Source organism: Lepidochelys kempii, chromosome 27 (genome assembly GCF_965140265.1).
Source record: "Lepidochelys kempii isolate rLepKem1 chromosome 27, rLepKem1.hap2, whole genome shotgun sequence".
In the NCBI taxonomy this organism is placed as follows: domain Eukaryota; kingdom Metazoa; phylum Chordata; order Testudines; family Cheloniidae; genus Lepidochelys; species Lepidochelys kempii.
In genome coordinates, this window is record NC_133282.1 from 18,869,864 (window position 1) to 18,982,750 (window position 112,887).

Genomic DNA, 112,887 nt, shown 5'->3' on the forward strand with positions numbered 1-112,887 from the left:
CTGCTGCTCTTCAAGGGTGGAACTGGCCACCAACGGCAAATGAGGCAAAAGCCAATGATCATGGCATGCAGCATAGTGTTCCCTGGGTTTGCTGGAGGCTGGACCATGAGGGATGGCAAAGGACCTCTGCCTGGCAGTGCGGTCCCCAGCCCTGGCCAAGAATGTCAGCGCCAGTTAACGAAGCTACTTGTACCATTTATCTGGGGAAAGTTTGCAACATCATAGCCAGGCCAGTGAGAAACAGAGGGAGTCAGCCCCCCTGCCCAAATACACCTAACACTCCCTGCTCCTCTCCCCACCCAACCTCCCCACACACATACCCTGGCATACCCCGGAGCCACAGGCCTGGTCTGAGGCCAGAGCCCAGGCAGCTTGGTCGTCAGGGCTGTGCACGCACACACATCATTCTCATAACATAACTTTTATTGGTCTAGAGGGAGTCAGCAAGTGACCCTGTCATCCCAGGTCAATGAACAGCAGATGGGGGAAATCCTCTGGCAAGGGCTGGTCCTTACTCCTCCAGGCTCTGGTGGCCAATGAAGTCCTGGAGCAGGGCCTGCACCTCTGCTCGCCTGCTCATCCTGGTCGCCTTGCCTTGGAAGCGGTCCCGTTTCCCAGCTCCTTTGCCTTCCAGCAGTTCCGCCACTCTAAAGAGACAGATGCACACGCTGAAAACAGGAGGGCTGGGTGCGCTCTTTCACACAGTCCCAAACTGGGTGTGCCTGGAGGCAGAGGAGGAAAATGGCCCGTCTGCTAATGCACTGGCCCTGCCTCAGATATTGAGCCAGATGCCAGTGAAAATCAATTCTCTGACTAAAGCAGCCAGAACTTAATTTCTCTTCATTAATAATAATTGTAGCGTAGCAGGTGTATATCAGGGCGGCCTGCTCCTTTAAGGACCAAAGGCATGGTGCCAGGCAGGCCAGCTGGCTAATCAGACCCAGCTGAGAAGGGGAGGACAGGTGTTGGCTATAAAGAGCTGCAGGAAGCAGGGGACTGACAGACTGCAGAAGAAGCGGCAGTAAGGCCCTGGGGAAGGAACACTCCAGGTGTGATGCTCTGGCTGGGTAGGAATCTTCAGCTAGAAGTTTTATTTTCCTTTTATGAGTTGGCTGGGTGTTTGGACAATAACTAGGGCTGGAGGCTGACTTGACAGCACTGATGGTTCCCCAGGCTGGTCAGGAGGGTTGCCAGACTACAGGTGGTCACAGAACAGTTTACCTGGGGCCTAATTTTTCAACCACTTCACTGGGCCCAGCCAGGAGGAAGAGCCCAGCTGCCTTCTCATCTCCCACAGTCAGGAAGAGCAGGGTATCCTGTGAAGAGAGATGGATCCTGCTGCAGAACATCTCCCATCTTTGAGCAGTGAGACTTGGGAGTCCCATATGTGAGTAAGAACACCCTTTCTCTTTGCTGTGAACTAGTTACTGGAGGGGAGACTGTTTGGGGCACTAACTACCTTGGTGGGGGGGTTGGAAATGGGCAACTGAGCCTTTTACTCCAGGTCACGAGCCCCATGTGGTCCTGGGTGGCAGTGACTAGTGTTTGGTGACCCCTGTGTTAAATGAGCTGGGGGGAGACAGGTATCCGGAGCACAATGACCATTGCCACGTTTGGCTCTAACTGGCCCATTGATCAACAGGAGGGCACAGCTGGAGGAGCCAGGGAAATGAGCTCCCATCTCCCAGCGACAGGCGGGACCCCTCCAGATCACAGCTGGGGTGTATTGATGTGGGTGACAGTTTGGGCTGTAACATCCTGGGGATAATGAGGCCTTTGTTTTCAGGTCAGTGTGTTGTGAGGGCTGGTAAAGGGCGGGGAGAGGCTACGTAGGCCTTAGAGGCCAAAGTGCCAGCAGCGGCGAGGACAAGCCAGAGAGTGCTCACCTCTGTCCCGATCTCATTGGCGATGATATTCATGAACTCAGAGTCACCGTCTTTCCTGTAAAGGGTAAAAAGCATTTTAGAGATGCCGCGGCCTAGAGAATCCAGACACACCTCTGGTGGTGGAGGCGTTCTGGCCTAAACTCTATGACAGAACCAGAAACCAACCACCCCACACAGCACACAGACCAGGCATTGCCCTGGCTTGGCTTGTGGTTTGATTTTTAGAGTTAAATTTCCCACCAGCTTCTTATCAAACCCTGTCAGGGAACTGGAAGCCAGACCTTGTGTGAGCGTACTTTGTGCCAAGGGTCAGGGCTGTGGCCTCTCATCACTGGGACAGCAATTAGCAATTTATATGGAAAAATTCTATGTTTCCCACCCACAAATGATGAATTATTGAAGTGTTTTACTCTGTAACCAAGGGAGCTCCTCAGTTTTTTTGACAATACCACCAGTGGGGAGGGATAAACAGACAAATTTACTGCTTGGCTCCAAAACCAGCAGAGTTCAACAGCAGAAATACAACCATGTTAGACTTTAATTATGAGCCCTTCCAGCAGGCCCAGGCAGCTGGTTTAATATTTTGTTTCCTTAGTTTATGTTCTCCCTTAAAGAATGGCCGGGTTTAATGGACCTCTAGTATAAACAGCCCTGAATGCACAGCAGAGGGATGCAGCTGCCATGGGACATTGTCGGCTTGTGTTATACAGGAATTCAGACGATATGATCACAATGCTCCCTTCTGGCTTTGGATGCTGCGAGTAAGACGCTGCAGCACCCGAGCCCCCTTCCCCAGATCTGTGCCTTACCTGTGCAACACAAACACTCGGCCTTGGCCTGGATTGCTTTTGAAGTTCTGCGCTGTCAAAACGGCGAGGTCTCTAAGCAAGTTCAAGTTGTTCTGCAAGGAAAGCAAACGCCATGCTGCAGACCCAAGAGTCAGCACGAGAACACGGGGATGGGATGGAGTGGAGTCGAGTCAGGGATGGAGTTTCCTGAGACAGGTGGAATGACAATTTTCACAGCCTCCACGGTCAACACAAGGGAGATTCTAAAACTTAATTCTCATTAAAGAAGATTATTCAGAATACTGTTGCTGTTACCAAAGCTCAGACCCTTGATGGAGTGACCGCAGGGGCAGGTGCTGGGCCACGACCGTACCTTCTGAAGCAGCTTCACAGAATTCTGCAGCCTCTTCACAGCTTCCACGTGCTCCTCTGCCCCATTTCTGGAAAAAACAAGGCAGAGTTCTGGCTATCAAGGCACTGGACAGAGTGGACTCCACCAATGAAGCTGCAGCAGACAACGCACCACCAGAGACAGGGGCTAGAAATGCCCTCTTTAGGGTCACATGGTGTTCCTCTCTCTGTGCGAGAAGGAAAAGCAAGGCTAGGGGAAACCGGGAAAGGACATTACTTGAGCAGCAAGGTTAATGCTTTCTCGATGCTGTGACTTCGCTCGACAGACTTCAGTACTCGATTTCCTGCCAGGAAGACCAAGTTGGTTTTGTTCTTTTTTCCTTTTTCTGTGCCAAGGAGCTTAATAACCTTAAACAAGAAACAAACACCCTGATCAGAGAGGTTCAGTGATGTGTTACACACAGCTAAAGGTCCCATTAGACCATGTGTCATTGTGAGTGTCGAGACTCTATCACCAGAATTAAACCCACTGAAATCAGCCTTCAGGTATAGCCACAAAATAGATGAGACACTTTCATTAGCCATGTGCCATGCTGTCTAACGCACCTGGACCTGGTGTGTCAACCAGCCATCTATACCCTAATGTCCCACCCCACAGCACACCAGGCATGCCAACTGGAAGGGAAGGGTCATTTGACTTATCACGCTGACTGTAAGGACATTGAAACCCAGAGGCAGCTCTGGAATTAAATTTTCATCTAATTCTGCATGAAGAACATGGGATTCTTCACTGGTGGCAAACCCACACTAGTGCAGTGGTGTAGGGGGAAGTGAGTGGACAATGGTAACCACACAGGGTGCAGGGCTGTGTCCTACCACTCTCACTCTGGCTTGTGATTGAGGTTCTCTGCCCAACAGGGACAATCTGCAGAAGGACTGTAAGTCCTGCGGATCCGGGGACTCCTACTGTACCAGCTGATCTACAGGCCGGTGCCTGAGCACTAAAGGTGCTGAAGCAGTGCAGCCCTTACCTGCAGGTCACTTAAGTTGGAGACGTGAGTCCCGCAGCACATGTTGTCATCGATGCCCTCGATGCTTATGATACGCACTGGCCCTGTGTGGTCATCTGGCAAACCGCGGCTTCTCACCTGGGAAGAGAACCAGAAAGGCGAGCATGGCAAGTCATGTCCCTGGGACTAAAAGGAGACTGGGTGGCATACTCCCCTCTGCCCCAGATGGCTCTGGAATAAATTTTGCCAGCATCCTCCATTGCTACTCACCATCTCAATCTCTGGGTCGTCCTCAGAATGCTCCCTCACCACCACAGGAATACGGGCCCGGATTTTCTCATTCACATTCTTCTCTAGGGCCTCCACCTGTTCTGCTGTCACCGAGGGCGTGTCCAGCTCGATGACAGTGCGCTGATGGCCTAGCTCCCTGCAAGGACCACAAACATCAGACACACCTGCCAATACAGAGGACACAAGCTCAAAAGTCCCTCTGTGCAACGCTGGGCATGGTGCAGGAGAAGCACCTTTGAATTCTGTTACTGGAGCAAAGCACTTGCATTTTCTCTCTCTCACTCGATGTGTGTTTCTGAGCAAAGGGAACAGGAAGGCAGAGCAATGCTCCACATAGCTTCTCTCAGTGCAGTCACTTCTCCCAGGCCCCCTGCAGCTGAGTGGAATGTCTCTGCACGCCCTACTCTGTGCATTTATCAACATTCATCCCTCAGGATCCAGCACTGGGACACAAGCCAAACAAGTTTTAAGGACAGAGTTAAAAGGAACACTTTTCCTGCTCACCATGAAGTTGTTTTGAATCCAAACATCTGATCTGCAAGGGCAGTGATGAGATGCTGCCCTGGAAAAGAAGTACAAGTAATGGCTGTGAGGTTTTTAGTTTATTTTTACTATTCACACACACAAAAAAAAACTACTCCCCCAGCCATCCCTGGGAACCAAAGAATGTGACTGCCTGTTGAGAGGAGTTCAAATCAGACAGCATATCTCTGCTCCAAGTCTTCTAAAATCATTTGTTTATGACCCAGGACAGCGCCTGCAGGGATAGCACCTACCTTCTCAAGAGGTCCAGAAATACCAGCAAACCAGCCCCTCCTAAGAGAGAACTAAGTGGTCACTAGCCACATCACCTCCAGAAGGAGTCATCGGTATCCAAAACCATTCTGGGATCATGGGTGACATGACAGTGCTTCAGGGGCAAGTCTTGTCCTTGCCCAGCAGGGCATGACAAACACACAGAAAGCACTGCAGAGTTTTGAACACCATGACAGGGTCTTATTTTAACAGGCTCTAATAATACTTCCCTTTTCGGTAGGCTGTTCAGTAACCCCCTGCCCCCAGTACCTGCCCCGCACCTGAATGAGGCAAAGAGACCCTGGCGGCATCTATCACACCCCCCAGGCCTCCCTGGCTTATAGAAATGCACTCAACACCCACGGAACGCATAGGGTTGCCAGATGTCCAGTTTTCGAGTGGAATGCCAAGCCAAGAAGGGACCCTGGCGGCTCTGATCAGCACCCCTGACCTGGCCATTAAAAGTCTGGTCAGTGGCGCAGCAGGACTAAGGCAGGCTCCCGGAGGCTCCAAGAAGCAACAGCATGTCCTCACTCCGGCTCCTATGTGTAGGGGCAGCCAGGGGGCTCCGCACGCTGCCCCTGCCCCAAGCGCTGGCTTCACAGCTCCCATGGGCCAGGAACTGCGGTGGCGCCCGCAGACGGGAAAGCACGCAGAGCCACCTGACTGCGCCTTTGTGTAGGAGCCAGAGGGGGGACATGCCGCTGCTTCCAGGAGGCATCTGAGGCAAGCGCCACCCAGAGCCTGCACCCCAGACCTCCTCCCACACCCCTGCCCCAGCCCTGATCCCCCTCCCACCCTCCGAGCCAGCCAAGCGAGTGGGGGGGTGGAGCGAGCGGGGGGAGGGCCTAGGAGAAGGGGCGGAGCAAGGGTGTTTGGGATGAAGCTGGCACCCCAGGAAACGCAGCGCCCCAGTCCTAGGAGCGTTTCGGGCCAGGTGCCAACAGCCCCGCAGGGCCCAAGGCGGGTCACCTGAGTGCTGCTGCATGTGGTCAAACCTCCGCTCCCAGTCCACCGTCAGCAGCACCTCGCTGCCCGGCGCCAGCGGGCTCTGCACAAAGTGGAGGGCAGCCGGGCCCTGCCGCGTCACGCGGAGCACGGGGATGTCATCGATAAGCCCCCGGTCGCTGGGCTGCGGGGAGGAGCATTCGGTCAGCCGCCGGTCTGCGCCCCCGTACCTGGGCCCTGCCCCCACCCCACCCCCCGTACCTGGCCCGCACCCTCTGCCCCCCGTACCTCGCCCTGCCCCCCCCGTACCTGGCCTGCGCCCCCGCCCCCCATACCTAGCCCACGCCCCCCCCGGAGCTGACCCCTGACCCCTCGTAGCTGGCCCCTGTACCTCGCCCTGCCCCCCCGTACCTGGCCTGCGCCCCCGCCCCCTGCCCCCCATACCTAGCCCACGCCCCCCCCCCGGAGCTGGCCCCCGTACCTCGCCCCTGCCCTCCCGTACCTGGCCCCGCCCCCTGCCCCCCCGTACCCGGCCTGCGCCCCCCCGTACCTGGTCCCCGGCCCCCGCCCCCCACGCTCGCCCCCCCGCACCTGGCCCCCGCCCTCGGGGAAGAGAATCGTGTCCTCCAGCACCACGTGGAAGCCCCGCAGCGTCTCCTTCGCGCCGCCTTCGGCCGGCAGCTCCGCGGGGCGGCACGACGCGACCCTGGTGGCGAACTGCAAATCGGGGGCGTCACGCGGGGCCCGGCGCGCGCCTGTCACGCGTGGGAGCCTCGCGCAAGGGCCCCGCAGCAGCGCGCGCTCCCCCCCCCCCGCACCCACCCCGCCCCGCGGCCCTCGCACCTGCCGGGCCCAGCTGTCCCTCTGGCACTGGAACACCATCGCGGCAGCCGGCGCCGGGACAGACAGCCGGCGGGAGGGGAGAGACCACCGCCGAACGCGAGCTGCGGGCGGAGACGGCGAGCGGGAGGGGACACAGGGCCGGGAACGCGGATGGGGACGGCGAGCGGGAGGGGACACAGGGCCGGGAACGCGGATGGGGACGGCGAGCGGGAGGGGACACAGAGCCGGCGAAGACGGGTGGGGACGGCGAGCGGGAGGGGACACAGGGCCGGAAACGCGGATGGGGCCGGCGAGCGGGAGGGGACACAGGGCCGGCGAAGACGGGTGGGGACGGCGAGCGGGAGGGGACACAGGGCCGGGAACGCGGATGGGGCCGGCGAGCGGGAGGGGACACAGGGCCGGGAACGCGGATGGGGCCGGCGAGCGGGAGGGGACAGAGGGCCGGGAACGCGGATGGGGCCGGCGAGCGGGAGGGGACACAGGGCCGGCGAAGACGGATGGGGACGGCGAGTGGGAGGGGACACACGGCGCGAGGGGATGACGCCATGTGCCTGTCTCCCCCACAGGGCCCACCTGCTTTCCCCTGGCGCTCACCCCCACGTGTCCCGCGCCCCCCATGTCTCACCCTGTGGCCCACGTGTCCCCCGGGACCCACGGCCCGTCCTATGGGTCTGGGTTTGGGGGGGGGTCTGCGAGCGCCCCCCCCCACCTGGGCGGGCTGAACCTGCCCCTCGCTGGGGCAGCAGCCTGGCCTGGGGGCTGCCCTGGGGGCGGGGGGTCTCAGCTTCTCCCCTGGACCCTGCCAGCGCCAGCCCCGTAGCCGCCCCCAGAGGCGAGGGCCGCCCGGTGCCCTCTGTGCCCTGGGCGGGGTGGCCTCTCGGGCACTTGGAGACGGGCCCCAGCGTGGCCGGCAAACCCAGACACAGGAACAGCAGCCGGCCTGGCAGGATTATCCTTTATTAACCGGCCTTCTCTCCACTTTGCTTCCCCCCGGCAAACGCCCGGGGGAGACGGGCGAGCGGAGAAAGGTCCCGGGACAAGAGGAACAAGGGGCAGGCCCTGAGCAGGGACGGCAGCTAAATCTGAGCCCCATCAGCCCAGAGCCAGAGAGGGAGGGAGGGAAGTGACTCAGGCTGGTTCTTGGCAGTGTAAGTGGCAGTAATGGGGTGAAATGAGACACAGGAACCTGACTGCCACTGAACGGCGTCCGGCTGTGGAACAGTCTCCTAATGGAAGTGGTGGCAGCTCCAGGGCTTAGCGTGTTTGAAACGAGACTGCCCAATACAATAGGAAACAGTCCCACGCTGGGTCCGACTTCAAGGGCGGGCAAAATGGGCCCTTCAGGGCTTTTCCAGTTCTAGGGTCCATGATTGTGCAATTTGGAGCCAAAGTCTGAAGCAGGCGAGTCCCTGGCGCGTTTGAACCACCGTGGCACTTACACTGCGACCTCCCTCCCCCACTCGCTTCATCGCAGCAGCTGCTGTCATGTCTCTGTGGGGAAAAACAGGGCAGTCAGCAAATGCGCCGTGCGGCCCTGAAGTGCAAAATGGGCCCCTGGGTGGGGACAGAGCAGGGAGTCAGGCCTCAAGGGGAGAGAAGGGACAGGATGAGAGCAGGGGGACAGTCAGGCCCACAGGGGAGACAAGGTAGTACAGGGAATAGTGGGAAGGCAGGCAGCTCTGTCACTCTCAGGTGATCCAGTGAATGCCAGCTGCACCCAGCTCTCCCGAACCAGGAAGACAATTTGAAGGGCAGAGAATACGGGCTGCTTCCAGTGCTCTCTTCCCTGCCAGCCTCCCCTAAGTCCATTCAGATCCCAGGGGGCATTTGCCAGTGCAGCGAGGGGTGATACATGCACTAATCGAGGCCACTGTCAGCAGGTCTGCACGCACATCTCCCATCAAGTACCAGGCCCAGCTGCAGCCAGATAGTGCTTCAGGGCAGTTCTTACCACCAGGGTCTGTGCTTTCAAATGTCATCCTGGAAAAGAGATGGAAAGTTGGACAGTGAGTTTAGAAAGGACACGGAGTGTTTCCCTTAATGCTACGTGTGACCATAGAACGGAGTGAAACAAGGACAGCCCATGGTACCAGACATCCTGGGACCCAGGCAAGTTAGAAATGCTCAAGACTTCCAGTTTTTCCAGGACCCTGAAATATATGTTGGACCTAGAGTGTGGAAGGAAAACCTGAAAAACCAGCCTCGGCCACATGCTGCTGGGCATAAGCTAATGGCCACAGGGTCCGGAAGGAACCCTGCCTTGATGAGCTGCACTGCGTATCTGGTCAGGAACATAATGAGGGTTTTCAGCATCAGGGATTGGCTACTGGCACAGGCTGGATACCACACTAGACAGGCCAGTCATCTGTTCTAGTTGTACAGGTTTGATACTGAATTAGATGCACCATTTGTTCCTCTGCATCCCAGGGTAGCAGGAGGTGGGATTCCTTGCTGGTTCCTTTCCTGCTCCTCCTGTGTTCCTAAGCGTATTTTTCAATGAAAGGGGCAATGACAGTTATGCTGGGAGGTGTTCCCACAGTTACACAGAGCAGGTCTCCACACCCAGAACACAGGGTCACTTAGCATAGTGGAAGTTCAGAGAACTGTTGGCCTAGAAGAGGTTTGGCTTTAGTCCATGCTGAGACGAGGCTCCACATTGGCTGGCAGAGATGGAGCAGCTGGGAGCCAGGCTTGGGCACTGGGATGAAATGGAGGGCCAGAGGCAAAGAGCCCGGATTTGTAAAACCACCCAGAACTTGCTGTCTCAGCAAGGCAGTGACCAACTGTACTTACATCGAGGTCGTCCATTGCAGGGGGTGTGCCTTTAACAGTGACCTTCTGCAGGAGCTGGACGGGAAACAGATAGTCATGAGAATAAAGAAAGGAACCCACAACAAAGGTGGCAGGGCTGGAGTCCCTTCTGCTCCCAGGCAGTGTCTTCCACCCCCAGGAATCCCAGCTGCCCCTTGTGACACAGACCCACAGCGGGGAGAGGGATAAGCACATGTGCTGTGCATGCTTGGCTCAACTGGTTCGTCCAAACCTTGCTCAGCGTGGGTGCTAGGCTGGAAGGGACTTTGGCTGCAGGTTGTACCCCAAGGTTTCCACTGGATTTTAGCCCAGTGGCAGTGGCCATCTTGGACCCTCCTCACTCCTGTTGAAAGCAGCTCCCATAATGGTGCTCTATGTAAGACAGACCCCCTGCTATCGTGGGGTAGGATGGTTGATTAGCTGGATGGGGCACTGGATTGGGTTGCAAAAGACCGAGTTCAATCCCTGGCTCAGTCAGACTCCCTGTGTGACCTTGGACAAGTCCCTTATCTCAGGGCCTGTTCCCCCTCTGTACCATGGGGTTGATGCTTCCCTGTCTCTCAGGGGGGCTGTGAGGCTAACTGCAGTGACTGGGAGGTGCTCAGATACTCATGGGGGCCAGATAAGTACCTAGCTAGACAGAAATAGCAGGGCTTCTACTCCATAGTTCTCCCACTATTGCTCTTACTCCTCCCTGGCTGTGAATTAAGATCCATGTCCTGCTATTATTGTCCATACCTCACCTCTCCAGTTCGGGCAAAGCCATGGTGCATTTCTGCTGCTAGCCAGTTGGTGGAGATACTGAGCCACACACCAACAGCCACAGCTGAAATTTCTCTTACCCAGTGTTACCTGGGCTGCAGGTTGAGAACCACAGCGTGCCCCCACAGACCCCTATGCCCAACGCCTCCCGCCCAGAGACCCCTCCACAAAGTGGGGCCAGCCAGCAGCCCCAGACCCCTGCCATGCTGGGCAGCCTGGACCCCACTGGGTGGGCAAGCGGCCTTTAGGACACAGCTGGGCCACGGCATTGTGCTAATTAGGCCGTGGGTTGAGAACTGCTGCTCTAACCATTCAGTCTGGAGTCAACAGTGAATTTTTAAGGCAAGCTGGGACATTACCCAGGCAGTGCCTGGTGGAGATGTTGGTTTTATGGACAGTCATTTAATCACATTAATTGAGTCTCACAATAGGTTTTACAAAGTGCAGCAGCACTTGCCTGTATTGTATAATTGACACTTTACTGATACTAATGCTCAGACTTTCCTCCTGACCCAAGAACTTGGCATTGAGTAACATGAAACAAGGATAACTGAGGAAGGCCCCCTACAACACCTGTGCCCAGAAGGTCTCGCCCCCAGCGGGTACTGCATACTCCGCATGGGGCCTCAGGTCACTGCTTGGGATCTTGTGATGCTGCTATCCCACTGCTCAGACCCAAATATAAATGCAGTAACCTAAGACTTACCTCTGCATACTGCTCAGCCATGGCCCTTTCCACCTCCTCATCCTCTTCCCAGTCTCGCCAGTTATCAAAGTCCACAAACAGCCAGACTGGCTATGAGCAAGCAGGAGAAACAGCATCACAACAGGGCAGCGCAGCACCGAATGCAGCAAGTCTGATGCCTTTGGGGGGCGGGGGGACTGGCTGGGGATGGGATATGGACAAAGAGGGGGGAGAGGGGGAGTTCTGAGGCCTTCCACCTTTAGAGTCTGGTTCCACCCCAGCCTGAGTTTGAGGATTTAAGGCACTTATGGAGATTTGGCCCAGACCAGTTGTGCCCAGCAGTCACTACCTGCTGATGGCTGTTCAGCAGCCCCTTGTCAGCAGTCCAGCATGGGGCTCTGTTGTCATGAACTGAATAGTGGTGTAATTCATAGATATTAAGGTCAGAAGGGACCATTATGATCATCTAGTCCGACCTCCTGCACAACGCAGGCCACAGAATCTCACCCACCCACTCCTGCGAAAAACCTCTCACCTATGTCTGAGCTATTGAAGTCCTCAAATCAGGGTTTAAAGACTTCAAGGAGGAGAGAATCCTCCAGCAAGTGACTCCGTGCCCCATGCTACAGAGGAAGGCGAAAAACCTCCAGGGCCTCTTCCAATCTGCCCTGGAGGAAAATTCCTTCCCGACCCCAAATATGGCGATCAGCTAAACCCTGAGCATGTGGGCAAGATTCACCAGCCAGACACCCAGGAAAGAATTCTCTGTAGTAACTCAGATCCCACCCCATCTAACATCCCATTACAGGCCATTGGGCCTATTTACCACTAATAGTCAAAGATCAATTAATTCCCAAAATCATGTTATCCCATCATACCATCTCCTCCATAAACTTAATCGAGTTTAATCTAAAAGCCAGATAGGTCTTTTGCCCCCACTGCTTCCCTTGGAAGGCTATTCCAGAACTTCACTCCTCTGATGGTTAGAAACCTTTGTCTAATTTCAAGTCTAAACTTCCCAATGACCATTTTGTATCCATTTGTTCTTGTGTCCACATTGGTACTGAGCTTAAATAATTCCTCTCCCTCTCCGGTATTTATCCCTCTGATATATTTAGAGAGAGGAATCATATCTCCCCTCAACCTTCTTTTGGCTAGGCTAAACAAGCCAAGCTCCTTAAGTCTCCTTTCATAAGACAGGTTTTCCATTCCTCGGATCATCCTAGTAGCCCTTCTCTGCACCTGTTCCAGTTTGAATTCATCCTTCTTAAACATGGGAGACCAGAACTGCACACGGTATTCCAGGTGAGGTCTCACCAGGGCCTTGTATAACGGTACTAAAACCTCCTTATCTCTACTGGAAATACCTCGCCTGATGCATCCCAAGACCGCATTAGCTTTTTTCACGGCCACATCACATTGGTGGCTCATAGTCATCCTATGATCAACCAATACTCCAAGGTCCTTCTCCTCCTCCTCCGTTACTTCTAATTGATGCATCCTCAGCTTATAACTAAAATCCTTGTTATTAATCCCTAAATGCATGACCTTCAGCTTCTCACTATTAAATTTCATCCTATTACTATTACTCCAGTTTACAAGGTCATCCAGATGTTCCTGTATGATATCCCGGTCTCTAAATTGGCAATACCTCCCAGCTTTGTATCATCCGCAAACTTTATTAGCACACTCCCACTTTTTGTGCTGGGGTCAGTAATAAAAAGATTGGTCCCAAAACTGATCCCTGAGGAACTCCACTGGTAACCTCCCTCCAGCCTGACAGTTCACCTTTCAGTAGGACCCGTTGTAGTCTCCCCTTTAACCAATTCCTTATCCACCTTTCAATTTTCATATTGAGCCCCATCTTTTCCAATTTAACTAATAATTCCCCATGTGGCACGGTATCAGACGCCTTACTGAAATACAGGTAAATTAGATCCACTGTGTTTCCTTTGTCTAAAAATTCTGTTACTTTCTCAAAGAAGGAGATCAGGTTGGTTTGGCACGATCTACCTTTTGTAAACCCATATCTACCTTTTGTAAAACCATGTGGTGGTGCCTAGGAGCTCTGCTCATGGTTCAGGGCCCTTCCATGCAGGGCGTTGCACACACAGAACAGAGAGAAGGTTTCTGTCCCAAGGAGCTTAGGAGTCCAAGCTGCCCCCCCCAGGGTCTCACCCATCAGGGCTGAGCCAGGTGCAGTGAGTGGTGCTAGGCTGGTGTCTGTGGTACCTGCTCTACAGCCAGAGGATTTCAGTCTCTGGGAGCTGCTTACCTGGCGCCTTTCACCAGCACTAAACAGGGCATAAAATCCAAACCAGCAATGCCAGAGCATAGCAGCAGACTGTGCTGTGCCAACCCCTGGCAGTGCCCACACTGCATAGCATGGCACCCACAGGTGGGAGAAACTCTCAGCTTTTCACTGAGGAAAAACCGACTCCAAAGGAAGGGGCCCCGGCTGCTCAGGCCCTGGGTTTACCTTGATGTTCTCCTTGGTGAGGCGCGGCCATGCCACCTTCTCCTTCCACTTCCTTATGAAGCAGGTGATGGAGCGGTCAGAGCGCTTCTGCTGCGAGTCCTGCCAAGGGACAGAACAAAGATTGGGCCAAAAGGAATCTGATGAGGTTCAATAAGGATAAGTGCAGGGTCCTGCACTTAGGACGGAAGAACCCAATGCACAGCTACAGACTAGGGACCGAATGGCTAGGCAGCAGTTCTGCGGAAAAGGACCTAGGGGTGACAGTGGACGAGAAGCTGGATATGAGTCAGCAGTGTGCCCTTGTTGCCAAGAAGGCCAATGGCATTTTGGGATGTATAAGTAGGGGCATAGCGAGCAGATCGAGGGACGTGATCGTTCCCCTCTATTCGACATTGGTGAGGCCTCATCTGGAGTACTGTGTCCAGTTTTGGGCCCCACACTTCAAGAAGGATGTGGATAAATTGGAGAGAGTCCAGCGAAGGGCAACAAAAATGATTAGGGGCCTGGAACACATGAGTTATGAGGAGAGGCTGAGGGAGCTGGGATTGTTTAGCCTGCAGAAGAGAAGAATGAGGGGGGATTTGATAGCTGCTTTCAACTACCTGAAAGGGGGTTCCAAAGAGGATGGCTCTAGACTGTTCTCAATGGTAGCAGATGACAGAACGAGGAGTAATGGTCTCAAGTTGCAGTGGGGGAGGTTTAGATTGGATATTAGGAAAAACTTTTTCACTAAGAGGGTGGTGAAACACTGGAATGCGTTACCTCGGGAGGTGGTAGAATCTCCTTCCTTAGAGGTTTTTAAGGTCAGGCTTGACAAAGCCCTGGCTGGGATGATTTAACTGGGAATTGGTCCTGCTTTGAGCAGGGGGTTGGACTAGATGACCTTCTGGGGTCCCTTCCAACCCTGATATTCTATGAAAGACACCTTGCCTGACATGGCTTCTGGGCACCTCTCTCCCTCTCAATAAGCCAAGATGCCCAGAATTAAAATGGAGCCCTTCCCAAGCTCTGAGACACATGGAAAAGTCCCTGGAGACCAAGACTCAGCCTGCAGGAATTGAGGTGCAAATCTGGGCATGGGAGAGCTGGCTATAAGAGGAGAATGCAGGAGAAGAGGGGGCTTTCCTGGGGATACCTGTGACAGCCTTGAACCATCTTCTCCATGCAGCTGGGCCTGCTGGGTGTCTCTGATTCACTTAGCTGGGCAAAATCCCCTGGATGCAGGCCGCGATGGCCACAACCCAAAACAAAGCATTGCTGGGGGCTGATGGGAAGGGGTGGGTAAGGCTGATGGCATCCCTTGTTGGCTGTCCAGCCAGGTCCCCCAGCCTCTGGGGATGGTGGGTGTCTGCGGTCATGCTCTTGTCTGAGCAATGAGATCACATGACGTGATAGGCCAGGATGGCCTTGGCCAGCATGGAGGCAAATCACTCCCCCTGTCACCCAAACTGTTCCACGGGTTGTCATAAACTCACGGTCCCTTTGGCAGCATTGAGGCCGGCAGGAGTTGGGCTCCGCAAGCATGGTTCATCCATGCCTCACTGCAAAGGGCGGCTGCTTACCTTGGAGTTCACCTTGGCGTAGAGGTTGATCTCGTTGTACATCTCCACACCATCTGCATTTTTACAGCTGCCAAAACACAAACTCAGTTAGCTCAGAACTGGGCTTGGAACTCCTCTGTGACGATCTCCAAGAGGTTGCCCTGCTCTGCCCTGCACAGCTCCCGGTTCAGGGCCGTGCCATTGAGTGCCGGTTACCAGGGCCTGTAGTGGGGCTGGACACTCACCTGAACGCCACCCGGTGGTCTTCAATGTCGACTTTAACATCCGTGCTGTCCTCCACGCAGAACTCCAGGAAGACGTACCACGGGCGGTCGTACCACAGCGTTTTTGCGGGTTGCCTTGGCAAACAAGAGACCGTTCAGGAGGGATGAATCCCAGGGAGCAGAGTTAGAGCTGGCATTTCTGTATCACCTTCGTCTCACGGCACCCCACAGCAGCAGGTTGTGTGTAAGGCATTGTGCGGAGTTATCAGAGCAGCGGTAAGCTGCCCTTGTTACACCAATCCGGGCCAGACAATTGGCATGTAGGAACAGGGAGCGGGCGAGACCCAGGAAAAGGGGGCAGGCGAGAAGCTGGCTGCAGATTCATCAAACCTGTTGTTACACTTCCAAAAAGCATCATTTTATCTTTACAGCGTCCCGGGAACTGGCCTCTCTCTCTGTCACTGAGGTGCTGAGAATCCTGCAGCACCATGTGCTCCGAGAGGGACCTCCCAGAGGCACAAGACTTGTGCTTTTGAGAGTGAAGTTATTGTACAGTCTGCATGTGCGAGGCCAAGGGACGGCCCTTACTAAGCACAATCGCTCACGGGAGCGCAGTCCCAACCCCCCAGGCCGCTGCCCTTGCCCCGGAGAGTGCCCAGGCAAGCGCTGCTGGGCAAGAGGTCTGAGGAAAACACCAAGATCTGGAAAACAACAAGGAGTCTGGTGGCCCCTTAAAGACTAGGGGGCCACCAGACTCCTTGTTGTTTTTGTGGACACAGACTAACATGGCTACCCCCTGATACTAGATCTGAAAAGTCATCCCTGCCTGCCAGGCAGAGCCCCAGAGAGCCCCTGCCACTGCACCATGGGTTCTGGGCCGTGGGGAAAGAGGAGCTGTGGGGCCCGGGGAGCAGGGTTTTGTTTAATCCGTAGTGAGCAGAGTCTGAAATAAATCGGGGCATGCTGACTGCACTGCTGGGCATCCCTCCACGTTTCACTGGGCCCTGCTGGCTGCCACCAGGTAACAGAGATTCGCACCGACTCAGAACAAATTCATTCAGCGTCTGTAACTGCCAGTGAAGGCCAGCCCCTAGGGAGACTGCTTTTCTGGGGACAGATTCCGGGGGTCGCCCTACTGCCATGTGGTCTCATTCACCTGAGCAGCCCCCTGCTTTATAGTCACCTCTCTTCTTTGCCCCATAGGCGGCTGCCATCTGCAAGAGCCGAAGGCTGCAAGGCCCGTAAGCAGCCTGGGCTGAGGCTCAGGGAAGCAAATTCCCATTTCCCCATGGCATTTGCCTCCGCTTCTCAGCAGGGCAAGGGCAGGAGACAAGACAGCCCAAGCAGGGCCCAGAATTCACCGTGGAGTCGTGTTACAGGAGCCCTCTACATTCCGCTGGCCCGGGCCACCCAGGGTCTGACTGCACACGCTGCAGCAACCAGCCTCCCCGGCCAGCCCATGGACTTGGGCGAGCCAGCTTGGCTGGTGCTCTCCAACTAGCTGTGTAGACAGGCTTTGAGGTTGCAGCTTGGGCTCTGAAGCTCACCCCCCTCTGGAGGCTTCAGAGCCTGAGCTCCTCCAGCCCCAACTTAAAGAGTTGTCTACATAGCTATTTGGAAAGCACTAGCCCAAGCCCTGCTAGCCCAAGCCTGTCCCCCAAGGCAGGGAGGCTCCTGGCCTGGGCTGTGTGTGTTCCCTGAGTGACACAGCCTTCCCTCCCGCTGTGTGGTGGGGCAAGGAGGGGCCCCGGGCCAGCTGGGATGTCTCACAGGAGTTCCTAGGGCTGGAATAAGTGGGAGTGTTTCCAACATGCAGGACACTTTCCAGGTTCCAGTCAGACAGGAAAAGTCCCAGCTGAGGGTGTGTCCCAGTGACCCAAGTGGGGGCTGGCGGTCGCTGGGGTGGCCCGAGTGGGGTCCCGGGGGTCCCGTCCCAGACGGGGGGGCAGTGACCCAAGTGGGGGCTGGCGGTCGCTGGGGTGGCCCGAGGGGGGTCCCGGGGGTCCCGTCCCAGACGGGGCGGGGGGCAGTGACCCAAGTGGGGGCTGGCGGTCGCTGGGGTGGCCCGAGGGGGGTCCCGGGGGTCCCGTCCCAGACAGGGGGGGCAGTGACCCAAGTGGGGGGTGGCCCGAGGGGGGTCCCGGGGGTCCCGTCCCAGACGGGGGGGGCAGTGACCCAAGTGGGGGCTGGCGGTCGCTGGGGTGGCCCGAGGGGGGTCCCGGGGGTCCCGTCCCAGACGGGGCGGGGGGCAGTGACCCAAGTGGGGGCTGGCGGTCGCTGGGGTGGCCCGAGGGGGGTCCCGGGGGTCCCGTCCCAGACAGGGGGGGCAGTGACCCAAGTGGGGGGTGGCCCGAGGGGGGTCCCGGGGGTCCCGTCCCAGACGGGGGGGGCAGTGACCCAAGTGGGGGCTGGCGGTCGCTGGGGTGGCCCGAGGGGGGTCCCGGGGGTCCCGTCCCAGACGGGGGGGCGGGGGCAGTGACCCAAGTGGGGGCTGGCGGTCGCTGGGGTGGCCCGAGGGGGGTCCCGGGGGTCCCGTCCCAGACGGGGGGGCGGGGGCAGTGACCCAAGTGGGGGCTGGCGGTCGCTGGGGTGGCCCGAGGGGGGTCCCGGGGGTCCCGTCCCAGACGGGGCGGGGGGCAGTGACCCAAGTGGGGGCTGGCGGTCGCTGAGGTGGCCCGAGGGAGGTCCCGGGGGTCCCGTCCCAGACGGGGCGGGGGGCAGTGACCCAAGTGGGGGCTGGCGGTCGCTGGGGTGGCCCGAGGGGGGTCCCGGGGGTCCCGTCCCAGACGGGGCGGGGGGCAGTGACCCAAGTGGGGGCTGGCGGTCGCTGGGGTGGCCCGAGGGGGGTCCCGGGGGTCCCGTCCCAGACGGGGGGGGCAGTGACCCAAGTGGGGGCTGGCGGTCGCTGGGGTGGCCCGAGAGGGGTCCCGTCCAGACGGGGGGGGCAGTGACCCAAGTGGGGGCTGGCGGTCACTGGGGTGGCCCGAGGGGGGTCCCGGGGGTCCCGTCCCAGACGGGGGGGGCAGTGACCCAAGTGGGGGCTGGCGGTCGCTGGGGTGGCCCGAGAGGGGTCCCGGGGGTCCCGTCCCAGACGGGGCGGGGCGGGGGGCAGTGACCCAAGTGGGGGCTGGCGGTCGCTGGGGTGGCCCGAGGGAGGTCCCGGGGGTCCCGTCCCAGACGGGGCGGGGGGCAGTGACCCAAGTGGGGGCTGGCGGTCGCTGGGGTGGCCCGAGGGGGGTCCCGGGGGTCCCGTCCCAGACGGGGGGGCAGTGATCCAAGTGGGGGCTGGCGGTCGCTGGGGTGGCCCGAGGGGGGTTCCGGGGGTCCCGTCCCAGACGGGGCGGGGGGCAGTGACCCAAGTGGGGGCTGGCGGTCGCTGGGGTGGCCCGAGAGGGGTCCCGTCCCAGACGGGGGGGGCAGTGACCCAAGTGGGGGCTGGCGGTCGCTGGGGTGGCCCGAGGGGGGTCCCGGGGGTCCCGTCCCAGACGGGGGGGGCAGTGACCCAAGTGGGGGCTGGCGGTCGCTGGGGTGGCCCGAGGGGGGTTCCGGGGGTCCCGTCCCAGACGGGGGGGCAGTGACCCAAGTGGGGGCTGGCGGTCGCTGGGGTGGCCTGAGGGAGGTCCCGGGGGTCCCGTCCCAGACGGGGGGGACAGTGACCCAAGTGGGGGCTGGCGGTCGCTGGGGTGGCCCGAGGGGGGTCCCGGGGGTCCCGTCCCAGACGGGGCGGGGGGCAGTGACCCAAGTGGGGGCTGGCGGTCGCTGGGGTGGCCCGAGGGAGGTCCCGGGGGTCCCGTCCCAGACGGGGCGGGGGGACAGTGACCCAAGTGGGGGCTGGCGGTCGCTGGGGTGGCCCGAGGGGGGTCCCGGGGGTCGCGTTCCCCGCGGGTCCAGGCTGCCGCCCGCCCCACACTCACCTCGCCATGGCCGGGCTGGCTCTGGAGGCGGTGCCCGGCCGCCGCTATTTTGGGCTGCGGGCGGAGCTCGGGCCGCTTCAGCTGTCAGCGCCCGTCAGGGACACGCTGCGCCCGGCCCGACCCCGCGGGACCCGGCTCCCCGCTGTGGCCGGGATCCCCCAGCCCGGGCCACCGAGCCCCCCGCGGCACCCTGCGCTGTCATAGGCTGAGATGGGGGTGGGGGTCAGGACTCCTGGGTTCTCGTCCTGCTGCGGGAGGGGGGTATCTAGGGCTTGGGGCTAGGACTCCTGGGTTCCTTTCTTGACGGTGCCACTGGCTTGCTCTGACCTTGGCCAAATCACTTTCCCCATGCCGTGACTCAGTTTCCCCTTCTGTCGTGGGGATAGTGGCCTCTATCCTGAGGGGCTGTGGATGACAGGGGCTGTAGAAGGGCACGTTCCAGAGGTGACCCCCCTCCCGTGGGGCAGCTTGGGGGTGCGTAGGAGCCATTGGTGCTGGAGCTGCATCACAGCGGGTCCTCAGCCCCTCCTGCCTCCTCCCCACCAAGCCAAGGCCAGCAGGGAGCATGGTCCCTCCACCCAGATTCGTACAGCACTGGGGATGATTACGCCCAGTCTGCGGGTGCCAAGGGGGCGCTGATCCCAGCACCATGTGGTCAGGGGTGCACGAACCCCGCACCTGGGAGCAACCTCTCTTGTGCAGAGGTGAGAGCACCACCTGGTCACAGGCAAGGTGAAATGGGGTGACTCGAGTGGGGTCCCGGGGGTCCCGTCCCAGGCGGGGGGGGCAGTGACCGGGGGGGGGCAGTGACCCAAGTGGGGGCTGGCGGTCACTCTCTATTGCCTATAGCTACCCCCTGCCCTGTGTATAGGGTACTAGGACAGGAGGACCCCCAAAAAGCCTGGGAGCCCCCCCCCCATGCTCTCTGTTGCCTACTGCTGCAGCGGGGTTAAGCACAGTTGACAGTGGGAAAACAAACACCAGAGATGCGGATCGCTGGTGTGGCCCCTTTCCCCCTTGGCTTAGGCTGGAGCATGTGGGTCCTGGCTCACTTACCCTGGAGAGAGAACTGAGGGCATAAGCGACTGACGAGTTGTGATACATGAGCCAGATAAACAAGAGTGCAGGTAACAGGAGGAAAGAGTCCAGCTCCAGACCAGTCTCCTCCTGGAGGGCAGGGGAATTACGGTTCTGGGGCTTTGTGAGTAGTGGCTTCCTCTGAAGGCTCAGACACAGGAGGCTGGACTGGAGCGGGGGACTGGAGCGTAGCGGGCTGGACTGGAGGCTGGACTGGAGCGGGGGATGCAGTGACTACGTTCCTCTAACCCTGAAACCTAATGCCAAGGATGGGGGTCTGAGGGGGCACTAGGGCTTGTGCTGCCCTTGATGGACTAGCCAGTGTCCATCCCCTGCTAGCCCAGCGTCACCCAGATAAACGGTCACTGGCGGTTTGCTGCCCCCCAGTATTATGCTGTCCCAAACTACCTTGCCTGTTGCATCCTATACGGGGAATCTGGGCCCTGATAGGACCCACCGGATTGGTAATTCTCTTTAGGTCAATAGGATGTGTGGTGTCAGTACCAAGAGCTGTGGGGAAAACGCCCTCTCCTCTCCCATGCCTTGCATACGGCCCCTCTGCTAATTTGGCTTTGTCCATGTTGATATTCAGAGCAGCAGCCAGGCCTGGCCTGTCACTCTGTGTGCTCTTGAGTGGAGTGGTTCTGACCCAGCCCTGCTAAAGCCTGGGGTCAAGGGGAGCTGTGGTGCTCAGCACCTCTGAAAATCAGACCACTTATTTGGGTGCCCAATATGGATTTAGGCCCTACATTTTAGGCAGCTAAGTTTGAGAAAATTGCCCACAGGTTCCATTTCTGGCTGTACGGCTGTCTTGCTATGTAACCTTCACCTCTCTGTGCTTGTCTGCCTGTCTCACCAACTGTGAGGGTGAATAGGGTGGTGTCTAGGGTGACCAGATGTCCCGATTTTATAGGGACAGTCCCAGTTTTTGAGTCTTTTTCTTATATAGGCTCCTATTACCCCCGTCCTGATTTTTCACATTTGCTGTCTGGTCACCCTAGTTGTGTCAGTAAGTTGTGGCAAAGATGAAAAGCCCCTAGAAATGCCTGATACAATCTAATGTGTCTACTGTTCATAAAAAGAACATGCATCACTCAGTTTCCTTCTGGCTAGAACATTTATCCTCTCATTGCATTTCTACAATCACAAGTCTGAGAAGAATATGCAAAGGGGTGAACTTGCAGATCTAAATGATGGTTTTCCCCTTCATCATCTGGGACACATGCACTCCCACTGGGACATCCCCATCCATTACCATATAAATTAAAATTACCAGGGGAAGCAGGATTGCTGCTTCCATAAAGCTTTACTCAAGAAAAACTCTTGCAGCAAAATCTCCCATTGCCATTTCCAAAAAGACAGCTGGCTGCAATCTGTGTCTTAATGAGGCTGAACTTTAAAGTGAAAACTCTCTGCTTGAGTCCTTTAACCCGGCATTCTCATTAATTCCACCTGTAATGAAGGCTACAGTGGTTCATGGACAGCAGGAATTGTATTTGTCTCGCACAGTCCTGTCACCCTCCTGATTTCAACTGCAGAAGTAAATAAAAATGATTTACCATGGATACATGCGAGTCTATTACTGAAAACAAAATGATTCTGCGGAAGTTTCCTTTAATGAATCATAGATGACTGAGAGGCTCTGTGCGGCACTCTCCAGCTGGGGTATTTTTCATTGCTGATGGCTTGATAATGCAGGTTCCATTTTTTACCCTTTAGTTACTGATGGTTAAGTGTGATGTGAGGGCTAAGGATTATTTTGGTTGTTCTCCATGACAACACCAGTTACAATAACAAATTTCTTCCCTGCAAGCTGGACAATTGTCATGTCATGGTCTCCCCAACCTAACCTCTGTGGAGTGACTGCATTTGTGGAGAAAGATTATGTGTCTCCCTGTTCATAGAATCATAGAATATCAGGGTTGGAAGGGACCTCAGGAGGTCATCTAGTCCAACCCCCTGCTCAAAAGCAGGACCCATACCCAATTAAATCATCCCAGCCAGGGTTTTGTCAAGCCTGACCTTAAAAACTTCTAAGGAAGGAGATTCCACCACCTCCCTAGGCAACGCATTCCAGTGTTTCACCACCCTCCTAGTGAAAAAGTTTTTCCTAATATCCAACCTAAATCTCCCCCACTGCAACTTGAGACCATTACTCCTTGTCCTGTCCTCTTCCACCACTGAGAATAGTCTAGAACCATCCTCTCTGGAACTACCTCTCAGGTAGTTGAAAGCAGCTATCAAATCCCCCCTCATTCTTCTCTTCTGCAGACTAAACAATCCCAGTTCCCTCAGCCTCTCCTCATAACTCATGTGTTCCAGGCCCCTAATCATTCTTGTTGCCCTTCACTGGACTCTCTCCAATTTATCCACATCCTTCTTGTAGTGTGGGGCCCAAAACTGGACACAGTACTCCAGATGAGGCCTCACCAATGTCGAATAGAGGGGGACGATCACGTCCCTCGATCTGCTCGCTATGCCCCTACTTATACATCCCAAAATGCCATTGGCCTTCTTGGCAACAAGGGCACACTGCTGGCTCATATCCAGCTTCTCGTCCACTGTCACCCCTTGGTCCTTTTCCGCAGAACTGCTGCCTAGCCATTCGGTCCCTAGTCTGTAGCTGTGCATTGGGTTCTTCCGTCCTAAGTGCAGGACCCTGCACTTATCCTTATTGAACCTCATCAGATTTCTTTTGGCCCAATCCTCCAATTTGTCTAGGTCCCTCTGTATCCTATCCCTGCCCTCCAGCGTATCTACCACTCCTCCCAGTTTAGTATCATCCGCAAATTTGCTGAGAGTGCAATCCACGCCATCCTCCAGATCATTTATGAAGATATTGAACAAAACCGGCCCCAGGACCGACCCTTGGGGCACTCCACTTGACACTGGCTGCCAACTAGACATGGAGCCATTGATCATTACCCGTTGAGCCCGACAATCTAGCCAGCTTTCTGCCCACCTTATCGTGCATTCATCCAGCCCATACTTCCTTAACTTGCTGACAAGGATACTTTGGGAGACCGTGTCAAAAGCTTTGCTAAAGTCAAGATACAATACATCCACTGCTTTCCCTTCATCCACAGAACCAGTAATCTCATCATAGAAGGCGATTAGATTAGTCAGGCATGACCTTCCCTTGGTGAATCCATGCTGACTGTTCCTGATCACTTTCCTCTCATGTAAGTGCTTCAGGATTGATTCTTTGAGGACCTGCTCCATGATTTTTCCGGAGACTGAAGTGAGGCTTACTGGCCTGTAGTTCCCAGGATCCTCCTTCTTCCCTTTTTTTAAAGATTGGCACTACATTAGCCTTTTTCCAGTCATCCGGGACTTCCCCCGTTCACCACGAGTTTTCAAAGATAATGGCCAATGGCTCTGCAATCACAGCCGCCAATTCCTTCAGCACTCTCGGATGCAACTCGTCCGGCCCCATGGACTTGTGCACGTCCAGCTTTTCTAAATAGTCCCTAACCGCCTCTATCTCCACAGAGGGCTGGCCATCTACTCCCCATGTTGTGATGCCCAGCGCAGCAGTCTGGGAGCTGACCTTGTTAGTGAAAACAGAGGCAAAAAAAGCATTGAGCACATTAGCTTTTTCCACATCCTCCGTCACTAGGTTGCCTCCCTCATTCCTTATAGGAATCCCCTGTTTCCCTACACTTGAACTCCACCAGCTTGGAAACCAGTTACCTTTGTCACCCTCCTCCATGTGATTAGATGTGCACAGAGTGGAGTGTATTATGTGTCCTCTAGAGGTAGCTACAATTATATTTCTTAGCACAGGAAGTCCCAACGGGACTACAGCACCCACGATCCATGCAAGAAGTTAGGTGAGTCTGTGGTTTGAAGAGTGCAAATTAGAGCACAGGGGACTGTTAGTTACATATCTCAAACGTTCTGTCCTTTCTTATGAACCATGAGCTCCACATGTCTACATGACGGCACCTCGACCTTCCACACAGGGCTGACGGGCTGAGATTAGCCAGCCACACCGTGATCAGTCTCTGGCCTCCTTAATCAGCCTGAAAGGGTCCCACAGAGCCACCAAGTGTCCCACACTTGAAGCTAAGCATGCTGCTTTGGCAGTGCTCTCCAGGCCCTTCTAAGGGAGGGTGGGGGGAAGGTGGGGCCAACAAAACCCCAGGCCTGAGGGGAAGGGTACACAGGAGACAACACAAACCCCCTGGTAGGGGTCGAAAGGGGGAACTAGGTATGGGGTGAAGAGGGGCAGAGGGCAGAGTCAAGGACACAAAGAACCCCTGGCTTGGGGTGGGAGCGGGGGACGGTGCGTGACCCTCCCGTATCGTTAATAACACCGCCCATCGCAAAGGACTTTACAGACCAGTGCACGAGGACCCACTTCACCCGGCGCAGAGCTGCAGCTACCTCTGGGGCGAAACCCGTCCGGCAGCGTGATCTGACTAGCACCCCCGCGCCCCCCCCCGTTACCCATAAATCCCTTCGGAGGCCGGCGGCGCTGCCCGACCGCTCCCGGAGAAACCCCAGCACGGTCGCCAGTGGCGAGCACGGGCCGGATGGGGGCAGGGCCAGCTGGGGGAGTGGGAGGGGCCAGCTGGGGGAGTGGGAGGGGCCAGCTGGGGGGGAGGCTGGGGGGGGCACTGCACAGGGGAACAGCCCGGGGTGGGGCCCGGGGTACATTCGACCGACCCGGTTTCTCCGGCAGTAACTCGAAGCCCCGCCCCCGCATAAGCCCCGCCCCCTGCTCCAAGCCCCGCCCCGTTCCCCGGAAGCCCCGCCCCCGGCGCCCCCGGGAAGATGGCGGCGGCCGAGGCGGAGGCGGCGGCGGCGCGGGCCCGCTAGCGGCGGCGCCGGGCCCATGGAGGCGGAGGGCGGGGCGCTGGGCCCCGGCGAGCGCTGGGCCCCGGTCGGGGCGGTGGCGGAGGCGGGCGCGGGCGAGGCCGGGGGCTCGGGGCCGGGCTCGCCGGGGGGCTCGCCCCGCTCGCTGCCGCGGCTCCGGGCCGAGCGCCGCCGCCTGCACGGGGCCCTGCTGGCGCTGGTCTCGCACTTCGCCCAGGTGCAGTTTCGGCTCCGCCAGGTGGCGCGCGCCGGGCCCGCCGAGCAGCAACGGCTGCTGCGCGAGCTCGAGGACTTCGCCTTCCGCGGCTGCCCGGCCGCGCCGGGGGACGGGCCCGGGGGGGCGCCGGTGAGTGCGGCCGGGGGGGCGGGATTCCCGGGGGGGGGCGGATTGGCCTGAGGGCGTGGATTGGCCGGGGGGTGTGGGTTGGGGGCTGGGGGGCTGGATTGCTGGGGGGGTGTGGGTTGGGGGCGGGGGTGGATGGGCCGGGGGGGGGATTGCCTGGGGGGGCGGGTTGGGGGCTGGATTGCTGGGGGGGTGTGGGTTGGGGGCGGGGGTGGATTGGCCGGGGGGGGCCAGGGGGTGGGATTGCCTGGGGGTGGATTGGCCGGGGGGGGCGGGATTGCCTGTGGGGGGCGGGCCGGGCTGGGGGGGATTGGCGGGGGGGGGCACAGTGTTGCTCCCCGCTACAGGCACAGCCTCAGGGGGCGCAGTGCCAGTGGCCCGTCTCCGCAGAGACCGATGCAGGGGAGAATTTGGAGCCCCCCGTCTTCTGTCCCGCTCCCGCCTTCCGCTCTGCGGAGCGGGTTGCTCTCGTGAGTCACGCTGGCGAGGAACCCCGTGGTCACACCCAGGAGAAGTGGAAGGGCACGGTTTGGAGAACCCGGTTTCCTGAACGGTGCAATTTACGGGGAACGGCTTCAAGGTCAAAGGACCCGAAATCCACAACTGACTCCATCAAATGGTTCAATCCAACCTGTGTGCATGGGGCTGGACTGTTCATGCCCAGGCTCTGGACTAATCTGCCCTTGGGCTAAAGCACTGTTTCGCTCCGGTTTCAGAGTAGCAGCCGTGTTAGTCTGTATTTGCAAAAAGAAAAGGAGGACTTGTGGCACCTTAGAGACTAACCAATTTATTTGAGCATGAGCTTTCGTGAGCTACAGCATCCGATGAAGTGAGCTGTAGCTCATGAAAGCTCATGCTCAAATAAATTGGTTAGTTTCTAAGGTGCCACAAGTACTCCTTTTCTTTCTTTTTTTTTTGTTTCGCTCCGGTGCACCCATAGTTAGACTCGGCTGCACAGAGTTTTCTTAAACGTGGTTGTTTCACAGCGTGGACAGCCGCTGAATGTGAAAGTTCACTTTTGAACCTCAGCCGTGAAGTGCCCAGTTAAAATGAGAAGGTACGGTGTGTCCAGCAATAGCCATGTGAAGGAAGCTGAAGTGATACTGCACTTCATCTTGTAGGATATATGATTCTGCCTGGCCTGCTAGCATTTCCCAGGAGCAGTACAAGACAGTCAGGATACAGCATCCATGTGAATTTCTCCAGTGTGATTCATTAGCTTAGATCACTGACAATGTTTGGTGTAACCTGCCTGTTAGCCTCCTGCATTACAGTTCCCTTTCCACTCGCATCAGAACAGGGGAAGTTGACCTTCTTCATTTGATCTTACACCTGTACAGATAAATTATGTTTACAGTTCCACACCCCTCTCCACCTTTTCCTCAAGCACAATGAACAAGGAGTGTTATAGCAAATTAGGCATGGGGCTGGATCAGGGTGCTGGGCTTAGCCAGGGCCCCTGCTACCAGCTAATGGAGAAGCCCTGTGCAAGGGGCCAGCTCACACTGGAGAAGAGGATGAGAGGGACAGGGAGGTTAATTGGGAATGTTGCTGCCTCTTTGCACATGGGAAATCTGGATGATTGCCATTTGCTTTTTTTAATGTTACTAAAAGCTGCTTAGCAGCTATTACATCACCAAAAACAGCAGGGCAGGGACTTAGAGCTACTCTCAGAAGCAAAGAAGCTTCATCTGTACCCCCACAATTAATCAGTTTTAAATAAGATACTGTTACAAGGCTTTCCCTACCACTCCAGTCTCCTACACCAAACCTTATTCCAGTGGCAATTTCCTGCCCATCTGCAGTTTTAAAATGCTCCAGTTTAATCTTGCTTGTTTGCTGCCCTGTGTTGAAAGTGGTGAGGATAGTGAGCAGAATGAACTCTGGCTCTTGGCTGAACTCTCTCTTTCTTGCTCTCTCTCTCATTCTGTCTGTAGGCATTAGTACTGCTTGCAAAGTTCAGATTGAAGTCAGGGCAGTTCAGATGCTTGCTTGGGACCCTTGATTTTCATGCAGGAGTAGAGATAGGGTTTGTGATCTTGATACTAATTGGCTTTGTATGTAATTCAGAAGGATCCCAAATGTCTGTGAGATAATGAGGTTTTATTTAAATAAATAAAATTTCAGCTACTTTGTTTGAGGAAAAATAACAACAAACACAAATCTAATTTAGAATGTAACTGAATATTTCTGCTTTTTATTCCCATGCTTAATATCTGGAGGCCTTGATAAGTGCTACTTTCAATATAAATCTACCTTTTGATTGAGATATAATAGGTTGCATTTGTTTCACTTATGTACAATTTTAGTGCATTATCCAGAAAACCTATTCCTGAAATACCCTTCAAGTTATACCAAGATAAAGTGCCATGCAGCCGTGACTCTTCTCTGTTATGTAGGGCGTGGTGTCAGGTTGCTGCTTCATTCTGAGATCTGTAAGAACTCCAGAAGTTACTATGAGACGTGATCATCATCTGACTGCTTACAACAAAATTCTTTACTTGCTGAGGTTTCTGACGAGTGAGACTAGAGTAGGGGGGTGCAAGACGCCTGCAGAAATGCTGCTTTTGTATAGAGGTGACTGGGCTGGAATTTCTTCTCACTGAAAGCCTGCAGCCTCTTGTCAGTGAGGGTGCACAGAACTCGCTAGTGGCATGGGCTGTAAGATTAACTGCCAAACATCCCTGGTGTAACAATCCTATCTCCAGGGCCTTGGCTATGAGTAGAGTGTTCAATTTCTTTTCCAATAAACTCATTTCAGGGGGAGTGGGAGAATCAGGAGCGAATTGAGGCCCGGAAGGAGAAGCAGCGAGAGCTGATTCTGCAGCTCAAGACGCAACTAGATGACTTGGAGACCTTCGCTTACCAAGAGGGCAGCTATGATTCACTGCCCCAATCCATGGTCATGGAAAGACAGCGGGTAAGGCCTCCGGATCCTCTGCCAGTGCCCTTTCTTAACACCAGCTAGTGCCTCCCTCAGAACACTAGCATGTGGCCAGTGCTGATTCAGGCAGCTGTAATACATCATCATAAGTCTGCATCCATGAATATAATCCATGGGGACTACTACAGTTTACTGTTAGTGGATAGAATAAAGTCCGGACTGGCTTCGCCCCAGAATAACTAGTGGGAAAGTGAAAGCAGCAATCTGGCTCCACAGGTGGGAGGGCCACATGAGATCATGACACTCATTATATGTAATGTTCTGCAGGTGATTATAGAGGAGTTAATAAAGAAGCTGGATATGAACTTGAACGAGGATATTGCCTCGCTGTCCCCGGAGGAGCTGCGGCAGCAGGTGGATGTGGCTGTTGCCCAAATTGTCAACCCTGCAAGGGTGAAGGAGCAGCTGTTGGAACAGCTGAAGACACAAATACGGGACCTGGAGATGTTCATCAGCTTCATTCAGGGTCCGTGCTGGGTTTTGCTCATACAATCAGGAGAGCTGCTCATTGGTGCAGCAGGGGCATCTTGGGTATAGCATGGCTTGAATCAGGGAGAGGAAGGATGCACACCTCAATGGGACAGAATCTGGCACAGAGCAGCACAGACCTCTCGGTGGTGAGGGATAGTGTGTGGAGACCCCGGGGCACTGATACATGTGATGCTGAGAGGCAGGGTGGTCACCCATGTGTAGAGGAACACGAGGCCATACTGACCTGCAGTCTGCAATATGTTGCCGAAATCTTACAGCTGATGTAGGGATGCAAAATAATGAACTGTTGGCATTGTGGGTTCCTCATTCTAGGTGAAGCTGGCCAGGTGGAGGATGGACAGTGTGCATGTTCAGGCAGGAAGCCTGGAAGTGGCCCCTACAAACCGAATGCCAGGCTGCCTTCCGGGAATAACAGAGGTGGGCAATTTACATGTGTTTGGCTCTTGCTGCTTCTCCTTTTGTTAGCCAGATGGCTTCCATCCTGCAGGAACTGGTGTCCCATCACTTCCTACATTCAGTGCTTTTCCCCTGCTAGTGGTGATTTCCCTTACCCTTTCATTGATCCAGACAATAAGCCAGAAACCTTATGTTTGACCTCTTGCCTTTCCCTGTTAGCCAGTGTGATTGTACAGTGAATGTGCACCAACACATCATTGAGGGATAGGGTTGCTCTTCAACGTGGAGCTCACAAAAATGAGGGGCTTCTGATAATTATCTAGCAGCAGACATAATGCAGACAAGGTGCTGTGCAGTCTCTCCTGACATGCTGTAGCTTTACCAAAGCAGCTCAGTCTTGGCCTGCACCACTCCAGCTGTTCTAGTCCTGGACTCTTCATCAGCAGAAGTCGCTGGCTGGTGTATCTATTGTTCGTTACAGTTTACAATGAGACCACCAACTTAAGAGCTTGATTTGGTCCCAGGTTCTGGCATGAGCAGGCCAGGTTATTCCCTGAGACAACTAGTTCCTTGCACATGAGCAACTTCCTTCCACAAAAGCTTCTGGCACCCTGTCATTATCCTTCTGATACTGGGATATCCACAAATCTGTGTCTGAAACTCCCTCTCCCCTCACTAGAGGTCTTAAAATTCTGCTATGGTCACTTGTGCCTGCTAAAAGAGCACCCCTAGTAGGATTCATTCTCTGCCACGTGATTTAAGGTGGATAATGCTGTTTGAGAATGGGACACATGAATATCTGATGCCCCATTTTCCAGTTTGCATGAGTGCTGAGAAGCTGCCACTCTCTCTTGAGCAAAGCCACATGAATCACCCAGCCAGCAGCACCAGAGCGAAAGCATCCCCTAGTGGAGTGGCTGATGAGCTCCCTGCTTATAGGAATAAGCATAGATAAATCTGATTCTCTAACGGCAGCATTCCTCCTTTTCCCTAATCAAACAGTGAACCCAGAGGATGCCAGAAAGATGCGAGAAACAGGCCTGCACCTTATGCGTCGCATGCTTGCTGTGCTGCAGATATTTGCTGTCAGTCAGTTTGGCTGTGCTACAGGTCAGATCCCCCGCACCCTCTGGCAGAAGGACCAGGCCAGTAAGGACTATTCTCCCTTAATTAAGAAACTGGAATTGTCTGTAGACCAAGTGAGGCAGCTGGCACTGAAGCACCAGCACCGGGATCATGCGCTCAGCTATTCCAGCATGCAGGATGTCTCCTTGGGAGCAAGAGATGAGCTGACGCTGGCTGTGCGGAAGGAACTGACCACTGCTATACGAGACCTGATGGCTCATGGGCTCTGTGCCTCTTCTCAAGGGATGAGCTTGGTGTTGGCACCCATTGCGTGCCTGATTCCTGCACTTACCTCGTCGCCACAGACCATGCACCCCTGGGAACTCTTTGTGAAGTATTACAACGCCAAGAACGGCCGCGCCTTCGTGGAGTCCCCAGCGCGCAAGCTCTCCCAGTCTTTTTCCCTTCCCGTGATGGGGGGCATCACTGTGACCCCCAAGCAGAGCCTGTTAACGGCTATTCACACTGTCCTCACAGAGCATGATCCATTCAAGCGCAGTGCGGACTCTGAACTGAAAGCCCTGGTGTGCATGGCATTAAATGAACAGCGTCTGGTTTCCTGGGTGAACCTGATCTGCAAATCTGGGGCTCTGATACAGTCTCACTATCAGCCCTGGAGCTACGTGGCCAGCACAGGCTTTGAGAGTGCACTCAACCTTCTCAGCCGCCTGAGCAATCTAAAGTTTAACCTTCCTGTTGACCTGGCTGTCCGGCAGCTGAAAAACATCAGAGATGCTTTTTGATGTGCCCTTTCCGGATTAGCCCCCTTTCCCCCATAGGAATGTATTAACTTACTTGCTTAGAGGAGGAGCCTTGTTTATGACCAAACTTTCCCCCTTTGAAGCTGGTTGTGTCTACTGGGATAGCAGTCTCCTGTCTTGACACTGGAAACCTCCCTTACAAGATTGCCTGTGAGGAAATGCTGCAGATGTTTGGGTTGTGTGCCACTCGCCCAGGCCTATGCTAATGCAGCTCCTAACAGCAGAGCTGCTGCACCCCATCTGCCGGTGCCTTGCCTCTGTCACATGCATTAGGAGTGAACCACTGTCTGAAGTGCAATAAACAGGGCCTGATTTTACAGCCAGTGCATCGGAGCAGCTCCCGTGGAGTTCAGTGGAAGCGGTTCCTGTGCTGTGGCTGCACGTCAGTCCCCAGAATTTTAGTCTAAAAGCTGTCACTTGTGGCATTTGGCTGTTTCACACAGAGCTGGGTGCGGCTTTTTGACAGATATACCTTCCTTCTGCTGCTTAGGCTTGATGTAACGTGACCGGTGGTGGAGTCAGACATCCCCTCCCCCATGTTTATGTAGATTTTGAATGTACAGGAGGCCTGGGAACAGTTTCTGCCCTGAGCTATAGTTGCCTATTGGTTTGTATCTTGCAGGATTAGTGGCTGCAGAGGTCCAGACATTGAGATTCTTTGGACTATGGGGTGACAGGTGACTCGATTGAGCATTCAGGTGCATTGTGTAAGAATCTCAGCTCCCTCTTGGAGCTTTGGTCAAAGCCCTGAATACCATCAGGCCAGGGTTTCACTGCAGATGCATTGGTTTAACAACTGTAAACAAATATTTCATTTTCCAGTTACTGTGTTTAACTTGAGTTAATTATTAGCCCCTGCGCTGCAAGAACAGTTGCTCATATGGCTCCTTGTAGAAAATAAATTGTAGTAGTTACAGATGTCTGATATTCCCAGTGTAATTCCTGAAAGCACTTCTGTGGTCAGTATCTCTTGGCCAGAACTTTCTACATCTAGTGTATTTGGTTATTGTGTAACTGAGCATTTTCTGCTGGTCTGAGGGCAAAGCTTCCTGCACTGGTTACAGGTAGGTCTGCAGTCAAATCAGTCAGCGCTGTGGAAGTAGTAATCTGCAAGAGAAAATCACTTCTGGCATCAGAAGAGAACTGAGGCTTTGACTGGAATAGAGCTGAGGGGAGTGGTCTCCTTTGTACATGCATCAGTGATGCCCTGAGCAGCAGGTAATGGAGTGTCTCACTCTGGCCTCCTGTTCCCTTCAGCTTCCTGGCAAAACAGCAACATCTGAGTCTCAGGCACATGGGAGAGGGTTGGGAGTGACTATTCCAATTGTACATTTAGTAGCTAGAAATAGGGCTGTCAAGGTAGTTTCTTTGTTCCCAGTTTCCCCACTGTTCATAATAGCTCTCTCTTTGAAGCTTGAAAAGGAATGTTTTCTTACTACCAGTTCCTCTCAGTTGCACGCACAGTTTAGTGAAGTCGGGCTGCTGGCTTCTACTTATTTCTGTCTAAAAAGCATTGAAACTATTTGGGAAAACATCTAGAATTACATAGACTGACACCACAGATTTTGGACATTGAGCGCTGGGGCCCATCTGCTCTCATTGAAGTTAATGACAAAGTTGCCACTACAGAGAGACCAGAATCTGCTCCTTCCCCCCCCCCCCCCCCAAAAAAAAATTATTTGCCTGTTTGGAGCAGAGTGAAATTTACAGTACACTATAAGGAGGGTGTTAGTTTCTTTGAAGAATTAGTGGTTAGTAACCCATTCCTCCACATGTTTTTAATGCAGAAATAGTTTACTGTAATATAATGAAAACCAGCAGCAGTGACTCTTACATATGTGGAAACTGTTTTCATGTTGTACCCTTCAGTTATGAAACTGTTCATGTATTTTCAGAGGCTTGTCTAAGGGTGAAAAATTCCAAGCTCATTTATCCAGATAAACTTGTCTTCCTGGACAGCAAAGTATAGAATTACCAATGACCAACCACATTAAGATTAGCTGGAGAGGCAAGATTTAATTCAAGAATAATTTTCATGGAACATTCCCCATTCTGGTTTTGTTATTTTTTGTCTGAAATCTGCATGTTTTTGTTAAATCTGTGGCAGTTATAAATAAGTTGGCAGTTGAAGTGTCTGATTGCTGGAAAGGCTTTTCTGGGGACCTGAATGGTTCCATAAAGCATCTTGTCTTCAGGTTTTTCTAATTCTTAACTCCATTTTGTGTTAACAGTGCTATGCTGGAGAAGTTTATGTTGTATACTAGTTCAGAAATCTGCTTTATTTCTGATGTTGATTTAGTTCTGATTTTAGGTCTGTGCATATGTGCAATAGGATGGATGTATTTGTGTTGTGGAGAGTATAATATCTATTGACGATAATAAAAGTCATGGTGGTTTGTGTATGTTTTATTACGTGTACATTAATAGATAAACTGTTAATGCACCCTCTCCTTCCTTCTAGACTTTGAATCTTTGGTTCATACCTACAGCTATTACCTTTATAGCTTGTATGCTGCACCATTATTTAGGAACAGAACATTGGTAACTAAAAACTGGGGTCGGTAAGGACACAACTGGGCAGCACCAGGGGCAGCTGATGTCTTAATAGGAAAAAACACCCCAAAACTTCTGGACGGTCAAGTGCACCCCTTCCCCAGGGGCTCAGGGGTGGGGCGAGGAAGAGGCTACCTTGGCCTTGAGGGCTGGAGTGGAAAGGATTGTCCATTTTAAAGTTTGCACGCCTGTCTGGAGTAATAGCTTAGCTGCCCCGTGGGAAAAAACGTGGAGGGGGGAAGATGCTACTTCTCCATTTTGTGGGGGTGAGGGGCCGGGAGAGGCAGGGGGGTCGGTCGGGGTCGCTGGTTCAGGTCCCGATAGTGGGGGGGGGCGGTTTACATGACTGCAGGGGGGAGATCAAATCATCTTTTCGAGGGCGTTCAAGTGGAAGCCGCGGCCAAGGGGCGGGGGCAGCTGTAGCCCCCGCCGCCCCTTTAAACGGGGGGGGGGTTGCGGTGCTGCGCCCCCCCCCCTCCCCAGCCAGGGAGCCCGGCTGTGCTCGGCGCTGTATCAGCTGCACCGCGCACGGGCCCCGCCCCTGGAGCCCGGACGAGCGCGGAGCCGCCGCTCCCCCGGGTCAGGCCCCCCACGGCTGCAGGGGGCGGGGCCGCCGCGCGGCTCGGGCGGAAGCGGAAGTCAGGTGACCGGAAGCGCGGGGTGAAAGGTCGGCGCCGCGGCGGCTCTTTCCTTTTCCGGTCTGGGCGCCATCGGAGCCGCAGCCTCGGTGAGCCCCGGGCGGCGGGGCCGCCATCGGCCGCCATCCGCGGGGCGGCGGGGCCCGGCTGGGGGCGCGCGGGGCCGGGCGGGTCCGCGGCGGGGCCGGGCCCTGGGGCTGGGGCCGGGGGTGTTCCTGCGGGCAGCGGGCTCGGGACCCCGCGGGGCAGGTTCCCGGGGGGGGGCCGGGGCCTGGGGGGGCGCCCCCGGGCGGGGGGGGCTGGGGCTGGGGCCGGGGCCGGGGGTGTTCCTGCGGGCAGCGGGCTCGGGACCCCGCGGGGCAGGTTCCCGGGGGGGGGCCCGGGCGGGGGGGGCCGGGCCCTGGGGCTGGGGCCGGGGGTGTTCCTGCGGGCAGCGGGCTCGGGACCCCGCGGGGCAGGTTCCCGGGGGGGGGCCGGGGCCTGGGGGGGCGCCCCCGGGCGGGGGGGGCCGGGCCCTGGGGCTGGGGCCGGGGGTGTTCCTGCGGGCAGCGGGCTCGGGACCCCGCGGGGCAGGTTCCCGGGGGGGGGCCCGGGCGGGGGGGGCCGGGCCCTGGGGCTGGGGCCGGGGGTGTTCCTGCGGGCAGCGGGCTCGGGACCCCGCGGGGCAGGTTCCCGGGGGGGGGGCCGGGGCCTGGGGGGGCCCGGGCCGGGGCGGCCCCTAACGTGCGTTCTCTCGTGGCAGAGATGGGGAAGTTCATGAAGCCCGGGAAGGTGGTGCTCGTCCTGGCTGGGCGCTACTCGGGGCGTAAAGCTGTCATCGTGAAGGTAAGTCACCCGCTGGGATCAGGCCTGGCCCACGGCCCAAAGCTCCGAGTACCAGGGCGGCGCCTCGGGCAGCGGTGGCCTAACGCCCGGAGCTTTCTGGGCGCTGTTGAAAAGCAGAGGGCGGGCCAGGGCTTGGCCTGGGCTATGTAAGGGGCGGCCCCGCCTGCAGGTCTGGGGGTTCATGAGTGATTTGCTCCCCATCCCTTTGGCATGTAAACGTGGGGCATATTTAAAGAGCCAAAGGCTCTCCCCAGTCGCCATAGTTCTCTGTGCCGTTCTCGCGAGAGGCCTGTTCTGAACACGGCTGGGGATTTATGGGTTCTGATCTTCGTTGTCACTTCATCCCTTTGTGATTTTATGGGGTTTAAATCAAGCTCTGTAGGCCTTAGTCGCTGTGTGCGTGTTCAGTGAGGGTCGGTTAACGTTTGCTGAGTGGGTCACAGAGAGGCCAGCGCGCCGACATTCGTGGTGCGCCAGGATGTGACGGATTGTCTAATGGTCAGGTACTAATCTAGGATTGGGAGTCCCAGGGCCAGTTTGCTGCTGTGTCGCAAACTTGCTTTTGGACCCTGGACAAGTCACTTAATCCCTCTGGGTACGTCTGGCTGCAGCTGTGTCCACACTGTTACCTTCAGCGCACTCGCTTGAGCAGAGAGAGCCTGGATCTGTCTACCTGTGCTGCGAATCCAGCCTCCCAGGAGCTGTGCAGGGATAACCTCTGTGCCTCAGTTTCTCACCTGTAAATGGGTATAATAGCACTGCCACCTCACGGGGGGATTGTGAGGATAAATACATTAAAGATTGTGGGGTGCTCAGATTTAATAGTGACAAGGGCTGGATAAGCACATAACGTAATTAGACATCTGCTTTCTCTGTGTTACCTAGGAGCATCTGGAAACCTGTCATCCATATGCTGCTTGTCGGGCTGAGAACGGAGATGCCTAGAAACGTTAACTCCTAGAGCTAGATAGTTTGAGGTTGTTGCGTATATCCTGTTGTTATTCATGGGGGTTGCACACCTGCAGAAGAGAAGCCTCTAAAAATTCCATGGAATACAGCGTGAGCGTTCTGGGGACTTCCCTTAGAGCTGCTTTTTGTGGCATGCGGGCTTTAGATCTGTTCACATAGCTGAGGATTTTCTTTTGGGTTCTTTGCACCCTGCCATTTGGCTTTCTCTCCAAAGCCTTAAACTCGTTAAGCTATAGCAGTTTTTTCTGTTCAAAAGGTAGAAGACTCTATGGTGACCTCCCAGAATCCAGGTGTCTGTGCATTGCTAATAGGTCTCCTGTGTGTTTCAGAACATTGATGATGGTACCTCGGACCGACCGTATAGCCACGCCCTGGTGGCTGGTATTGATAGGTACCCACGGAAGGTAACTGCTGCAATGGGCAAAAAGAAGATAGCGAAGAGGTCCAAGATCAAATCTTTTGTGAAAGTTTATAACTACAACCATCTAATGCCCACCAGGTGAGCAGGCTCGGGGCTCCCTGAAGTGCTGCTGATAGAACTAGTAAACTCCTTTTCGTTTCCTTCCACATGGCAAAAGCAGCTTTTCTCTATGGTAAAGCCGAGAAATCTGCTTCTCTGAGATTTCCTCAGTTATGTTCTTATGCAGCTCAGTGAATAGATTTGCAGGATGCTGATTTGGGTGGCCAGTGCTAATTATCTTGGAGGATTCAAAAGTTGGGGTGAGACCTTCATGATCTTCCCCATTCATTTATCATCTCAATTCAGGCTGACACTCTCACTGTGGGAGAGAAAAGGAGGACTTGTGGCACCTTAGAGACTAACCAATTTATTTGAGCATAAGCTTTCGTGAGCTACAGCTCACTTCATCAGGTGCATACTGTGGGAGAGGTCGGTGAACAAATTCTGTTGTCCCCAAATGCATTTCTTGTGGCATTGGCCATTATTTAGACCTTTCCTTTTTTTTCTTTGGCTGGAGACAGCCTTCCTCTTGTAAGCTCTGAAGAGGATTTGTAATTACGATACGGATCTCCTTGGTAAGGGACTTTGAGATCTACTTATGGACAGTGCAATAGAAAGAGCTGGGTATTTGGGGACTGTAGCGGAACCAGAGCATTTCATGATACTGTCACTGGCCTTCCCTTCCCCGGTTCTGTTAGTGTTGTGTGCTTCTGATTGCACAGTGAGGGCAAAGCAAGGCTGCTTGGCACCTCTCACACCGTCTACTGGCTCAGAGTGCTTGAGGATTCCTGGGTCATTAGGGGTGCTGGCCTGATTCTGTCTCTTAGGTATGTTTTAACTGCCATCATTCTGTGGGCTGGCAGGAGAGGTGCACTGTCTAGCCAGGCTCAGGCTAGCTATCTCGCATCCTGGCATGTGGGTATAGCACATCTTTGGGATGTTTCAAAGCCTGCTGTTCCCTCTCTCTCAGGTATTCTGTTGATATTCCTCTGGACAAAACCGTTGTCAATAAAGATGTGTTCAGGGACCCTGCACTAAAACGCAAGGCAAGGCGCGAAGCCAAGGTGAAATTTGAGGAAAGGTGAGTTGGAAACTTGTTTCTCCCTCCCCCAGCTGCTTGTTACATTTTCACTTCTTTATTGAACTGTAGGAATCTGTTTATACTTCAGTTTCTGAGTCATTGAAACCTGCAACCCAGTGCCCCAGCTTGTTCTGGTTCTCAAGTGAAGTGTGTCCATCCTGACAGCTGTTGGCTGGGAGACCCAAGGAACACCGGGTTCATATAGCGCTGATGTCCCAGCATGCTCCTGAATGGGGCTGTGCTGGCCCTGCAGTGACAGTAACTGAGGGTCTGGCTGCTTGAGGATGTTAAGATCCTTCGCATTAACTGTAAATTAACACCAGGCCTCATCCTAAGTTAATATTTACCTACTTCCCTCCTTCACCTAAAATTCTACCTTTTCAGCTGGATGCGTGTAGTTTTTCACTGCCTGTCCTTCAGTGTGCCCTCTTTACCCCAAGGAGGCTGCATTCTAGCAGTGGGGGCCGGATTCTTGCAAAGCAGTGTGTTGCGTTAACCAGATTTAATATTGCACTTGCACGAGCACCTGTGACCATAGTGCAGGGAGCAACCTTGCCTGGTGGTGGGGGAGGAAGGGGAGGAGTAGGAGCAGACAGGACCTTAAAGGAGCTGTTTCCTAATTTTGTTGGTGTGGCCTCCTAACATCGTGTTCCTTAGTTACCTGTTAGGTGCATGTCACTGAATTCCCTTTCCTATGTACATGACTCCAGTGTGTCCCGGCTGCAATCAGTGCTTCAGGCTGGCTGATTTGCCTTCTCAGTGGCTTCTTTCAGAGCCTCCCCTTCAAAGGAAGGAATTGTGACGAGCATCCCCTGCAACAAGAAGCAATCATCCTTTCTTGGGACTTGCCTGCAGAGGGTGTAGTGGCTTCTATAGCCATCCTCACTGCCTTGGCTCCTTTGTTAGCTGCAGGATTACGCTGCTGTATCTCCTCTGGCTTGGGGCTGTGCAGATGTCTTGCTAACTTTGGAGTTGTGAAATACCTAGTGGGAATTGTCAGTCCTGCAACTGCCAAGAGTTGCTGCCCTTGTCCCCTGTTGTCTTGCTGACTATACAGGGTTAAAGAGGAAATTGTAGGCCTCATTTAACTTGATTTGGGGCACACATCTCCATGCTGTACTTAACCAAACAACCAGAGAGGCTAGTTCTGTCCAGGCAGATGCTGTTTTATATTCTGGGGTTATTCCCCTCCAGGTGAGGCACTGGCCCAGGATTTGGTGTGGGGAGTGGCAGTTTTGCTTTGCTTTCCTCCTTCCAAAGGCCTGTCACGCCTATTAGCAGGCTCGTCCCAGCCTCCTGTAGTACTTCTGATGTGGCCAAAGGGGTCACTGCATAGCAGTGAGGTGGCTCCCTCTTCACGAGGAGCTGAACTCACTGCTCTCCAGCCACGCCACGATGACGGACTGGGCTCTCTGCTGTGGGACCTGTGTGGCCAGGCTGCAGTGCCCACAGGAGCAAATTCTCACTAGTGGGTTTAACCCAAGCAGATGAGGGTGAAGAGTCCCATGTGAGTTTCCCCTGCAAAGGATTGGGGGAGGGAGGTGGTGGCTGCTCCAGAGCCCCACTCAGGCTGGGCAGATGTGCGCTTCAGTGGGCCTGAAGCGTGGGCCGAGGCTCGTTCGGACACTGGTGCCAAGCGTTCCCTAATGTGTGGATTGTGCTCTCTTTCAGATACAAGACTGGCAAGAATAAGTGGTTCTTCCAGAAGCTGCGATTCTAAACTTGTAACATGGCTGCATCAATAAATGTTTATTAAAAAACATTTTGTTGCCCTGTAAAGTGTTCCCTGGTGCGAAGCATCTGGCTTTGCAGTGTAAACATCACTGGCTCTGTGCTTCGAGTAGATGACTTGCAGGGGTAATTACAGTCCAAGCCAGCCAGGAAGGGATTCATGGAGCGTTAAATGGAATTAAATACTAACCGAGATGGCTTTGGAGAACTGCCCTAAGAGTTCTCTCCGTATCTGATGCCTTCCCCACACAATGTTGTGAGCAGATGACAAAGCTGCTCCACCTTTCCAGCAATGGAGGCTGGGTAGTCTAAAATGCGCTGAACATGAATTTAAGGTCACTCATGGGGAGGGAAATGATTCGGGATCCTGCTATTCCAGCTGGCTTTGGTTCTTTGCCTAAGAAATGGGAGTGATATGTTCAGTGAGGGGTGGGGTGTCATTTTTTTCCAAAAAGAAAAGGAGGACTTGTGGCACCTTAGAGACTAACCAATTTATTTGAGCATGAGCTTTCGTGAGCTACAGCTCACTTCATCGGATGCTGGTTAGTCTCTAAGATGCCACAAGGACTCCTTTTCTTTTTGCAAATACAGACTAACACGGCTGTTACTCTGAAACCATTTTTTTCCAACTGCCTTTGCTAAGGATTGGTCTGTATCTGGCAAGTGGCAACTTTGATTCCAATAGTCTCCAACTGCATCATTGACCTTTTGGGAGCAGAAGCTAAATGAAGGTGGTGTGAGCTCAGCAGTGGGTAGAGGTAATTTAGAGGGTTTATTGTGCAAAAATTGTTCCATCAAAAAGGTTTCATGAGCACCTGGCGGATGACTTATCTGACGACCAGGAACTCAACAGAGACAAATAAGCCTCTGGTCTCCCCCACACAGGGACTCAGGGCCACTCTACACTGTGTGAGGTTAGATGGGGATGTTGGCCCTTGCCAGGACCCCACTGCTATGAAGGGGGGATCGTTTCAGGGAGAGAAATTCTCTTCGCTGCCTGAACCGCAAGGCTTGTTCATTTAAAGGGTCCCACCCCTCGAGGTGTAAGCGTGACCATCAGGGCGCTCCTGGCTGGCCAGGAAGGGCCGGCACACGGCTGCTGGCGGCTGAATGGCACCGTGCAGCAGAGCCTGCCTGCTCCTGGCTGGAGGCAGCGTCTCCCCGCAAGACCGAGATGAACTTACAGGGTGGCCCTGGCGCGGTCCCTGCCCTGGGCAAGGCGCCGGGCTGCGGCCGCCCGGGCTCTGCCTCCGGCCGACGCCGCGGGGCGGGGCGGGGCGGCCGGGAAACGAAAGTGAAAGAGGGGCCGGAGTCAGGCCGGCAGCGCCGCTGCAGGAGGCTGGAGCGGTGAGAGGGGCTGCGGGTTCCGCGTGGGGGGTGCGCCCTGCGCTGAGCCCCCCGGGGTGCTGGGGGGGGCGGTTCCTGCCCTGGGTCCCCTAGGGGGTTAGCGGGTCTGCTCCTTGGCCCATGCCCAGCCCCGGCTGTGAGGGGGTTGTACAGTGCACCCCTTTTTCACAGGGTCTCCCAGTGTTCTCCCCACTCGTTGGGAGGCGCTGTGCCCCCTCCCTCATTGTTTCCAGCCCAGGGGCGCTGCCTCCCCAAGTCCCTGTCTGGAGTGACTGGGGGAGCCCCTTTGTGCCTGCGCCATTGGCTGCGTTCCAGGGATTCCCCCTGTCACGGAGTCCCGGGGCGATGCTCTGGGACTGCTCCCCAGGAAGCCAGGCAGGACTCTGGGGGAGTCTCCTCTCTGGGAGCAGCCTGTCTGCAGGACACACAGCTCACACAGCTTCCCCCTTCCTGGGTCTGACCTCGGAGCATTCAGCATCCTCTGCCCCTCTGTGCGCTTCCCACAGCGAGTCCGCCCAGGCGGGGTCCTGGGGAAGCCAGAGGGTCCTGCCCCCAACTCCGCAGTCAGACGGGACTCTCAGCCAGCCAGGAAAACAGAAGTTTATTAGACGACAGGAACATGGTCTAACACAGAGCTTGTAGGTGCAGAGAACAGGACCCCTCAGCCGGGTCCATTTTGGGGACAGTGAGCCAGACAACCCCGTCTGCCCTTCACTCCATGTCCCAGCCAGCCCCAAACTGAAAAACCTCTCCAGTCCCTCCTCCTCTGGGCTTTATCCCTTTCCCGGGCCAGGAGGTCACCTGATTCCTTTGTTCTCCAACCCTTCAGCTCTCACCTTGCAGGGGGAAGGGCCCAGGCCATCAGTGGCCAGGAAACAGGGTGTCGGCCATTGTCTGTGTCCAGACCCCTGCACAGACCTGCCCTCTAGGGCTCTGCAGTGATCATACACCCTTCTCCCCCCACCTAGATACTTAAGAACTGCATAGGGGAAACTGAGTGCCCCCCCCCCCACTATTCAGAGGAAACATTAAGAACAGTCCCACTTCGTCACACACAGTGCACTGGGGTGTTGCAGTCCTAGGGACCAGGCCAGCCCCACTGGAGCAGGGCCCATTTCCCCCCACCCCAGAACTGGTCCCGGCCGGACATTTGGGAGCCAACCCTCCCTTTAGACTGTGTCTCCTGTCGCTCCCTGCGGTTTCTGGGCACCTGAAGGGGGGGGCACAATCTTACTCAGACCAGAGTGACCTGCGGTGAACATGGGGTGAGCTCTCATCTGTCACCCCCATGAACCTGGAGAAACGCTCCATGCTGCAGTGATTGGCGAGTCAGGAAGGCCCAGGGTCTCCCCTGGTGACAAGCCTGTAGAGCCAACGCTAGGGGCGGGGAGCTTGATTTTGGTGCCAGATTCTGACACTTTGCTGCTTTCTCTCCCCAGGTGTGAGTGACACGATGACAGATTCCGAAGAGGTAACTGGGCACCAGGCGAGTCAGTCCCTGCCCTGGGTTTTTGAAAGCCAAAGTGGAAATTAACCTGAGAGTAACATTTCCTGGGGGGGCGCCAGGAGGTTGGTTGTTTGAGGCCTGGTCTTCACTAGGAAATTAGGGTAGTATAACCCTGCCACTAAGGCGTGTGAAAAATCCAGCCCCCTGAGTGACGCAGCTCACCCGACCTAACTCCTGGTGCAGACAGTGCGTTCCCATCAACTGGCCGCCTCGCCGAGGTGCCTTACCCCTCCCGTCCGCGTGGGCAGCGTCTTCGCTGAACTTCTGCAGCAGTCCAGCTGTTGCGCTTTGAGTGTAGATGAGCCCTGAGCGCGGGAAGCGGGAGACCACCCAGGGGAAAGGAACAGCCTGAGTCCAGCAGGAAAGTTCCTTCCCCACCCCCACGCAGATTCTGGCTCCACCCCCGCCCCTCTGGCTCCACCCACATTGAATTCTGACCCCTGTGCTGGTGGAGCCAGAGAGCTCATGTGCAGACGGTGACTGGCATGGCCCATGGCACAGGCTGCCCCGTGCTTCCGTGTGTGGGCCCCAGGGTCACTGACCTCTCTTGGCTTTTAGGAGTCCTTTGTCCATCTGCCCGAAGAGTTCAAACTGGGGAACAGCGCCCTCGTGATGACACCCAAATGCCTGCAGCAGGAGATTGAGAAGTACAAGGTGGGTCTCTGGCCAGGCACTGTAGGTTGAGCAGCTGCTTTCCACGTGAGGCGATGGCGGGATGGGGCAGGGGCTCAGAATGTGCCTACCAGCTGCAGCTCCCTCCGCAGTGCGCCGTTAATAGAGGCCCAGCCCCAGACGATTCTGGCTGATAGTGCCTGGGGAGCAGCTATGCCCCATTGCGCACCCGCACGGGACAGACTGGCATTCTGTGGGGTGGAAGTGGCCATGGGGACGGTGCAGCCTCTGCAGAGCAGCCCACGGGAGCCTGATGTTCCCTTCGGTGCCTCTCCCAGGAGCGCTGTCAGGTGCTGGAACAAGACCGGCGAGAGCTGGGGACAGCGAAGGAAGCCGCTGAGGACAAGACACGAGTATTCCAGAGAGAAGCCGAACTCCTCCGTGGGAAACTAGAGAGAGAGAAGTCTCTGAGCAGGGAGCTGGAGCCCTCCTACCAGGCTGGTTTCTAGGAATAGGCCCTTTGCACCCCACCCTCCCGTGATGCAGTTAGTCAGAGTCTAGTGAATATATCTCAGAACCACAGCACAGTCTGGCACAACTGGCCACCTCTGCTCAGCGAAGTCCCGGAGTAGCAGGGGCTGCGGGTGGGCGTCAGGCCGTAGCAGAGCTGGGTGGGGGGCGCGCAGGGCGGGAGGAGCCGGGGCTGCGGGTGGGCGTCAGGCCGTAGCAGAGCTGGGTGGGGGGCGCGCAGGGCGGGAGGAGCCGGGGCTGCGGGTGGGCGTCAGGCCGTAGCAGAGCTGGGTGGGGGGCGCGCAGGGCGGGAGGAGCCGGGGCTGCGGGTGGGCGTCAGGCCGTAGCAGAGCTGGGTGGGGGGCGCGCAGGGCGGGAGGAGCCGGGGCTGCGGGTGGGCGTCAGGCTGTAGCAGAGCTGGGTGGGGGGCGCGCAGGGCTGTAGGAGCAGGGCTGCGGGTGGGTGTGAGGCCATAGGAGAGGTGGGTGGGGGGCGCGCAGGGCGGGAGGAACAGGGCTGCGGGTGGTTGTCAGGCCGTAGCAGAGCTGGGTGAGAGGCGCGCAGGGCGGGAGGAGCCGGGGCTGCGGGTGGGCGTCAGGCCGTAGCAGAGCTGGGTGAGAGGCGCGCAGGGCGGGAGGAGCCGGGGCTGCGGGTGGGCGTCAGGCCGTAGCAGAGCTGGGTGGGGGGCGCGCAGGGCGGGAGGAGCAGGGCTGCGGGTGGGTGTCAGGTCGTAGGAGAGGTGGGTGGGGGGTGCGCAGGGTGGGAGGAGCCGGGGCTGCGGGTGGGCGTCAGGTCGTAGGAGAGGTGGGTGGGGGGCGCGCAGGGCGGGAGGAGCAGGGCTGCGGGTGGGCGTCAGGCCGTAGCAGAGCTGGGTGAGAGGCGCGCAGGGCGGGAGGAGCAGGGCTGCAGGTGGGTGTCAGGTCGTAGCAGAGCTGGGTGAGAGGCGCGCAGGGCGGGAGGAGCCGGGGCTGCGGGTGGGTGTCAGGTCGTAGGAGAGGTGGGTGGGGGGCGCGCAGGGCGGGAGGAGCAGGTGCTGCGCGTGGGCGTCAGGTCGTAGCAGAGGTGGGTGGGGGGCGCGCAGGGCGGGAGGAGCAGGGCTGCGGGTGGGCGTCAGGCCGTATCAGAGGTGGGTGGGGGGCGCGCAGGGCAGGAGGAGCAGGGCTGCAGGTGGGTGTCAGGTCGTAGCAGAGCTGGGTGAGAGGCGCGCAGGGCGGGAGGAGCAGGAGCTGCGGGTGGGTGTCAGGTCGTAGCAGAGCTGGGTGGGGGGCGCGCAGGGCGGGAGGAGCAGGGCTGCGGGTGGGCGTCAGGTCGTAGGAGAGGTGGGTGGGGGGCGCGCAGGGCGGGAGGAGCAGGGCTGCGGGTGGGCGTTAGGTTGTAGCAGAGCTGGGTGGGGGGCGCGCAGGGCGGGAGGAGCCGGGGCTGCGGGTGGGCGTCAGGCCGTAGGAGAGGTGGGTGGGGGGCGCGCAGAGCAGGAGGAGCAGGGCTGCGGGTGGTTGTCAGGCCGTATCAGAGCTGGGTGAGAGGCGCGCAGGGCGGGAGGAGCCGGGGCAGCGGGTGGGCGTCAGGTCGTAGCAGAGGTGGGTGGGGGGCGCGCAGGGCGGGAGGAGCAGGGCTGCGGGTGGGCGTCAGGCCGTAGCAAAGGTGGGTGGGGGGCGCGCAGGGCAGGAGGAGCAGGGGCTGCGGGTGGGCGTCAGGTCGTATCAGAGCTGGGTGGGGGGCGCGCAGGGCGGGAGGAGCCAGGGCTGCGGGTGGGCGTCAGGTCGTATCAGAGGTGGGTGGGGGGCGCGCAGGGCGGGAGGAGCCGGGGCTGCGGGTGGGCGTTAGGTTGTAGCAGAGGTGGGTGGGGGGCGCGCAGGGCGGGAGGAGCAGGGCTGCGGGTGGGTGTCAGGTCGTAGGAGAGGTGGGTGGGGGACACGCAGGGCGGGAGGAGCAGGGCTGCGGGTGGGCGTCAGGCCGTAGGAGAGGTGGGTGGGGGGCGCGCAGGGCGGGAGGAGCAGGGCTGCGCGTGGGCGTCAGGTCGTAGCAGAGGTGGGTGGGGGGCGCGCAGGGCGGGAGGAGCCGGGGCTGCGGGTGGGCGTCAGGTCGTAGCAGAGGTGGGTGGGGGGCGCGCAGGGCGGGAGGAGCAGGGCTGCGGGTGGGTGTCAGGTCGTAGCAGAGGTGGGTGGGGGGCGCGCAGGGCGGGAGGAGCTGGGCTGTGGGTGGGCGTCAGGCTGTAGCAGAGCTGGGTGGGGGGCGCGCAGGGCGGGAGGAGAAGGGCTGCGGGTGGGCGTCAGGTCGTAGGAGAGGTGGGTGGGGGGCGCGCAGGGCAGGAGGAGCCGGGGCTGCGGGTGGGCGTCAGGCCGTAGGAGAGGTGGGTGGGGGGCGCGCAGGGCGGGAGGAGCAGGGCTGCGGGTGGGTGTCAGGTCGTAGCAGAGCTGGGTGGGGGGCGTGCAGGGCGGGAGGAGCAGGGCTGCGGGTGGGCGTCAGGCCGTAGGAGAGGTGGGTGGGGGGCGCGCAGGGCGGGAGGAGCAGGGCTGCGCGTGGGCATCAGGTCGTAGCAGAGCTGGGTGGGGGGCGCGCAGGGCGGGAGGAGCAGGGCTGCGGGTGGGCGTCAGGTCGTATCAGAGCTGGGTGGGGGGCGCGCAGGGCGGGAGGAGCAGGGCTGCGGGTGGGCGTCAGGCCGTAGGAGAGGTGGGTGGGGGGCGCGCAGGGCGGGAGGAGCAGGGCTGCGGGTGGGCGTCAGGCCGTATCAGAGGTGGGTGGGGGGCGCGTAGGGCAGGAGGAGCAGGGGCTGCGGGTGGGCGTCAGGTCGTATCAGAGCTGGGTGGGGGGCGCGCAGGGCGGGAGGAGCCGGGGCTGCGGGTGGGCGTCAGGCCGTATCAGAGGTGGGTGGGGGGCGCGTAGGGCAGGAGGAGCAGGGGCTGCGGGTGGGCGTCAGGTCGTATCAGAGCTGGGTGGGGGGCGCGCAGGGCGGGAGGAGCAGGGCTGCGGGTGGGCGTCAGGCCGTATCAGAGGTGGGTGGGGGGCGCGTAGGGCAGGAGGAGCAGGGGCTGCGGGTGGGCGTCAGGTCGTATCAGAGCTGGGTGGGGGGCGCGCAGGGCGGGAGGAGCTGGGCTGCGGGTGGGCGTCAGGCTGTAGCAGAGCTGGGTGGGGGGCGCGCAGGACAGGAATCATGGGTGGTCCACTGGCAGAGCTCCCCTGCCCCCCTCTCTGATTGGCTTTTTCCTCCCTCCTGAAGGAGCTTTGTCTGGCAAAGGAGGAAAGGGGCAAGTTGCTTCAGGAGAAGCAGAAGCTGGAAAAGGAGCTGGAGGAGCTGGAGGCGAGGAGAGAGGCCTGGGAGAAGCAAGTGAAGGTGAGGAAGTTCTCAGCAGGGTCCCCCGCTGGCCCCGCCCGTCCGCTGGTGATTGTCGCTGAGGGGCCGTGGGCCTGGCGGGGGCCGATCAGTTCAGGGCTGGTTGCAGTGAGTGCGCTCGACTCCCATTCTGGTCGGAGAGGAGGGAACAGCAGCCCGCTAGCGGCTCTGCCGATCCGCCGAGTCCCCCGGCCGGAGTCTGGCTCTTGTGAGAAGTGGTGAGCACATGGGCTCGGGACCTTGCTTTTACATCTCGGCCGAGAAGATGCCTCCATCAGCGCGGCTCGGGGGAGCACCCTTCTGGAATCCTCCGTGTGCTGTGGGGGGTTGTTCCCTTGGAGGGCTCCCACCCGCATACTGACCCTGCTTCGCTTGGGAGGTCCGACCGGGTCCCTGCCCGGGCTGCTCCGGCGGCAGCCTTCCAGGCTTTAGAAAGCCGGCGCCCTAGGCGGGATTCGGTGGGGAGCTGAGCTGCAGGATCTCAGGTGGGGGCTGAGCGGGATGGGCCCCCACCGTTTCCTCCCACCCCTCCCTGGGCGCAGCACTCCCTCACGCTGCTCGGCGTGCTTTCCCCAGGTGCCGCCCTCCCTGCCGGACAGAAAGATGTTGTTTACGGGACACGTGACGGAGGCCGAGGACGTGAACGCACTGGTGGTCGCCCCTCGGGTCCAGCAGGCACTGCCTGGGGGCTCTGCCCTCCTCACCTTCGAGGAGCCGGAGGGTAGGTCTGTTGCTGCAGGCCAGCCTGCCTCTGGTCAGTGCCTAGTCTGGGCGGCCTCCCCGCTCCCCACACACTGGCTCAGACAAGCAGCCTGGTGCCCGCTTGGGGTCCCTCCCGCAGAGGTGCCTGGCCTGGGCGCGAGGCCCCAGCATTCCCCTCGCTGGGGGCCCTTCGTGCTGCTGTGGCTTGGAGCCCTGCTGCCCTTCGCTTTGCCAGGCTCTCTCTCCCGCCTGCAGAGCCTTCCTGTGTGGAGGCCGTGCCCCACGGCCCAGCCCTTCCTGTGGGGGGATTCCCTGCCTGGCTCGGCCCTGGCCCATCCCGTCCCAGAGCCGCATGCCTGGCGCTCCCCAGGCCTGAGTGGTTTCTCCCTGTTTGCAGTTGCGCAGAGGATCCTAGAGATGAAGTGGCACGAGGTGAAGCTGGATGAGAGCACAGGGTGCGAGGGCCAACTGCGAGTGCAGGCGGAGCCGGTGGAGCTGCTGCTGCCCTCGGCCCTGGAGGTGAGGCTCAGCTGCCGTGGAGTCTGCACGCCGCATCCCTTGCGGGGGCCGCTCAGCATCCTTGGCTCACCGTCAGTGCCCGGGGCTTTGGCCTCCCCCGAGGAACTTCGGCCGCCTCTCGCACGCTGGGGGGATGGGCCGTGCCCGGCAGGGGCGGGGAGCCTCTCGCACGCTGGGGGGATGGGCCGTGCCCGGCAGGGGCGGGGAGCCTCTCGCACGCTGGGGGGGATGGGCCGTGCCCGGCAGGGGCGGGGAGCCTCTCGCACGCTGGGGGGATGGGCCGTGCCCGGCAGGGGCGGGGAGCCTCTCGCACGCTGGGGGGATGGGCCGTGCCCGGCAGGGGCGGGGAGCCTCTCGCACGCTGCGGGGATGGGCCGTGCCCGGCAGGGGCGGGGAGCCTCTCGCACGCTGGGGGGATGGGCCGTGCCCGGCAGGGGCGGGGAGCCTCTCGCACGCTGGGGGGATGGGCCGTGCCCGGCAGGGTCGGGGAGCCTCTCGCACGCTGGGGGGATGGGCCGTGCCCGGCAGGGGCGGGGAGCCTCTCGCACGCTGCGGGGATGGGCCGTGGCCGGCAGGGGCGGGGAGCCTCTCGCACGCTGGGGGGATGGGCCGTGCCCGGCAGGGGCGGGGAGCCTCTCGCACGCTGGGGGGATGGGCCGTGCCCGGCAGGGGCGGGGAGCCTCTCGCACGCTGCGGGGATGGGCCGTGCCCGGCAGGGGCGGGGAGCCTCTCGCACGCTGCGGGGATGGGCCGTGCCCGGCAGGGGCGGGGAGCCTCTCGCACGCTGCGGGGATGGGCCGTGCCCGGCAGGGGCGGGGAGCCTCTCGCACGCTGGGGGGATGGGCCGTGCCCGGCAGGGGCGGGGAGCCTCTCGCACGCTGCGGGGATGGGCCGTGCCCGGCAGGGGCGGGGAGCCTCTCGCACGCTGGGGGGATGGGCCGTGCCCGGCAGGGGCGGGGAACCTCTCGCACGCTGGGGGGGATGGGCCATGCCCGGCAGGGGCAGGGAGCCTCCCCATGTCCTGCAGGGCTGTGTGCCCTGCTGTGGCCTGTTCTCAAGGTAACCAGGGCTGTGTTCAGTACCAGCACAAAGCTCCCCCCATTGGAGGCCTGGGGCATGAAGCTCCCTGGTGCCCACCTCCTGCCATGTCCCAGGCAGCCAGGGCCCCCTCTTTCCAGGCTGGGGTCGTGACGGCCTGGTACCTGCCCTGCAGATTGAGATGAAGCTGAGTGACAGGTGCATCCTGCTGTCCAGCCTCCCGCGCCTGGATCTCTCTGAGGAGCAGCTGCTGGACAAGCTGGAGATCTTCTTCAGCAAGAAGAAGAATGGGGGCAGTGAGGTGGAGCAGCGGGAGCTCCTGAGAGATTCTGGGCACGTGGTGCTGACCTTTGTGCACAATGGAGGTACGTGGTGGAGACGCTGAGAGCTGGGGTGGGGGGCCCTGGAGCTGTCAGTCCAGGGAGGGGACAGCTACCTGCAGCAGACAGAGCTTCCCTCTGTGCATCCGCCAGAGGGAGCCGTCAGGAGGGCTGGACTGGGGAGCAGGCTGGGGTGGCTCCAGGTTCCCAGAGGCTGCACTGGGCTAGGTGCCCTTGGCACCAGATTCCTGGGGTGTCCTTGGGCAGATGCTGCAAGCACCAATGCTGGTGTCTGAGCTGCCACTTTCGCACGCCCGGCACTGGTGGAAAGGCTCAGCCTGCGGGTGGGAGCAGGAGGTCAGGGCTTCTCTCTTCCTCGGCAGTGGCGGAGCAGCTAGCGAAGAAAGGACGCTTCCAAGTCCCCATTGGGAAGCAGACGTACGAGCTCAAAGTGACGCCCTACATACGCGGACAGATCACAGACCTTCAGGTAGAGGTCGCGAGCCCCAGTGCGTTCCCAGCGTGCGCTGCTGCCACCCCCGGCCAGGTGTGAGCCCCAGCGTGCACTGACCGCACCCCCCAGCGTGCACTGATCCTGAGACCCCTCCCCCCCCCCACCAGCCCCGGCGTACACTGACCATGCCCACTCCCCACAGTGGGCACTGGTCCTGACAGCCCTCTCCTCTGCACAAGTCCCAGCACATGCTGTCAGCGCCACTCCTGACCCTCGGACCACCCCCACCCTGGGCGTGAGCCCAGTGCCCATTTTCCACCCTACATGCACTTTGCACAAGCCTGCGTGCCCCACCCTGCCCTCGGCACGCTCCGCGCTCGCTCTCCCTCGAGGCTGAAGGCACACGGCCAGCCGAAAGGGTTGATGGCCAAGAGCACGAGAGGCACAGAGGCAGACTGAGCTCTGTCGGGCAGGGGCTGTCTCTTGTTCTGCATCTGCACAGCCATGACTGGCTCCTGGAAATACAGATGGCAACGCTGGGGAGTGGCTGAGACACAGTGAGGAGGAGCCCAGCTGGGGAACCCCTGCTCTGCGTTCCCAGCACTCCCTGCTGCTGGGTCAGACTAGCCGCTCTGCAGGGACCCTGCCCCGATGGACAGCTGCAGGAGGCTCTGTGCAAAGCTAAGCGAGGCTCCGGAGCTTGCCTGGCGAGCAGCAGGCAGGGTTTGTGCCTCTGTGCCCAGGGCCTGTGTCACACCCTGCTCTGACCCCCGGGGGGGAGAGGGGGGTCTCTGTGGCGTTTAATTCCATCCGTTGAGATCCCCAGCCACGGACGCTCTTCTTCCCTGGCTGCTCTCCCCGTAGCTCAGCCAACACCTCTGGCTGTGCCAGCAGGAGACAGCGCGCTCTGCGGGGTCACTCCTCTGCTCTCTCCCCCTAGGTCCGTCCGTCCGTCTGTGCCAAGACCGTGCTCCTGTCGGGGATCTCGGACATTCTGGACGAGGAGTCCATGAGGGACACCCTGGAGATTCACTTCCAGAAGCCCAGCCAAGGCGGAGGCGAGGTGGATGCCCTGGGATACGTGCCAGTGGGGAAACAGGGACTTGCTGTTTTTGAGGAGGACACGGACTGAAGCTCCTTCATGGACGTTAACCCGAACACAAGACAGTCGGCGCCCGGGGACTGGGCCTGAGACAGCCATAGGCTCAGAGCCCACGCGTGCTCCATGTAGCACTGTATAGATTAATCGGACTCTGATTGGAATTAAAGTATTTAGGGAGCTGCTCTGGGTCCTTGGCCGTGTTCTCAGGGCCGAGTGTGGATCTCTGGTGTTGTGGGGCTGGGCACGAGAGAAGGATCTTGTGAGAGAGCCATGGGGCGAGAGAACCCCATTTCGGAGCTTCCTGTTTCGGCCTGCGTGGCTCTCCGCGAAGCCCTGGCTGTCGCCAACACCCGGCATGGAGGACACGGGCATGAAATGGCGTGAAATGAGCAGTGGGTGAAATACCAACGGCTCTCTGCCCACCAACCCCAATAGCATTTAGGCCCTACTCGGGCATCTCGTTCCAGCAGGGTGTGGGGCCCGCAGGGTGTAGGGTTGATAAATGAGTTTGGAGCCTGGGGGAGTCAGAGTTTAGCCAAACCCTGATATTTACATGGGGGTGTGGTCTCCCAGGAGCATTAGTCAGAGATACCCACCCCCCATGCTGAATTTCTGCCCCCGCTGGGGTGGCAGGGGTGGGTGAGGCCTAGCCGTGCTGTCACTGGGCATCAGCCCCGTGGCTCTGCGGGGTGCAGGCTGGCATTAGCCGGCTGGGCTGGGCAGGGGGCCATGACAGGTGTGGGGTGAGGTTCTTGTCCATGGGATGGGCCATGCAGACAGAGGTTCCTGGGGGCAGGAGGGGTTGTATACCCAGCGGGACAGACAGACACCAGCATGACTAGTCTCATGGGGCTGAGCAAACCCTTTGTCGTGGGTGGGGGGGGGCGGGTGGTCTCTGCCTGGCGCCTCATTCCCACGTGCTAGGGAGGGGGCTGCAGACTGAGCCCCAGGTGCTTCTGCCTGGTGTTTGGGGGGGTGGTCCCAAATAACCCTGTTAGTCTTCAAGGTGCCACCGGCCTCCTCCTTGTTTTTGTGGATACAGACTAACAGGGCTACCCCCTGATATTTAGGGCAGGGGATAGTGGGGGGGGGCTGGGGCGCTAGCTGGCCTGGGGCGGGGGGGGTGGATGGGTACATAGGGTTGTGGAGGGCAGGAGCTATGGGGGGACTCACCCCAGAGGGCGGGGGGGGGCTGTAGGGGACCTCCCCAGAGGGCGGGGGAGGGGCTATCGGGGCTGGGGGGGGCTATGGGGACCCCCCCGAGGGGGGCGGGGCGGCTCCTCCGCGGACTTTCACTTTCGTTTCCGCGGCGGCCGCGCGGAGCCGGGAGCGGAGCCCGCAGGTACCGGGCGCGGGGGGCGCGGGGGGCGCGGGACGGGGCCGCGCTTGGCCCCCGCGGGAGTCCCCCCCGCATGGGCAGGGACCCCCCCCGGGGGCACGCACAGCCCCGCCCCCAGCCATGCCCCATCTCTCCCCCCCCACGCGCCCTGGGGCCGGGCGCTCGTGCTCAGTGGGGGGCAGGGAGTGGGGGGCGCGGTGGGCACCGTCCCCGGGGGGGGCCCGGAACTTGGGGTGCTGCACCCCCCGCTCGGAGCACTAATAACCAACAGCAAACACAGGGTTTCCGCCCCCCCCCCCCCGCCGGGCCTGTGCCCAAGCTGCGGCCCCCACCCCCCCGCGTCACGCAGGGTGGGGCCGGGCGCTTGGGGGGCGCGGATCTGGCCTGGGGGGGCTCCGGGCCACGCGCTGGGCTGGGCATCAGGGCTTGTGCTCACCCCGTGCCCCCTGCTCCGGGCAGGCCTGGGGGGCTGGGTCCTGGCCCCCGCCAGCCGCCCGCCTCCAGCCCCCCTCGCTGCCAGGCCCTGGGGGGGGTCAGCCAAGGGGTCCGGCCTGGCCCGCAGCAGAGCCTGGCTCCCGGGCAGCACGGGGGGGGACAAGGTACTGGGGCCGGGATCCTGCCCTCGGCCCCGTGGGGCTGGGGCCCCGTGGGGTCCCTGGCTACCACTGCCCAAGCAGGGGCCCGAGTCGGGCGCTCGCCCCGCTGGGCACGGCCGCGGGGGGAGCTGGTGCCATTTCTCAACCCTCCCGTTTCAGGGCAGCATTTTCCGTCTCTGCCGCTGTCCGGCTGGCAGCCCCCCGAGAGCAAGAGCAACGCGGCCAACCTGCGCCCCCGGGGGCTGCACTGTGAACACAGGCCCCCCCCGCGCCCCTTGGGGCGTCCCTGCAGGGATGGGGCCGAGCCAGGCGCCCCTGGCCAGCCTCACAGGTTGCTGCGGCCGTCTCCTCTGGCCGCGCTGCTGCTGGGTTGTGGAGAGCCCCCCGACGCCCGGCGAGGCAGCTGTGAGCTCCAGGGGGCCCTGCGGCTGCTACCTTTAGTGCTGAAAAATTCAACAGTTTGTTTAAATATTAAACCTTCCCCTTCTCGTTCTCGATCGAGGGAGACGCCGCCTGGAGACGCCTGCTCAGACTGGGCCCGGGACCCAGGAACCCGCGTCTGCAGGAGCAGTTGGTGACGTGGACACCTGACCCGCTGGGGGCAGGGGGGGACACCCTACCCCCATTTCCCACTGGGGCCTCAGGGACAGCGCCTGTATAAAAACCATAGAGAGATCCTGGCTCCAACGCAGCTGGTACGGTAACAGCTCAGTCCCCAAAAGCTCTGCGGCAAACCCCTGAGCAGGGCGCATTCTGTCTGGGCCTGGCCCAGCCTCGAGGCCAAGAGCAGCAGGGGCAAACACGGCTTTTCCTCAGGCGTCGGATCGCTCCTGGCGGAGGGCAGTAGAGGGGGAGAGCAGCAGAAACACAGGCTGATCCCTTTACCAGTTGGTGCATGGGGTGTTGGCCCAGCGGAGGCGTGTGGGGGTTGGCCTGCCCTGCACCCTGAATGGTGCTGTCCTTCCCGCCAGCAGAGGCTGTTGGAGCCTGGTGGCGCTGGCTCCCCCCTTGACACCTCTCAGTCTGCTCCTCCCAGCTTAATGAGAATTTGCAGAAACAGAGGGTCCCCCTCCCCGAGGCCCAATAAATATTTATAGGCTGTCCAGCTGCATCTTTGCATGTTCAGTGGAAGCTCATGAATAATCCAAGAGCTCAGCCCCTCTGCTTGCAGCTGAGCAGAGAAGAGGTACCCGAGCTCGGGTCACAGAGCTTGGAGCCCTTAGCAGAGACAGCATGGTCTTGCCCGCGGTGCCTTTCCAAAGAGCAACACTGATGTGTATTCATGAGGGCAGGGCACCGAGGCGGCATTATTCCTTTGGCCACAGAAAGCCGGGGCCCTGACACCAAACGCGAGCCTCATGCAGCTGGGGAACGCGACGGTGCCCGTTAGTGCCTGCAGAGGTTGGCCATTCTATTGCTGCAAGAGAGAGTCAATGACCCCCCTTTGCAAGGGGTTGGTGGAAGTTTGGCCACCCTGGCAGGAGCTTGGAAGCCAGAAAACCTTCAGGCTCCCTGGAGAAAAGAGCTGCTGAGATACAAATCCAACGGAGGCCTCAGTTTCCCTTGGGGCAAATGGGGCCTTGAGTGAGGAACATCTTTCTCCAGGCATGAGAGCTCCCCCGTCTGACCCTCTGCCTGCAGGAAGTGCCTTGGGCAGAGGCTGGTGTGTTGCACAGGCTGGATGGAGACGCAAGGCCACACTCAGCTGTGCTCCAGTGACAGGAATCCAGTGTGGTTTCATGCGGGACAGTGGGTTCCTCCGGATTCCCACTGACTCGTCACACAGCTGAGCTGCGGCCTTGAAACCAGTGGGGTCTGCTCCCAGTGAGCGCCATGGGGTGAAGGGACGGGCTTCGCTCAAGGGATGCTAGGGCTGCCCGGTTTCCCCTGGATAACAACAGGCTTTGTTTGCAGATCCAAACGTGCTTTGCAAATACTCCTGAATTCAGCTGCACAAGCCTTTGTGTGGCAATCCCTTGTACAGGTGAAGAAACTGCGTCACAGAGCGGACCTACCCCCAGTGAGGAGCATGGCATTAAATATTGCCTAGGCAGGGCACATACCCCAGAACAGAACCCAGGTCGCCTGCCTGCGAGCCCAGAGCCCTGGCTCCAGAGGGGAGGGGGCAGCATGCAAGCCCTGGTGGGGGGGCTGGGAGCTTTGCTCGTTGCCTCATATCTGCGCGCCTTCCCTGCAGGAGGGTCTGGCAGCATGGATGGGCGCACGGTGCGTGTGGGGGGGATCCCAACAGACATCCCGCCAGAGAGAGTCGCCGACAAGCTCACCATCCACTTCCTGCGGGCCCGCAACGGCGGTGGAGAGATCGCAGACATCACGCTCGTCGCTGGCTCCCCAGCCTGCGCCCTCGTCACCTTTGAGGAAGCGGGAGGTAATGCAGGGGGTGAGGCTGGGGTGCTTGCACCAGGCAGTGCTTGGCAGGCTAAATTGTGTCCTGGGGCCAATGGGGGCAGGCCAAGAAGCTCTCCACAGGGGCCTAGAGGCCAGGGCACCTCCTGGGGCATTGGGCCCTCATCCTGTTGGGTAACTGGTGGAATTCCCAGCCTCCTGCCCTTCCCCAGCCTCCAACAAGGGGATGCCCCAAGAATGCGGTGGGAGAGAGGGAGGAATAAAGATCCCGCTCTGGGCCTCGTCTGGCTGGGGAGCCCAGTGGCACAGCCCGGGCCAGGGCACAGCTGGCTGACCGGTGTCTATTGCTTTGCTCGGTTTAGTGGCTCAGAGGGTCCTGGAGATGGAGAACCACCTTTTGTTGGTCGGTGGAAAGACGTACCCGCTGACAGTGACAGCGCACGCGGCCGAGCTGAGCCCTGACGAGGTAACGAGCGGGATCAGGCGGGCAGGGATGCAGCAGCCCCCGCCGGCTGTGTACACCCCTCCCCGAGCCCTGCCGCTGCCCGGAACAGATACGCAGAGAGGAGACTCTGCTCATCCTGTTAATCTTTAAATTAGAGCTAAAGCAAACTCGTTCTGTTTGTATTCAAATGACGATTTAAAAGGGGTTTTGCTGATAATGCACCTGAGGCAGGGCCCCGTTTTACACTTGGTCAGTCTGCATTTGTACCTGTCCAAGCGCAGAGGGAATAGCACTGGGGCAGGGCGAGGGGATGCGTGGGTGGCGGGGGTCATTAAGCCCAGCTGTCTGCTCCCGCATGGCCAGGCAAGGGCTTCTGTTCACTTCTCTGCCATTTCATGAGCCAGGAAAGCAGGCGATTTCCCTCGGGGGGAGGGCAGTCAGGGGAAGGGCTGGTGTCAGAGACCTTGAGGAAGTTCTGCCCTTCCTCGGCTGTCAGGGAGCTGGTGCCGTGGCCAGCTGCCGGCTCTGGGCGTTGGTGTCACAGAAGCTCAGCGGGGTCTGTGACATCACAGTCATCTCCCTGGCAACGGCGTGTGATGTCAGAGACAGGCAGCCTGGGGCCTGCTGGGGACACTGCAGCCAGAGCAGAGGGAGTGGGAAGCGGCTGGAGCCTGGCTCCACGTGCAGGGGCCTGAGAGTTATAGAAGTGGGGAGGCCTGGCCCCTTTGCAGAGCTCTCTGCGCACATGGGAGATGCTGTAGCTGCGGTAAACTCGCACTCGGCTCCACTCCCTGCTCGCCGAGCCCTTTGTGCCGCGCGTGGAGGGGAGAGTTCTGCTCCAGGCTGCTGGCTCTCTGTCAGCCCTGGCCGCACGGCCCTCCAGCGACGGTGCTGGCCGAGCTCAGCCCTCTGCCTGTGTCCGTGCTCCGTGCACTCCCGCCTGGGCACGCCCTCTCCATCGCCACGGGCAGCGATTGCAGCACGAAGCTACGTGAGGTTTGTTTGCCTGCCCTTGAGGAGAGCAAACACAGAGTGAAAGGGAAGGTGGGGGCGCTTGGCGCTTGGCCTTGAAGTGACCCTGGGAGCCGTGGTGAGATAATGTGTCCTGATGATGCCGGGGTGGTGGAGTGGGGCCGGTCAGGGGGTCGTCTCCCTCCTGCAGTGGGGTTGTTTGCCATCAGTCGCTGTCCTCTGACTCCTCTGGTCCTGTCCCCCCAGATCTTCGTGCGCGTTTGTATGATCATCGACTACGGGAGGCTCCTGGACGGCAAAACCCTCCTGAGAAGCCTGCGCAGACGTTACGGTGCCGTGCAGTTCAGCTTCGACCCTAAGGAGACGCTGTGCACTGTCAAGGGGCCGTTCACGGAGCTGCAGGCCTTCAGCAGGGAGCTGCTAAGGAGCCAGCACGCTGGAGAGGGCCCCCCGGAGGGAGTCAGCCACCCAGTCACAGGGACGTCCGCTTCCCACCAGGGGCCCTGCTCCCCTTTGCCAGAGCCGAGGGTGGAGAAGCAGCCAAGTCCGGGCCAAGTGCACGAGGAGGTGTCTGAGCCCCCGTTGCACAGGGACCCCGTGGACGGAGAAGCTGTGGAGCAGCTGGAGGACTTCTCCTTGGTGATGGACGCGGATATCTACCTGTACATGCGGAAATTCTGCAGCGACAAGTACCAGCGGGTGCTGCACCAGCACCAGGTCGATGTGGTGGACGTCAGCAGTGACGGCATCGCTGTTCTCTACCTCCAGGCCTCCTCGAAGAACATGGGGAACATCAGCTCCATGGTGCAAGCCCGCCTGGCGCTGCTGGGCCTCTATCAGCAGCTGGAAGCCAGTCTGCGCAAGGAGAAGATCAGCAAGGGGGAGCTGAGCAGTGACATGAGGTCTCAGAGGGCCCTGCTAGAGGACCTGCAGAAGCTGTGCCCCCTGCTTTTTTGTCACGAAGATGAGCGGCATCTCTATCTCATCGGGAATCTGGTCGATGTCTCCCAGGCCAAACAATACATCCAAGATCGAACCACCGGGAGAAGAGCCACAGCCGGCCTCAGGATGCCCAACACCTCCCTGGCCACCTACACAGCCGCCCTTCATGGAGGGGATGCCAGACTGGGCAAGCCCGAACCTCCGGTGGATCCTTCACCCCCAAGACTTAGCCCTGGCAAGTTTGAGTCTAAAGGTGAACACAAGCTAGCCGCCAACTTCAGCTTCCTAAAGCACGACACGCCTGTTTCCAGTGCATGGCCCTCACTGGATCGCAGCTCCCCGTTCATAGATCAGATGGAGCTTTCTGGCAGCTGGTTAAAGGAAGCTGGCGCCCTGAGCCAGAGCGATCCAGCACCACCAAGTGGTCAGCACCACCTGCCCGTCTCTGCGCCTGTCACTGGGCCAGCGGCAGAGGGTCAGCAGAGGGAGCTGAAGGATTGGGACCAAAGGAAGGGGGACCCCCTGCTCTTGAGACCCAAGACGCTGTCTCTGTTGGCTGGAGACAAAGAAAGCAGCACTTTGCAGAGTCTTGGGGGCTGGAAAAGCCCCGTTCCCGTAAAGCCTCAGCCCATTAGCAACATGTCTAGCGCCTTCAAATCTTTGAGCCTTTTCGATACCACGGGGACCTGTTCAGCACTGGATTCGAAACCACCCGAGTCTAGCGCCCCTCTGAGACGCTCCAACAGTTTCTCCATTCCGAAGTCGAAGGCAAGCGACACACCCAGAGACCCCAGCAGGGCAGCCAGCAGGGCCCACGGGGTCAGCGAGGAGATCACCATGGATCCTGTGCAGTGGGCTTATCTGAAAGACATTCACGGCTCTGCTATTGACGGGCTGTGCAGGGAGGGAGGCGTCCTGCTCGCAGAGCGCAGCGACAAAGACTGCACCATGCTGACGCTCACAGCTGAGGACAGGACAAAGCTCCTCCAAGCCAGGTGGAAGATGGAGGCTCTGTGCCAGACGGTGTGTCCTGCTCTCGTATGCCAGAGTCTGAGCTACTCCGAACTTGACGTGGAGGGACCCAGCGACGAGGCCCTGAATGAGCTGTGCAGCCTCTTGAAAGGATGCTCTGCCCAGGTCAGAGTCAGCAAAGACAGGTACAAACTGCATCTCACGTGCCCCAAGGAAGCGCTGCGGAGAGTCAATGAGGCGTTCCAGAGATTCTCTGCCAGGAGGCGAAGTGATCTGATGCTTTCTTCCCCGTCTCGGGGGCTGGTGGGATCTCTGTCCGAGGAATATCCAAGCCCCACGCACCAGGTGAAAACCCAGGACCCAGCGCTGGCTGCAGAATATCCCCATAGCCGGGAGGGACTGCAGCCGCTGGAGGTTAGCAGCACAACCGGCCTGTCTGACATTTCGGAGAGCGCCCCCCAGCTGAATGGTGCTGACACAGTGAGACTGTACGGTCCTGGGTGGAACGCCACGAAAACCAGTAGCTACCGGCAGGCAGTGGGGCAAGAGGACCCAAGTTACCACAGCGACTCACAGGACGTGCAGGGAGGCAGTGGCCTCCTTGATGCCAGCTTGGCAGACAGACAGAGCCTCAGCCCAAGGGACCCCCAGGAGCTGCAGAAGGGGGAGAGGCCAGCTGGAGAGCCCGAGGCAGCCAGGATAAAGCGGGTCCTGCCTGACAGATTCCAGTTCGCAAGAGACAAGAGCCGAGGAGGCCCCAGTGAGGCAGGGGGAAGCCCGAGACCCCCTGCTCATGCAGCAGATGGTGCCCCACAGTCCTTGCCCATCTGGCTCTCTAGCTCTGTGACTGCACTGCAGGCCAGGCCTGCAGCAGAGCGAGCCCCCAAGCCAGGCCAAGGGGACCCTGTGAGCCAGGAAGGCCACTTGCACCCAGCAGGAGATGGGGACTCACAGGAGACTGGGATTTCAGAGCTGGAGCTAAGAGGGCCCAGCCCTGGGCAGGAAGCCCATGAGCACAAGCTTGGGAAGTGTGATGCGTGCCAGACCTCACGCACAGCGACCTGCCGCGCCCAGTGCGGCCACTCCCTGTGCCGGACTTGTTTTGCAGCAGAAGACACGCACCCAGCCTGCTGCAGCTCCCCCAAGAGCATGAGGGCTATTAAAGGGGCATTCAAGGTCGTGACCTTGTCCCAGAGCCTGCCTGGCCACTTTCGAGACCCAACGCTCAAGATCATCTATGACATCCCTGACGGTGTGCAGGAGGTAGGTAGCCAGGCCACACAAAGAGTCTGCCACCAGGGCCTTCCCAGCCCCCTAATTATGGGACTTGGGGTAATGCCTAGGCATCCCGGTCAGCGGCCCGGGCCCTGTTGTGCTGGGCACGGCCCACACAGAACAGAGTCCCTGCCCCAAAGAGCGCACAAGAAAAGAGGCGGGTGGATAACACAGGCAGAAGGGGAGCACGGATGCCAGCTGGGGGTGAGCAGTCGTCAAAGCACACCCATAAAGAACAGAATTATGACACAGATGAACAAAATTTGTTGAGGAAGCATCAACATGGCGTTTGAAAAGGGACATCATGCCTCACCAATCTATTAGAATTCTCTGAGGGGTCAACAAGCTTGTGGACAAGGGGGATCCAGGGGATATAGTGTATATGGACTTTCAGAAAGCTTTTCACAAGGGCCCTCAGCAAAGGCTCTTAAGCAATGTAAGAAGTCATGGGAGAAGATGGAAGGTTCTCTCATGGATCAGTAACTGGTTAAAAGACAGGAAACAAAGGGGAGGAACAAATGATCAGTTTTCACAGTGGAAAGTGGTAAATAGTGGGGTCACCCAAGGATCTGTACTGGGAGCAGGGCTGGTCAACATATTCATAAATGAGCTGGAAAAGGGAGTAAACAGGAAGGTGCCAAAGTTTGCAGACGATATAAAATTACTCAAGATAGTTAAGTTCAAAGCTGCCTGCCAAGAGTTACAAAGGGATCTCACTAAACTGGGTGACTGGGCAACGAACTGGCAGATGAAATTCAGTGTTGGTAAGTGCAAAGTAATGCACATTGGAAAACATCATCCCAGCTATACATACAAAATGATGGGGTCTAAATTTGCTGTTACCACTAAGAAAGAGATCTTAGAGTCATCATAGATAATAAGTCCTTGAGAACATCTGCTCAGTGTGCAGCGGCAGTCAAAAAAGCAAACAGCGTGTTGGGAGCCGTAAGGAAAGGGATAGATAATAAGACAGTAAATATCATAATGCCTCTATATAAATCCATGGAATGCCCACATCTTGAGTACTGCATGTAGATCTGGTTGCCAAATCTCTAAACAGATAGGTTAGAATTGGAAAAGGCACAGAGAAGGGAAAGAAAAATGATTAAGTCTGTGGAACAGCTTCCGTACGAGGAGAGATTAAACAGACTAATACTGTTCAGCTTGGAAAAGAGACGACTCGGGGGGATACGATAGAGAGCTATAAAATCATGACGGGGGCGGAGAGAGTGACTAAGGAAGTGTTATTTTCCCCTTCACATAACACAAGAACCAGGGGTCACCCAATAAACTTACTAGGCAATGGGTTTAAAACAAACATAAGGAAGTACCTTCCTTACACAACGCACAGTCAACCCGTGGAACTCGTTGTCAGGGGATGTTGTGAAGGCCAAAACTATGACTGAGCTCAAAAAAGAATGGATAAGTTCAGTGAGGACAGGTCCATCAATAGCTATTAGCCAAGATGGGCAGGGACGCAACGCCATGCTCTGGGTGTCCCGAACCCTCTCGCTGCCAGGAGCCGGGACTGGGTGACGGGATGTATTGCTCAACGATTGCCCTGCTCTGTTCATTCCCTCTGGGGCACCTGGCACGGTCGGGGACAGGGATACTGGGCTAGATGGACCATTGGTCTGACCCAGTCTGGCTGTCCTGAGGTTGTCGCGCTTGTTGTGGGCACAGCAGCAGAGGGGAGTTGAATGAGGCAGATACACCGTTCATCTCTGGCTGAAGGGGGCTCTGGCTTCCTGCAGGTGCCAGGCCTGCCGCCCGGTCCCTGGCAGTGGCTTTTCCCCAGCCACTCACCTTCATTTATTTATTATTTCAAGCCCAAGCCCAAGCCAGCGGTGAGAGTTACCACCAAGAGGTGGAACAGCCTTTTCCCACGTTCCCTTCCAACCCAGCAATAGCCCGGAGCAGTTTCCTCCCCCATTTCACCCCAGGGCTGAGGCACTGCAGAGAGAAGTGACCAAGAAGGAAACCCCAGCAGAGCCGGGTTTTTGCGTAGAAGTGCTGAGCAGGGGGATTGGGAGCGTGGTAGGAAACACCACGAACAGCTCCCACTAGCAGCCCCCTCTGGGCGCCAGCTTCCTGCTAACTAGCCAGCGCACCGGCTGTAGCAGCATTCCCGGCTCGCTCCTTGGGCAGGGCAGGGCAGGGCAGGGCAGGGGCTGGGTCCCACAAACCAACCCTGCCTTCACGGCGCAGGGAGCGTTACCACAGCAGGTGACGAAACCCGCCTCGCCTCCCACCGGGCAAACCCGAGAGCTCCGGGCTAATTTTACGACTTTCTTCCTTCTCCCCTCCCCCACACCGCCATTTGAAGGCTGGAGACCCCCGACCCGGGAGACCGTACAGGGGTGGCCGCTTCCAGGCCTTCCTGCCCGACAACAGGGAGGGGAAGAAGACATCTCAGCTGCTGCAGAAAGCATTTGAGCAGGGCCTGACCTTCCGGATCCAATCCTGTGAGGACGAGGAGGAGAGAGTGACGTGGCACCTCATTCCCCACAAAACCTCCTTCGACAAGGGCAAGGCCAGGTAGGGAACGGTGCCGGTGGTGTTTGAACGGGGCTGGGGGCCCAGGCTGCCTGTGGCCTGTTAGCTCTTGGCCTAGGAGGGAGAGGAAGGCGGCCCGGGCCTAGACACCTGGGTGCTGTGCTGAATCCACGCTTGGCATGCAGGACCTGCCAGAGCCCAAGAGCCCAATGCTGCAGCCAGCCTTGGAGCAAACCCACCGGTGGTGCAACACAGCACCAGGCCCAGGAATTGTCCGAGCCCCCCAGCTGCTTCCCTGCCCTGGCTTGGGAGGGCAGAGCCCCTCTCGTACCCTGGCGTGTGGGGCTGCAGCAGCCGCTTTGTCAGATAAGAAATGAATGAGCAAGAGCAGCATCCAAACGCCATTTTAAATGTTTCATGCTACTCCATCCCTGCCGGCCGTTTTCCATCTCTGCAAGGCAGGACCCAGTGAGACCCCAGCGAAGAGCAATTCCTGCCCCAGACCTAGGCCGCCTCTTGCTCTGGGGCTGGGAGCGTGGGGTAGCCAAGCTCTGAGAGGTTCCCTGGGTGGCTGGGGCCACTGGCTCCCTCCCCATCAGGGAAATAGGGAGTGTGGGAGAATAGGGAAAGATGCCCCCCACTTCCTGCGGTCGTTGGGAGGGGTAGGTGTGTTTGGAACATGCTCTGAGCGTTACCCGCGGGGCCACAGCCTCACGCCTCTTCCTCTCCCCTGGTAGGAATGGCTACCCAGATTCCCAGTACCTCCGCGAGGTCTGCGCTCTGCTGAGAAACTTGGGCATCGAGTGAAATTCCCAGCGCTGAGCTGCCAAAAGCCGCCCCCTCTCTGCCGTCCTCCAGCCCCAGTCAGGCTCAGCCCAGCTGGCACAAGCCACGTTCAGTTCTGAGCTGCTCAGGACAGTGCTGGTTTTTCGCTGCTTGGGCTTCATCTCCACCTCCCTTTGCTAGCCAGGAATTCCTGTGCCAAGTGTAAGTGAAAACCGAGCTGTCCAGCGGCAGCGTCTCACCAGCACCCACCCTCGCTCCAGCTGAAGGGAAGTAAAGGACTTCCAGGGACCCTGCTGGCAGCTCCAGCTCCCACTTGGATTTAGCTTGTTAACCAGCTGCCAGCAACAGCTTGTTTCGGCATCAATGAACGACCAGCATTACAGGCTGAGCCATTACCAGCTTCCAGCCCGATGCTAATCTCCAGTGGAGGCCCGTGTCTGGCTGCAGGAAAGGTCACCCTGGGACATCCCAGTTCTGCCTTTGGGAGGCTGGGAGCTGCTCGTCTTTGTAGTGTTCAGTGCTTCTGGAATGGCACTTTCCCCTTTGGCTAATGAAGCCAAAACACAGGGGGTCCCGCCTACCAGCATCCTGGGCAGTGCGGAACTACACTTGATCTCAGTTAGCCTGGGCATTTCATTCCTTGGACAGACAGTCCGGAGCTCCCGTCCCATCCCTAGGCCTCTAGCCCTGTGGGACCGTGGCCCAAACCTGCAGTGTTCAAGGCAGCACAACGCTGCACATTCCCTGTTACTTTGCATTCCGTGTAGTTGGGTGGAGAATTCCAAATAAACGAGTCTCAGTCCCCACCCTGTTCAGTAGTGCTTGCTCGTGTCTCAGGCTGGGAGCCTCAAAATGCCCCCCATTTTGGTCACAGGCAGGACTAGCAACAACTGGCTACAGGCCGCCCAGCAGCGGCTGCTGCTTCCAGAACAGAAGGGCCATTGCAGGTTGAAGTGTCTGCAGCCCCTGTGCAGAGACTGGGCTTTCTCAAGTAGCATTTTATGAGAATGTGATGGTGCATTTAAGGCTCCAAATGAACACTTGGTGCGGATGCCAGAGGGGGCAGGGCTGACCTGAAACCTTAGAAAGCAGCTGAGATCCTGGGTACATTTCACAGCAGGTGTTCAGTGCTGCTGCTCAAAAGCCATGTGCAAAATCTGCTTCCTACAATCGCAGCGCTAGGAGTGCACCCGTGGCCAGAGCTTGGGGTGAAGGTCTCCTTTTACCCACAGCACCAGCTCCCCCCAGCCCTGGCCAACAAGCCTCCCCTCTGAAGTGGAGAGGCTGTCATTGGGCCAAGAGGGGACTTCACACTCCATTCAGTTCTTGAGCCTGCTGGGAAAGCGACAAGCATGATTGGGCCTGAGCACAACAGCCCTATAACCTAGCCCCAGAAGTTGTGTCAGAGAACGGCTCTGCGCCGCTGCAGCGGGGTGGCAGCTTGGAGGGGAGACAGCCTGTCACAGCGGAGACAAGCACCCTCGTTTTCGCTCGCTTGTGTGTTACAGCGCTGTGATGAAGCTTGGACCAATATTTAAGAGCTCTGAGGTGAAGAGTTGGGGGTGAAAAACATCCTTAAGAATATTTAGTCAGGCACCAAGATCTTCTTCAGCCGGCTCTATGGGCTCAGGTTCCTCTTTCAGACCCAGCACATTCTTCCAGAGGGGAGATGCCTGCCTTATACTCAGCCCCACAAAAGGGAAGGGGGAGGGTGGGCTTGAAAGTCTGGGGGTAGAGGCTCAAGCCTGCCTAGAGCATGTTTCCGGGGCTGCTTAGCATTCGTGCCAGCAGAGAAGCAGTCCAGTAGTTCTACGTGTGTTCTCTAACATCGGTTTATGCTCCCCCGATAAGTTTCTATTAACAAGGGGTGACAATTGTACCCATCCAGGTTCTGCTGTGCGGGTCACTGCAGGACTTAACAAGAGCTTGCCCAGCTCATGTTGCCTGGTTATCCCATTCACCTTTCAGCTAGCCGCTCTGTTGCTAAATCCACTAACCCCCATTGCAAGCATGAGCCAATGGCTATCTGAAACCCGTAGGGTAGGTCTTGAATCTTCCCACCTTGGCTCCCATCCCAGAGTTACTGATCCAAATTGACATTATCTCCCATGTTTAAGAAAGATTAATTCAAACTGGAACAGGTATAGAGAAGGGCTACTAGGATGATCTGAGGAATGGGAAACTTGTCTTATGAAAGGAGACTCGAGGAGCTTGGCTTGTTTAGCTTGACCAAAAGAAGGCTGAGAGGAGATATGATTGCTCTCTATAAATATATCAGAGGGATACCAGGGAGGGAGAAGAATTATTTAAGCTCAGTACCAATGTGGACACAAGAACAAATGGATATAAAATGGCCATCAGGAAGTTTAGACTTGAAATTAGACGAAGGTTTCTAACCATCTGAGGAGTGAAGTTCTGGAACAGCCTTCCAAGGGAAGCAGTGGGGGCAAAAGACCTATCTGGCTTCAAGATTAAGCTTGACAAGTTTATGGAGGAGATGGTATGATGGGATAACATGATTTTGGAAATTAATTGATCTTGGACTATTAGGGGTAAATAGGCCCAATGGCCTGTGATGGGATGTTAGATGGGGTGGGATCTGAGTTACTACAGAGAATTCTTTCCTGGGTGTCTGGCTGGTGAGTCTTGCCCACATGCTTAGGGTTCAGCTGATCGCCATATTTGGGGTCAGGAAGGAATTTTCCTCCAGGGCAGATTGGCAGAGGCCCTGGGGGTTTTTTGCCTTCCTCTGCAGGGTGGGGCACGGGTCACTTGCTAGAGGATTCTCTGCACCTTGAAGTCTTTAAACCATGATTTGAGGACTTCAGTAGCTCAGACATGGGTGAGGGCTTTGTTACAGGAGTGGGTGGGTGAGATTCTGTGGCCTGCGTTGTGCAGGAGGTCAGGCTAGACGATCAGAATGGTCCGTTCTGACCTTAAAGTCTACAATTCTGTGACAGACTGGGGAGCATTTATTGCTCCCAGATTTCTTCGGTCACACAAACGAGCGTGAGATTGACGGGACAGGGGCCTGCCCGGGTCTGACAAAGGGAACTACAGATAGATTGCTGGGCCACTGACAAACCCTTGGACTTTTGCTTTATGCTTAACCCCAGTATTGTCACAAGCAGAGAAACATGCCAGCAAGGATTTTGTTATGCTTTTAATTAACATTTGAAACACGTAAGGCATACGGTAACGTTAGGCAGAAGAGCATTACACGTTGTAGTCATGTAAACAGCATTGGCACAATCGCTTTCTGTTCAACTTGGTTACACGCACAAAGCGGAATATAATTATTTTTAAAGGCGCCGTGCTGTAGGACAACAGCCCCTCGTATCTCATCTCCGCAAATCAGCTGGACGGCACAGACACTGCCATGTGTCGTAAGAGGCTCCAAGAGCAACGCATTCTCACACCGTGCTCATACGCTACCTGCCCGTCACCCTCTGCCATCACCAGCGCTTGGGGCATCCAAGACTTCATTTGGCAACAGGAGTGGTCTTATACCTCTGACAGCAGCTGCAGATGGGTCAGATTCCTGCATTGGTTGAAGTCTGATGCCCACAACTCTACTTCACACAGCTGGTTTGTAACTAAACATGCAGCTAAACTCCTTTCCCTGGTGTCTGTAGGACCTTTCCCCATCTCTCAAATACAGTCTTGATGTAGCTACGGTTCTCAACAGGGCTTATGTTTGTGCAAGCTGAGCTCCACTCCCATCTCCCAGGTGCAAGAAACATTTGTAACTTTAATAAATTTCTTATTAAACTAAACAAGCTTTTTAGTTCTAAAGCCGCCTGAGGATGGCAAAGTACGTAAAGTTGTGTTTAAGGGCCCCTTCCTGGACTGGCAGTTTTGGTAACAGATACAGCAATGATGGTTAGGTCACACTTAGACAGATACCACTGGATTTCACAATCTACACATACATACCAAAGGCAGAAGACCCTGCAAACTGGAGCAGGAGAGAGTGCAGGGAACACAGAAACCTTTAGCTAGTGCTCATAGCATCACGACACAAACTTTTGCCCTTCAGCCATTTTGCACCCATGGCACAAGATTTGAGTCAAAATGATCAATTAGCAAAATGAACATTAAGCTGCACTTCAGTTATTTTGGAACGATGCACAATTTAAGAGGCAACGTGGCACTCTTTGTTCCCTGGATGACACCAGCTGTGCCCTCAACTGTTCAGCATGCTTCCTTCTAATCAGACATCTTCTGGAGTGGAATGGCATTGTGCTTTGGTCCTTGCTAGAACAACTCGCTGTTTAACAAGTTGTTTGAGACACTGGTAATAAAGTTGTATTAAGTCTGACAATCAGTAGGTTTAATACTTACTGGGCCCTAAAACGCCAGGGTAAATAAAGGCTACTATAAAATCTAGAACAGAGCATTAGTCAGTGAGGCAGTAAAGCGCAAGGTTACACTTAATCTTCCGTAGAAAACGTAGCTACTGGGGTGCAGAGTCAATGCTAATCTCTTATCATGACTACCTAATTGCTCAGAAGGATTCAGAAGTCAGACTGAAAAGGGTATGAGAAGTTTATAGGTAGAAAATTCACCATCAGCTACACATTGCAAACAAAGAGAAAAGAAATTCCAGAGAGTCTCCGCAATGGCGACAAACCCTCAACGTCCTCAGCCTCAGGAGAGGCCAACACCAGCAAAGCTTTGCAAGAGGACAGGCCTAGAGATACTGACGCGCACGGGCAGGCTGACATCACCTTTGGCCACATCCAAATGCAGCCAACTTGGGTGAGGCATTGCCTTACGGCAGGCACTGCTGCTTAGGCTCTGGAGCAGGAGCTTCCAGGGATCAGCCTGGAGAGTCCATAAAACGCACGTGTACGAAGAGTATATCAAGGCGGAGGGTAAGCAGAGCTAGGTCACTTGTGTACCACAAGCCATATCTATTATGCAGCACACTAGTTTTTTGGCAGTATTTTAAGAGGCCAGTATGGCAAAGGCTTCAGTGACTTGCTAGTCTTACAAGTGGTCTAGAAAAGGCACTGAGATACTGTTTTCTATGCAATGCAGCATACGTCAGAGTTGTCCTACAGGAAGATACAAGATATTCCCATTTGCTTCCTTCACGCTGTATCAAAAGGGGGACTAGACTACAAAAGCCTTGCGATAGTGCCCAGGATAGGGCCAGAGTAAGGCACCAGGTGCTCTCAGCTGGCAGAGTAGAGCCAAGGGAAGTAGGAAAGTGGGATCATTTTCCCCCTTTCAAAGACTCTAGAGAACCTGAAGCTTTGCGGTGCAGTTTGTCCAGACTCCTCCTGTCTCAAGGTGAAGCCAAAATTTGGACAAGAGTAGGTCTTGGGCTTTTCCTTTTATAGCAAACAAGTGTCTGAACTGTTTTTACAAACCTGCAGTGAAATGGCACAAAACAATGGAAAGTAAAATCTAACTCACTGGGCAGGAGCGGTTCTGAGAAGGGAAAAACCCAGCGAGGAGAGTTTGCATTTAGAAAAGGTTAGAAAAAAGTTGTGCGTGTGAGTTCTGCTGCATCACATCAGGGGAGTCAACCCCCGTGTCATGAATGGAAGGAACGAAGACAGAAGAGGGTCTGAACCCAATCGTGGTTCCCTTTCTGAAGTCCTAAATGTTGGGCACCATTTTTTACCTGAAGTGAATCCTCCAGATTCCAGGCCTCATGCAGCCCAGCAGGGTAAGAGAGCTAGGAACTGAAACCCAGGCTGCACTGATGAGATAACGCAGCTGCCCCACTGTCGCGCACCCGTGAAGAAGCTGCCTGCGCCAAGAGGAAGGCTTGTCCTGTCAGCGTACGTACCGCGCCCCCCGAGGAGGCGGTGGCCGTGTCGCTGGGAGCAGCGTTGTCTACTCTGGGAGCTAGGTCGATAAAACTGCACGGCTGAGCGATGTAGTTCCACCGACGTTAGTTCCAAGCGTAGCCCAAGCCTCAGCGAAGCACCACTTACGCCTCCTGGGGCGGCTGCAGCTAATAGAGGCCGTCGCCTTCCTTTTCCTTGCACAATACAGTCCTCATGCTGATGCTGGGCCAGGTTTTCTTTAATCGGGGGAGGGACCCAGGAGGGGATGTTCACAGCCCAGGAGATCCATGTTTGCTCTTAAGAGCAGCATTTTGCTTCTGCTATGGCACCTTTACGAAAAGGGGGAAGGTGGGGGCTTGGTCCCTTCAGTTACCAAATCCAAAATACAAGCAAAGCCTGAGCTACTGCGCCATCCGCCACCCAGCAGGGCCAAACCTGACAAGCACCAAGTCCTGGGACTGCAGCAGGAGACCGAGCACCACTGGAAGGGGCGGCGCCAGTCAGGACATTAAACAAGGACAAGTTTAGATGCTCACAGACTGAACCATTCAGGTTCCCACCCACAGCTTTACCTGCACGCCTGGCATGGGCAAGCCCAGTTTTCTTCCTAGAGAGAGGAGCCCACTGGGCAGTTCCCAGCATCTCAGCAGCACTAGGAAGTACCCTGAAAACACTGACACTTCATGATTCGAGCAGACAAGCTGCAAGCCCCCTTTCGGCGCTAGCTAGCCAGCCATAGGGACGGGCAGAGGCCATGGGGACAGCCTGGGACTAGGGGAGAATCTGAAAAGCCAATTAAAACTGGAGTGGAAAGTGAAAAACAAAAGCCAGGATCTAACCAGGCGAGAGCCTCACGCCAGCGGGTTCAACAGGTCTAAGCCCAGACAGCGTGTGACTCACTCAGAACCACAGGCTGGCCCAGGGGGAGGATGCCAGCGCAGACTTTACTGGGCCTGCTCACTTCTAGAGCTGCAGCATCCCCCTCCTAGCACACACAACCGCAGAAGCAAAGGCCGACCATGAGGCTTGTTTTGTCCCAGTCTTGCAGACACCTTTTCACATTGCAGCCCTTGGTAACAAACACGAGGGTGAAGTTTAGCCTGACGGACATTCAGAGCCCAACGTTAACAAAGCACATAGAGCCAACACAAATGGGTCAGTCATTTCGGAGACACTGCTGAGTTCTTTCAGTCTCCAGACCCAGCCTTGACCACAGAATTGGTTTAGACTTTCCCTAACGGTTTGGGAGCAGAAAATGGACGAGAGCAAATTGCTGAATTGAAATTTCTCTTTAGTATTCATATAGCACCAGCCTAACTCCTCCTCAGGATACACGCAGCGTGAACAGAGAAGGAACAGCAAATTAAAAAGCTACAGCGTGACCAGCATGTAAGATACTAAGCTGGGCTTAGAAAAACTGGCCTTTTGCCAGCTGATTGGCATTAAAGGCCTAGGACTGGGGGTGTGGGGAAGAGGAGGGGGAGGAGGAAGGGAAGTGTTGTGACAGCAGGAATAATGGCAAAGAAATAACCAGCACTAGAACAACGTACGGTCTGATGTTTTTTTCCTACAGCAATTTCATTGACAAGCATCTCTGGCTTGGCACATTCGTCTGTCAAACGTGCATCTTAAGACTGCAAAAAGGGCTCGGTTTCTATGGAGACAGTCAATGGTTGCCATAACAATTTGCGTTTACACTTTGCAGCAACATACTACGCAGCCATTAGTCACTGACTGCTTGGAGGCCAGAGAGGCGTTGCCAGAGAAGAAGAACTTGGTTTGGAATTTGGGAAAGGAAATTAACAACCAGGTGAGAAAAGCAGGGCTAAGGCTGGAGATGTCACATTCAATGTTACACAATCACACCTGGGAGAGGCTGGCTATGGCAGGTGCATATGATTCACAACCCAAGGTGCTCACAGTCCTAGAACTGGCTTTAAAAATGTATCATTCCCTTAATGGGGAAGATGGCAGGGACTGAGCCGTCCATTCCCAGGTCCCAAAAGGGTTAGGAGTTAAACCACAAATTCACAACCTGCAGACAGGTCTCCTTGCTTTAGTTTTCCTCTTTTTTGGGTTCTTCCTTCGGCAGTTCAGGAACTAGGATGACTTTCCCAACGTTCTTCTTCTCCTGCATCTGCCTCATGGCATCGGCCACCTAGAAAGAAAGAAGTCCCGTGAAAGGAGATCCACACCTGCCTCGCTGCACCACTCGGGCGACATGCCAGCCCAGGGGTGTCCACACAGTGACATTTTCATCTACAGCATAACCACGGGTCAGCAACTGCTGGACATTCACACATCCCACACAACGGAGAATGCTGGGTACTCCTGGGCAGCTATCCCACGCTGCCTCGACAGGGGAGAGCGCGCTCAGAGCACATGGGCCCAGAGCAGCGCACTCCAGGGCGTCCCACTGAACAGAGAGCCGGGAGGAAGGAGGAATATGTCCAACAGGTTACGCTGACACCGCTAGGGCTTCTTGCGACACAAACAAACTGTGCCAAAACAGCTACTGAGAGACAGCCTAGTGTCAGGAAGGGAGAAAAGCATGTAGCACTAGGCAAAGGCCGTACAGTACCATCAGTCTGGAATCAGTGGGGAGCTCTGCCTAAAAAGGTACAGCACATTCTAGCCCCCAGCGTTAGCCATGCTGCATCAGGGATGAGCCATGTCTGCAGATGACCGTGCCACTCAGCGGTCACCACCAGAGAGGAGAGCGGACAGGGCCATTGGCGCACCTTGCAGGGACATCTTATGCTAGCCACAAGGATCCTGCTGCTTTGATCCCCAGCTGGAGTAACCGGCAGTGCTGCCGAGTCCAGCCGCCCTATGGTGAAGGCTCCCAGAACATCAGGCTTGGACCGTTCCATCTCTAGTCAGTTTGGAAAGCCCGGAAGAAGCAGTTTGCCTTCAGCTCCCTGGAAGGCGCTGTCCTCGTCACCATGCCAAGCAGACATGCTGATGAGATGCTCATGTTCGCCTGCGTCTCTCTGGGGCACCGCGCTCCCTCATGCACAGACCACTGGGAGGTGCCGGCTCATTGCAAAGTGGATGGCCAGATCAATGCAGGCAGAGCAGAAGCTGTTTGCTAGTAATGCAATCAGAGTCCCATTACGAGCTGCTCTTTCCGGCAGGAGGAGATCAGCACAGTGATGCACCGGGACCACATGCCTCCTGCCAGAGTTAATTTAAACAGACTGCAGGGAACGGGAGGAAAGGGAGATCAGAACCAAGGGCAGGGGAGGCCGACATAAGATGTTTTACCAGGTAACTAACTACCTGGTAAGCACCTGAGTGTCTCCCCGGCTCCGGAAGGGTTTCCCAGCTGCATCCCCCACACCTCACAGAACGGGACTCAAAGAAGGGCCCACTCCACGGCACTTCCCAACACAAAGCTGACAGCACGGTCTTAACATCTAGCAGGCACTTCAGTTTGGGCAAACATCTCCCTCACCCACTGTCGAGTCAGGGCAGGCTTGGGAAGTCCCAGGACTGGGCAGGAAAATGCTCCTGGTGCATGTTCAGGGCCACCATGCTGGGTTCTAAATGGGGTGAACACCCCAGCCCTGCCTCCACTGTCTGTGGTGTCTCCATCCCCGTAGCTGTAGCTGAATGCTTCAGCGAGAGCATGGCACAGGCACGAAGCATGTATTGCTCCAACCAGTGCTTGGGCCAGAAGCCAATCTGACACCAACGGCTACGAGCGAATGCACACGCTTTGCTAGCAGCAAAGGGGCTACAAACTACCATCGGAAAGAGAAATCTGCTCCTTCCTGCCGCGACGTTCCTGCCAAATCCCTCTCTCCCCCACCCCTGGAGACTGGCTGCTCTAGCGTAGCAAGCGCCCTCCTGCCACGCCATGCTGGCCCTTCGGTGAGACTCAGCTAGTGGACAGACAGTTCCATCACTCTTCTTTAAGCCCTTTGCACCTCTGTATTTTGGGCCCAGGTTACTCCGAGACCCTTTACGGGAATCTCCCCCCCATCTCTTTTGGCTTCTGCTGTCGAGACCTGAGAAGCAGCTATTCTTTCTGGGTGAAGGGGAACAAGTCACCCAGCTCTGCTCCTCACTGGAGAGGACTTCTGCCCCTGGCTGGGCCTGAAGGGCTAACACACTTCCATGCATTACTGTCCATTCACTGACAGCGGAGATGACTTGGGTGGCCTCTGCCCAACACCTATGAGGCAGCCTGGACAGTTAAGCTCAGAGAAGCAGAGACTTCCTGGGCCGCTCTGAGCTCGGGCAGCCTGACATGCTTAGACTGAAATCAGAGCTATATCAGCAGGCTCCAGAAGCTGCTTGGTAGAGTCCAGCAAACTCCTGAGACTTAACCCCTGGCTCCCACGATTGCTACTGGCCAGCAGCTTTCGGGTAAGAAAGCCACTCCAGGCTGCCTGTCTTACAAATCAGCTCCCCAGTGGAGATTCTGGCCCACTCGGCAGGAGGGGCGCACAGCTCCCTCCAGCCCTGCTCTTGAGCACGATCCACCAGCACTCTTGCCCCACACGGTGATGTTTGATTTCAAGGTCTGGAGCTGTAGAGGAGGGTTAAGCAATTCTAGTGTATGCCAGAAGCTGACAATCTCTGCAGAGAACAATGGGCAATACGATTAACAGAACCACCACTATCTCCAGAGAAAACACCATGTGACCACAGCTTAGCCAGACAATCCCTTGCTCTGGGCAGACACAAGGAGCTCAGGGAGAGTCAGCAGTCAAGTGGTCATTTGACTACATTCCAGCCACCTTATGTATCTCCTTTGAAGACAGACTTGATTAAAGGACTTTTAACAGCACCACAGCACTCGCCCCAGGCTTGGAAAGGAGTCAGGGTTTTTTTAAATGTTGATTTCAGTTGCAGATAGATTTCCAGTTGGCAATTCTTCAACAACAACAACAAAAAAAACTTTCAAAAACAGACTCCAACATGAAACTGCAGAACTAGAATTAATTTGCAAACTGGACACCATCAAATTAGGCCTGAATAAAGACTGGGAGTGGTTGGGTCATTACAAAACCTAAACCTAATTTCCCCCATACTAAATTTCCCCCTACTGTTACTCACACCTTCTTGTCAACTGTTTGAAATGGGCCACTCTCATTACCACTACAAAAGTTATTTTTCCTCCCTTGGTATCCTCCTGTTAATTGAATTGTCTCGTTAGACTGGCCTCACACTTGGCAAGGCAACTCACATCTTTTCATGTATTTATACCTGCTCCTGTATTTTCCACTCCATGCATCTGATGAAGTGGGTTCTAGCCCACGAAAGCTTATGCCCAAATAAATTTGTTAGTCTCTAAGGTGCCACAAGGACTCCTTGTTGTTTTTGCTGATACAGACTAACACGCTACCCCTCTAAAACCTGTTTAAAGTCTTTGGAGCTGTGTTGTGCCTGAAACCAAGACATGTTGTGGCAGGCACTGTGCCCACATCCCAGCTCATCTTCAAACCCAGAGTCCCATTCGTTATCAGTCCCGTGCACCTCACTCCCAGTTCTGCAGATGCCCCTGAATCCCGACCCACAGGACCCCTGCTATCCCGGTCCTGGTCTCTCGCTGTGAAGCGATAAAGATGTCAGCTCTTTTCTCAGAGCCCATTTCGTCTGAAGTCATTGTTTAACTCTGGACTAGGTCACAAATGGTGACAGGAAACCAGTGCAGTAATTCTCTGCCATCCTCCAGCCAGGCATTGTTTTCTGATCCTCAACTCTTTTAGGGCCCTTTAGAATACTTGGTTTGGGAATTTTTTCATCACACTGTTAAAGACCATTCTGCAGAGCCATCATCACAAACTATCGCTGTGCTATGTGACTGAGCGGAGCAGGGCAGGGTCTGCATCAGGAGAATTCTCTCGTTAGCAACGCTGGTTTGAATCCACCTATTACAACATGCGGGGTTTAGCAGAAAGATCTAGTTTCGTAAGAGCTCCCCCAGCCCCAGAGACAGCTCAGGGTGGAGAGCCCAGAGTCTACAGCAGAATTTGACTGGACATAAGGATGCACCAAATGCAGAAATGTGTAACAGCCGTTTAGGAAGCCGCAGTCTCACTTTGCAGCATCTCCACTTTGTTCTGCTGCCTCAGTTTCCAATCAGCAGAAAAATCTGAGGGTAAAGCAACAAAATGACCCACCCACCCACATACAGTTTCCTCTGTAATTACTGAGCAGAGATTCAATGCAGTCTCTAGTATGACACGCACAGCACACGCCCCACATGCAGCGTGCAGCGCTGCTGTTTGTAATTAATCAATGTAACTCAGCCCTTTAGCCCTTTCTCCGTCCACAGCTTGGGAACGCCTCGAAACCTCAGTCTAAAAGGCATTTAAAACAAGAAGAAAGTGACTTAATTCTCCTGCTCTTTGTATGTTCAGTGTTCCCCTTCCCGCCCCCCCGGAAACGAGCAGGTCAGGTACCCGCCCCCTCTGCAGAGAGGACACAGGGGCTCCCAGCAAAGCTTTGCTGGAGAAGTGGAGGGAGTGTAAGCGAGGGAGAGCTCAGGAATTTACGCAAGTAACAGCCCACGGGAACTGCTGGCCTCGGACGTGAGAACACCTTCCACCGAGGTGCACCTGGGACCCAGGCTGGGCCTTTGAGTGCAGAAGCTGCACTCGCAGTGCGCAGCCAGGGACTCGGGTAGGTCCACCGCCGGCTCCAACACTCCCCACGCCAAGGATGAGAGCATCCAATGCACCCACAACTCCCAACGGCAAGCACAAGCCTGGCCACACTCCTCCCATGGCCACTCCCAACTCCCCCTTTGCTTTCTGCAGGGCAGCCTGTGCTGTGGGGACAGCACTCCCACGGCTGGGAACAAGGCTCCTCCTCTGCGTGGGCTGGCTGCTTAAGCAGAGAGTTCCCAGGGCACACTGAGCAGCCCTAGGCACAGACAGAGAGTTACTCTGCTAAGGGGAAGAGAACAAGCACGGATGTCTCCCACTCAGAGCGAGGAATCTGCAGGACACAATAAGAACACATACTCAGCAGGATACGCCCCCTTCTCCCCACCCTCCCCGCAGGGAGAAACCACAGCCCGTGCCAACCCAAACCCAGTGAGGAGCATGTAGGAGCCAACAGCTGTTGAGTGAAATCAGTACATTGGCCTCTTCCCCAGGACTCTGCCGTCCACCGCTGCAACGGGGTTCCCCTGCTCTGGCCCCAGGGATTCCGCGGCCCCAAGGCCTCACAGCACTGTACAGGGGACTTTGGGGTGAAGCTATCTGATGTGCAAGTTCACTCTCCAATTCTCCTGCACACGCACACCTCTCTGATGAGCTGCGATTCCAGGCTTACCACACATGGACCAACGGAAAGCAGTCATGCAGACACCCAGCACATTACCAGCCCCTAGAGGCCTCCTGCATTTTACTCCAGATTCCCCCAAGGTCTCTGCTCCAAGATACCACTTAGCGCTTGGCACTCTCTGCTCGCTCCGTTACCACTAGCAGCCACACCTGGCTCTGACACTAGCAATCCAAGCTGAGTTCCTGCTGGTAGCTCTCTGCCTGGCGGAGAGGAGATTCATTAATCCTGTGAACAGCACCGATCTTGATAATCTGCTTCAGTTTACACCATAGGTGCTGGAACAAGGAGTGCGGGGGATGCTGCTACACCCCCTGACTTGAAGTGGTTTCCATCATATGCAGGGTTTATAATTTGATTTAATGGCTCTCAGCACCCCCACTGTACACATTGTTCCAGCCCCCCTGGTTTACACTGCTGAGTACAAGTTCCCTAAGCAAGTCAGCGTCTCCTGTAATCCACAGTGCCCCAATTTAAACCCATCCTCAAGGCTCCAAGATCCAATCTCCATCCTTCCAGTTTGGACTGGGGGGGAGGCAAGTAGAGGTTAACGCACTAGGAGACTCCCTGCAAGAAAAGGGACGATGCTCCTTAACCAGCCAGAGCTTTGGGGGAACAAGGGCTGCACTCCTTCACCTCTGGCTTAGCTTCCAGGGTGGAGCTTGAACCCAGGTCTCCCAGGGGAGAGCAATTATTATCTGAATTGTGCTAGCGTGCAGTCGAGGATCAGGGCCCCACTGCGCAAGGCACAGGGCACACACAGTTCCTGCCTCAGAGAGCCTGACGCTCCAAATCCAGTGGAAATCAAAGGGACACTGGGCACAGAGTGCTGAAGGCTTCAGCCACTTAGTTCAGATGCCAGTCACCCAGCCAGTTCCACTGAAGAGCTGCACTGCTCTTCTCTGCATGAGAGCACTGCGGGGGGAGAGTGGTGGTCTTGTGGCTGAGACTGAACTGGGATGCAGGAGATCTGGGTTCATTTCCCAGCTCTGATGCTCCCGGTGTGACCCCGGGCCAGACACTTAATCTCTCTGGACCAGTTCCCTGTCTGTGAAATGGAAATAATAATATTCCCTTCTCCCACCCTTTGTCTGGCTTGTCTATTTAGATTATAAGCTCCCTGGCTCAGGGACTCTCTCAGTGTGTCCAGATCCAGCACATGGCACAACGCAGCCCATCTTGGTTGGGACCTCGACTGCAAAACAAAACCGATCCCAGAGACCGTGACCCAGAACTCTGCCGAACCCAGCTAGGAACAGGAGCAGCAGCTTTCCCTGCAGCACTCTCTCTCTTACGGAGGCTGCCAGCCTGCACCACGACTCAGACTCACCTGCTCAAAGGGCCATACGGAGTCTATTTTGGGTTTGATTTTGCCCTGGTTGTACAGGCTAACCAGCTTGGCCACTACACCCCCAATGAGCTCAAATTCTTCATCCATGTAACCCAGGTGGTAGCCGCACACGGCCTTGTTGAGGTGCAGGAGCTGCAGAGCGTTGATACTGAATTGGTTCCACCATGTCTTCGCCATGGCCACCAGGTTCTTCTTCTGCCCAGTGAGCAGGTTGGCCACCCCTAGGAGGAAGTCAAGGCCACAGTCACGCTCAGAGCTCTCAAAAAGCTAATGCCTGGTGACGAACCCAGTGCACCAGATCTAAGACAGCTCCGAGAGCACAGAATACTCACTCCACCTGCACACTCAGGATCAGGTAAGGCCAGGATCTACCAAAGAAAGGCAGAAGCAAATAGGCTTTGAGTGATGCAACAGAGACCCCTTTGGGCCAGCAGATGTGCAGGGTCATTGCTAGGGTAAGTATTCAAAACCGGACAGTTTCTTATCTTAGGACAGGCAGCAAGTTAACACAGCTAGATTTAGGTGCCAAGCCAGTGAGACTGGTGCAACGTCAGAGTACTGCTGATGCTAAAATGCAGCCAGCCGTGTTGGCCGAATCCACCCCAAGCTAGGGTTTCGGAGCCTGGCCCGCTGTAATGGTTAATCCTGCCAAAACACTCTGCAGTCCACAGAGTGAGGAGGCCAATGCCAAGGGAGGGAATGCAGTCAGCGTGAGATTCCTGCATATCCCGTCGGGCTGTGTGAGGGCTTTGTCTGTGGGGACAGAATCGCTGTGTTTTGCAGCTGGGGAACGGAGAGAGAAGTATTCGGTAGCTTCAAACCGCGTCACCCACACACCCCACAGAAAAAAAAGTGAGCTTCTGTGAGTGCTGCGAATTAAGTCAGCCTGAACTAGGATAAACTCACTGCAACTGATCCCGTGTGCAGGACACAGATCCCACTTCGCCCTGCATGTGTGTATTCGGACTGGGAAACAACTCTCTGTGCAGGGGAGATTTGATACCGGAGGCAGAGGTCAGCGTATGGAGTGGAGTGAATTGCATCTCTCGGGCAGGGAAAGAGTACAGGAACCTAGGGTTGCAGCTCTCAAAATGAGCCATGAGCGAACCAAACCCCCAGTAGGAATCTGGCTCTCTCACCTGTGTGATCCTCCAGACAGAGCAGAATCTAGAGCTCAGACTAATGTGGTAACCAGCCACAGTGGGCTGCTCTCCCTCAGGACCTGGCTAGGGGAAACCAGTACGAGTGCTCTCATGCAGAGCCACCCCCCAGGCGCTAATGCATAACCCCACCCTACAGGGAATCTGGCCTGCTGACATCAGCCAAGGGTCTCAAACTGGGGGTTGGGACCCTTCAGGGGGTCACGAGGTTATTACGCAGGGGATCGCGAGCTGTCAGCCTCCACCCCAAACCCCGCTTTGCCTCCAGCATTTATAATGGTCTTAAATATGAAAAAGAGTGGTTTTGATTTGTAAGGGGGGGTCGCACTCAGAGGCTTGCTATGTGAAAGGGGTCACCAGGGCAAAAGTTTGAGAACCACTGGTCAGCTGTTCGGTAGACGCATCATTCCCTCATACTTACCATAGGTTATGAGTTTGCCCATTGGCTTCAGGAGGTTGAATGCTTTGGACGTGTCTGATCCTCCCAGTGGATCCAAGACAATGTCGACTCCTAGAGAGAGTTTGCACAAAGAGTAACAGGCTGTTTCCTTCCATTTGCTGAGGGATAGGCCTGTAGCGGGGTAGGGGAGCCCTATCCCACCCCGTCCCTCACGGTACCTTTGGGGGAGATCTTCCGGACCTCCTCCACGTAATCCATACTCCTGTAGTCAATGGGGTGAGCGACCCCACTTTCCCGGAGGGCGTCATGCTTGGAGGCAGAGGCAGTGCCAAAGATGGTGACGTTCTCCACCGTCTTGCAGAGCTGAATGGCGGCCGTTCCCACCCCCCCTGAAACAGGCAGCAACGGGGGAATTAGAGGCGCGGGCAGGACATAGGAGACAAACCAGCCGCCGGCTGTGGTGCTCCCACCCTCCCCCGCACACACACACACCTGACTCCATGCCACGGCTCAATCTGAGCGCGAAGGGTTTGTCTGCGGCTCAGAAAAACTCATGCTTTGAGCCTAAGAGCTTGATGGCCTCAGGCGAACTAATATGGCCCTGGGATCTGCCACCTCACTATGGCGCTCAGGGCTTTAATACAACCAGACCCATCTGATTTTACCGTGTGCCATCCAACAGGCCGGGGTGTGGATCGGATCAGCCAATAGCGCAGTGGGATATTTTGCCAACCCAGCACCTGTGTAACTGATCTGTGTAAGCCTTTATATCAGGGTTGTCACCTCTTTGTCCAAGAGCCTAAGTCATGTCCCCTCCCAGCAGCTGGACTGGCCGCTCTGAAGCCAACTCCCCATAGGCTGAGCCCTGTCGGGGCGTGCTGGGCGTACGTTACCGGCAGCCATGTGGATGAGGATGCTCTGGTTGGGTCTCAGGTTCCCAAAGTCAAAGAGGATCATGTACGCCGTGATGTAGTTGACCAGAAAGGCGGCTGCTTCCTCGAAGCTCATTCCGTCAGGCATCAGGAAAGTCTGATTGGCTGGGACAGTCACGACTTCCTGCCAGAGCCCTGCCCTGGCCAGCACCATCACCTTATCACCAACCTACGGCCAGAGAGAGAAAGGGAGAGGGAGGGTGGATAGTGGCATGCTCTGGGTCGGCAGGGAGGTCACACCCAGCATCCTGTGCATCCCAGTCTGCACTTAGCCCACAGCACTCAGCACAAGCACCAGGCCTCCAGTGCCTGGACTGCTCCTGGTCTCTGGATGGGAATGCCGAGACTCTCTGCCTCCTCCACAGACTCAATACACATACAGCCATCCCCCTAGCCAGGCTCCCTGACACGACACTACTCACTGTGTCGGCCCGGCTTGGTGTGACATACTGGACTGGAAAAGGGAGCAGCAAACTTCTGGAGTTTAGTTTCACTTAGAACATGAAGCTTGGGCTGAAACTTGAGGCAAGGCAGGGAGGGGTGGGGGGGGAGAATTCCCAAAACAGGGACCAAGGAGTTGTCCAAGGCCTCGAGCCATTCTGTGACACCTGCTTCCCTTTGAGAGTTACCTCTCTAACAGGGGCCTTGTCTGCTTGAAGGCAGCAGTGTCTTGGGACCATGTGATCTAGCGATGTAAGCATGACACCACAGTGGAGAGAATTTGTACTTTCTACTTTGCCAGGCAGCTCAGAAGACTGACACAGGGGCTCACTTCAGGTTTTCCGTTGGCTCCTAGTGGCACAGTGGTTGGTGTAAACTCCTTAGGGCAGGGACCATTCTCATTGCTAGCTCTCAAACAATAACAGGATATCCAGCACTTTAACGATGTTGAAATGGATACAGACATTGTGCGGAAGAGCCCAGTCATGGAGCTGAAGCTATACCATGCATTTCTCTGCAGACACTTGCAAATTCCTCTCTGGTTCTACAACTTCTGCAGAGATTCCTGCACTGGTTTATATACCTGGCAGTTCTGACTTCTCCAGGCATTGCAGCAACATCACTGTTCTAAGCAGCACAGAATTTTCCCATGAGGCAGGCCAAAAAGAATTTGAAGAGCAATTAGCAAAGGACTCAAAAACTATTAGCAACATGTTTTTTAAGTACATCGGAAGCAGGAAGCCTGCAAACAATCAGTGGGGCCACTGGAGGATTGAGGTGGTAAAGGAGCACTCGAGGAAGACAAAGCCAACGCAGAGAAGCTAAATGATTCTTTCAATAGGTTGGGGTGGCCAAACCGTGGCTCGAGCTACATGCGGCTCTTTTACCTTTAAAGTGCAGCTCAAGGGGCCCCCCCTCACACTCCCCCCATTCTCTACCTACCAGACTGGGGGTGGAGCTCGGGACCTCTGCCTTGAAGCAGGGTAATGGGGTCGGGGCTTCTGCTCTGCAGGGGGGCGGGTCTTGGGGCTTCAGCAGGAGCAGGGCTTCAGCCCCAATTCCCAACAGGCATTTCCCATGGGGCTGAAGCCCCGAGCCCCAGCAGGTGCACCCCGGCTCTCAAACTTCTGAAGATTGTTATATGTGGCTCAGAGGGTCAGTAAGTTTGGCCACCCCGGCAGAGGTCCTCACTGCAGAGGATGTGAGGGAGATTCATGAGCCATTCTTTGTAGGTGACAAATCTGAGGAACTATCCCAACCCGAGGCATCAATAGAGGTGGGTTTAGAACAAACCGATAAATTAAACAGTAATAAGTCACCAGGACCAGATGATATTCTCCCAAGAGTTCTGAAGGACTCAAAGATGAACCTGCAGAACTGTGGAATGTAACCTGTCATTTAAATCAGCCTCTGGACCAGATGCTAACGTGGCTCCAATTTTTATAAAAGGCTCAGAGGCGATCCCGGCAATTACAGGCCCATCAGCCTGACCTCAGTACCTGGCAAACTGGTTGAAACTGTAGTAAAGAACAGAATGATCAGACATTGATGAACACAATTTGTTGGGGGAAGAGGCATTGTGCACCGGAAAACCTGACTGCAGGGGCTTCAGCGGCCGTGGAGCCTAGCCAGAGGTGGCTCAGCAGGGGAGAGCGCCCATCGCCTAGGGGACGGAGCAGCCCCATGCTCACTGGGACCAGGACCGGGGCAGCGGGGGGAAGAGGATGCTAAGCCCCTGCCCAGGGGGCCGCTGCGGAGCCTGCAGGTTCGGCTGGAAATTGCTTCCCCTCCCTACTCCAGCGTTTCTCTGAGGGGTGGCTCCCCCGTGCCCGTGTAGCGTCCACCTGGCACCAGCAGGGGCTCCGGGCGGCTTTGGTACATGCAGGGCTTGGTTCCTCCTGGGCAGCACCCCATGTAGGAGAGTCTTGGGCTTTCCTGGGGCGCTGGCCCGGCCAGAGGCAGCTGGGGAGGAAGAAGCCCGGTGGGCAGGCTACAGGTGTGCTGAGAGCTCCCGCCAGGGGTTCCACACAGCGCTGGGCGCAGGACGCGCTCCACCGGGGGTTTATGGAGGAGCAGCGGGGATGGTGGTGGGTGAAGGGGCAAAGTGGGGGGAGGACAGCGAGGAGGGGAGCATATAAAGGGTCAATGGATGGGCAGCAGAAGCAATGTGTGGGGCGGTCACGTGACCCCCCCCATCCTTTCAATTGTGCTCCCCCCATCACCTATGGGTCAACATATCCATAAATGATCTGGAAAAAGGGGTAAAACAGGAAGGTGGCAAAATCTGCAGGCGATACTAAAGTACTCAGGGTAAAGTCCAAAGCAGATGAAAGAGTTCCAAAGGGATCTCACTAAACTGGATGACTAGGCAACAAAACGGCAGATGAAATTCAATGCTGATCAGTGCAAAGTGATGCACATTATGTTTTCCAATCCCAACTATACCTATAAAATGATGGGGTCTAAATTAGCTGTTACCACTCAAGGAAGATCTTGGAGTCTCTGTGCTTAGCTCTTTGAAAACATCCGCTCAATGTGCGGCGGCCATCAAAAAAGCGAACAGCATATTAGGAACCATAGGAAAGGGACAGATAATAAGACCACAAATATCATAATGCCTCTGTATAAATCCATAGTACGCCCACACCTGGAACACTGCGTGGAGTTCTGGTTGCCCATCTCAAAAAAAGAGATTAAAAATGGAAAAAGGACAGAGAAGGGCAACACAAATAATTGAGAGGATGGAACAGCTTCCCTATAAGGAGAGATTAAGAAGACTGGGACTGTTGAGCTTGGAAAAGAGACAACTGAGGAGGGAGATGCTTGAGGCCTATAAAAGCATGACCGGTGCGGAGAGAGTGACTAAGGAAGCGTTATTTACCCCTTCACATAACACAAGAACCGGGGTGGGGGGTCGTCACCCAATGAATTTAATAGGCAGCAGGTTTAAAACAAACAAAAGGAAGTACTTCTTCATACAACACACAGTCAACCTCATTGCCAGGGGATGCTGTGAAGGCCAAAACTATAACTGGTTTCAAAAAAGAATTAGGTAAGTTCCTGGAGGACAGGCCTAGGAATGGCCTATCAGTATCTGCTTTATATCCACAGACAATGTTTGGGAGCATGGATTGGATGTGGATACAGATTTCATAATTGCACAAGGCTCTAGCTATTAGCCGAGATGGTCAGGGATTCAACCCCATACTCTGGGTGTCCTTAAGCCTTTGATTGCCAGATGCTGGGACTGGATGACATGGGATGGATAACCGATAATAGCCCTATTCTATTCCCTTTGAAGCATTTGGCATTGGCCATTGTCAGAAGGCAGGATACTGGGCTAGATGGACCATTGGTCTGACCCAGTATGGCTGCTCTTATGTTCATGGCTGAATTTGTTTGCGTGTGGACAGAGGCTCCTAGGCAGATGATTGCACTGGGTTAGTAAGATCTGTCTTTGAATATAGCATGCCCAACTTTAAGGTGCTGTTCAGTCCAGCAGAGTCATCTGCTTCATGCTCTGTTTGCATCACTGTTCATTCTGAATGACTAAGGGAAGGTTAAGAGTGTCCAGACATTCATGCCTGGTGCCTTTCGACTACAGAGCTAGGTGCAGAAAGCTGGCATGGTGTCAGTATTACCCAGCAAAGGCTTGGAGCTCTGGGGCGTGCTTCAGGATGTTATTTATGGAGTGCCAATACTAACTGCTCAAGCAGCAACTCTAGCTGTGAAACAATATAATACACTTTGGGAATGCGGAGTTACCAATCACCAGAACTCAAACACTGTCCCAAACGTTAGCTGCTCTCACAGTCCCAAATGAGGTTGTGAAGGGGGTACTCTAGGAGCATCAGTCCAGGGAGGGAGTGACTAGGAAAGCATTGCATTTTTTACCAGACTTTTTATATTTTAACAGTATGTGCAATGACCAGTTCTAGATTCTTGATGCCTCCAGGGTTTTCTGAAGAAGGATTTTGGGGAAGTAACTGAGCCCCTCTGAACTCTGCACTAAAAGAGGCATGTGACATTTGTTATACGAGTCAGCTGATAAGTCACAAAGGCAATTTCCATATATTTCTCCTCTTTTGGAAGTGATTTCGCCACAGAGTCCAATAGTTGCACCAAAAACTCCCTGCTAGGATATCAGCAGGGAAGCCTGTGTAGAAGACAGGTTTCAGAGTAACAGCCGTCTCCTTTTCTTTTTGTGTAGAAGAGATTTCCTTCCACAATACAGGCCTTTGCTTTAAGCTTCTGCTCTTAAAAGAAACCTCAGATAATGATGAGAAATATTTCAACGTAAGAGCAGTTTCCAGGACAGTTTGTTAAATGGTCTGACCCCGCAAATCCCGAGGGAATCACAGCAGAAAACAACATGGCTGCAGGTGAACTCAACATCACAACGGTGCTTACATCACGGCTGAAGGATGATATCAACAGAACCAGCTCTACTCTCTGATGGCACTGGGAGGGGGTGGACAGCGTACAACTAAGACACATGGAATAACCACTGTATGAACCAACCATATCTCCACAAACTACGTATGCTTCTATCAGATACAAGAATCTGACGTTCTTCAAAGGCAGCTTAAGGGTATGCACATGTGGAAAAAGCCTTTCCATGTGGCAACTTGACGGAGCGAATTCTCAAAATGTGCAGCCATTGCATTCAGATGCCACCCAGTAAACCCAAGTGCATGGGGTAAGCTAAGAGCTTAAGCCTGTCCTGCCAGACACCTAAGGAGACCCTCAGATTTCACTTTGCTCTATATTCAGGAAGTACAGAGGACAACACAGTCCTCTCACCTCATGCCGAACTTACTGGACTTCTGCACAAGCTCGAAAGCACGTCTCTCTCACCAACAGAAGTGGATTCAATAAAAGATGTTAACTCCCCCACCTTGAACCTCTCTTGTAACTTTAAGAGCACAGAGAACAGGCTGTGTACTGTGACACAAGACAAGATGTGTCTACACTGCAGTTAACCACCCGTGGCTGGCTTGTCTCAGCTGATTCAGGCTCGCAGCCGATCTGTGGAGCTACACTGCAGTGTAGATGTCCTGGCTTGGGCTGGAGCCTGGGCTCTGGGACCCTCCTCCCTCGCAGCGTCAGCTAACATGGGCTAACCACAGGTGTTTACCTGCAATGCAGATGTACCCATAGTTTCAGTGTGAGTGCAAATCTTTCAAATTTAGTTTTGCTTCCAGATGCACGAAACCCAAAGCCTCTCCAGTGAGCTGCTCTCATCCCCCCAGACAGGGAGCATCTGTTCCTCATGTGTCGGGAGGGGGGCCAGCAAAACCAGATAGCAGCATATTGGACAGCAGAGAGGCAGCGGAAAGGCTCATAGCTGTGTGGGTTTGGCATTTACACTTGAGCAAACTGAAATGTTTTCGCTGGGGGGAGGGGCGAGTGTAATGGAATCAGATTTAATATCGAGGTTTGTTTGAGAGGCTTTGCGAATACATTCCCTAGACACGTCTCAAACGGTCACGACTCTGTTACCCAATGATAACAGGTGACGGAAAAAAACTTGGCACATCTGTCAATGAGCTACCAAAGCTTTAATGAGAGAAACAGAACAAAGAGGGCATTTCAGTCCGATGAACTTCCAAAGATAACCATGATCTACAGAGCAACGCCAGAATCATGCTGCATTGGCCTCAGCAAGACCTCGCAGCGGCTAACCTGCTCGTGCCCTTGAGGCCTCGTCAGCTCTAAGGCTGGCAAACAGCGTTTGCAATAGTTGTAGCAATTGCCTTCCACGCTGAAACTGGGGCCAATCGTGTTTTGGCCGCATTCAGAAACAGCGCTCAGGCTGCCAGGTATGGGGTGGAGGGGAGAGCAACACAGGGGTTCTCGCTAACTCCAATGAGCACGCAATTTTGCTCATGCAAAGCCTCATAAAAAAACAGAAATAAGAGCTCCACACTCTTCCATCTGATCTCCCCTCTCTCAAAGACTGTCTGCCTCGCGACACTGCCCTCACCTACCTCCGATAGAATCTCAGATCTTGGAACCTGGCTCAGGTAGCAGCTTGCTCCAGCCAGCGCACAGAGTTATTTTCCCCTGAGATTCCCGTCCATGCAGGCCACCAGCCAGGTGACCCTTAGACAAAGGGCCTCAGCAGCTGATCTCATATTAGCCAGATTCCCAAGAAGATTCTCCTTTTAAATTAAGTTATAGCTAGACATTTCTTCCTGCCAATAAATAGCCTCCCCCCAGCATGCTGGTGGATGCCTGAAACTGGTTCTGGAGACAATGTAAAATCAACGCCACTGGAACTGCTTACCCCTGAAGCCTCCACTGCTCCTGAGCCATGCATCCTTCATGCTAAAAGAAAACACCATCTTCCTTTGCTGGCAGGAAATCCTGTATTTATTTGGCAGCAGTGTCAGGAAAAAAGGGTTATTGATGCTCTGCATCCTTCACCTTTTACATGAACCCTTTTACCACATGCACAAGCATTTGCCACATACATCATGCACACACACGGAGGGGGGGGACGGGGGGGTTGAGCACACGGCCTTCAGCTCACTGTAGGATCACCGCGTCTTCCCTCCTTTCCTGGGGACAGCAAGGATGACCCCTGTTCAAACGGTCACGCAGCCAGCCACAAGTTTACCGAACCTGGACGCTATTTTTTATTTTAAATTGTACTTATTCCCCAAACTGCTGATGTCAGGCAGATGCATTCTGCTACTCCAATCTGCTCTGCTGAGAGCCCTTCACCAGCAAGTGGGTATGAGCAACATGTTTCACCTGTCCTGCCCTAGGTGGGAGGAAAGCCAGGAGGGTACTAACCACTTCTGGGTGGGTGTCAGCCACAGGAACGATGGTAATTTTAAGGTTCTACAACCAGTGGTGAATTTCAAGACGATCTTGGAAATGTCCTCCATTTAGTTGAAGTGAGACATGACTCCCAGAACTAACATGTTTATAACACACGCAGGATTGATCTGCCAGACAGATTAACATCCATTTAAACTCTCTGGGAGAAACTATGAAAACAGCAATCTATTAAATAAACCTGCTATTAGCTGGCGAGGGGTGGAAGTGTTTTTAAAAAAACCCAAACCGATCTTTAAATGAAATATATACCGTATGTTGTTCCAGAGCAGATCTAGTACGTTAATAGTAAGCTATTTTTATTGCAGTAGCGCTTAGAGGGTCCAGAAATCAATCCCAACCTTTGTCTATCTAGGTTGTAAACTCTTGAGGGCAGGGAGAAAGGAATACAATATAGCAGCTTAATTCCTCAAAATGAGAACTGGACAACAAGTAGACGACAAACAGTAATCAGCTACACTAAAACTTAAAGACACAAAAATGAGGAAAGAATCCATAGAGTATGGCCTGAGAGACGCTGCATTTTCCCAGAAAAAGACTCATTTAGGTAGCTTAAAAGCAGATGAAGATCTGTGGTGGAAATCATTACTGCCAAGTATTCTAATGCTCAGACAGCTTAGCCAAGGCTCTTCTCCTTCCCCCTAGATTAAGCCATGTTAGATGCATAGTCAATGTTTATTACATATCTCATAACGATCAGAAACAGGCAGATATACTGTCCCCTGCAGCATATCCAGGTCTGAAACATCATTAAAGCTAACTTCCTCCTTATTGTAGAACGATGCACCTGACAGCAGCTACAGAGTGTTGAGACAAAACATCTCAGTCAAAATAAAAACAACCAGTTTGTAATCAACAGTTCTGCCCACTCTAATTTGAAAGCTTCACACCTGCACCTGAGCAAGTCACCTCTCTAGCACACCTGTGTTATTATAGCAGCCAACCATCTCTACTGACTCATCCACAATGCTAGTGGCAGTGGGATTAGAGCAGGCAACCATTAAATAAAAGAATTACATATATTTAGAAAAAGCTAATTAATACAGAATCTTTGTTCTACTATTGAAGAGCTCTTAAGTAACATTCATCAATCAGCTCTGCCCATAAAGACAATGACATAGAGAAACTAGCCTCCGAGATTGATGCGTTAATATGATCATCTCCACAGACCACCTTTGTTGCACACACACACTGCATTTAATAGCACATAAATATGCTTTTGATGGAAGCCCCCAAATCAGCATACACTGCTTTTATTTTGAAGACAATTTTGTCGCAAGAAAGTGTGATGTCTCAGCACATATGCCAAGTGCTGGATTTACAACTCCTAATGAGATTGAAATTCTTTGCCATTTAAATTGTAATTCACTAAACCCATTTCTACAAAATGAGACCTCAAAGCAGTTTAATTTAAATCCAGCTTCATGGGAACTGCCCCACCCTGAGTGGGCGGATACACTTTACATTTGTAGAGAAGCAGTCATAGACATTCAGTCCAGCACAGGTAATATAGGCCATCTGGAAACAGTTTTTTCTTTTTGTAACAGTGACAATAAAGAGAAATCACTTTGCCTAACCCCTGCTGAGAAAAGTAATACAGGGACAGTGTAATATAGAAGAACATAAGAACGGCCATACCAGGTCAGACCAATGGTCCACCTAGCCCAGTATCCTGTCTTCTGACATTGGCCAGTGCCAGATGCTTCAGAAAGAATGAACAAAACAGAGCAATTTATTAAGGTACCCATACCCTATCATCCAGTCCCAGGTTCTAGCAGTCAGAGTCTTAGGGACACCCGGAGCACATGGATGTGTCTCTGACCATCTTGGCGAACAGCCATTGATGGATCTATTCTCCATGAACTTATCTAGTACTTTTTTTAACTCAATTATACTTATGGCTTTCACAATATCCCTTAGCAATGAGTTCCACAGGTTGACTGTGAGTTGCACAAAGAAATACTTTCTTATGTTTAAAACTGCTGCCTATTAATTTCATTGGATGCCCCCTGGGGTTCTTCTGATATGTGAAGGGGTAAATAACATTTCCCTAGTCACTTTCTCCACCAGTCAGGATTTTATAGACCTCTCCCATCTCCGCCCTCAGTCCTCTTTCTTCCAAACTGAACAGTCCTAGTCTATTTACTCTCTCCTCATATGGAAGCGGTTCTGTTCCCTAGTCATTTCTGCAGCCCTTCACAAGATTATTCTCCCACTATACGTTGTGCACAGACCAGAAACCTGTTCTCCTGCCTTGTGCTGAACGAAAACCACGTTTCTTTATTGAACTCACAGAATAGATATTGTACCATCACAGACAGGTCTAGCTTCCACTAGTTAACGTGGCCACAGGCATGAGGAGGGGCTCCCGACAGAGCTATTACAAACTGTGTTCGCGGCTTAAAGGGCATTACGTTGGTGGCCACGGGATATCTGTAATGGCCAGTATCAGGGGCCTGAAACGTATCTGGAGGATGCCAATACCTGTTTTATCCCTATGTTGCATCACACAACCAAGGGACTTCAGTTTTTGAAGGCACCTGGATAGGAAGCGCCCCCCTCACCCAGGCTACGGGATTATTGGCTGATTTATCACCATCTCCATTGTCCCACTGTCAGCCAAGGGCATGGGAACAGTTTGTACAGTGAGGGGGCTGAGCGCCACTGAACCCAACTGTAAACCTGGATGTGCTGGACACCACCCCAAGCTGGGGGCGCGGCAGCCCCCCGCCCATCCCGGAGATCCGGGACCTGTGCGTCTGCAGACATTTAGATGCAGCGTGGGGCGCCAGGACCTGATATGCCACAAAGTGGGGGTGCCCACCTCCCCCATACAGAGCCCCACAGCAAGGGGAAAATCGCCCCAAATACCCCCCTCCCCACATGGGCGCTGGCCGCTGCCCCTAACAGCGCACACCCCCACCCCGAGACCAGCCGCCTCCGGCTGCAGGCGCGGGCGGAACCCGGCCCCGGCCCCAGGGCGAGCTGGGGCGGCCGCTCCCGAGCCCCCCGGCCGCATGCGCACCGCAGCCCCCATTGTTTCCCGGCCTCGGAGCGGTGGCCGGAATGGGGGGGACCCCCCGCCCCTTTTCCGGGAGGGACCCGCCAGGGCATCGCCCAGCTGCCGCCCCTGTCTGGGAGCGGGAAGGGCGGAGCGCCCCGAGACCGTCAGACGGTCACCAGCCCTGGGCTCGCCGCCCCCGTTCCCCCGGGCTCGCCTGTCCCGCCGCCCCCGTTCCCCGCCCCCACCCCCGGGCTCGCCTGCCCCGCCGCCCCCGTTCCCCGCCCCCACCCCCGGGCTCGCCTGCCCCGCCGCCCCCGTTCCCCGCCCCCACCCCCGGGCTCGCCCCATCCCCGGGCTCGCCTGTCCCGCCGCCCCCGTTCCTCGCCCCCCGCCCGGGCTCGCCTGCCCCGACCCCGGCCCCCGTCTCACCTGGCGGCCGGTGACCCCCTCGCCCAGCGCCAGCACGGTGCCCGCGCACTCCATGCCGGGGGAGACGGGCGGCGGCGGCAGCCGCTCGTAGAGCCCCTGCCGGGCCAGCAGGTCGGCGAAGTTGAGGCCGCAGGCTCGGACCCGCACGGCGAGCTCCCCGGGCCGCGGGCTGGGCTCGCCCCGCCGCACCTGCACCTTCACCTTCTCGTAGCCGCCGAAGCCCGAGAGCACCAGGGCCCGGTACTGGGGCTCCGCCGGGGGCGCGTCCCCGCCGCCCGCCGCCCGCTGCTCCGCCGGGGGGGCCGGCTCGGCGGGGGCCGGGGGCGCCGCTGCCTCTTCCCCGGACATGGCGGGGCTCGGGTGGGGTCCGCAGCGGCCGGGCTCGCGGTGCGGGGCTCGGGTGGGGTCCGGAGCGGCCGGGCTCGCGGTGCGGGGCTCGGGTGGGGTCCGCAGCGGCCGGGCTCGCGGTGCGGGGCTCGGGTGGGGTCCGCAGCGGCCGGGCTCGCGGTGCGGGGCTCGGGTGGGGTCCGCAGCGGCCGGGCTCGCGGTGCGGGGCTCGGAGGGGCCCCTGGGGCAGAGGCCGGGCTCGCGGTGCGGGGCTCGGACGGGCCGGAGCCGGGTGTGGGGCCCTGGGGCAGCGGCCGGGACCGGCGGGCGCAGGGGACCGGGCAGCCGCGGCCGGACAGCTGCGAACAGCTGGGCTGAGCGCGGGCTTGCGGGGAAACCCGGAGCCGGAATCCGGGGCGTGGCTGGAATGAGGGAAAACGTGGACTGGGGCGCACGGAGCGGAGCCACCAGCTCCCTCCACGGGGCGCGGCGTCTCACGCAGGGTAGCAGAGGCTGGAGCTGGAAGCCCGGACTCCTGGGTTCTCTTCCCCACCCTGGGAGCGGAGCGGGGGTCTAGCGAGTTAGAGCAGGGAGAGGACGGGGAGTCAGAACTTAATCCACAAGTAAGGACCCCAGTGTCAAACCCAAGCTCCCAGAGAAGGTAGCCAAAGGCCAGCAACAAGCTGGGCTCATAAAGTGCAAATCTGAACAGTGAAAGTCATTAACTATGAAACAGCTTAGCAAGGGTCCTGCTGGATTCCTCATCCCTGCAAATGTTACATCAAGAGTGGATGTTTTTCTAAAAGGGATGCTCTAGTTCAAATAATCTGGATTCAGACCAAATCATGGGACAGACTTTAGCAACAGGATGTTAATCAGCTTTTGAGGGATGGTGGGGAGACATCCATTCTGGTCTTCCTGGGCCTCTCCAGCAAAATTCATCACTGTCCACCTTGAGAGAGTGCTGTCCCATGTCAGAGAGGTGGCAGGGGGCCAGGGGAATGCCACGACACCCCTTATTTATGGGGTCCCACAAGGATAAATTGTCTATCCAGTTCTATTCAATGTCTACCACTAGCCACTGGTCAGATGAACTGAACTCTCAAGTGCCAGCAATATGCGGGTGGAGGACACCTCTACCTATCTTCACCACACGTGCCCATGATGCCCAAGGCTCCGATGACATCAGTTCATGGATGAAGGACAGCAGGTTGAAGCTAAACCCAAGCAAGACAGAGATGATGCTGGTTGGCAGAGGAAAGTATTTTGAGGAGTTTGCGGCCATGGTGCAGTCTCACTTGGTTGAAGGTTCACACCCACAAATGGTTGATTCAGATCATAGTTTAGCTGTCCCATCCTGGCAAACAAGGACCTGGCCTCAGCTGGTCATGCCTTTGTTACTTCCCATCGGGACTACAGCAGTGTCTACCTGGACATGATGTCTTCAGAGCCTAGGAAACCCCATATAGTTCAGAACACTGCACTGTGGCCCTTCAGCAACGCTGGCTCCTGTGAACACATCACACTTGTCCTCTGCTCCCTGCGCTGGCTTTTCATAGAGCAGCAAGTCAAGTGCAAGGTCTTGGTCCTTCCAGGAGCTCCATGGCCTGGGCCCGGGATATCCAAAAAACCCTACAGCTCTATGATGAAGATCGTAGTCAACAACTCCAATCCCCAGGCACAGTGGAACTTTCTACCCTAAGGGTAAATCTCATCTGTGTGCTTATCTGGGCCTGTCCGAGACTGTGGAATGAACTTCTCCAGGAACTAAGAGCCATCACAAACCTCACGTCACCACCTTCCAAATCTTCATTCTCCAATATAAATGAAGAACAGCAGGTACATTTGGAAAAACAAACAAACTTCCAAACAAAACCAACCAAAGCAAAACACACCACTGGAGAGGGAACGGCCCACATATGACAATGTTAGTCACAATGCTTAACGCACAACTGGAAAGTGCTCAGGCCTAGATCCACAAAGGTATTTAGGTTCTGAACTTCAGGAGTTAAGAACCTAAATACCTTTGTGGATCTGGGCTTCAGATACTATGGTAATAAGTTGCTTGCTTACAGACCGCCCCCCAACCTGAAGCAAATACTCACCAGCAACCACACACCACACAAAAGAACCACTAACCCAGGAACCTATCCTTGCAACAAAGCCCGTTGCCAACTGTGTCCACATATCTATTCAGGGGACACCATCACAGGGCCTAATCACATCAGCCACACTATCAGAGGCTCGTTCACCTGCGCATCTACCAATGTGATATATGCCATCATGTGCCAGCAATGCCCCTCTGCCATGTACATTGGTCAAACTGGACAGTCTCTATGTAAAAGAATAAATGGACACAAATCAGACGTCAAGAATTATAACATTCAAAAACCAGTCGGAGAACACTTCAATCTCTTTGGTCACTTGATTACAGACGTAAAAGTGGCAATTTTTCAATGAAAAAACTTAAAAAACAGACTCCAACGAGAGACTGCTGAATTGGAAGTAATTTGCAAACTGGATACAATTAACTTAGGCTTGAATAGAGACTTGGAGTGTATGGGTCATTACACAAAGTAAAACTATTTCCCCATGTTTATTCCCCCCCCCCCCACGTTCTTGTCAACTGCTGAAAGTGGCCCACCTTGATTATCACTACAAAAGGTTCACCTCCCTCCCCCGCTCTCCTGCTTGTATTAGCTCACCTTACCTGATCACTCTCCTTACAGTGTGTACGGTAACACCCATTGTTTCATGTTCTCTGTGTATATAAATCTCCCCACTGTATTTTCCACTGAAAGCATCCGAGGAAGTGAGCTGGAGCTCACGAAAGCTCATGCTCAGATAAATGGGTTCGTCTCTAAGGTGCCACAAGTCCTCCTTTTCTTTTTGCGAATACAGACTAACACGGCTGCTACTCTGAAACCTATGGTAATAAAGGTGGTGTAAGAGTCTATATAGAATAGAATAGTCTCCTGGGTTCTATTCCCAGTCCTGGGAGAGGGGTGGGCTTTAGGGGTTGGGGGGAGGATGACGATGGGGAGTTAGGATTCCAGGTCCTAGCTCCAGCTCTGGGAGGGAGAGTGGAGACGGGGTACTGAGAAGAAGATAAAAACTGCCCCTAACTCCAGCTCTCAGAAAGCGTATTTGCTTGCACCAAATCTAAAACTATATCCAAGACACAAATAGTCCTTTGCAAAGCCCCCAGGTGCATACTGCTATCATCCCATTCCGGTAGGAAAAGGAGGCCACAATGGAAAAGAAAGAATAGGAAATGCAGAGTATTTATTCCTGTGGGGCAGTTCAGAAGAAACATCCATAGTACACATCCTCTCAGCTCCAGACAAATGGGGATGTAACATATGACCAGTGCATGTCCCTTGCTGCCTTCCTGTAAATGTTCCTTAGTAATTTCTCTGTATTAGCTTTTAGCTTTGTCATCTGAAGCAGGAGAGAGAAAGAGACAACTCAGCAAATCCAGAGAATTCCCTGAGTTGCAGCTTTGCGTGTTTCGAAAGCTCCAGACAGTGATGAAGCAGGGAATTTTAAGATCATTTACAAATCTTTTAAAGAGACAAGGGAGTGTGCTGCTCTCTCTCTCACACCCGCAACAACTCAGCGGGTCAAATTAATCCCTGGTGTAACTACACTGACTTCATTTGAATTATAATAGGGTTGTGTGTGGAGAGAACTCATCAGAGAGCCCAGGAGAGTGTGCAGGGCTGAGCCATCCGCCAGAGAGTAAAGCAAGCGGTTTAATGAAAACCAGAACATTAACACATCCCTCTTGTTCACAGAAGCACAGGAATGGCTGGACTGGATCAGACCCATGGTCCATCTAGCCCAGGCTGGTTTCTCCAATCATAGCTGGCCTCAGAGGAAGATGCAAGAAACGCCTCAGTAGGCAGACGGGAGATAGTCTACCCCCCACAAAGATCTCATTCTAATGCCCAATAGTTAGAGATTGGTTTCAACCTTGACACATGAGGGGTTTTCTCCCTTCCCTTCCAATACTCATTTTGGTACCATTAGCTGCTGTAACTCTGGATACTCTCACAAAATGGCCAATCTCTCTTTGAACCTTGCGAAACTCTTTGCCTCAGCGACACTGTTCCCTGAATGACAAATGTTGCATTAAAAGCTTTTACTGTTTATATGCTTGTTGCTTTGAACAAAAGGGGAATGGCCAGTGGGGAATAGGAAAATCCTGTCCGAGTTCTCCATGCCTGTGGCGACCGTTCAGAGGAGGTCGTGCTGGGTATGCATGCTGTGTTACGTGTTGCAGGGAATGCATGCCCCCAGTTTTGAAAGAGCTGCTCTCATAGCACTTGCTGAAGGCGGCCTGTATAAACCAGTGAATGGGTCCCACCCTGCTTGAGCATGTGTGTTCAGAACCTTTCCTTTGTGACAACAGCCCCAGATCCCAAGGCCTGGGAAGTTTGCAGCTTGGGTTCAGTGGGAGCTTTGCATGAACACGGCCTTGATCTGCAAGGGGCTCAGTGCTCTGGACTCCCACTGACTTCAGCAGGGGCTGGGGTGCTCAGCACCTCCCAGGAGTCATTTGGCACCATGCAGGAATGTTCAGAAAGCCACAAGCACTATGGTGGAGTGGGTGAGGAGTGGGATTCTGAAGGAAGTGGAAGACAAAGGCAGGAAAGCAGCCAGCACTGCAAAGGGTCTGTGTAGGAGACCGATCAGAGGGCTCTGCGGTGTGGCACATTTAAGGGGCATTTACGTGGTTGTGCTAAGAACAGGAGAGGAGGGGGCCCAAGGCTGCTGGTACTACAGAACACCAAGCAGTTCCTGCGACACTGCATCAGTCCCTACTGCCTTTGCTACAGATGAAAACACACAATCCGACGCCGATGTTCTGACCCAAGGGTACTGGGGGCTGGGCTGTGGCGTATGGGATGATCTGTTTGTTGGTTTAGGAAGGGAGGGTTAGAGCAAAATCTCTCTCCTGTCTCCCACTGTTCTTCCTAGGAACTCTCTGAGTCTACTAGAGCTCAACGGGTGTTCCTCCAAGTGTCCCAAATAATTACGCCTTGTTGGGAGGGACGGATCCGTGCAGGAATGAGAGCCAGGTGGGCAGCGATGGGTCACGCAGCTGGGGAAAAATGGATCTATTCAGGGTACCTATTACCTAAGATTAGGGGTTTCAGAGTAGCAGCCCTGTTAGTCTGTATCTGCAAAAAGAAAAGGAGGACTTGTGGCACCCTTAGAGACTAACAAATTTATTTGAGCATAAGCTTTCATGAGCTACAGCTCACTTCATCGGATGCAGTTTAGGGGGATTGGGGGAGATTTTCAAAGGAAACATGGGTGAAAGTCAGGGGGGCTTGGGTGTAAAACCCCCATCGCTGCTCTGGAAAATCCCCCTAACCTGAGAGGAGACGTGTGCAGTGATTGGATCAAGAGGTTCGTATGGCATGGCAGAGGGATTAGATCAGCCAGACTTAGATCAGCCAGACTTCTTTTGCTGCTTGAATCTCCCCACTGGCCTTTACTGTTGCTCCATCAATCCTCCTTTATCCAGTTAATTCAATAACATTCGCTCAATATGTCTTGCTTTCCAGGTTCTTTGGATTTGTGTTTTTTCCTTGCAGTTTTTATGGATTCTTAACTCCATCAGTTTCATGGGGACATTTCTGGGGATTCGAACACTCTGCAGAATGTCAGTGGGGCGGAGGGGTGTGAAGAGCCCCTGCCTTTGTGGCTGTGGAGAGTACAGCTTGGGAGGTATCGGCTCTGTATGTCCTGGCCGGATTCTCTTCTTCTGGAATGCTCTGAGTTAGCGAGATCTCTGATTTCTCAGCAGAGGATTGGTTGGCCACTTATCACTGGAGATGTGATAGTGTAGCTGGTTAGTCATAGGAAGCTTAGCCAGAGAAAATAGTTTGCTTGGTGGAGACAGTTTTCTCTCCTCCACCCTGTTTTTCAAAATATGGCTTTGCCCGTTGGAGGAGGACGCAGTTCAGGTGCTGGACCAGCCCTAGCTATTCACTTCCTTTGCAGTTACTGTGATTTACAAGCAGAGAGTCGCACAGACCCTGTGTGAGGCTGTTGTGAGTCTCTGACTTACTCCTCCGTCTCCGGAGCTCTGTCTCAGTAGAACTGCTTGGCCCCAGAGCCTGGAGGAGGCAGAGGGATGGGCCTGCAGCACAGACAGAGCCAAGGCCTGGCTCATCGTTTCAGCTCAGTTTATTTTCACACAGAGCTTTAACAATCCCTCTCCTTTGCTCTCAAGGACACCAAACAAAGAGCACTGAGCAAGCGAGAGGATAAGGAAAAGCATGGGGCAGCCTCTGCTTCACCAGTCCATAGGCTTCTGCCCCTGCGAGAGCACCCCTGCTTTGCAGAGGGGCAAGGAGCCAGTGCTATCTGGTTCCCTGGGGTTCCCGGCCTTCTGAGAAACAGGAGGGGTCATGAGGAAACTCAGCCAGCGGCAGGTCTCCCCTCCCCACCCCGGCAAGAGGAATTCTTGAGGTGGGCCCCAGCTGAGGGGTTTAATTAAAAGCCTCTGAGGATAAACGAGCAGGTCTGGGAACTGTGGGGATGTAGAGGAGCTGAGCTGCTGGGTGTTCAGCTCGGTGCCACTGGGCCCATTTCTGTGCTTCTCCCACAGGCTTGTGCAGCCTCAGTCCAGGAGCAGACTCCCCTCCTCACCAATGTGCTTTGCCAGTCTCCATGGCCCATTCAGGTCACGAGTCTGTGAGGTCACAGCTCCCTCCACCTTCCCCCCCGAGCAGCCCCCCACTGCACCGTATTCCCGCTGCCGCAGAGCCACCTGCTGACTGCTGGAACATCCGGGTGAGCTTTGTAGATGCCAGGAGGAGAAACTGAGGCATTGGCAAAGGGGAGAGCTAGGGGCAGTGGGAGGGAGGCCAGACTCCGGCCCAGGTCAGACCCCTGGGGGCTCCTAGGGGAGCAAAGAGCTTCCAGGGACCCTTTCTTAGCTCCATATCCCTGGATTATGGTTCAATCGCTGCTTGGCACGTGCTGCACCCACGTCCTGTCCGGCCTCATGATGGTTTGGAGGCTACATTACCCTGCAGGGATTCCTGGCCACGGCTCCCAGGTATCAGAGCTGCCGCAGAGCCCCTTCCCCAGCAGCTGGTGATCCCTGAGGGGGGGGGTTGTATCCTCCAGCCCCCGCCCCCTCCATCATCCTGCTCTCACTTCTCTGCGTGAACGGTGGCAGACCCGGAGCAGCCAGCGAGCGACTCCCAGGTGCAGACATCTTATGCGGGGGCCTGACTGAAGCCAGGCTGCTGACTCAAAGCCCTGACGTCCGGTGCAGGGCGATCTTCTCTCCAGGCTCCCTCCAGCCTTGTCTCTGCTTCGCCAGTGTGGTGAGGAGCAGCCATGTGCCATGCGGCACAACCCTGCTGCACCTTCCCCGAGTCCGGGGCTGGAGGACTCCTGACCAGCGTCTTTGTCCTGACATTTTTCCGGGGGATTCCCCCATTCCCCTCACACTGGATTTCTCATGCCCAATACTCATTCCTGTCTCCGAACCTTCTGGAGTGGCCTGGTCTGAGGCCTGGACAATCTCTGTGCAGACTGTGGGAGAGGCAGAGCTTCCCCCTGGGCCTGACTGGAATTAAAACCAGTTCTGAAAGAATTCCCGGTTTCCTGGAGCAGCAAAACACCTGCCACCCCCTAGCCAGGATCAGCCACTGGGGAGCCTGTAAATGGCCAGAGATGGGGGGAGCTAATTCAGGAGCTTGCAGGTCATGGCCGGGTGATGCACTCACACAGGGCTTGCAGATGGGCCAGAGTCACATGAGAGGAGACGTCCTGCCAAGAAAGACTTGGATCCTCCCCTCTGCTTAGTGCATGACAGAAACCCCAGTTATCCCATGTGCAGGACGTGGTGTTGCGTGGGTTTGGGCTCCGAGGCCTGGTTTTGACTGGCCTGGCAGAACCAAATTGGCCACGTTGGGTGGGGCAGATGGTCACCAAAGGGGGCAGCTTGTTCAGTGACCATTTAGTGTGTGAGTAAACGATGGGTAGGGAGGAAGGGAACACCAGGGCTAGGATCTCAACATGCAGCCCACAGGCCAAACGCAGCCGGCGGCAACCTGAGATATCAACCCAAAGCCACTTTCTGCAGCTTTTCATTGCTGGGGAATGCAGATGTCACTGGGGCCTTCACGAAAGTGCAGACCTCCACCACTTGAACCAAAGGAGTAACACTATTAGCTGGCAGCCACAATAGGCCAGAGGTGCTGGAACTAGGAGTGCGGGGGGAGGAGGGGGGAAGGGAGCCTGCCGCACCCCCTGGCTTTCCATCACATACAGCGTTTACAGTTTGGTCAATGGCTCTCAGACCCCCGCACTGTACAAATTGTTCCAGAACCCCCCCCGCCCCCCGCAGCTGTTAACCTCTCTGGACAGCGGCCATCAGAGGGGGATGCCAGGCCCCCTCCCTCTCTGTCCAGCTTTCAAGGGAGAGACTGCAGCAGTAAATGTCCAGATTGGGAGCATGGTTAGCAGTGATACAGCAAATTCTGGGCTGGCAGTCCTGGGCACCTGGTGTGCTGTCCGTCCATATGGTTCTCTCAAGGCTGCAGATTTTGAGCATTGCTGGTCTAGAGCCAGTGCAGCCCCCATCTACTTATCTGAAGTTGTAGGGAATGAGAGAAAATGAATCCTTCCTAATGCTGCACTCCCTTTCTCTGCGTGGGGCTGGGGTGAGCGGAGAAGCAGACATTTGGTGACGTCTGTGCTATCTCACACACGAGGGGAATGCTAAAGCTATTGGACTACGTCTGTACGTGTATCACAGTAAATGACATTTATTTCCGACATATACAGCAGCACACGGAGCGCATCTGACACGACCATTCAGAGCTAGCTGCCATTCAGAGCTGTAGTTCTCCTGCCAGCTGTTTTGATCACACAGACAATAGAGGCAATTGTCTGACACTAACTGATGCTTAGTGAATGGCAATTCACTCTTTATAGTGACAAGACACTGAAAAAAATCTGCAACTCCACTATATAATTCCCATACAAACCACTTTGTTAAGCTCGAGTCGAGGCTCCTCCAGTGAATTTCCTTGCAAAGACCCAAGCACCAGATAGCCAGGAAATCATAATAAGCCAGGACACTTTTCACACTCAACCTAACACCAGTCTCCAAGCATCAGCTGCTGAGGTGCCGCTCTGGACCTCAGCAGCACACGACTATCCCGCTTAACGCACTTTCCACAGTATTGTCATGCTCGGTGCACACAGTCAGGATCTGAAAATCACACTCCAGTGTCCAACGCCGACCATCCAGCGCTGCATTAATCATTTAATGACAACGGTAATCTTAAAATGACAGTCCTAGCATCTTCACATGCTGTCTGGCAGAAGACGAATTGCAGGGTCTGCATTTCCTACCTTATCAAAACCACAAAACTAACTGCTTTCGATTCACATGATGGCGTTCATAAAACCAGCTCATCTGAGATGCACCACTTAGCAAAGCCCTAGACAGAGCATCAATGGGAGATGCTTGTACTTAGCACTTTGGAAAATCAGGCCACTTTCTGGGGTGCAGAAATCTGGGTTTAGGTGTCAAATTCTAGGCACCCGCTTTTGAAGCTCTTGACCGGTCTTTACTGAGATGCACACGCCCGGACAAAATCTAAGAGTACTGTCCTGTGTACTGCAGCAGAGCCCAGAGTGACCAGTTGGGCTGGGGCCCTGCCGCGCTTGGCACAGAACAGCCATGCGGGATGGACGACAGGGGCACATGCCATATAGCGAAGTCAGTTAGCAGGTCGGAGTTGAGGCTCTGTGTTGCAGCATCTGCAGCAGGCAGCAGGCTTGGGGGTATGTGAAATCCACTCCCACAACCTGGGGCTGGAGCTTGGGGCCCAGGGGAGACCCTCAACTCCCCACGGCTGCCAGTCCCCTGGCTCTCCCCCATTACAGCTCCAACTCTGATCCACGTGAGGCTGGCGTGGCAAGGCCCTCGCTATGCCGGGGCGCCTTTGCAGCCGTGCCTTGTGCCCCCTGCCCTCAAGCTTGGTGGTGCAGTGGGCCCTGTGTCCTGCTCCTGGGCGAATGCCAGCCTAGCTACACAGCTCTTTAGCAAACTCTGCTATCTCTTTACAAAGCAGTTCACTCCCCAGACACCTGAATCCAGTCCGCCTTTTGAGACAGCCTTCGGGGGAGCTCTCAGGAGCAACTTGGCATCCTCTCAGCATCCTCTGCACTGGGGGCTGGCAGGGGGCAGTCTGGGCTTGTGGGTCACAGGCCCTCTGCGCTGTAACCCCACAGGGATAAAGGCCTTTCAGCTGCCACAAGAGGCCTCCAGCTGCAGATTCCCCTCGCCCCTCTGTCCCCAGCCTTGGGTCGCGCGGGGGGCACCTCTTCTGTGGGAGTTCTGGACGGAGGTGCCACGGCCTCCCTCTGCCTTTAGCGCTGAGTTGCCTTGCCCCAACCTCCCAGCCCCGCCTGGCTGGAGCAGAAGGGCTGAACCGCACTGTCCTCTTCCCCCAGCAGAGCCGGGGAAGGAGACGCTGAGGAGGTGGGTCCTTCAAGGCTCAGCCGATGCATAGCTCTGGGCAGACTTATCTTTCGGACCCTCTCGCTCTCTCTCTCTCTCTGTCTGTTCCAGCCAGGCCTGAGAGGTCTTCAGGTGCTTGCAAATACCCTCTTAGGCACTTCTCAGTATCTTCAGGCACCTAAACCTAAATATCTTTAAACCCCTGGACCCGTCTGACACATCTGTGCCCACCCAGAACATTGTGGGTGTCACGAGGCTGGGTCAGGTGCTGGGGTTGTTTGGATTGTTACAGATGGGGAGGGGGCTGATGCCAGGAGAGAAGGCAAAGGGAGAGAGGGACTGTTTGCTAATGGGGAGAGCGGGCTCTGAGCTATGGCTCAAGAGACATGGCTTCAGTGCCCTGCTCTGCCAGAAACTTCTCGGGTGAGGCTCAGTTTCCCCTCCGTACAATGGGGAACTGATCCTTCCTCCTGTTCCTGTGGAGCAGGGGCTGTTTCTCCCTATGACTTCACAGAGCGCCCAGAACCCCGGGGTCCCAGCCTCAGGTGGGGCTTCTAGGTACCACCCCAATACAGACAATGACCATCATCATCAGTGTTTTATGTGTACCACACCCAAGGGACACCCCTACAACAAATGTGCAGCACAGAAGGGCACCCATCCTGCAAGGGAAAACCAGCCATGAGTGACCAGAATCCTGTGACAGGTCCTGTTCACCCTCTTGTGGCCACAGGCTGTAAGTGGCTGCACAGTATCCCCGATAATGTCACGGCTAACCTGGTGGCTGAACTTTGTGACTTTGTCCTCACCCATAACTGTTTCACATTTGGGGACAATGTATACCTTCAAATCAGCGGCACTGCGATGGGTACCCGCATGGCCCCACAGTATGCCAACATGTTTATGGCTGACTTAGAACAACGCTTCCTCAGCTCTCGTCCCCTAACGCCCCTACTCTACTTGCGCTATATTGATGACATCTTCATCATCTGGACCCATGGAAAAGAAGCCCTTGAGGAATTCCACCATGATTTCGACAATTTCCATCCCACCATCAACCTCAGCCTGGACCAGTCCACACAAGAGATCCACTTCCTGGACACTACGGTGCTAATAAGCGATGGTCACATAAACACCACCCTATACCGGAAACCTACTGACCGCTATTCCTACCTACATGCCTCCAGCTTTCACCCTGACCACACCACACGATCCATTGTCTACAGCCAAGCTCTACGATACAACCGCATTTGCTCCAACCCCTCAGACAGAGACAAACACCTACAAGATCTCTATCAAGCATTCTTACAACTACAATACCCACCTGCTGAAGTGAAGAAACAGATTGACAGAGCCAGAAGAGTACCCAGAAGTCACCTACTACAGGACAGGCCTAACAAAGAAAATAACAGAACGCCACTAGCCGTCACCTTCAGCCCCCAACTAAAACCTCTCCAACGCATCATCAAGGATCTACAACCTATCCTGAAGGACGACCCATCACTCTCACAGATCTTGGGAGACAGGCCAGTCCTTGCCTACAAAAAGAAAAGGAGTACTTGTGGCACCTTAGAGACTAACCAATTTATTTGAGCATGAGCTTTCGTGAGCTACAGCTCACTTCATCGGATGCATCAATGCATCGGATGCTCACGAAAGCTTATGCCCAAATAAATTGGTTAGTCTCTAAGGTGCCACAAATACTCCTTTTCTTTTTTCCTTCACTAGGCTCCCTACCTGGGAACTGGCCCCTCCACTCCCAGGAAGGAGCTTTGGCAGAATTCGATGTGTATAATTTTGAGGGATAACAGCAATGTCTCTGTTAAAGCATTTTTCCCTGATTATTTTTATTTAAATTTCCACAGTTGCGCAAATGATGAGTTTTAAGATTTTTTTTTTTTTTTTAGCTATTTAAATGTTCACAGGTGTGGGAAATTGGGGGTGGGTGTGTCAGGCGATAATTATGGGCTGGGGGCTGTAGATGTTGAGATTCATAATATTTTAGAACTGTTAAAACATAAATGGTCAGTAACGCAAGCCAAAGTAAAATAAATAAAGTAAAGAGCCTTAAATCAGACACCAACAAGTTCTTAAGCAGTGTTATCCCTTATGTGTCTGTCTGTATAGTTTGATTATTATTGAGGGAACTATTTTTTCATCCGTTTGCGTGTGGACCATGAAATTGACATTTCCCAATGAAAATCGAATCCTTCCAAACCTAGTGATACACCAAAGAGGCATCTCCTGCTTGTGGGCTAGAACTGGGCCAACGGGAGTGCCTGCACCCTGCCTCCGCTCCCATCCGCACACTCTTCACTCCAGCAGGACTGGGGTGCTCTGGGATTGCCGAACAGACATGCCTTCTCAATGATTTAAAGAGAGGAAATGGTTTGATCCAGTTTCTTTGCAAAGTGGCTAATTCTTCTAATGCTGGAAGCCAATGGGCTGAGCGTGAAGCCAAGGGGCTTGATCCCATTGAATTTTTGTCTTACGGAAGAAGAAATGAGCTGTCTAAGCCAACCTAGTTATTAATAGCTTTGTGCACGGTTAGTACAGCACTAATGCGTGTGGGTTTTAGTCCCTGGCATACTGTGGGCACGTAACTGCCCCCTCCTGTCCAAGGGGATAGCGGTACAGCCCTCCTTTATACCGCGCCGGGAGTGCCAAGGCTGAAGAGGGCCATGCAAGAGCCAAGGGTTCTGTGGGTGGGAGCCCGAGCTGGCTGGGAGGTGGGACTACAGTAGCAAGGAAGATACGGCTATCCATACAGTGCGGCGGGTTAAAGAGCTGTGTGATTGTTTTTGCACTTCATAGCTACTATGTCACAGTACTTGCTATGGCTCTCTGATTGCATCTCAGCCATGTCACAGGGGATTTTCTCACTAGCTGGCAGCAGGGGGGTTCGTAGACCTATCACACACGTAGAACGACAGATATTTATAAACACTGCAGAGTGGCATGGCTGGTGGGAAGCTAAACTGCAGGTGTGACAAAGCGGGACTCTTCTTAATGTTTCCTCTGAATAGTGGGGGGAGTGCCTCAGTTTCCCCTATGCAGTTCTTAACTATCTAGGGGGTGGGATAAGGGTGTATGATGGTTGCAGAGCCCTAGAGGGCAGGTGTGTGCAGTGGTCTGGACACAGAGAATGGCCGACACTCTGTTTCCTGGCCACTGATGGCCTGGGCCCTTCCCCACTGCAAGGTAAGAGCTAAAGGGTTGGAGAACAAAGGAATCCGGTGACCTCCTGGCCCGGGAAAGGGACAAAGCCCAGAGAAGGAGGGGCTGGAGAGAGTTTCAGTTTGGGGCTGGCTGGGGACATGGAGTGAAGGGCAGACGGGGCTGTCTGGCTCACTGCCTCCCAAAATGGACCTGGCTGAGGGGTCCTGTTTCCTGTACCTACAAGCTCTGTTTTAGATCATGTTCCTGTCATCTAATAAACCTTCTGTTTTACTGGGTGGCTGAGAGTCAGGTCTGACTGTGGAGTTGGGGTGCGGGACCCTCTGGCTTCCCCAGGACCCCGCCTGGGCGGACTCGCTGTGGGAAGCGCATGGAGGGGCAGAGGATGCTGAATGCTCCGAGGAAGGTGGAAGCCGGGTGAGCTGTGTGTCCTGCAGACAGGCTGCTCCCAGGGAGGAGACTTCCCCAGAGTCCTGCCTGGCGTCGTGGGGAGCAGTTCCAGAGCATCACCTGGGGACTCTGTGACAGCAGGCACATCTGGTCTGTTCAGGAGTGTGTTCCTGTGACTCCCCCCAACCCTGCTTCGTCAGCCTGGTGCACCCTGTTGTTAGCCTAGAGCAGGAACTAAGCGCTGTCTTTCTGCCACATGGGGGGTGGTGCTTGGCCCAGTGGGACCCCTCCCTGCATCCTGCAGGTGCTACTTGGACACCAGGAGTAAATGATGGGCAGGTCTAAAAATGAAACATATTTTGGGTAGAGATTTTTTTTAAAGAAATGTCTAAATGGTGGTGGGCTTTTTTTTCAAAATTTCCTGTAAATTTTCAATTTTTCATTCATACTAAACAAAAATTCATTTTGGTTGAAACTGAAATTGAAACTGTCCGGTTTTGGTTGTCAGTTCTACCCCCACCCCCACACTGGAAAAGAGGGAGAACAGAAAAAATCCCAGCACCGATGTTCATCTCATTGCGACAAAAGATGCCAAACAATAAGAACACGCCCGCGGAAAACGGTCGCCTCGTTCCGAAGCTGGGTCTTGTTGAAAGATCTCTGATGAAAAGATTTGAGCCACGCAGCTCCATAATCCTGATAACCTGTGATCCAGGAGTCAGCAGAGAGCTGTACTGCAGTGAAAACAACTGACAGCCTTGATACAAAGGGCCCTAAAATAGAGCTTGTCTGTTCAGTACTGCTTCCACCTCGAAGCTACAGCCTGGGAAAGGCCCAAACAAGCAGGGGCGACTGAATTTCAAACAGCTGGCTGTACTCCAAGGTGGTGGGGGCACATTTTCACATCCAAGCAGAAAAGGGAGATCACGCTTCCTTCCCCATCTCAGCCCCATCCTGTTTGTATGTGTACCTGATGCTGCAAGTGACAGCCCTCCCATAAGCCTCTCTTTGTATCCTGGTTGGAAGGAAAGCTCTTGGACTCTGCAGTGTCTGGAGAGTCCTTCAGACCCTGGCATAGCTCAAATGAAGTTTCAGCCTGGTTGGTCTTGAAGGCATCCCAGGGATTGTCTCTTCAGCAGAACCAAAGAAAAGAGGGGCTGCTGTAACTCTGGAGTGTTTCGGGGGCTCCCGCTCTCCTTTCTGGTACAATATCTCGGTTAGAGCTGTGAATTCTCAGTATCTCATTAGGCTACAGCATCTGATGAAGTGAGCTGTAGCTCATGAAAGCTTATGCTCAAATAAATTGGTTAGTTTCTAAGGTGCCACTAGTCCTTTTTTTCTTTTTGCGAATACAGACTAACACGGCTGCTGCTCTGATTACTGTCCTTGGAAATCGAATACCTCCTTGCTTTAATCCCTGAGTTTGCTGAAGGATGCTGCTTTCATCGGATAACATTTATGGACTGTTATAATGAGCTTTGGTTTGCTGAGATAAATTAAATTGCTCACCCCAAGGTGCAAACTTCATTAATGCCAGTGGCGAGTCAGATCAGCATCATTCTAGTGCAGAATGAAAACAGGCAAAACACATTAAAGGGGATTTGGTTGGGATGTTCTCTCTCTCTGAACCTCCCTAATTGCTGTTGATTTGTATCTTTTGCTGTGTGTGTTCAAACTCCACCTCCTAATCTTCCAGGTGAATCCATCAAATAACACGCTACTCAGGGCTGAATGACTTAACTGCTGAAAGTGCATTTTCTGCTAGAGCCCATCAAGACTCTGCATGTTTGCCTTGCGTGTTTCTAGCTCTCTGGCACAATATTTAATCAGACACCAAGGCGATATTTAAAAATAGATCCGTCAGGAAATAAAAATGTGTTTCTCTCCCTATTTCTGTCTTCCTGGTGGAGAAATGTATTGGGGAGATTCCAGAGTGACCTGGGACGTAACAGCAAGGCTGTGGAGCTACAGAGGGAGGGGTTAAACGGTGCAGGAAAAGCTCGGTACCAAGTAATGCAAGACACAGAAATGCAGAAAGGAGTGAAAAATACCCAATCCTGCCCAGCATGCAGGCACACGCCTAACTTGAAGCATGCAGTGTCAACAGGAGAGGTCATGTGCTTCAAGTGACTCCTTTTCTTTATGCATGCTTAAGTGTTCTGCTGGACCAGGGCCTTACTGCACAGAACAACATGGGGGATTCCTTTGGCTTCCCCTCTGCAAAGACATTAAAAATTCAGCCCCTAAGGATCCAGAAGACTCTGTTTGTGCATGTTGGTGGCCTGTTCCTGTGCCCCTCCTCACTCCCTCCTCTTGTCCGTGATACTCACTTTTTGCATTTTGTCTTAAATTAGGCCCAGATCCTGCAACTTGCTCTATGTGGGCAGGTCCTTGCTAACGTCGCGGGAGCACTCCGTGGGCCATTGCGGGACTGAGCTTTTAGAGAGTGAGCTCTTTGGGGCAGGGTGTCAGGATCCTGACAAGGGGAGTTGGGACCAAGAGTCAGAGCAGGGTCAAACCTGGGGCTGAGAGCCGCCAGGGGCATGAGCAGGAATTAAAATTTGACCCCTCTTTTGAGGCGGCACAGAAGCTCACTGCCCCCACTCCCTACCCCCAGCAGGAGCTTGCTGCCACCCCCAGAAGAGCTCAATCTTCCCTCCCTCCAGAGAAGTTCTGGAGCAGTTCTGTGCCCCTGATGATTGGGGGGGGGGGCGTTCCTGCTTGCACACGCCCTGAGAGCCACGGAGGTGTTCATAGTCAAGTTCCAGGCCAGGGTCAATACCAAGGATCAGAGTCAGGTTTCAGGGTCCAGGTCAGGAGTGAAGTCCAAAATCAAGCCAAGGTCAAAGCCAGGACCTCGGGAGCAGGAATGTTTGTGGCAGCTACAGGAGACATCTCCGCCTTGAGGTGGGACTTTCCATGGTCTGTGTCCACACTGGGTCCTGAGCAGTGGAGCAGAAGCTTCTTACAGCTCCCACTGGGTGGCAGCATGGAGGTGGCTGCTCCCCACTCGTTCTGCAGGCCTGCGTTTGAGCCCTGCCGGGCTTCGGGTTGGGACGGCTTCCTGCAATGTGTTGGCTCTGTGCTCGGCACAATGGGGCCAGATCCTGAATGGGAGCTTTGGGGGCTACCATACATAAAGTAGTAATAGTAGCACGAAGTTGTGTGAGTTGTCGTAATAATTCAACAGCTCCCTGGAGAAAGGGACTATCCAACCCCGGGAGAAACCAGGGTCAGCAGTCAGAGGCGCAGCCGTGTTAGTCTATTCGCAAAAAGAAAAGGAGGCCTTGTGGCACCTTAGAGACGAACCAATTTATTTGAACATGAGCTTTCGTGAGCTACAGCTCACTTCATCGGATGCAGCTCACGAAAGCTCATGCTCAAATAAATTGGTTCGTCTCTAAGGTGCCACAAGGCCTCCTTTTCCTTTATCAGGGTCAGCAGTGTGTGTGGAAACCATCTGTCGTTCACAGCAAGTGGTCCGAAGCAGGGTGGGATTTCATTGGGTAGCTCTCTGCACCCTGCGCTGAACATTTACACCGCACGTGTGGGTTGGCTAATAGACATTATGCAAGTGTTGCCCTGCCAAATGGTAGATTGCACCAAACGGGACACATTCTGCAGCTGGGACCCTCCTCTCTTTGCAGAAGACTAGCTGCTGAATTCCCTACTTGGCTCTGGAAAAGCTGCGGGGGAGGGGATTGGGAAATCAAGCAGTTTCTCCCGTAGGTGCTTTTGAGTCAGCAGTGGCTGAGGGTGCTGCAAGGCCCCAGGGACTGAGCGTGGGGAAAACTCGTCTACTCCCTCTGGAGCAAAGGTCTAACATGATCCAATGGCTGGGAGTTGAAGCTAGATAAATTCAGGATAGAAACAAGGCCCAAAAGTTTACAGTGAGGGTAATTAGCCACTGGGGCAATTCGCCAAGGGCTGGGCTGGATTCTCCATCACTGGCTCTTTTCCAGTCAAGGCTGGATGGCTTTCTAACTAGCACTGCTCTGGCTCCAGCAGGGATTCATTCAGGGCAGTCCTGTGGCCTGTGTCTGGGGGAGCTCAGAGTAAATGCTCTCAAGGATGCTTCTGGCCTTATAGTCTGTGAGCAGCTGTGTCACAGGGCTGCAAGGAGAGCCCCACTCTGCTCTCTCTGGCTTGTCTAGAGTGCACGGGGGGCTGAATGAGGGGTGTGGGCATGCAGCAGCACCCCTGGCTTAAAGGAATAATGGCACCAACTGCCTGGCTTCCAGCTTATACAGGACTGGCGATGTTGTTCTATGACTTCCCGCTCCCCTGCCAGGATGTGAAGGTGTCGGGGTCGGGGGGACACAGGCTTTAACACATCAAAGGCGCACAGCCTTGTCTAGATTGGACTTTTACAGTGCGCTAGTTAACCTGTGCTAATGTCACCCCTTAAATCGTAATCTAGATAAGGCCTTTGCCTCAGGGGCAGGCTGCCATGACAGAGCCTGGGGAGACATGAATCCTGTGCAATTGAGCTGTAGCCCGCTCTGCAAGGTGCAAGCCAGTCTGAGGAAATGTGTCCCAGTCAGTGCTCAGGTGGACAGACTCATTAGCTGATGGCAGAGCAATTCAGAGCTTTGGGCACTGATAGCCCCACTGACTCTCTCAGAGAAGAGAGACCTTTCCTGGTGTTGTCTCCGTCCTTTGCCTCCCGCTCCCTGTCCCATTCACAACATTTATTCATGAAAAATGAACATGCTTTGAGGAATAACAAATGAGCCCCACCAGCCCATTAATAACCTCCCCCCCCCGCCATCGCTGCCAAAACATTTCTATTTCCACTTCTTCAGAGTCACTGTGTCTTCGTTATCTCTATTTTTACAGCATTTTGTGACAGCCTGTCGCTGACAAATTAAAGTTTGCCATTAGGGTAAATCTTTCTGCAACTCAGCCAGTGAGATATTAGCACAGAAGGAGCCCTTCCTCTTTCAATAACTCTGCTAATTAAAATCGGTGCACGTAATGTATAGACACACGGTCCATACATAGTGAGAAATGCCTCTCCACTGCGGAGCTAAAATTACCAAACTCTTTGCAGAGGGCTGTGGAAGCTCAGACCAGGCCTGTGAATCTGCCTGGAGGCAGAGCAGCATGTATAAGTGGCGAGCAGACCAGACTTCTGTCTTTGCAGATATTACTTGATGCTCTTCATTAAACAATGCAGAGGTTTTAGACTCTTGGGTATAACTAGTCAACATTCTTCATTCACCATTTTTTTTTCAGTGAAGACATGGCGTTTTTGTCGCAGTGGGAAATGTCTGCTTTCGACAGAATTTTGGAGGTGAACAATGAACTGACACTTTTTTGGCAACTGAAAACAGAAACAAAAAGTCTAAAAACTGCGGGGGGTGGTGGTTGTTTTTTAAAGAAAATTTTAATGAAAATGAAGTTTAAAATTTTTGCTGAAAATGTTCACGGGAACAAAACATCCCCCACCACCTCTGCTCCTGACTAAGGGCTAACACATGCTGGGGTGACACAGCGGGAACAGCGCTAGGTGAGAGTGAACAGCCTTGACCTCTGGGATGCTTTCCAGGCCCTTTGGTACCTTTCATTAGTGTTGTTATTATTTGCATTATGGTAGTGCCCCAGGCCCCACCATGCTGCATGAACATAACCCAAAAGACAGAGCCTGCTCCGAAGAGCTGACAATCACAGTTCTCACCCTATGTGATCTACAGAAAGAAACCCTCCATTGTAACATACAAAGGTACTTTCAATTAAAGCCAGGTCAGCACTGCACCGCGGGTGAAATTCACCCCAGTGCACATGGCCTGGGCACCACATGACTCCTCTCACTTGGCTTACCGGTGGCCCTCCCTCAACACAACCAAGCCCTGCTTTGCAAATATCTGTGAAAACTCCTGTTTTTCACAAGTACTCACAAATGTTATTGAAAGTGCAATTTCACCAGGCCCCCCGTTGAACCCAGACAACAGGCTGGCAAAAAGGGGCAAAGACCCTTGACCCATGCAGGCTCAGGTCTGGCTTTCTGATTTTTGCTCTGGCGATACCTGTGTATTCGTTCATGCTTTCCTTATGGTGAGCACCCGGATATGAATTTTTCTCAGCTTTAGACATAGGCAAGAGAGGTGCTCTGGGATGTGCCAAAGGCTTCCCCAGAACTGGTTACAACTATCTGGCTAACTCAGAGCCAGAAAAGGACCTGGCAGCTCAGACAGCATATCTTGCTATTTAATGAGCTGCTAGAAGTTTGGTTGCAGGCAGATGCTGGCGGGTCCTTATTACTAGGTTAGTTTAGCACCAGCTCTGGGCCAGTGCACGGATATCAGTATCCACAGCCTGGGAGAAACAACACCTTCACTGACTGATGAGCTACATTATTTGCACCAGGGAAAAACCATTATTATTATTTGTAAAACACTTAAGTCACCCACAGTGTGCTATCAATAACAGTTAATGATGAATGGTGTGCTTCTCTAATCCACCCATTACAGATTAATGGCAAGAGATGCATTGGGGATTTGTAGGCCCTGATCCTGTGTGAGCAGCAGGGCCCCCTTTATGTGGGTGTGGCCATGTGTGGGCCTAGGGTTTGTCTGCAGAGTTCTTCTGGCAGGATCAGGACCTTGCTCATGTCAGCAGTGTCTCTGCTAAAGCTTGCCAGAGCAAGGCCTGCTGAATTCTAATCACGTCTATTCAGGCCCCAATCCTGCAAAGACTGAGGCACACACTTAACTTTACACATTGCAGTAGTCCTACTAGCCGCATCCCACTAAGCATAGGCACAAATCTTGGCAGGTCAGCAGCTTAGGCTGCCTGTCTGTACAGAGCCTGCCTTGACTGGGTGCCACACCTGGCTGGGGCCTCTGCCTGGAGCTATTGTAATAGATCCCATTCCAATCAAACCTGCCTTATTGCCGAGAAATTAAAAAATACCCCAAAAAACAAACGGGGGGAGGAATTAACTGCAGGCCCCCCAGAAAGCAGAGTTGGGTGCTCCCCCTGGTAGCTGTAGGGCAGCACAGCAGAGCCCAGCTCTGGGGTGGTGTAACCCTACAAACATTCAGGGCATTAAGCGAGCAGCTGAGATGTCTCCTGTGCCCCCAGATAAAGTTCAATTCAGCCCATGGGCGCTGGAACCCGGTTTGAAGTGGTTTCCATCACATGCAGGGTTTACAGTTTGGTTCAAGGGCTCTCAGCCCCCACACTATACAAATTGATTCAGCCTGTCTCCCCCGCCCCCCTTAGTTCTTACTCAGCCCCGACCCAAACTCCGCAGCATGGGGCCAGCGAGCCGAGCGCAAAGGGGAACCAAGAGGCAACGAGTTACTGGCTGAAACGCAGCCCCTGCAGAACCCGGCACCTCCGGGCCCAGCCCTCAGGGCTGTCCCAGTGACTGTGTGGAAGGGGGCTGAGCTGGGAGGTCGGGGGAGGGATGGGTTGGGATGAGTTGTGGGGGTTGGGGAGAGGTATGAGTCGAGGGGGGGGGGCGGGATGAGTTGGGGGGCCAGCAGGAGGGCTGAGCTGGGGGGGTTGGGGAGGAGAGATGAGTTGGAGGCTGGGGGGTAGAGATGAATTGGGGTATCGAGGGAAGGGCTGATTTGGGGGGCTGGGGAGAGAGATGAATTGGGGGCTGGGGGGAAGGGATGAATTGGGGGCTTG

General features: G+C 55.3%; 6 protein-coding genes across 9 annotated transcripts; 4 read left to right on the top strand and 2 right to left on the bottom strand.

Annotated features, from left to right (window-relative positions):
- Window positions 1-405: 405 nt before the first annotated feature.
- Window positions 406-19,360, bottom strand: PTGES3L (prostaglandin E synthase 3 like). Of its 2 annotated transcripts, XM_073325696.1 has the most exons (17): window positions 19,329-19,360; window positions 15,436-15,549; window positions 15,212-15,278; window positions 13,650-13,748; window positions 11,192-11,281; window positions 9,706-9,759; window positions 6,661-6,786; window positions 6,094-6,253; window positions 4,831-4,888; window positions 4,306-4,462; window positions 4,057-4,173; window positions 3,303-3,433; window positions 3,048-3,114; window positions 2,696-2,787; window positions 1,887-1,941; window positions 1,222-1,316; window positions 406-647 (listed from the first exon to the last, which is right to left on the bottom strand). In XM_073325696.1, exons 1-17 carry the CDS (start codon window positions 19,334-19,336, stop codon window positions 512-514), a joined length of 1,626 nt encoding a protein of 541 aa, XP_073181797.1. In that variant the 5' UTR covers window positions 19,337-19,360; the 3' UTR covers window positions 406-511. The 2 variants fall into 2 exon arrangements, with proteins under 2 accessions (XP_073181797.1, XP_073181796.1); XM_073325695.1 differs by lacking the exons at window positions 9,706-9,759; window positions 11,192-11,281; window positions 13,650-13,748; ... (1 more) ...; window positions 15,436-15,549; window positions 19,329-19,360 and adding an exon at window positions 6,913-7,423.
- A 5,809-nt stretch (window positions 19,361-25,169) lies between these two features.
- On the top strand, window positions 25,170-33,689 carry RUNDC1 (RUN domain containing 1). Its single transcript, XM_073325574.1, has 5 exons — window positions 25,170-25,572; window positions 28,331-28,489; window positions 28,781-28,979; window positions 29,318-29,422; window positions 30,404-33,689. Exons 1-5 carry the CDS (start codon window positions 25,246-25,248, stop codon window positions 31,267-31,269), a joined length of 1,656 nt encoding a protein of 551 aa, XP_073181675.1. The 5' UTR covers window positions 25,170-25,245; the 3' UTR covers window positions 31,270-33,689.
- A 779-nt stretch (window positions 33,690-34,468) lies between these two features.
- Window positions 34,469-39,575, top strand: RPL27 (ribosomal protein L27). The gene is made up of 5 exons (XM_073325832.1): window positions 34,469-34,567; window positions 35,221-35,303; window positions 36,602-36,771; window positions 37,703-37,813; window positions 39,485-39,575. The coding sequence occupies exons 2-5, from the start codon at window positions 35,223-35,225 to the stop codon at window positions 39,531-39,533; spliced, it is 411 nt and encodes a 136-aa protein (XP_073181933.1). The 5' UTR covers window positions 34,469-34,567; window positions 35,221-35,222; the 3' UTR covers window positions 39,534-39,575.
- Window positions 39,576-40,821: 1,246 nt separating this feature from the next.
- Window positions 40,822-51,168, top strand: IFI35 (interferon induced protein 35). Of its 3 annotated transcripts, none has more exons than XM_073325830.1 (10): window positions 40,822-40,891; window positions 42,331-42,362; window positions 42,957-43,052; window positions 43,349-43,507; window positions 46,738-46,851; window positions 47,428-47,572; window positions 47,951-48,072; window positions 49,286-49,475; window positions 49,814-49,920; window positions 50,825-51,168. In XM_073325830.1, exons 2-10 carry the CDS (start codon window positions 42,345-42,347, stop codon window positions 51,014-51,016), a joined length of 1,143 nt encoding a protein of 380 aa, XP_073181931.1. In that variant the 5' UTR covers window positions 40,822-40,891; window positions 42,331-42,344; the 3' UTR covers window positions 51,017-51,168. The 3 variants fall into 3 exon arrangements, with proteins under 3 accessions (XP_073181931.1, XP_073181930.1, XP_073181932.1); XM_073325829.1 differs by having other exon boundaries at window positions 40,826-40,891; window positions 42,331-42,377; XM_073325831.1 differs by lacking the exon at window positions 43,349-43,507 and having other exon boundaries at window positions 40,826-40,891; window positions 42,331-42,377.
- A 1,677-nt stretch (window positions 51,169-52,845) lies between these two features.
- On the top strand, window positions 52,846-67,751 carry LOC140904052 (uncharacterized). Its single transcript, XM_073326256.1, has 6 exons — window positions 52,846-53,616; window positions 55,119-55,310; window positions 55,651-55,754; window positions 56,952-59,882; window positions 62,221-62,432; window positions 63,128-67,751. Exons 2-6 carry the CDS (start codon window positions 55,133-55,135, stop codon window positions 63,195-63,197), a joined length of 3,495 nt encoding a protein of 1,164 aa, XP_073182357.1. The 5' UTR covers window positions 52,846-53,616; window positions 55,119-55,132; the 3' UTR covers window positions 63,198-67,751.
- VAT1 (vesicle amine transport 1) lies at window positions 66,325-91,546 on the bottom strand. Its single transcript, XM_073326257.1, has 6 exons — window positions 90,846-91,546; window positions 80,087-80,294; window positions 79,412-79,582; window positions 79,215-79,304; window positions 77,613-77,854; window positions 66,325-71,138 (listed from the first exon to the last, which is right to left on the bottom strand). Exons 1-6 carry the CDS (start codon window positions 91,191-91,193, stop codon window positions 71,037-71,039), a joined length of 1,161 nt encoding a protein of 386 aa, XP_073182358.1. The 5' UTR covers window positions 91,194-91,546; the 3' UTR covers window positions 66,325-71,036.
- Between the last annotated feature and the right edge of the window lie 21,341 nt (window positions 91,547-112,887).

Bases quoted from the DNA above. Each gene is read 5' to 3' on its own strand.
- PTGES3L (XM_073325696.1), bottom strand. The intron at 1,942-2,695 runs GTAAGGCACAGA...TACCCTTTACAG, and splicing joins CGAGTGTTTGTGTTGCACAG to GAAAGACGGTGACTCTGAGT. The intron at 648-1,221 runs GTAAACTGTTCT...CTGTCTCTTTAG, and splicing joins GTTGAAAAATTAGGCCCCAG to AGTGGCGGAACTGCTGGAAG.
- RUNDC1 (XM_073325574.1), top strand. From the start codon at position 25,246: ATGGAGGCGGAGGGCGGGGCGCTGGGCCCCGGCGAGCGCTGGGCCCCG. The intron at 28,490-28,780 runs GTAAGGCCTCCG...AATGTTCTGCAG, and splicing joins TGGTCATGGAAAGACAGCGG to GTGATTATAGAGGAGTTAAT. The intron at 28,980-29,317 runs GTCCGTGCTGGG...TCCTCATTCTAG, and splicing joins GTTCATCAGCTTCATTCAGG to GTGAAGCTGGCCAGGTGGAG.
- RPL27 (XM_073325832.1), top strand. From the start codon at position 35,223: ATGGGGAAGTTCATGAAGCCCGGGAAGGTGGTGCTCGTCCTGGCTGGG. The intron at 36,772-37,702 runs GTGAGCAGGCTC...CCTCTCTCTCAG, and splicing joins AACCATCTAATGCCCACCAG to GTATTCTGTTGATATTCCTC. The intron at 37,814-39,484 runs GTGAGTTGGAAA...GCTCTCTTTCAG, and splicing joins AAGGTGAAATTTGAGGAAAG to ATACAAGACTGGCAAGAATA.
- IFI35 (XM_073325829.1), top strand. From the start codon at position 42,345: ATGACAGATTCCGAAGAGGTAACTGGGCACCAG. The intron at 42,378-42,956 runs GCGAGTCAGTCC...CTTGGCTTTTAG, and splicing joins AAGAGGTAACTGGGCACCAG to GAGTCCTTTGTCCATCTGCC. The intron at 48,073-49,285 runs GTGAGGCTCAGC...CCTGCCCTGCAG, and splicing joins TGCTGCCCTCGGCCCTGGAG to ATTGAGATGAAGCTGAGTGA.
- LOC140904052 (XM_073326256.1), top strand. From the start codon at position 55,133: ATGGATGGGCGCACGGTGCGTGTGGGGGGGATCCCAACAGACATCCCG. The intron at 55,311-55,650 runs GTAATGCAGGGG...TGCTCGGTTTAG, and splicing joins CACCTTTGAGGAAGCGGGAG to TGGCTCAGAGGGTCCTGGAG. The intron at 62,433-63,127 runs GTAGGGAACGGT...CTCCCCTGGTAG, and splicing joins TTCGACAAGGGCAAGGCCAG to GAATGGCTACCCAGATTCCC.
- VAT1 (XM_073326257.1), bottom strand. From the start codon at position 91,193: ATGTCCGGGGAAGAGGCAGCGGCGCCCCCGGCCCCCGCCGAGCCGGCC. The intron at 79,583-80,086 runs GTAACGTACGCC...TGCCTGTTTCAG, and splicing joins CCTCATCCACATGGCTGCCG to GGGGGGTGGGAACGGCCGCC. The intron at 71,139-77,612 runs GTGAGTCTGAGT...CTTTCTTTCTAG, and splicing joins CCGTATGGCCCTTTGAGCAG to GTGGCCGATGCCATGAGGCA.